At 39.7% G+C, this 144,179-nt stretch overlaps 4 protein-coding genes, 3 long non-coding RNA genes, 1 other non-coding gene and 1 pseudogene across 19 annotated transcripts; 3 read left to right on the top strand and 6 right to left on the bottom strand.

The window, feature by feature from the left end:
• Window positions 1–13,355: 13,355 nt before the first annotated feature.
• On the bottom strand, window positions 13,356–16,585 carry LOC119868508. Its single transcript, XR_005386424.1, has 2 exons — window positions 15,100–16,585; window positions 13,356–15,013 (listed from the first exon to the last, which is right to left on the bottom strand). It is a non-coding gene; the product is annotated as an uncharacterized LOC119868508 (long non-coding RNA).
• Window positions 16,586–23,785: 7,200 nt separating this feature from the next.
• Window positions 23,786–24,907, top strand: LOC100685955 (rab GDP dissociation inhibitor beta-like). The gene is given in 1 exon segment (XM_038588226.1): window positions 23,786–24,907. A coding segment is annotated over 1 exon segment (1,092 nt). The 3' UTR covers window positions 24,878–24,907.
• Window positions 24,908–34,385: 9,478 nt separating this feature from the next.
• LOC119868509 lies at window positions 34,386–47,235 on the bottom strand. The gene is made up of 2 exons (XR_005386425.1): window positions 46,750–47,235; window positions 34,386–35,845 (listed from the first exon to the last, which is right to left on the bottom strand). It is a non-coding gene; the product is annotated as an uncharacterized LOC119868509 (long non-coding RNA).
• C1GALT1C1 (C1GALT1 specific chaperone 1) lies at window positions 47,196–51,912 on the top strand. The gene is made up of 2 exons (XM_038588229.1): window positions 47,196–47,389; window positions 49,477–51,912. The coding sequence occupies exon 2, from the start codon at window positions 49,482–49,484 to the stop codon at window positions 50,436–50,438; it is 957 nt and encodes a 318-aa protein (XP_038444157.1). The 5' UTR covers window positions 47,196–47,389; window positions 49,477–49,481; the 3' UTR covers window positions 50,439–51,912.
• Window positions 51,913–54,252: 2,340 nt separating this feature from the next.
• Window positions 54,253–73,107, bottom strand: MCTS1 (MCTS1 re-initiation and release factor). 5 transcript variants are annotated; one of them, XR_005386421.1, is made up of 7 exons: window positions 71,315–71,491; window positions 70,618–70,770; window positions 69,996–70,093; window positions 65,720–65,853; window positions 62,945–63,012; window positions 60,319–61,763; window positions 54,253–58,160 (listed from the first exon to the last, which is right to left on the bottom strand). XR_005386421.1 is itself a non-coding variant. In XM_038588225.1 (7 exons), the coding sequence occupies exons 2-7, from the start codon at window positions 71,944–71,946 to the stop codon at window positions 61,682–61,684; spliced, it is 546 nt and encodes a 181-aa protein (XP_038444153.1). In that variant the 5' UTR covers window positions 71,947–72,211; window positions 73,090–73,107; the 3' UTR covers window positions 54,253–61,681. The 5 variants fall into 5 exon arrangements, 3 of the variants coding, with proteins under 3 accessions (XP_038444153.1, XP_038444152.1, XP_038444151.1); XR_005386420.1 differs by having other exon boundaries at window positions 54,253–60,380; window positions 61,476–61,763; XM_038588225.1 differs by lacking the exon at window positions 71,315–71,491 and adding exons at window positions 71,936–72,211; window positions 73,090–73,107 and having other exon boundaries at window positions 54,253–61,763.
• Window positions 73,108–74,258: 1,151 nt separating this feature from the next.
• LOC111094921 lies at window positions 74,259–77,702 on the bottom strand. Its single transcript, XR_005386422.1, has 3 exons — window positions 77,634–77,702; window positions 75,923–75,992; window positions 74,259–74,315 (listed from the first exon to the last, which is right to left on the bottom strand). It is a non-coding gene; the product is annotated as an uncharacterized LOC111094921 (long non-coding RNA).
• Window positions 77,703–93,689: 15,987 nt separating this feature from the next.
• CUL4B (cullin 4B) lies at window positions 93,690–141,693 on the top strand. 8 transcript variants are annotated; one of them, XM_038588217.1, is made up of 24 exons: window positions 93,690–94,100; window positions 94,243–94,325; window positions 94,450–94,527; window positions 98,949–99,161; window positions 105,460–106,002; window positions 108,098–108,213; window positions 118,077–118,180; window positions 118,680–118,749; window positions 119,533–119,606; window positions 120,616–120,778; window positions 120,914–121,003; window positions 121,299–121,381; window positions 122,707–122,774; window positions 123,808–123,926; window positions 124,684–124,876; window positions 129,649–129,753; window positions 130,240–130,350; window positions 130,795–130,886; window positions 132,164–132,271; window positions 133,148–133,261; window positions 134,085–134,190; window positions 135,308–135,480; window positions 137,529–137,681; window positions 139,399–141,693. In XM_038588217.1, the coding sequence occupies exons 3-24, from the start codon at window positions 94,467–94,469 to the stop codon at window positions 139,492–139,494; spliced, it is 2,955 nt and encodes a 984-aa protein (XP_038444145.1). In that variant the 5' UTR covers window positions 93,690–94,100; window positions 94,243–94,325; window positions 94,450–94,466; the 3' UTR covers window positions 139,495–141,693. The 8 variants fall into 8 exon arrangements, with proteins under 8 accessions (XP_038444145.1, XP_038444147.1, XP_038444143.1 ...); XM_038588219.1 differs by lacking the exon at window positions 98,949–99,161 and having other exon boundaries at window positions 93,691–94,100; XM_038588215.1 differs by lacking the exons at window positions 93,690–94,100; window positions 94,243–94,325 and having other exon boundaries at window positions 94,341–94,527.
• Window positions 100,635–101,819, bottom strand: LOC102156057 (annotated as a pseudogene).
• LOC119868619 lies at window positions 127,052–127,154 on the bottom strand. The gene has a single exon (XR_005386605.1). It is a non-coding gene; the product is annotated as a U6 spliceosomal RNA (small nuclear RNA).
• Window positions 141,694–144,179: the final 2,486 nt, after the last annotated feature.

Genomic DNA, 144,179 nt, shown 5'->3' with positions numbered 1-144,179 from the left:
AATGAAAGAGACTATCAGCAGAAACGCCTTGGACATTAAAAGGAAAATAAAAGAATACTACAAACAACTCTATTTGAAATTTGAAAACTTTATGTAAAGGATTAATTCTTTGAAAACCACAAACTATATAAACTCATCCAAGATGAAATAGACAACCTAAATATTCCTGTAACTATTAAAGACATTGAAGTCAAATTTTTAAAACCTTCCAAAAAATAAATATCTAGGCTTAGATTATTTCACCACTAAACATCTAAAGAAGAAATAACATCAATTCTACACAATCTCCATCAGAAGACAATAGAGAAGCAAGCTCCTCATTTCATGAGGCCAGCATGACCCTGATAGCAAAACCAGACTAAAATAGTAGAAGAAAAGAAATTTACAGACCAGCATTTCTCATGAACCTAGGGGCAAGATCCCCACCATGGTAGAAAAACATGTACTTAGAGATATATAGATGGAGGTTAGAGTCCAGAATCTGCCATTTATTAGCTGTGCCACCTTCACTAAGTAACAACCTCTCTGATCCTGTTTTTCATCCGTAAAATAGAAATGAGTATAACTAACTCCATAGCTTTGCTGTAAAGATTCAATGCAATAATATAAAATGTTTAACATAATTCCTGAAATGTAGTATCATTCAGTATACATTGGACAGTATTTCTATTACTATTATTACTGATATTCCTACATAGGTAAAAATGTGAAGTCTATTGAAAGCAATTGAAACAGAGTAGACAGTAGTACATGCCTTCTGATCTTGCGGAAGTTAGGCAGGCGTTTCTGTCCAGGGTTACGAGGCAGAGGCAACGCACGTACCAGGGCCTTGGCCTGTGCCAAGAGGTTAAGAGGAGCCCAACAAAGGAGTGTGATTCTTTCCTCCTAGCACTGATAGGAACGAAAGGGGAAACATGATTTCCCCTCAGGCGTACGTACTCTTGGTGAAGAGAAGAGTGTGAAGTCCTGCCAACTCGAAGGCTTCTAGAGTTGAACGACCCACGTGTCCTCAGACTCATGACAAGTAGATTCTGAATCAGTGAATCTGGGATGAAGCACAAGATTCTTAACACTCTTTACAAGCACCAGAGGCGTTTCTAGTGCACACGGCTCATTGTTATGGGCTGAATTATGTCCCCTCCCATTCATATATTGAAGCTCTAACCTCCAATACATCAGGCTGTAACTGTATTTAGAGAAAGGGCCTTTAAAGGAATAATTAAGATAAAATGAGAATGATAAGCCTTCAGTGGACAAGAACTCACTACTGGGTAGCTGTAGAAAGAATTACAATTCACATCACGGGGCATTTTGCTTAAAACCTGTTGGTGACTCTCACTGCTCTGAAGAAAAGATCCAGCCTCATTCGCAGCCACTCTCCTACCTGCTCCAAACTGCAGCCACTTGACCTCCTGTCAGGTCTTCAGTGGTGCCAAACTCCTGCCTGTTTTGTGGTATTTGCACATGCTCTGCCCTTTGTCTGTAAAGCTCTATCCCCACCTCTACACCTAACTCCCATTTACTTGTCAGGCTCCAATTTAAGTGTCATTTCCCCATGGAAGCCTGCCCTGATCCCCTAGATTAGAAAAGTGTTTCTCCAGTGTTTGTCTCCTTAGCATCCTCTTATCTTCCCTCATAGTATTTATCAATGTATGGCTCCCCCAGTCAACTGCGAGCTCCATGAGAGCAGAAGCTATGTCTCCTATGCTCAGCTCTGCATCCCCAGTGCCTGGCACAGTGTAGACAATGAAAATTTCCGTTGAAGACAGAGAAACAGTACAATATGTCCTCGGAGTGGTTTTTCCCCTGAAAAGCCTGGTAAGAGGGCAGCCCGGGTGGCTCAGCGGTTTAGCGCTGCCTTCAGCCCAGGGCGTGATCCTGGAGACCTGGGATCGAGTGCCGCGATGGGCTCCTTGCATGGAGCCTGCTTCTCCCTCTGCCTGTGTCTGTCTGTCTGTCTCTCTCTCTCTCTCTGTCTCTCATAAATAAAATCTTAAAAAAAAGAAAGAAAAGCCTGGTAAGAGAAGTGACGGAGCTAGCTCCTCTACCTTCTCCCTCTGCCATATCAGCAGTTTTGCCCAAGTTCTCATCCCTAGCCTAACAGTGTTCACCCCACCTCCGTCCTTTATTCTTTTTTCAAAAAGATTGATTGATTGATTGATTGATTGATGAGAGAGAGTACATTTGGGGAGAGAGCACAGGAGAGGGAGAGAAATTGGTAAAGACTCTCAAGCGAACTCTTTGCAGATCCTGGAGCCAGACACGGGACTTGATCTTACAACCCTGAGATCATGGCCTGAGCCAAAACCAAGAGTCCTATGCTTAACCGACTGAGCCACCCAGGCACTCATCCATCCTTTAATTCTTAAATCACAGCAGTCTTAAAAAAAAAAAGTCTTCTCCCCTCTCAGCCTAGCTATTGTTTTCCCAGTTTTTATATAAACTGGATATAGAAAAATGTTTCACTCTCTTCTAAATGTCACTATAAGAACAACAATGCCAGTTCCATGAAAAACAGTAAGGGACTTTCAAGTTCAATGTCAAGTCAAAAACAAGAGTAGCCACTGCTCAGTCCCAGTTGTCATAAGGAAATGGAGGCCCTATGTGCCAGATTCTGTTTTTTCAGAAGTCAGGAATCCATATTTTTGCATGACCCTCCTGTTTTTGAAATACCAGCAACTATTTTTTTATTTTTATTTTATTTTTTAAAAGATTTTATTTATTTATTCATGACAGACACACAGAGAGAGAGGCAGAGACACAGGCAAAGGGAGAAGCAGGCTCCATGTAGGGAACCCAAAGTGGGACTCGATCCCCATACTCCAGGATCACGCCCTGGGCTAAAGGCGTTGCTAAACCGCTGAGCCACCCGGGCTGCCTCAACTATTTTTTTTTTTTTTAATGTGAACATGTGTTAGCTTAATGAAGCATATGTATGGGCCAGAGGTGTCCCATCAGCCACCACTCTGTGACCTCAGAATAGTAAATAATTTAACTATAATGCAAGTCAGAATGAAAACAGTGGTATAATGGGAATAAAAGCAGCATGCCATTGGAACACATGGAATGGAACAATCCTGAAATGTACATTGTCATATTAATGGATACATAGAACAAAAATTAGGCCGGGTGCCCCATCTGTGTAGGAGCATAGCCAAAGCAGGGTTCCCATGCCCCAGCCTTTGTTTGTCCTCCTGAGTCACACAGCTTGTCCAGTTATAGTCCATGACCTGTTCTCTTGCCTATCTTTGCCTCCTGGGTCTTGGCAACAAAGACAGGAAGTGAGGGAGGAATGATGATCAAAACAAAGAAAATAAGCTTAGAAAGGCGCACAGTGTTCTTTCAGAAAAGCACTACAGGAAATGAGTTCAAGAAAAATGATTCTTAGGCATTTGTATTCCTTACTGGCTCATTCCTAGGTGCACCTGTTGACTTCAGCCATTTTGACTGTAATTTCCAATACTGTACTTTAAGATCCTCACTTTACTCCTTCTCCTTATCTTGCCAGTCTCCTAATTAACCAGAATATTCAAATCTAGTCCTAGTTTGCCCTTTAGTCCTACTTAACCTCAAATTCTAATTTCCCCCCTAGTAAAAATACTCCTAAATGCTACTTTACCCACTTCCTTGAAGCTTACCTGGACTATTCTCACTATCTTATTTCTCCAATCATCCTTCATCCTTTCCTTTCTCTAATTTGTGACCCTTTCACAAATGCCTCTGTGTAGCCCCAGAATTCATAGACTTTCTTACTACTTACCTTAGGTAATTAGTTTCCTTGGATATAGCCACAGCCCACAAAGCTAATATTCATAGCCCTCTTGAGACTACCTGGAATCCTAGGTGAATTTTTCTGCTGGCAAGTTATATAAAGAGGTTTGAGGACCTAAGGGACATAGTCAGATGCAAGGGCATTCACTGATGCATTATTTTTGTAATAGAAAAAGATAAGATAAATCCCAAATGTCCACCACTTGGAGAATGGTTACATGTAGGACACAACCATACTGTGCATTACTATGAACGTTTCATGTATTAACGGACAGTTTGTCTCGGGTTAGGTTTGCCAGAATGGAGCCTGAGACAAGGATTCCTGGTGCACATGATTTACTGGGGAGGTGCTTTCAGGAGAAGGGAGTACATCAAGCAGGATAGGGCCAGGGGGAGAGGTAGTCAAAAATTTGGTCTTAGCTGGATACTAGTTTCAGTCTGATCCCATGGAGATCCTCTCTGCAGTATAAATTGCAGCACAAAGTGTTCCCCTCCCCCTCCCCAGTTTGAGGAAACAACGTTTTCTACCCCCATGTCCATCAGTCAAATGGTTTTCAAAACGTTTGGGTTCCTTTCTCCGGTGCACAGCTACCTAAGTAAATGGCCATGAGTCCTTCTGGGAAAGGACTGAAGAAATCATTACTGCCTTCCAGGGGACTTGGGCCCCACTTAGTCCATGGGTTTCAGATCTGAAAACTGGCTTATGTCCGGCAACTCGGCAAGGGGTCATGACTTGGTATTGGAGCAACTCCCTTCGGCCTCCTGATTAAACTTTGATTGCTTTTGATTTTGCAGACTGAGCAGTGTCCCTGTCATCTGCTCATCTATTTTGCTCCTAGGTTTGCTATGTTCTATTAACCTCCATAACTCCTTCTAGGTCAGGCCCCCTTGGCTGCCACTCTGACCTAGCTCATTATGATTCTTGCATCCATCCAGCTTCTGGCAGTTGAGTGTAGCCACCTGGCCTCTGTTATTTGTTTCCCCATCATCCCCATTGCTAGTTATCAGCTTAGCTCTGTGATTGCATGTGGCCTGCACATGAAGTTCTCAGTCACACTGGTGCCCCACTGACCAGCACAAACTTCATGGCTTTGGTGAACGGTGTGTTCCCCGAGCACTTCCACACAACATGATCCTCCAGTACATCTTCCGGCTCCATGTAACATATTAACTCAGCAGGCTCCACCCTGAGCCTTCTAATCCACTGTACTGACAATCCAGGTATTTCTACTCAATTTAGCCAACATGTTCTCCATGCTTCTAGGATCCATCATAGCAGTGTGTCTGCACCATCTCTCAGGGTCTCTGCCAGGCTGTTAAATCCTATATCCCAGGAGACTAATATTTACAAATGACCTTTTATCCAAATTTGTGTTCTATTTCCCTTGATTCAGTAAAATCATTATCCATACCTACTATCTCAGCTCCTGCTGTGACATTTTGACTAGATGACTTGGTTTTATCAGGGTATTGTCCCTTTCCTATCTTAGCAGGCAGAGCACATCCCCCGTTGGATAACATTATGATTTAACCCTAGTTATTGGCCTACTGTCCAGGAGGAATAGGACAGGGGATAGGCACATGTTGTTTTGCAAGGGAGAGGCCTCTGTACTGTGTTCAAACAAACAGGGTGTTCTAGCTTTTAATAGGGAAGAGTGGGCCACTTCTCAGAGGGTTCAGAGGAATAGGGGAATTTGATGTTTTCAAGGCCCAGAAGTCCCTCTCTCATATGTCAGAGTCCCATTCTTTCCCAGCCGGAATCCTGACCTTGGCATAGTAGACTTGCCTTAGTTGGGATTTTAACCACCCTTGGAGACTGACTACTCTTATGATTAAAGTCCTGGGCCTAGTCATTCGCTTTCTTTATCATCCTGCTGCAGGAGGTGAGCCTCTGCATATGCTACCAAGGAGATTCTGTGGCTTTCACATTTTAAATTGCCAGCTAATCATTTCCAGCTTTTTGTTATCTTTTTCCAGAGTGTCAGTCAAATTTAGGAATAGCCACCAAATCCCATTCTCTTAAAGATTACTGTTCTCCCTATATTTCTCAAACGTCTGACATATCCCAATAGCTGATTTTATTCCTCCAACCAATGAAAGTTTTCATTGCACTGCTACCTTGTGTCAGGGAATATCTATGTTCCACCTACCACCAGTATGGGGTCCTCAATGCCAACCAGGTAGTAAGTGGACCAGGTCTAAAATCCCATTATAACACCTGCTTCCTCAGACCACTCCTGGCACCAACTGTCATGGGGTGTGGCTTCCCCAGGAAACGCAGACATCCAGATGGAGAGCCGTGCACAAGATATTTATTAGGGAGTGCCTCTGCGATCCATACTTGTGGAAAAGAGGTGGAGGAAAAGCACTGGGCAGAGGGAGGAGTGAAGCTATGCTATAGTTCCAACGAAGGCCTCAGCCAACCCCATGGTAGGCTGTAGAACTAGAGTATCTTGTTGCCAATCCCAATCCCAAATTGGCTTAAAAGGGCTGGGCCTTTCTACAGCTGAATTTACTAGTCATTGGATGTGGGCTTCCCTTGGAAGGAGGCATGATCTTAGGTGAAGCAGTTTTCTTTAACTGAGGCATTTCATAAAGAGGGTTGATACCTAAGGGACATCTAGATGTGGTTTATGTATACAATGGAATATTACTCAGCTATTAGAAATGACAAATACCCACCATTTGCTTCAACGTGGATGGAACTGGAGGGTATTATGCTGAGTGAAGTAAGTCAGTCGGAGAAGGACAAACATTATATGTTCTCATTCATTTGGGGAATATAAATAATAGTGAAAGGGAATATAAGGGAAGGGAGAAGAAATGTGTGGGAAATATCAGAAAGGGAGACAGAACGTAAAGACTGCTAACTCTGGGAAACGAACTAGGGGTGGTAGAAGGGGAGGAGGGCGGGGGGTGGGAGTGAATGGGTGACGGGCACTGGGTGTTATTCTGTATGTTAGTAAATTGAACACCAATAAAAAAAAAAAAAAAAAAAGGGACATCTAGATGTGCTCCCAGCAGCTGGAGGAATAATGGCTTCGTTGCCGAAAAGCAATCTGGGTAGCACACTACAGCATTTGCCATATGCACTGATGGCCATACTCCGTGAATATATACCTTCTGATCTGCCTTCTGATGGGTAAGGTAAATAACACATTCAGTAGATCAACAGCCACATACACATGGCTGTATTAATCTGCTCTAGCGAATATGACAGAGCAGTTGGTACTACTTAATAAAATTTGTGGTACTTCATATTGTCACCTGCCATGATTCATCTGTTGTTGTTGTTTTTTTTTGTTTTTGTTTTTGTTTTTTTTAGGGCCACAACTAGTGCATTTAATAGGTATCTGATGGGGGAATGCACTGCATAAGTCTTTCAGATCACTAAATTCTGCAATTCTCCAGGGGATGCAATACGGTTTTTAACTTTTATTTACTTATTGTGTTGGTAGATGGGGGTGAGGAGTTTCTGAGGCTTCTATTTGGCTTTTCCTCCTACAACAGCTCTTACTCTACTGGCCAAACAACCAATGTAAGGGTTCTGCCAATTGCTAAGTTTTTCCGATCAAATTATACAGTCTGGAACTACTATCAAGCGGTCAAGCAGTCCCTAAACAGCAGCACATTGGCAGCTGCTAGGCTGGCTTACTACACTTCCATAGATTCAGCCAACAAGAAGACAATGAATCCAAATGGATACAGTTTATTACTTACATAGGCAGCAAAAGCAAGATCATCGTGGTGTCAGCACGCCCACGTCCCTAATCCCACAGGATGACATTGAATTGGAAGGGCCAGATGACAAATGACATGAACAGTGAGTGGGTCACTGTTGTGGAGGAGCCAGCTCTAAACTACAGCCAAGCAGTTTATACTGCACCTATACTGAAGGAGATTGTGTGCATGATGGTAGAAAGCTCTATGCCTCACCAGAACCGGGGAGGCAGATGAGAAACTGCCTCATGGCAGCCTCCCATTAGATAGGGAGGTATATAAGAAATGGTCTTTTGTAATAACTCACAATTGCTTATCTTACCGTGTTCCAAAGAGGATTATGGGGCATTCCTCCAAGGCTTGAGTCAGAATGTGGTTGAGCCTTGGCTATATGGCCTATAGGGAGATGTTCAAGCTCACTAGAACACTGTAGCAGAACCATTCCCCTACACCCACAACTGAAATGAAAGTTCCATGAGGCTAAAAGTCTGTTTCTGGCTTGTTCACTGCTATATCTCCAGTACCTAGTATAGTGCCTGACATATAGTAGATGAGTGAATAATTTGAGTGAATGAATGAACAGATGGATGGATGAATAGGGGCTTATAATGTTTGCTCTTCTGGAGAAGGAAGTGCCTGTTATCCCTCTCCCTACCTCAAAGTGAGATCCATGTCCTTTTCTTTCCTGGGTCTTCTTTAGCTCTGATGATTTGCCTCTGTCACTGCTATTCAGTTTGCTTGCACAACCAAAAACAGACCCAACTAATTACATTTTGGTGTTTCTTTACTCCTCTTCCCTCTTCGCCATTGAATGCTCTTAATGTTTGCCAGGACCAATCTCTGAAAAAGTTGGATCAACTGTTACAATGTTGTCTTGCTGACCTTTCTGCTAGAGCAGTGTGGTTCTCAACCCTGGCTGCACCTTGGAATTAGCTTTAAAACAAACAAAAAACCCACAACTTTTTCCTGGGCTCCACCCCCAGAGTCTGATTTAATTACTCTGTTCTGTGGCCAGGATATGGGTAATTTTTTTTAACTCCCTAAGTGATGTTAATGGACAACCACTGCTCTAGGTAGAGTACAGGCTTATAACCTACACCAAGCTCTGCTCTTCAGACCTTAAATCACAAAATATTTCATTCTACAAAAAAGAGAGAACAATTAAATGGCCCCAGGAGAGGAATTTGACTGACCTAAAGATAGTGGCATCTGAGCACTGGCTTCCAAAGTCAGATGACCTGGGTCAGATTACAGATGCTACCACTTACCAGCCAGGTGATCTTGGGCAACTAACTTAACTTCTTTAGCATGTGAAAGTACCTACCAGTCTGCCTGACATGTAACAGGTCCTCAATGTATATTTATTAACTCTGAGTAAGAATCTCTAAGCTTCATCTGTAAATTGACAGTAACAATATCTGCCTGCCTGTCTCCTAGAGTTGCTATGAGACTCAAAATAGGTAATGGCCCTACAGGACCTTTATAAACGTTTAGGTGTTGTACAAATAGAAAGTATAATCATTCTTTTTCTTTGATGAAAATATTAAACAAAAAAAGAAAATATTAAACATATATATACTATTTCAGTAGCCATGCTGTTGGCACATTGAGCAAAAGGAAAAGAAACCTTTCCCACCTTACCACCATCACCTTTGTTTATTACAATGTGCCACTTTTCTAATTTCAACATGAAAAAGTGAAAATGGCAACACTAAAGACTGATAGCCACAAGATGGCAGAGTTTACCATTTCATTTTTTTCTTGCTCACATCATTCATTCATTCAAGAATTATTCTTTGAGTGTCTACTATATGTATAGTGCTTTTCTAGAGATCCAAAGGATTATAAAAGAGGTGCGCAATATGAAATGGTTCCTGCCCTTGAGAAGCTTGGGGTGAGGGCAGTCTGCAAAGAAAAAAACACACCTAAGAACATTTAAAAGAAAATATACATTGATGTGTGATTATAGGCCAAATGAGTGATAGAGACTGCTGTATGACTTTACAGTAAGCCAGAAAGTCTGCATGGAGGGGATAAGAACTGAGCTGGGGCTTGAAGGAGGAATAGATAGGTTGGAAAGAAAAAATAAGTTCCAAGCAAAGGGACCAGTGTGTATCATGCTACTGAGGTAAAAATGAGCAAAGCATGCACCCAGGTCAGTGATGAGACTAACCTGGTTATAACAAACGGATATTGGGTAAACAAGATTGAAATTAATTAGATCTCCATTGATTTTGCTAGAATGATGCCCACCATAAAAGATAAAGATATTAAGTCTGCCAATAACTATGGCCTCTGGGCAGGCAATTTGGTCAAGCTTCAGTTTTGTCATTCGTAAAATGCACAGGTTGGACAAGATGACTTCTTACAGTCTTTCCAAATCTTATAAAAGAAAAACACTGGGAGGCAGGCAGGGAGGAAGGGAGGTGGGGATGTAAGAGGGAGAGAGGAGGGAAGAAAAGAAGGAAGAAGAAGGGAGGGGAGAGGAGGAAAAAAGAAAACGATTCTAAGTTCTTTTGCAATTGCTGTATGGCTTTGACATATTCCAGTTGCAAACATGAACAGTGACAGTCTTGCATAGTGGTTAGGGCTTGGGCTCTCCTGTTAGGTAGACTTAGTCCAAGTCTTGGATCAGTCACTTACTCTTTAACAGTAGGCAAGGTAGCTTAGACTCTAAAAGCTTCAGTCATTCATTCAACATGTACATAACACTTTACTATATGTTAAGCCCTATGCTAGTCATTAGGAATAGGGAGATAAAGAAGACAAACAAGATCCCTTCTCCGGAGCTTACAGTTTTGTAGGAGGGATGGACCAAAAATAATCACACAAAAAACTAGATACAAGTGTAATCAGTGCAAAAGTATAGAGTGACAGGAGAGCAAATAACCTAATGGCCTAACCCAGTCTGATAGATCAGAGGTTTTCCCCAAGGAAAGAGGGAGCCAGGCAAAGAAATGGAAAAAAGCATTTCAGGTCAAGTGAATAGCATATGAAAAGGCTTTAAGACTAGGAGGAGCTTGGCATGACAAATAACTAAAGGGCAACTGTAGCTGGAGCACAGAGAGCTAGGGGCATATTGGCAGAGGAGACCAGGATATGTAAGCCAAGAGTCTGGCTGAATGTCCCAACGGTTCTAGGAAGCCTGTAGACTTTATGCTAAAGCCATGAGAAGTCTGTTTCCTTCTTCATAAAAGAGGGGATAGCAACACCTCACTCATAGCATAGCCATGAAGATGAAAGGGCATCACTGCCCTCCTCCATCCCACACCTTATTGAATCTCTCACCAAGTTCTATCGGCACCACCTCCAAGAAATCTGCCACCTCCCAAATACATTTCCACCTCCACTGCCACAACCCATCTAAGTTATCATCTCTAGCCTGGACTATTGCTCACTGGTCCCAACTTCCACTTTTGCTCCCCTCCCATCCATCATCCCTGCAACAACTCCAGAAATCTTACTCAAATGTAAATCTGCTCACGGCTGGCCTTTGCTTAAAACCTTCCAGTGACTCCTCAGTGCTCTCAGCATAGAGACCAAATCCTTAAGACAGATGCTAATGCTATTCCCCTCCCTGAGATGTGCATTTCAGCTCGACTCCCACCCCCTCCTCACCTACTTCATTGCAACTACCCTTCTCTTCTTCAGGGAAAGCCTTATCCTGATCCCAACCCATCATCTATTTCATGTTCTTTGGTTATTTGCCCACTAAGAATCATGTCCTTTCCCTTCTGATCTCTTAGCTCTGTAATTACACAGTTATCAGAGTGATTGTTTAATGTCTGTTTCTGCCACTAAACTATATAAGCACAAGAAAGCAAGAAACACATATTTTTTTTGCTTGCTTTTGTATCCCCAGAACCTTGCCCAATCTTTGGACATTATAGGAAGACTCAATGAATATTTGTTGATTAAATGAGGGAAGTGTTAGCTACTGTTACAAATAAAATACTAATGATAATTGTTCTTTATTAGATTATATTAATTATTATAAATGTGCTATTTCATTGATAGTCATCCCTACAGAAACCAGCACAATAGTAGCACAGGCCATGCTGCTGGTCAGTAAATACCCTACCACCTTTCATTAGAACCCCTATTTCTATATTTAGGTCAATTATTATGGTCTAACTATAGCTACCACCAAGCATGGTTATGAGACTCTGAAGTGAGACTCGACCTAAATCCTCGTTCTGCTATCTTTGTAACTTCGAACAAGCTGGCCTTTCCGGGATAGAATTTGTTCTCACACTCATGAGACTTTCATGAGATCATGCATGGAAAGTGCTTAGTACAGAGTCTGGATTATAACATGCACTCAATAATACACTGTTACATCATACAGATTGTTTTTTTTTTTTTTTTGAAAGAAAAACGATTTCTTAAAAAAAAAAGTAGTCTCTGGGAACGGAGGGTATCATACAGATTGTTGATTAATCTGAGCAAGTACCTATTAAAATGTACAGCGAAAGAAGAATATCAAAGGACCTGTGACAGCACGTTATCTCAGCCTGCTGGGGAGAAAAACTCCCTCATGATATACAAACCTGACTGAATCTTCCTGTAATCTTGAGAAATCAAGGGAGCTTTAAAGGAGGCAAGGAAGGCAGAAGGTGAAATCAGGGGCCTCTGAGAATTAAAATGTAGTGTTTACCTTATGTGCTAATAAGTTATCTGGAATGCAAAACCAATGAAGCCCCAAAGAATTGGCTTCCTAAGGAGTAGCAAATGTCTGATACCAATATAACATTTATACTTAATCTTATGTCTTCTTCTTTGGACCTTTGTGTTCCTGATTTGCCAAAACTGATTACCTTAAGGAAACAACCGCCTGTGTCCTTTGTTTAGGGAACTTAGCTAATAACCAATTTTCCTCCACTCAAATGCTATCTAATGTGCTTAAGCCATTGCTGCTCCTTTTGATAGGTACCTCGAAAAAAGAGACCTTGGGGTAGGAAAAGCCTTCAGAATCCAAAGGATTGAATTTCAAGTGGTAGAATCTAAGAAAATAAGATGTGTGATGCAGGAAATGGATTCAGGAAGAGCACATCACCCTGTGTTTCAAATCAGGCAGTGGTTAGGAGCAGCTGTCTGGAATCAGATGGATGAGGTTTCAAATCCAATTTCAAATCCTAAATCGGCAACATACAAGTTGGGTGACCCAGGTAAGTTAATTAAGTCCATGTCTTCAACTGTAAAATGGGGATAAGGATCTATCTTACCAGGTTGTTAGAAAGATTAACTGAGATGACATAAAATCATCCAAGAAGAGTCTGGTATAATTTGAGTGCTCACATATTTTTATTATTTAATGACATCTGGTAATTAAATACAGGCAGCCATGGCCTATTCTTTTCTAAAACCATGATGGGCTCCTGCTGGAGAGTCCTGGGGCCTGTGTGGTTGCCCACCCTACTTGTATTTCAGGCACAGGGTGGATGGAGCAGCAATGAGGGGAAGCCCAGACCTCTGGCCACTGGTCCCACTTGACTAGTAATACCACATGGATGACACAGGGGGTGGGGAATTTAGATGAAACTCGTATACCACCCCTCCAAAAAAATAAAAGCACAACTCAGTATAATTATGCCCAGATTTCTGCTGGGAGACTTTTGTACACTAATGTTTTACATAAAAAAAACTAGGTCAATTAACATCCTGAGAGCTTAAAGGAGTGGGGTAGTGGGAAGCCAGTAATTGGCAGGAGTTTTGATTTCTCCCACCCCCCACAACAACTACCATAATGCCTCAGACACTACCTCCCTCCCCAGCAAACTTCAGTTTTTCAGACCCCTTCGGTCTGTTCTCAGAAACCTCAGGTGGTTTCTGCATCTGTTGACCTTAAAAAACAAAAGAGCCAGTTATTTTACCAGCAAAATGAGTTTATTCAGAAATAGCAGAAGAATGATAATTCAAGACAAGCAAACTAAGGCAAACCCAGAAAACAGGAGAGGGGCTTAATTTACAGGGGAAAAGAGGAAGTTGGGAGGGGCTGTTTCACTGAGTTCTTACTGGCTGGGCTGTTGCTGGGCAAGAAATTCTTCCTTCCTCTGGCTGGGGTACATAAAGTAAGCTGCTTCCTGCTGGGAAATGGGAGAGGCTTCTTACAGCAAGTAGTAATACATGAGAGCTCCCCCTTCAGGGCTTCCTGACTCCATCTTAAATGAGGTTTCCTTTATTTTCGCATTTCTCCCTTTCGATCAAGGTCTTTCTTCAAAAAGGATTCCTAATCAAAAGTCAGGGTTGTGCTGGCTTTTTTTTCATATTTAGTGGATTTGTCCCCTTGGTGTCAGAAAGGACTCTTCCTGGTTGTCATGTCCCATATCAGGGAAAGTACATAGATTGGAAACCCCTGAGGTCACATATGAGTATGGGGAAGGGTAGGAGGGAGAACTATCAGGCACTTCCCATCTGAGATAAATGTTGAAGATCATCTTGAAGTGCTAAGCTTGCATCATCCTATTTGGGCACATAGTTTCTAGAAAGGTTTGAGAGGCAACAGGTATAAAGCTTAAAAATGATTATACAGGTGAGCCTGGGTGGCTCAGCTGGTTAAGCGTCCAATTCTTGATCTCAGCTCAGATCTTGATCTCAGGGTCATGCATTCAAGCCCCACACTGGACTTTATGCTGGGCATGGAGCCTACTTAAAAAAATGATCATACAGAGGGGATGCCTAGCTGGCTCAGTCAGTAGAGTTTACAACCCTTGATCTCAGAGTTATAAGTCTGAACCACACATCAGGTGCACAGATTATTTAAAAATAAGATCTTTTAAAAAATAATTATATAGAATAAGATGAGGAGAACTTCTGGAAGGAACCATCCCACCTAAAGTGGTCTTTTCTAAAAGCCTTGCAGGGGCACCTAAGTGGCTCAGTCAGTTGAGCATCAGTCTCTTGGTTTCAGCTCAGGTCATGATCTTGCAGTTGTGGGATCGAGCCCCAAGTCAGGCCCCACCCTCAGTATGGAGTCTGCTTCAGACTCTTTCTCTCCCCCTCTGCCTCTCTCTGCTTGCTTGCTTTCTCTTGCTTTCTGTCACACACTCTCTCTCAAATAAATAAAACTCTTTCTAAAAAGCCTTGCAAAGAGGAGTTAGCTCGTTTGTATTTCCCTTGGGTGCAGGGGAACAAATAATAAATAGGGAAGAACGAATCAAAATTTCTGGTGTCAGATCCAATAGTCAGAAAGGTTCTGCTTTTGCAATAGATTAGACCATGAAAGAAAGGGGATAAATATGGTTTAAGAACCAACAGCAAGAAAAAGGTATACAGGTCTGGTCCAGTCATCTTGAGAAAGCTGTCTCCTTTGGCTGTCGTTTGCTTCAATTCCTGGAAATCTTTAATTCCAGGTATGCAGTTGGTGTGCAGATCTAATCAGGGTTTTGTGCTTCCTTAAGGTGTGACACATGGGGGTGGGGGGATGCCTGGATGGCTCAGATGGAGGAGCATGCGACTCTTGATCTCGGTGTTATGAGTTCAAGCTCCACATTGGATGGAGAGATGATTTAAGAAGTTAAATCTTTAAAGAAAAAAGAAAAAGATGTGACACATGGCTCCAAGAATCATTCCTTGGAGTTTGGCAGCACAGGGGTTGGTTAACAGTACCTGATAGGGGCCTTTCCAACAGGGTTGAAGAGGGTCTTTCTGGAGATATCTTTTCCAATAGATGAAATCTCTGGACTGTGATATTTGAAGTCTTTGTCTCCGGGGAATGCACTGTGGAAAGATTGTTCTACTAAAGCATGGTTATTCTCAACAGAAGCAATTAGGTCTTTGCAATATTGAAGTATATCCCCCTTTACCATTTGTGGATCAGAAGAAGCAGGAGCCAACTACACTGGCCATCTTGTGATTATCTCAAAGGGTGAGAGTTTATAGGTTCCAAAGAGGTAGACCTAATAAGTAGGAAAACTAACAGCAGGGCTTTTTGCCAGAGTATTTGAAGGATCTCTACAAATTTTGCTTAATGGTACCATTAGTATGTTCGACTCGCCCTGAGGATAAAGGGTAGTAAGCACAGTGGAAGTTTTGTAACAATGGCCTAACAGCACAAACCTGAAGCAAGTCCCCTGGTCACTATGAAGTTTGAAAGGGGATTACCCTGGTAGGGATGATCTTTTCTAGTAGGATTTTAGCCACAAAAATAGTCCATTGATAAAACATACAAATCATTACAAAGACATATTTATAGGCATGAGATGAGGGAAGTTGAATAAAACACTTCTGCCAAACTTTGGTCCATCGGGCAACTTAAAGTGTCCAGGAGCGGTGTAGACAAGTTTCCTTGAATTATATTTCAGGCAGGTGGGGCAAGCAAAGCAGTCACTCCATGGTCTTGTAAATATTTACTCACTAGTATTGGCTCAAAAGGTTTTCATTTTTCTCAGCAGACCAATGACTGGATACATATACCCTAGTCAGTAATGGGAACTTTAGAGTCTCTGGCAGCACTGGATTATTATTTGGCCCAACCTAGAGTTTTCTTTTTTCAATCGAACCTACAGTCATTAGGTTTCCAATATTGTTTTTCCTTTCCTGGGGCTGATTGTTGGGCATCTCTAGTCAATTTTTCTAGATTATCATTTGAAAAGGGGAACATACCGTTGGACCATGACAGAGATTTGTTTGTTGGTTCCTTTGAGAGCAGCATCTATTGTGGAAATATCAACAAGGTGGTTTTCTCTGGTTTCCAAAGAATCCAGTTTGGAATGCATAGGGACCTTGATAATGGCCAAAGCACCTGCCAAGAGTATGGCATCTAATAATTCCTGAACATAAAGGCCATTTTTAATTTTGTCCCCACTAGAAGTAAGGAAGCCTCACTGTTTCTATAGCATTCCGAAGTCGTTAGCTACTCCAAAGGCCTACCTGCTATCAGTATAGATATCTGCAGTTTTGCCCTTGGCTAAAATGTAGGTCTAAGCAAGAGCATATCATTTAGCCTGTTGGGCCGAGATAGCTGAGGGCAAAGGTGCTGCCTTGACAACTTCAAAAAAATTGTAATATAAGAAGTAGTGAGGGGATCCCTGGGTGGCTCAGTGGTTTAGCACCTGCCTTTGGTCCAGGGCGCGATCCTGGAGTCCCAGGATCGAGTCCCACGTCAGGCTCCTGGCATGGAGCCTGCTTCTCCCTCCTCCCGTGTCTCTGCCTCTCTCTCTCTCTCTCTTTCTCTATGTCTATCATAAATAAATAAATAAATCTTTTTAAAAAAGATTAAAAAAAAAGAAGTAGTGAAAGGGACCATAAGGGAAAGGAGGGAAACTGAGTGAGGGAAAATTAGAGAGGAAGACAAACCATGAGAGACTTTTAACTCTGGGAAACAAACAAAGGGTTGCAGAAGGGGAGGAGAGTGGAGGGATGTAGTGACTAGGTGACGGGCATTAAGGAGAGCACTTGATGGGATGAGCACTGGGTGTTATACTGTATGTTGGCAAGTTGAATTTAAATTTTAAAAAAAATTTTAATAAAATAAAATTTAAAATTTTCTAAAAAAATTTTTTTAAATTGTAATAGCATAGCCAACATAATGTTTACTATTTTCACCTTTTAAATAAGAACTCTTGGTAAACCACCAAAAGTCTGCGTTATCCAAAGGCGTATTCTGTAAGCCATCATGAGGAGTCTAAGAATTATGAGGAGTATTGTCCACAAAGAAGGAAGAATGGTGGCAGGGTTAAGATTATTACAGCTAGAGAGTTTGGAATCCAATTTTGCACAGTAACCAGCTAGCCTGAGAAAACCTTATAATTGGGGTAGTTTGGGGAAGTTCAGAATGCCATGAAGCCTATTTGGATCTACAGGTGTAGCCTTTGTTCTGAACTCAGGTGCTGCAAATATCAAACCAGAGTCTGAACAAACTGTAGTTTTTCCTTGGAAACTTTGTGTCCCTTTAAGGCTAACAGCCTAAATGGATGGATGCTGTCCCTGCAAAGACACCTGAGAAGGGGATAAGAAAAGCAAGCTGCCTAAGTATTGTAATAAAGCAGAACTTCCAGGTAATTTAGTATTTCCAAATCCACTTTCAAGGTTTGGGAGAAGTAGGAAAGACTGAGCAAAACCCACGGGTATTACCATCCAGGTACACTGCATTCTTTCCCCAAAAGGCAAAGGGATAATCTATTGGCTTTATCCACAGAGAAATCAATCACAGTGAAAAATTTGATGGAAAAAATAAAAGATACTGAAGGGTCATCTGATTCACCTAGTTGGCAATTTCAGTTGTTGCTATCAAATTCTAGAATTATCTCCCCCTTTCAGGAGGAAAAAAAGTCCAATACATTATTTTTCTAAGAAATCTCAGCCCCCAAAAATGAATGGGGCAGATGAACTAAGAAGAAAGGAATAAGTATCTCTTAAAGGAAACAAGAAGGAATTGGTTTAAAGATAGAAACCTGTTGAGTTTTGTGAGAGATCCCCACTACTTGAACCATTCCAGTACTTTGAGCAGGGGCTGTTTAATAAGAGTGAGGATGAACACGGAGAGTGTAGCTCCGGTATTGATAAGGACACAGAGACATTCATCCCTAATCTAGAAAGTTTTTTCTCCAAGCTGGTGGAGAGGAAGGATTGGGAAAAGCTCCTGTAGTTCTTTGGAGTCCTGTAGCTAGGAGTTTGGAGGGACCTGGAAAGGCTTGTTGGAGGGCTGAAGGCATCTAGAATGCTTCCACTTGGCACAATCTTTCTTCCAATGTCCTGTTTTTTTGCAACAATGGCAGAGACCAAGAGGGGGTTGGTTTTATTTCAGGGGCCCTCCATTTGTTGGAGTTGAAAATTAAGGATTTTAGTGGTCTTCCTTATAGTTGAATTCTCTGGGGTGTGGGTGGGCCACATTGCTAAATTAACCAAATCTCAAGTAGACAGTTTCCCATTCCATCCTCATCCTTTAACTACAAGGGAAAAATACCAGTTCAGCTCTTTAATGAACACAGAATTGAAGGGTAGCTGAATGGATTTGACACTCATAGAAAGGCCAGAATTTTCCTTAAAAATAATTTGGAGATGACTGTAATAGTTGTGCACAGGTTCACTGGGTTTCTGAGTGCAAGCCTCAATCTTATTTCAATCAACAGGTTTTAGGAGAGCCCTAGAGACTGCCAGGTGAAGCTGTTTAGTAATTGCCCAGACTGATCATATAACAAGGCATGGGGTTGGTCTCTCATTTAAAGTTCTAAAGAGGGGTACCTGGGTGACTTAGTCGGTTAAGCATCTGCCTTCCGCTCAGATCATGATCCCAGGGTTCTGGGATCGAGCCCACGTCAGGTTCCCAGCTCACAGGAGAGCCTGTTTCTCCCTTTCCCCTCTGTTTGTGCTGGCATACTCTCCGTGCACGTGCGTGCGCACACACACATACACGTTCCCTCGCTTGCGCTTGTTCGTGCTCTCTCTCAAATAAATAAAGTATTAAAAAAATAAAGTTCTAAAGATTTTTCAGGATCATTCCAATTAGCTGTTTTCATCCAGTGCTAGGCCTGGTCTTCGCCAACAAGTGCTGGGCCTGGTCTTCGCCAACAAGCGTGTGAACTAGCTGATACAAATCTGAGGAACCTGGTTGGTAGGTCTGGATGACTGTATAAAATTCCTTGGCAAATCTATGAGGATCTTCAGTAACTCCAAGAAAATATTTGACTACAGCTCAGTTCAGCCTTAGTCCAGGGGACATGGGAAATTAGGGACTTAGCATCAGGATCCTCCAAGAGTAATTTTAAAGGGGCAGGTTCTAATGGGTTCAGAGAAGGGAGATGTTGAGAAAAGGGGAAGCTTACTGTGAGAACCAGAATGAGGAAGCAGAGGGCATAAAAGATATAGGGCTGGAGACAAAGAGGGCAGGGGACAAAGAGAGAAGCCTGAAAAGTTTTGTTTTGTTTTGTTTTGTTTTGCATTCTTTCAATGGTTTGTTCACCTTGGTTAATTTAAAATAGTATTTTATAAAGAGATGATTTTAGAGTCTTGTATACTCTTGGAAGCTTCAAGATATTAATTGAAATAGGTATCCCATTCAGTTCATTTTATTTTAGAGCTTTCTTTCTTTCTTTCTTTCTTTCTTTCTTTCTTTCTTTCTTCTTTCTTTCTTTCTTTTCTTTCTTTCTCTCTCTCTCTCTTTCTTTCTTTTCTTTCTTTCTTAATTTTAGAGCTCCTAATTTGGTTCTAAGAAAAACAAGTTTGGGAAGATCAAAAGTTCCCCATAACAGCCACTGAGTCCTAAGTTATTTTTTGTTAAGTTGATCCAACTAGTTAAAAATGCACATGAGGAAGGACCATAGTTTTTAAATGTAAAACTGACTGGAATCCCAGAAGGAGGACCCTCCTGAGAGAATTAGCAGATTGAGAACCCATTACTCAAAACCAGAGATTCAGGAAACAGAAGAGTACTCACCAGGAAGGACGACGCTTTCATAAAACAAACAAACAAAAAAAATTAAACAGATCCCAAATAAAGTCGGAGAGCTCAACCAGAAGGAGGGAGCTCAGATCCGAGAGGAGACTTACCGAACTAAAAGAAAAAAGATGACTCACAGAAGCAGATAGCACAAGGCAATGAAGTGGGTACTTTACAGGGTTCTGGGGGTTGTTGGTTCCTCTGGGGTTCACCACCCTTGGGTCCCATCTGGATCACCATATAATGTTGACCTTCAAAAACAAAAGAGCCAGTTATTTTACCAGCAAAATGACTTTATTCAAAAACAGCAGAGGAATTACAACTCAGAACAGGAAAACTACAATGAGTCACAGGCCAACCCAGAAAATAGAAGAGGGGCTTGCTCTCAAGGAGGAGAAAGGAAGGGACGCATGTGTGGCTCAGCAGTTGAGCATCTGCCTTTGGCTTGGGGTGTTATTCTGGGGTCCTGGGATTGAGTCCTGCATCGGGCTTCCTGCAGTGGGTGGAAGTCATAAAACAAAAAAAGGCCTGCTTCTCCCTCTGCCTGTGTCTCTGCCTCTCTCTCTCTCTCTCTCTCTCTCTCTCTCTTTCTCTCTCATGAAAAAATAAAATCTTTTTTAAAAATTAAAATAAAAAAGGAGGGAAAAGGAAGAAGCTGGGAGGAGCTGTTTTCCTGAGTTCTCACTGGCTGGGCTGTTGCTGAGCAAGGAGAAATTCTTCCTGCTGCTGGGGTCTTATAAGGTAAACTGCTTCCTCTTGAGGAAGGTAAAGTATGCTTCTTATAGCAAGTGGTAATATGTGAGAGCTCCCCCTTCAGGGCTTCCTCCCTGACTCCATTCTTAATTTTTCTTAAAGATTTTTTTTTTTTTTTTTGAGAAAGGGAGAGTAAGCACATGCAGGGGAGGAACAGGAGAGAGAGAGAATCTCAGGCCGACTCTTCCCTATTTAGCATGGAGCTCGACTCAAGGCTCGACCTCATGACCCTGAGATCATGACCTGAGCCGAAATCAAGAGTTGGAAGCTTAACCAACTGAGCCACCCAGGCGCCCATCACCCCCACACACTCCATTTTAAACTTTTTTTTTTTTAATTTTTATTTATTTATGATAGTCACAGAGAGAGAGAGAGAGAGAGGCAGTGACACAGGCAGAGGGAGAAGCAGGCTCCATGCACCGGGAGCCCGACGTGGGATTCAATCCCGGGTCTCCAGGATCGCGCCCTGGGCCAAAGGCAGGCGCCAAACCGCTGCGCCATCCAGGGATCCCCACACACTCCATTTTAAATGAGGTTTATTTTCACACATCCCACTTTAGAGCCTCTGAACTTTTCCCAAGTTCTTCCTCCCAATCAAAATGTACCTGTCTATCCCCTGAAGGCCATACTCTGTATCAGGGTTCAGTGATACAATTCAGGGTTAAAGCACACTAATATTTTGATGATTTTGTTTCCCACATGCCCCACATAAGAGTTTCAAGGAACGTATTAGGAAGGATATTAAATCAGCAAATATTTTTTTAATGTATTTTTTAAGACTTTATTTATTTATTCATAGAGATGCAGAGAGAGAGAGAGAGAGGCAGAGGCACAGGCAGAGGGAGAAGCAGGCTCCATGCAGAGAGCCTGACGTGGGACTCGATCCCAGGACTCCAGGATCATGCCCTGGGCTGCACGCGGCGCTAAACCGCTGCGCCACCGGGGCTGCCCTAAATCAGCAAATATTTTTTAGGGACCTAGTGTGAACCCAGCATGGGGCTAGATCCTATAGCACTGTATCAAGGAACAGAAAAATTGCCACCAGGGTGCCTGGGTGCCTCGGTCAGCTAAGCATCAGACTCTGATTTCAGCTCAGGTGGTGACCTCAGAGTCGTGAGATCAAGCTCCACGTCAGACTCTTCTCTCCCTTCCTCATTCTCCCTCTGCCCTTCCCCCTGCTCACAATCTCTAATAATTAAAGTCTTTAAAAAATACTTTTTGGGAAAAAAAAAAAGAAAAATCGCCAAAGTGGATCTACAGCATACAACCAGTTGCTACCATTATCAACAAAAAACATGCTCTGGAAAAACAGAGATGGAACATTTATACAACCTTTCTGGCAAGCTTTTTAGCCAAATGTAGAAAAAGCTTTAAAAATTTACATATTCCTTGACCCATAATTTTACTCCTAAGAATTTATACTAAGGTTGGGCAGCCCGGGTGGCTCAGCAGTTTAGCACTGCCTTCAACCCAGGGTGTGATCCTGGAGACCCAGGATCGAGTCCCACGTCAGGCTCCCTGCGTGGAGCCTGCTTCTCCCTCTGCCTGTATCTCTGCCTCTCTGTCTCTCTCTCTCTGTCTCTCATGAATAAATAAATAAAATCTTAAAAAAAAAGAATTTATACTAAGGAAGTAATCAGAGATATATAGAAAGATACAAGCACAATGATGTGTATTGCAGCATTACTGATAATACTGAAACAATCTAGGGATGCCTGGGTGGCTTAGATGATTAAGTATCTGCCTTTGGCTCAGGTCATGATCCCAGGGTCCTGGGATAGAGCCCTTCATCCCTGCTGAGCAGGGAGCCTACTTTTCCTTCTCACTCTGCTGCTCCCCCTGTTTGTGCTGTCTTGCTCTCTCAAGTAAATAAATTAAATATTTTTTTAAAACACTGAAACAATCTATCCAAAATAGAGGGCTAGGTAAATATTCATTCCGTACCCATATGATAAAGTTTTATATATACATTAAAGTCCTATTAATACAAGACTCTTTTTTATTTTATTTATTTATTTATTTATTTATTTACTTACTTACTTACTTTAATTGGAGTTCAATTTGCCAACATATAGCATAACACTCATCCCATCAAATGCCCCCATCAGTGCCCGTCACCCAGTCACCCCCACCCCCCGCCCACCTCCCCTTCCACCACCCCTTGTTCGTTTCCCAGAGTTAGGAGTCTTTCATGTTCTGTCTCCCTTTCTGACATTTCCCACTTATTTTTTCTCCTTTCCCCTTTATTCCCTTTCACTATCTTTTATATTCCCCAAATGAATGAGACCATATAATGTTTGTCCTTCTCCAACTGACTTATTTCACTCAGCATAATACCCTCCAGTTCCATCCACGTCAAAGCAAATGGTGGGTATTTGTCGTTTCTAATGGCTGAGTAATATTCCATTGTATACATAGACCACATCTTCTTTATCCATTCATCTTTTGATGGACACCGAGGCTCCTTCCACAGTGTGGCTATTGTGGACATTGCTGCTAGAAACATCAGGGTGCAGGTGTCCCGGCGTTTCACCGCATCTGTATCTTTGGGGTAAATCCCCAGCAGTGCAATTGCTGGGTCGTAGGGAAGATCTATTTTTAACTCTTTGAGGAACCTCCACACAGTTTTCCAGAGTGACTGCACCAGTTCACATTCCCACCGACAGTGCAAGAGGGTTCCCCTTTCTCCACATCCTCTCCAACATTTTTTTTTTTAGCTGGCTGGCCTACCAGGTCCTTTATGCAGTTGAATTTATAAGGGGACACCAAGGTAAGACAAGTAAAGTTCCAGTTTGAGGGCCTCCATCTCCCTCCCCTGAATCCTGATCCACTGGCTGCCAAAGCCGGAAGGGGTTTGGGATAGGGTGCTTGGTCACGGGAAAAGCTGCTATGGTTGGCCCAGCAGATGGGCAGAAGGGAAGGTTTCACTTCTTCACAATCTGAATGACATCCTCGTCCTCCAACGTATGGTCTTTACCCACTTTTTGAGGATTATGTTTCACAGACAGACCCCAGACCAAAGTGTATTTAAATTCTTTGATAAGATTTTTATGAATCTTCATGCAGAAATCCTCCACTGTAGTCTTGGAATAAGGCAGCACCACTGGAGATGTGTAATCAGGCAACTGGCCTTTGGGTTTGGTGTAAATCCTCACTAGTTTCATGGCCAATGGTCAGCTGGTGAAGATGCTGCTTTATACAGAGGTCACTCGTTATCTGGATTTCAAAGTGACTGAAGGGAGCTTTGTCTACAAGGGAGGAAAAATCTACAAGGTTCCTTCCACTGAAGCAGAAGCCCTGGCATCTAGCTTAATGGGACTGTTTGAAAAACGTCGCTTCAGAAAATTCCTAGTATATGTTGCCAACTTTGATGAAAAAGATCCCAGAACTTTTGAGGGCATCGATCCTAAGAAGACTGCCATGCGGGAGGTGTACAAGAAATTTGACTTGGGACAAGATGTCATAGACTTTACTGGCCATGCCCTGGCACTTTACAGGACCAATGACTATTTAGATCAGCCATGTTGTGAAACCATTAATAGGATTAAACTTTACAGGGAGTCTCTGGCAAGATATGGCAAAAGCCCGTACCTCTACCCACTGTATGGCCTTGGGGAGCTGCCGCAGGGATTTGCAAGGCTAAGTGCTATTTATGGTGGCACCTACATGCTCAATAAACCCATTGAAGAAATCATTGTGCAAAATGGCAAAGTGATTGGTGTGAAATCTGAAGGAGCGGTTGCTCGCTGCAAGCAGCTCATCTGTGACCCCAGCTATGTCAAAGACCGGGTAGAGAAGGTGGGCCAGTTCATCAGGGTTATCTGCATTCTCAGCCACCCCATCAAGAACACCAATGACGCCAACTCCTGCCAGATCATCATACCCCAGAACCAGGTCAATCGGAAGTCAGACATCTACGTGTGCATGATCTCTGCACACAATGTGGCCGCGCAAAGGAAGTACATTACCATAGTGAGCACGACGGTGGAGACCAAGGAACCCGAGAAGGAAATCAGACCAGCTTTGGGGCTTCTGGAACCAATTTAACAGAAATTCGTTAGCATCAGCGACCTCCTTGTACCCAAAAACCTGGGGACGGAAAGCCAGATCTTCATTTCCCGCACGTACGATGCTACAACTCACTTTGAGACCACCTGTGACGATATTAAAAACATCTACAGGAGGATGACGGGCTCCGAGTTTGACTGTGAGGAAATGAAGCGCAAGAAGAACGACATCTACGGGGAAGACTAGGAGCAGTGCACGTACTCATCTCGCTAGGACAGACTCTGGCAAATGACGCATACTGTATGCCCCCGATAGCGTAGGCCTGCTGCTGTAATCCGCACCGCGATTGCAGGGCGCTGTACCAGTAAATACTCCTCCCCTTTCTAATATCATGTAGGAACGTGTCTCACGGCGGGGCGGCTCCGCACCGGCAGGTCACCGCGTCTGCTCACCTTAGCCAGCCCAAGGCTCCGCATGGCCGCCGCTAGGCTGGGGAGAACAGCACGCTCTGGGCTCCTCCCCCTTTTCCTCCCCTACATCGGTGGCTTGGCCCAGCTCTGGCCCTCGTGGCTGGGTCCCTCTCGGCCATTGGTGCTTAGGGCACCCCCGCCCTAGCCTCCTGGCCCTAATCCACCCGAGCTCACTGAGCTCAGTCGACAGAATGGCTTCCCCTTATCATCCAGAACTTGGAGAGCTAATTGGGGTCTCCTCTGCATTTGGTCATCTCTGTTTTGACTTCTTAACTGCAGTGACTAGCTGCGGCTGCTCAGGTCCCCACCCTGCCCCTTCGTGCCCTGTCGTCTGCCCCCTACACATACCATCCACACATCTGGACACACCAGTCCTTCTACTCGAGCGTTTTTACCACCTGTCCTCAGCTGTGAAGGTAGGATTAGGGCTACTTAACTTCCATTCCCACTTCTCTACAAACTAGGGGGTCAGGGACACGAGCAGCCAGCTCCCTTGTCGAATTCTGTCGTCAAGGGTTCATTTAGCACTGTTTCCTTCACATCCACTTCCCCGTCGGTGTCAGGGCGCCTCTTCCAAGCTCCCCTTGCCTGCAGAACGTTGTCTGGTCCTAGCTGTGGTTCCCGTCGCTCCCTCCTCACCCCCTCGGTTAACCTTGTACCTGTCTCATGTATGATCACATCACCAAAGGGGGGGGGGTCAATAAGGACTTCTTTATTTTTATTTTTATTTTTTTTGTTGCCATTTTGTAATCGTATAAAAATAGTAGACAAACTGCTTAATGGTTGGGGCTCACCTCCCTGCTCTCAGTCGTGATCTTGATCTTCTTTTACCTGTACAAGAACAAAGGCAGCTACGTCACCTACGAACCTGCAGAAGGCGAGCCCAGCGCCATCCTCCAAATGGAGAGTGACTCAGCCAAGGGCAGGGACAAGGAGGAGTATTTCATCTGATGATTCCCGGGCCCCGAGGAGCTCATTCAGGCTCTAGTGCTAACACACTATTTATTAGGTGAAAGTTTTATCTGAAGCCAGTGAGAAGCATCGACTGATACGAGCAAACCTGAGCTCCTTCTAGGACACAGGCCCAAATGCCAATATGACTGATGCCAGGGACCCAGGGAAAGCTATTTATGGGGTCTCTAACCAGGCCTTTGTAGTATAGCTGGTTTCTGCGGCTACCCAACGAGGTGGAACGACACCAGGCCACCATGAGTTATGTGCCCAGTCATCTTCAGTTTTCAAGGTCGAAGGGAAGGAGAGTTAGGCCCACTGGCTGCTTCTCTGTCCCCTGCCTGGTCAAATAGTGACAGCCTGAGCAGAAATAGTGTGTAGAAAAGTTCTTCCCAGGTGCTGGATACCATGGTAAAAGGCTAAGTGGGGGGGGGGCAGGAGACTAAAGACCCCACCCCCTGATGAATGTGCTGTATCTCATCTGAGCCCTTCCTTTCCATTATTCCCCAACCACCTTATACTGATGCTATTTTTATCACAATTAAAAATGTTCATTGGTAAAGAAAAAAAAAACAAAAACAGCCTTTCCTGCCTTGTTAATTTTCCCCATTCTCACTGGTGTGAGGTGGTATCTCATTGTGGTTTTGATTTGTATTTCCCTGATGGCAAGTGATGCGGAGCATTTTCTCATGTGCTTGTTGGCCATGTCTATGTCTTCCTCTGTGAGATTTCTGTTCATGTCTTTTGCCCATTTCAGGACTGGATTGTTTGTTTCTTTGCTGTTGAGTTGAATAAGTTCTTTATAGATCTTGGATACTAGCCCTTTAACTGATACGTCATTTGCAAATATCTTCTCCCATTCTGTAGGTTGTCTTTTAGTTTTGTTGACTGTTTCTTTTGCTGTGCAGAAGCTTTTAATCTTGATTAAGTCCCAATAGTTCAATTTTGCTTTTGTTTCCCTTGCCTTCATGGATGTATCTTGCAAGAAGTTGTTGTGACCAAGTTCAAAAAAGGTGTTGCCTGTGTTCTCCTCTAGGATTTTGATGGAATCTTGTCTCATATTTAGATCTTTCATCAATTTTGAGTTTATCTTTGTGTATGGTGTAAGAGAATGGCCCAGTTTCATTCTTCTGCATGTGGATGTCCAATTTTCCCAGCACCATTTATTGAAGAGACTGTCTTTTTTCCAGTGGATAGTCTTTCCTTCTTTATTTTTTTAAGATTTTTATTTATTTATTCATGAGAGACACAGAGAGTAAGAGGCACAGACAGAGGCAGAGGGAAAGGCAGGCTCCATGCAAGGTGCCTGACCTGGGATTCGATTCTGGGTCTCCAGGATCATGCCCAGGGCTGAAGATGGCGCTAAACCGCTGAGCCACCCAGGCTGCCCCAATACAAGACTCTTTAAAGAAAGGGAACATCTATTGCTGATTGTGAAAATTTTTTAGTTTCATACATAGAAAAAGACTGGAAAGATATATGTTAAATGTTGAAGAAAACAGTTATCTCAAATGACAGGATCATTAATGACCTTTTTTGAGCTACATGTTCTAAATTTTCCACAAGAAACATTCTTTTTTAATTGGGAAAAAACAATGAAACTATTTTTTAAATTTAATATTCCCTGAGGACTGTTTGTCTTCCTTATAACATCAAAGAATAACTATATTCCCAGCTTCTCCTAATGTAGCCATTTATAGTTTTGCATTTGTAAATGTGTCTAATATTTTTAATCCTTTTGGCTTCTGGTTAGTAACTTGTCCTATTATTTTTTTGAAATAATTATACATTCAATGAAGCTTGCAAGAAATGTTTAGGGAAGTCCCATGCACTGTTTCCTCAGCAGTCCCCAATGTGGCAAAACCGAGAAACTGACATTAGTACAATCCTCAGTGCTTATTCAGATTTCACCAGTTATACATGTATTCATTTGTGTCTGGGTGTTGTGTGTGGGTGGGTGTTTAGCTCTATATAATTCTATCAGATGTATAGCCTTGCATAACCACCACCACAATCAAAATCTAGAACATTTTCATCACAACAAGGATCTCTCATGTTGCACTCTTTAAAAAGATTTTATTTATTTGAAAGAGAGAGAGAGAGCATGAGCAGGGTGAAGAGCAGAGGGAAAGGGACAAGCAGACTCCATGTGGAGCATGGAGTCCAACATGGGGCTTGAGCCCATGACCCTGATTTCAGCTCAAGAGTCAGATGCTTAACCAGTTGAGCTACCCAGGCTCTCGTATGTTGTACTTTCATTGCCACACTTACCTGCCTCCCTCTCCAATTCCTCAACCCTTATTAACCACTGAACATCCTTCCATCACTATAATTCTGTCATTTTAAGAATGAGATTAGCCTTTTCAACTCAGAATAATTGTCTAGAGATTTTATCCAGGTTGTCACAAGTGTCAATTGTTCCTTTTTCTTGCTAAGTAGTATTCCTAGGTATGAATATACCTGTTTGTGTAACCATTCATTTCCTGAAGGACATCTGGGTTATTTCCAGTTTTGGGCTATTACAAATAAAATTTCTATGGACATTTACATTTTACTGTTTTTTTTAATTCTTTTTTTTTTTAATTTTTATTTATTTATGATAGTCACAGAGAGAGAGAGAGAGAGGCAGAGACACAGGCAGAGGGAGAAGCAGGCTCCATGCACCGGGAGCCTGATGTGGGATTCGATCCTGGGTCTCCAGGATCGCGCCCTGGGCCAAAGGCAGGCGCCAAACCGCTGCGCCACCCAGGGATCCCTTTTTTTAATTCTTAATTTGTGGGGCACCTGAGTGGTTCAGTGGTTGAGCATCTCCCCTTGGCTCAGGTCGTGATCCCAGAGTCCCAGGATCGAGTCCCATATCAGGCTCCCTGCAGGGAGACTACTTCTCCCTCTGCCTATGTCTCTGCCTCTCTCTCTCTCTCTCTCATGAATAAATAAAATCTTAAAAAAAATAAAAATAAATTCTTAATTGGTTACCCAAGAATCCAAGAAAGCCTCCTCCTCCTGTATACTAGAACCTATTGAACAAATCCATGTTTACCTTACTAATATTGGCAGTTTTATGAATAACAAGCTAGAGTAAGAAAAAAACATGGAGTTATACCATATTTTCTCTGTGAATCATACTTTTTAATATATTTGCCTCTGCCTCTTAACTATGAACTATGTGGAGGCAGGGACCATGACTAAATTGCCTCTACTCCTAGGGCAGGGCATAGGGCAAAGACCAGGTGTTTAGAAAATGTTAGGATCTCGGGCAGCCCAGGTGGCGCAGCGGTTTAGCGCTGCCTTCAGCCCAGGGCGTGATCCTGGAGACCTGGGATCGAGTCCCACATCGGGCTCCCTGCATGGAGCCTGCTTCTCCCTCTGCCTGTGTCTTTGCCTCTCTCTCTCTGTGTGTCTGTCATGAATAAATAAAAAAAAAAAAGAAAATGTTAGGATCTCTAGGGGAGGGTGAGGCCCAAGGGATACATGTTTTATGACAAATTCCACAGATATAATAGGCAGTCAGGGTTAAGAATTGCCATTTAGCTGGATAAACAAGTATGTTAAGGAGAAGAAGGAAAGCTCATGTTAGAAGAAAGCAGACTCAGGACTGCAAGGATATGGGGGTGCAAGGCAGCAGTACTAATGTTCTATCATCTTTTTCCACCTTACAGAGTTTTCTGCAACCAGATTAACCTCTAGACTGAATGGTATAAAATCAGTAATTTCTAGCACTATGTTTGAGAAGTGCTATATTGCATCCCTGTATCTGACTGGGCCAAACAAAACAGCCTGCATTTGTTCTGTTAGGTTTTACTTATTTGAAAGGAGGCTCCACACATCTTTGTGGCCACAGACACCTTGAAGAGTATGATGGAAAAAGCTTTTGGTGATATGAATTACCTTGAGATGCTTATTTGTTTAGATGGCATAATTATGTCTGGCAGAGCTTTGGAGAACAATGGCTCCTTGTATTACTGGATCACCTGGGTAATAGTCTAAAACTGTCCCTTGACAGGCCTGCTAGACCTCAATAAAATACGATGGACATATAAAATCATAACAGGGGCTGGACAGACTCTGGAAATGTCACTGACTGGTCAGGCCCCAACATTTTAAAACATTAAAGGGGATTCAACAGACACTACAGGAGCTGGCTGAAGGGTTGTTCAAGGATTGCAAAACCCTTCAAGGAGTTAGCCCATGGTGATCAGATCAGAAGTGGAGCACACACAAGTTGAAGAGGGAAGGGAGGGCAGCCCGGGTGGCTCAGTGGTTTAGCGCCGCCTTCAGCCCAGGGCCTGATCCTAGAGACCCAGGATCGAGTCCCATATCAGGCTCCCTGCATGGAGCCTGCTTCTCCCTCTGCCTGTGTCTCTGCCTCTCTGTGTGTCTCTCATGAATAAATAAAATCTTTAAAAAAAACTATTAAAAAAAAAGAAGAGGATGGGGATACAGGTCAAAATACCAGGGCCTGGCAGTCAGGAAGACTTGTGCTTGGGGCACAACTATGTTGCATATCAGAATAAAGCTGCCCTGGTGGCAGGGAGGGGAGGAACCCCCAAAAGCAAACAAAGCAGTTTTCACCTAGGCAAACTGCTCTCATGCACCCTTCGTCTTGAGCTTTTGGAAACTGGCAGGCCACCTGGGTCAGGGATCTGTTTTAGCACATGTTGTCCTCTACCACCACAGCCTTTTATAAATTGATGGTAATTTTGAAGACTAGAGATCTGTGCTATGTCATAAAGACATAGAACTGAGGATAACCGCTGCATTTGCCAAGTAAGGTCTGTCAAGCTGGTGAAACTTGGGATCCAGTTTTAAAAATTGAGTCTGAAAAAAAAATAAATAAAAAAATAAATAAAAATTGAGTCTGTAGCACAAAGTGGACAGTTACAGGCAACACCCTCAGGTACTTGATGTCCTGGAAAGCAGAGCTTTGGAGCTGAAGGCAAGCCTGGGTTGACTGAGGAAAGGGCATCTCTTTTATGGTGTAGAGCTGAACTATTGGCAGAGTAAGGAAAGTGGGGAGGAAAGAGTCAGGTATAGGCTCAGTCTTTGGGATTGAGAAGACACCTGCAAAATGCTTTCCCTAAGCTTGCTTGGAGTCAAGTAACTCTAACTTAAGAAGGCGAGCCCTGCCTCACATTTTTTCACAGTCCCTCAAAATGCTTATTTCAGCTTCCACCTGCCCTGCTGAGATCTGCAGGCTATCACATTGATTGTTTTAAGGGTGTTGAATCACTCTTGCATCCCAGGGATAAATCCCACTTGGTCATGGTGAATAATCCTCTTAATGTACTGTTGAATCCTATTGGCTAGTATCTTGGTGAGAATTTTTGCATCCATGTTCATCAGGGATAGTGGTCTATAATTCTTTTTTTTTAAGATTTTATTTATTTATTCATGAGAGATGCACAGAGAGTGGCAGAGACATTGGCAGAGGGAGAAGCAGGCTCCATGCAGGGAGCCTGATGTGGGACTCGATCCCAGGACTCCAGGATCACACCCTGAGCTGAAGGCAGATGCTTAACGGCTGAGCCACCCAGGCGTCAGTGGTCTATAATTCTTTTTGGTGGGATCTTTGTCTGGTTTTGGAATCAAGGTAATGCTGGCCTCATAAAACGAGTTTGGAAGTATTCCCTCCCTTTCTACCCTTCGAAACAGCTTTAGTAAAATAGGTATTATTTCTTCTTTAAACGTTTGATAGAATTCCCCTGGGAAGCCATCTGGCCCTGGACTTTTGTCTTGGGAGGTTTTTGATAACTGCTTCAATTTCTTCACTGGTTATTGGCCTATTCAGGTTTTCTATTTCTTCTTGTTCCAGTTCTGGTAATTTGTGGGTTTTCCAGAAATGCATCCATTTCTTCTAGATTGCCTAATTTGTTGGCATATAGTTGCTCATAATACGTTTTTAAAATCATTTGTATTTCCTTGGTATTGGTTGTGATCTCTTTCATTTGTGATTTTATTGAGTCTTTTTTCTTTTTAATAAGACTGGCTAGGGGTTTATCTATCTTATTAATTCTTTCAAAGAACCAGCTCCTGGTTTTGTTGACCTGTTCTACAGTTCTTCTGGTCTCTATCTCATTGAGTTCTGCTCTAATCTTTATTATCTCTCTTCTGCTGCTTGGTTTAGGCTTTATTTGCTGTTCTTTCTCCAATTCCTTTAGATGAGAGGTTAGCTTGTGTATTTGAGTTTTTTTTCCCTATTTTTTGAGGGATGTTTGTATTGCGATGTATTTCCCTCTTAGGACTGCTTTGCTGTATCCCAAAGATTCTGAACCCTTGTATCTTCATTCTCATTAGTTTCCTCAAGAAGTTATACATAAAGCTACCCTATGACCCAGCAATTGCACTACTGGGTATTTACCCCAAAGATATTGATGTAGTGAAACGCCGGGACACCTACACCCCAATGTTCATAGCAGCAATGTCCACAATAGCCAAACTGTGGAAGGAACCACGATGTCCTTCGACAGATGAATGGATAAAGAAGATGTGGTCTATAGATACAATGGAATATTACTCAGCCATTAGAAATGATGAATACCCACCATTTGCTTTGACATGGATGAAACTAGAGGGTATTATGCTGAGTGAAGTAAGTCAATCAGAGAAGGACAATCATCATATGGTTTCACTCATACGTGGAATATAAAAAATAGTGAAAGGGATTATAAGGGGAACTGAGTGGGAAAAATTAGAGAGGGAGACAAACCAGAGTTTCCTAACTCTGGGAAACAAACAAAGGGTTGTAGAAGGGGAGGTGGGCGGGGGGTTAGGGTAACTGGGTGATGGGCACTGAGGAGGGCACTTGATGGGATGAGCACTGGGTGTTATACTATATGTTGGCAAATTGAATTTAAATTTTAAAAATGTAAAATAAAATGAAATAAAATAAAATCTTAAAAAAAAGAACTGGCATGATCCAGGCATATGCCCTGGGGGTCTACCTTTCTTGAAGAAAAAGGTACCATGGCAGCCCAGGTGCTAACAGCCACATTTGACATCAACAAAATAGTTTAAAAGGTCAGTGTTGCCCAAAAAGCAGGACGGGTAAAAGGAAGGAAGGAAGAGCACGGTTCTTTAGTGTTAATGCAATGGGCCCTCAGTGGCAACTGTGAGTATGGCCATGAAGAGGCCAGTAGATTATCATTATTACCATAATTTGTTGACTACTATACATTTTCATCTGAAAGAAGACAGTTTTGGAAAGTGGGGAGCACACCATGAAGCTAGACAGACTCGGGGTTGGATCCTGGCTCTCCCCCATCTCTGCCAGCTTGGGCAAGCCAGTGCCCTCATCTGTGACATGAAACACTCCAAATGACTATCAATATTTAACTACATAGGAAGTGGTGGGTCAGCTTTTTTGGGGCCTGAAGCTCATACCATTTGGGTTAAGTAAGTTTTTTTTTAAAGTGGAAAATTAGGTATAATCCTGAATATCTATTTAGAATGTTACAATAAATGACAAGAAACTACAAGTTTTAAAAACTGACAAAAAACCACAAACATTACAAAATATTTAAAAAACGTTCTTTTTCGTTATATTATCTGGTACAACTCCTTGCTACCTTTTCTTTTCCTTTAAATATTTTATTTTAATTCAATTTGCTAACATATAACACTCAGTGCTCATCCCATCAAGTGCCCTCCTTAGTGCCTGTCACCCAGTTACCCTATCCCCCCCACTCTCCTCCCCTTCTGCAACCATTTGTTTCCCAGAGTTAGGAGTTTCTCATGGTTTGTCTCCCTCTCTAACTTTTCCCCAGTTTCCCTCCTGCTACCTTTTCTATATTTTTTTGCCTGAATCTTTTGATCACCTCTTTGTCTGAAACCACTTTTGTACTATAATGTCTACAGAGAGAACAGGGAAACAATTTAGTTTTTCCCAAGAGTTTAGAAAGTTTTCTTTCGGTTTCCCAACCCATCACTGATTGATGTCACATAGATATTCTTGATTATTGTCAAATTTGGGAAATCTCTATCAAATCTCAAATATCAAATCTCTATCATTTCTTGTATATATAAGCTCTAAGATTCTAGGCTATGTCAAGTTTTTTTATGTAATGACTAATCATAAATAAGCTCTAGAATTACTGCTTTAAAAGTGTTCCCACAAGTCATTTCTACACTGCTACAGCCACCAATAACTTAACTACATGCAGAAGTGATAGCAAACCACATAAATATATCCTGCTAACCCCAATTCCATGCATCTGAAACTCAACTTCTCTTTGGTTGGATCCCCAAAACAATAGCTTCAGCAAAAACAGACCTTTCCATAGAAAGCAAACAAAGGCAGAAAATATTGAAGGAGCTAAAGTATTTTCTCGGTTGGATGAAGATAGAAAAACACTCATTTTTTTAATACATCTTGTGTTTTCACAAGTAGATTTAAAGTTAATAAAGGTATTCCCCTCCCATATACGTTTTAAGTAGTCTAGAGTTGTGAATTCCATTGACAGAATTTGGAAAACCACACCCCAGAAGAATGAAGCCTCAGATGAAACCTGCTGGAGCTAATCTAAGGCAGGAAAGCCTTCCCCACCACTGAATTCTAAACCTGTTCTGTGGCAAAAAGACTTTCTAAAGGAGGACAGCAAAGACAGAAATCCTAAAGGAAAAGATGGGACAGATTTAACCATACTAAACTTAAAAATATCTATGAGGTTAAAGCAAACAAAACCAAACAAAAAAAAACCTGGGGTGGGGTAGTATTTGCTACTCATATTATGAAGGATTGATAGCCCCAATACAGAAATCAATTAAAAATGTCAAAGCAATAGGAATCCAACAAGGAGAACTGGCAAAGAACATGAACAGGCCATTAACAGAGAAAGAAATACAAAAAGGCAAAAATTGAAACAACTGGCAAGGAGTTAGGAAAACCAAGCCCTCTTACCCTGCTGTTGGGAACATAAATTAGTTCACCATTATACAGGGCTATTTGACAATATAAAAATAACACTAGCATTTATAAGGACCTTGCTCTTTGCTAAGTACTCTGTGGAGGGCTTTGTACTGATTAACCTATTCAATTCTCTCAGTTTTACTGATATTCAATGTGCATCATTTGTAATAATGAAAAACTCAAGACCCTCAGATACCCAACAGTAGGGCTTGATTAAATGGATCATGGAACCTCTATACAATAGGATTGAAATGATCTATATTTACTACATGCAAAGCTCCCTAAAATATAATTAATTTAAAAAAAAAAAAGCTACAGAAGAGAATATATGATATACCATTTCCATCGTATAAGAACTGTATGAATACTTGTCTACCTATGTATACATATATAGAATAATCTTGAGGATATATACCAAAAGGATAACAACAGTTGTTTCCAGGTGGTGAAATTTCAGATGATATTGATTTTCTGTCTTATTGTTTTCCATTAATGCCTTCTGAATCTTTGCTATCACTATTCCTGGACAGCAGGAATAAGGTCAGCTTGATGGGCAGAGACCCCATGCTATCACAAAGAGCTCCATGCTTACAAGAGCTCATGTTTGTTTAATACTCTATTGTCACTATTTTGAAATTCTGAATAATTCATGAATAAGGGACCCCACATTTTCATTTTGCACTGGATCCTGCAGATTCTGTAGCTGGTCCTGTCAGGAGTACACTTTGCCTCTTCAGCTGTCATCCTGAAATGTGTTGTTCTGCAACCACCACCACTGTGAGAACTTGCTGTTTTCATTTTCCTTCCTTCATGCAAAAAGGAAAACTTCTGGGCAAGGAGGCTTTTGACTCATTTTTTGCACTGTCAGGAGGCTGATCAACCCTCTCCCTGGAAGAGGAAGGAAAGCTTCTAAGGACCAACTATTTTTCTTCCCGATTAGATTTTAGCTTTATACTCTCTCCCAGCCCCCAAATGGATGGATCACGAGTATCCCTTCCAGTATCTGCCTATACCTTACAAAATGCCAATCCTTGGGCAGCCCGGGTGGCTCAGCGGTTTAGGCCTGCCTTCGGCCCAGGGCATGATCCTGGAGACCCGGGATTGAGTCCCACGTCCGGCTCCCCGCATGGAGCCTGCTTCTCCCTCTGTCTGTGTCTCTGCCTCGCTCTCTCTGTGTCTCTCATGAATAAATAAATAAAATCTTTAAACAAAATTTTTTTTAAAAAGCCAATCCTGGCAGGGGAGAAACCTGTTCTGCTGAGTAACACAACCAATCCCAGCAACTACTCCAGCATCAAACACATATGCGTACATTACCTATGTTAAAGTCTTCAGGTATTCAGTAATGAGCCCGTGACCATAGCCATGAGATCTCCTTATAGTTTATTCCCATCAACTAAGCTTTTCATTGTCAGAAAGTTTCGTATAATCTTCTATTTGGAGATTTCACTGTGTATTCCTCCCTTTGGATATTTTGTAAAGATTTTTTTAAAAACTAGCCACTCCCCCCTTCCTAAGAAATCATGCTTTTGAAATGTTAAAATATCTTTAACCTCCTTTATCTCTACCTTTATTTCCTATTTCTTTTTTTTTAAAGATTTATTTATTCATGAGACACACGGTGGGGGGCGGGGGCAGAGACACAGGCAGAGGGAGAAGCAGGCTCCCTGCAGGAGCCCGATGCAGGACCCAATTCCGGATCCTAGGATCACGACCCAAGCCGAAGGCAGCTGCCCAACCTCTGAGTCACCCAGGTGTCCCTTGTTTCCTACTTCTAAAGCAGTATCTACTCAGAGGAAAGAGGGTCACAGTCCTATAACGACTCAATTCCCTTAAAAACAGTGATTGTGACATCTTATCAAAAGTCATGAGGTCAGGGCACCTAGGTGGCTCAGTTGGTTAAGGGTCTGCCTTTGGCTCAGGTCATGATCTCCTAGGTTGGAGCCCCACATTGGGCTTCCTGCTCAGTAGGGAGTCTGCTTCTCTCTCTCTCTCTCTCTCTCTCTCTCTCTCTCCATTTGCCCCTCATCACTGCTCGTTTTCTCTCAAAATCTTTTTTAAAAAGTTTCATGAGATCAATTTATATAACAACCACCAAATATTTTATCTGCATACTATTTAATCATTACTTCAAATAAATCCAGTTAACTACATAAGCATAGAAATCACATCTCTAAGGAATTCTTTTGGTCCAAATATCTTCTACTATTCTTTCTTACATGACAGTCAAAATTCCAGTTCTTGAGTTATCTCTGTTGTCCCATACTTATCATATAAACAAAAAACATCCAATTTTAGATATTTTCAAATACACGTAAAAGTATAGAGAACAATGCAATTAAGATCCAGGTATCTATTACTCAGCTTCAGCAATTACATTCTGCCAATCTCAATCATCACTTTTTAATTTTGTTTCTTGATTTAGAGGAAATTTTAGTGGGTTCTCACTAGGAATACAGCCAAATTCATAGTCTCACTTGAAATAAAGCTGTCACCTCAGTAGCAGTTATCTAGTTAGAATCTAATCTAAAAGCATCCACATTCCCAGATTCCCCATCTCTAACCAACCTGTTCCTCGATTCCCACCCCTGAGTTGCAACCAGCATTTGTCCCAGCTAACTGATCTAATCCTTTCTCAACTACAGGAACATAAGACAGGGAGACTTTGAGAATACATTTGTTCATCATGCTGCACAAGAGGCAAAACTGCCTTCTGACCAGTGTATCTGAGGGCAATTCCATTTCACTTCCTTATCTTCTGGAGAGATGAACAAATAACAGCATTAGAACAAAATTTATTTTTCAGATCTTTTGCTCAAAGATCTGTTTAGGGGCGCCTGGGTAGCTCAGTTGGTTGAGCTTTCTGACTCTTGGTTTCAGCTCAGGTCATGATTTCATGGATCCTGAGATTGAATGCCCCTCCCCCTGCTTGGGCTCTATGCTCAGCAGGGTGTCTGCTTAAAGGTTCTCTCCCTTTGCCCCTCCCCCCACTCATGCACACATGTGTGCATGCACTCTCTCTCTCTCAAAGAAATAATTAAAAAAAAAAGATCTGAGGGCACCTGGGTGGTTCAGTGGTTGAGCATCTGCCTTTGGCTGAGGTTGTGATCTCGGGATCCTGGGACTGAGTCCCACATCAGGCTCCCCACAGGCAGCCTGCTTCTCCCTCTGCCTCTCATGAATAAATAAGAGACAGAGAGAGAGAGAGAGAGAGAGAGAGAGAGAGAAAGAGGCAGAGACAGAGGCAGAGGGAGAAGCAGGCTCCATGCAGGGAGCTTAATGTGGGACTCAATCCCGGGACTGCAGGATCACGCCCTGGGCTGAAGGCAGATGCTCAACCGCTGAGTCACTGGGCATCCCAAATAAAATCTTTTTAAAAAATCTTTTTAAAAATTTTAAAAAACATCTGTTTAAAAGCATGCCATGTCTATGCATGAGAAAGTGGGTATTAGGCAAAGAAGACAAGAAGAGCAAAGCTTAGAGGGAATAAGATGGAGAATTAAGTTTTGGGTCATGCATGGGAAAGGAAGCAATAGTTCTGGGCTGCTTCTGACACTTGATCTCCTTTAATCTTCCCAACAACTTCAGGTATAATTGAATTCCCATTTTCCATATGAGGAAACTGAGGAAACTCAAACCTCAAAAGTCCTGTGGCTCAAGGCACCCAGTCTGTGAATGCTGAGGGAGGAATTCAATCTTATCTGACTCCAAAGCTGTGCTCCCAACTTAAGTGCTAGGGTTAGGAGCACTGAGCACTAACACAGGACATTTGTCCAGGTTCCCAAGACAATCCCTTTTGAGGCCTCAGCCTGCAAACAAATGCCACTTTGTAATGAGACTTTCTCTCTTTCTCACCAGATGGTCCCCTCAATTCATTGAAGCCTGTGGGCCTTAAATATAAAATAGGCAGATGCATCTTGATTATGATACGGCAGTTTGGTTTTAGTTGCAAGTATTATGCTTAAAATGTAAGAATGTGACTGACTTATAGCATTTTCTTTTTAAAGGATGAGTTGTTTGTGCTTGACCAGCCCAGCCCCTGGATGCCTGGCTTCTCCCCATAACAGACAGAACTACACCCAGGCAGGCCACCAAAAGCAAGAGTTCTGTAGCTATCTTCCTAGGACCAGCCTGCGCTATGCGATGTTCACCCAATCCGTACTGTGGTTGGCCCTTTGTGACCCAAAGAAGGCAGTTCATGCTCTTCCTCCCTTGGCCAGACTAGGCAAGTTGTGTTTCCTCAAGAAGTCCCCAGCTTGCTGCAATATTAACTACCCAGCTCCTTCTTCGCCATCTGCATTTACCTGACCCTGCCTGGTGGGGGGGTGTCAATCAGTATCTTTTCTTCCCCACTGAGTTAGGGGGAAAAAAGAGGTAGCTTTGAAACCTGTTTCTCTCTTACTCACACTTCATATGCCTGTTTTGTCTGTATGTAAAGGCCCACTCACCTATAGCTAGGAAAAACCCTGCTCTTATATCTAACTTTGGAACTGAGAAATCAGTCTTTATTCAGACACACATGCTTCCTCCACAAAGCATGGCAGCTGGGGTGGAGCGGAGGCAGCAGTGAGGTGGCAGGATCCAAGAGGGACAGGGAGGAAGCAACGCTGAAAGAAGAGAGAGGAGCAGTCCCCTCGGGGAAGGGAGATGTTAACATAGGGTGAAGCTGGCAGCAGTAAAGAAGATGAATTCACGATTGAGGAAAAAGGGAGGAGGGACTAAGTACCAAGCACTATGCTAGATGCTTTAAATATGCCAAGGGAGGAGGGACTGGAAATGAGAAATTTATTAATGCTATGACACTAATTCAGACAAGAAGTAACGAAGTACTTAGTAGAATGGTAGCAATTCTACTAAGAATTGAAAAGAATAAGCAAGATTCACTGTGAAGGGAGTTTCAGCCTAACTTACCAATTGATTAGGTACAAAGGTCAGGGAGAAGGAAACCAAGAGAACTTTGGGTTTTCATAAGTGACTGGGAAGATTGGGAACATTAATAGGAAAATGATTGTCAGGAGATGGACATAGGCAAGGTTGACCAATTTGGTTTTGAACCTATCTAATCTTTTAAAAAAAATTAAGATTTTATTTATTTATTTGTGAGAGAGAGAAGAGGGGCAAAGGGGAAGGGAATAATACAAATTTTCAAACATAGAGAAAAATTGAGGAAATAGGATATTGAAGTCCTATGTACATATCAATTACCTAGCTCAACAATTATCAGTTCATGGCCAATCTTGTTTCATCAATACCCTTACCTATTCCTCCTTTCCCCAACTGGATTATTTTGAAGTAAATCCCAGATACATAACACCATCCATAAACACTTCACTAAACATTTTTAAAAGATACTCAACATAGCCACATACAATTATCCTACCTAAAAAAAATTAATCATCAAATACTTCATGTGATCAGTAAGTATTCAAATTTCCTCAATGCTCTATTTATAGTTGATTGGTTGAAATTAGGATCCCCAAAAAAAGAAATTAGGATCTAGGTAAACAGACCCATTGACTGTAAGATTCTGTGTAAAACTGCCGTGTAGACATTCAAGCAGGCAACTGACATTTTGGACCCAAAACTCAATGAAGAGGTAGGGGCCAGGAATACAAATTAGAAATCATCTTCCCGGAGAGAATGATGAAGCTCTTTGAATAAATGAAGCTACTAAGTAGATATCATGGAAGGAGATTATAGCAATAAAAATGGCCCAAGGATAGAACTTTGGAGAACAAGTACCTTCGGGAAGAGAAGAAAGAGCCCTCTGGGATGGGGATGAGAGTAGTTTGAGAAAGAAGTAAGAAATTGAAAAAGAAAACAAGATAGTGATGTCACTGGAGCCAAGAAATGAAAGCATTTACACAGAGGAAGGACCACACAATTTTGCTCACTTAATGTTTTCCATCAAAAGAGTCTTGGGCTAAGACTCAGTCCCTGCTCTCTTGTGTGATTTCAGATATAAAAAACGGGTAAGGGATCCCTGGGTGGCGCAGCGGTTTGGCGCCTGCCTTTGGCCCAGGGCGCGATCCTGGAGACCCGGGATCGAGTCCCACGTCGGGCTCCTGGTGCATGGAGCCTGCTTCTCCCTCTGCCTGTGTCTCTGCCTCTCTCTCTCTCTGTATCTGTCATAAATAAATAAAATATTAAAAAAATAAAATAAAATAAAATAAAAAAAATAAATAAATAAAAAACGGGTAAGACCAGTCCTTCCAATTAAAAGGCTGTATAAGGATCAAATGAGGATGGATGCATGTGAAGAAGGCCTTTGTTAACTGCAAAGTATTAGACAATTATGAGAGGCTATTCACTCAATAAATCTTGACTGTTTTTATTAATGTGCAAATATAACTTAACTGTTGAATGGAGGATTTAAAGTTTCTACTATCAAAAAAATGCTGAATTTTAAAGGCCATAATTCTTTAAGAGTCTCATTTTAGATAACCCTCATAAGCATCTACTGTGTGCTGGGTACTGTTCTAAACCCTCCACATACCTTAACTCATTTGATCCCCTCAAAATCTTATGAGACGGTATGCCTGGGTGGCTCAGCAGTTGAGCGTCTGCCTTCAGCCCAGAGTGTGATCCCGGAGTCCGGGGATTGAGTCCCACATCGGGCTCCCTGCATGGAGCCTGCTCCTCCCTCTGCCTGTGTCTCTGCCTCTCTCTCTCTGCGTCTTTCAGAAATAAATAAAATCTTTAAAACAAATCTTATGAGACAGGTACTATTATGAACCTTGTTTTACAGATGAGGAAGCTGAAGCTGATTGGAGTGAACTAACTTGCCCCAGGTCACACAGCTAGGAAACAGTTGAGCCAAAACTCAAGCCTAATCTTTCCTATGCCTGAACCTGACCTCTTAATCATAACACCAAAGTTCCTCTTAAAAATACGTCTTGAGGAGTTTCTAGCCCTATGGATTTTGGACTTGCCCAGACAGATCCCACAACTGAGTAAGCCAATTCATTGAAATAAATCACTATATATCTATATCAATCTATACATGTATATGCATATACACACATATATATGAGCATATATGCAAATAATATAAACATAAAAATCACCATTTATGTATGTGTGTGTATATACATATATATAGAGAGAGACAGAGAGAGACAGAGAGAAATATAGTAAAACAAAAATTTAAGGTCTTGAGGGGGTGCCTGGCTGGCTCTGTTCGTTAAGCGTCCAATTCTTGATTTCAGCTCAGGTCATGATTTCAAGGTCCTGAGATTGAGCCCTGTGTCTGGCTCTATGCTCAGCAGGAGTCAGCTTGGGATTCTCTCCCTCTCCCTCTGCCCCTTCCCCCACTCACACCTCTCCATCCCTCTCTCTCTGTAAAATAAATAAATAAATGAAATATTTTTAAAAATTATGCCTTGAGGGGCACCTGGTTGACTCAGTCCATGGAACATGCAACTCTTGATCTCAGAGTCCTGAGTTCAAGCCACACATTGGGCTTAGAGCTTAAAAAAAATTAAAAACTGGAAAAATATGCCTTGGAAAGTTAGAAGATCACCATATTATAACCCTAATGAATTACAGATCTAGGTACTAGGCATCAATACAGCTATCATCATAGAGACAACCGTTATACAGCTCCTGAAGGAAGCACACACCACGATCTATGAGGTTAATTTTGCCCCCCACTACACCCCAAACTGAATCCTAATCAAACAAAGCTTTTAGATTAGGGTTATAGTTGCCAGATTAAATTCAGGAAGCCCAATTAAAATTGCATTTCAGATAAACAACAAATAATTTTCTTAGAGTAAGTATATCCTATGCAATATTTCATATGTCTCATGCATTATATTTGGGATATACTTTTACTAAAAAGTATTCATTGTTCATCTGAAATTCTGTTTTAACTGGGTACTTTGTATTTTTATTTGCTAAATCTGGCAATCCTACTTTAGATCTAACTATCCATTTACAAGAAACACAAAGGACTGAGAAACATACTAATTTGAATACTCACTAGATGTTTGATATTAAGAAATTATCAATTTTTTAGTTGTCTAGTTGTATTGTAGATTTATTTTTAAAGAAGCTCTGATATTTTATAGATACGCATTAAAATGTTTGTGGATGAAATTATGATGTCCTGAAGGTCCTTCACAATAATTTGGAAGGGAGGGAAGTGGAAGGGGTATAGATGTAGCAAGACTGGCTTTGAACTCATGATGTTGAAGCTTCCTTAAAAGTACATGTGATTTTGGGAGATCCCTGGGTGGCTCAGCGGTTTAGCGCCTGCCTTCAGACCAGGGCATGATCCTGGAGTCCCGGGATCGAGTCCCACATCGGGCTCCCTGCATGAAGCCTACTTCTCCCTATGCCTGTGTCTCTGCCTCTCTCTCTGTGCGTGTCTCTTGTGAATAAATAAATAAAATCTTTTTCAAAAAAGTACATGTGATTTTATTATACTCTTCTATTTCTGTGTATGTTTAAAATTTCCCATAATAAAAAAGTTTTTAAAAGAAACAATATCTAGCACAGTAACTGACATACTGTAAATACTTAATATGTATCTGCTGGCAGGCAAATTTTTTTTTTAAGAAAGCTCTCAGATGGCCATCAAATGGAAAAACATTTTGGAAATGAGATTACAAGCATGAATATTCCTGAAAACACAAATGAGATTCATTTAGGGACCAAACAATACTCAAATGGAAACAATAATGGATTTGCCATTATTGGCAAATAATGGGAAATTTGTTTATTTAAGATGGGGAATTTGTTTATTTAAGATGAACAGTTGTGAAAGTCTGAGCAGAAGAGGTACATACATTACAGGTACTTAATTTGGGTAAACATAGAAGACAATTTTTACCCTCCAAAAAGATGTTATGCAGAAAACAATCCACCTTACATTTTCTTCAATATTTACTATTCCAGTGAACTGTTGTGGAAAGCCGTATTAATTTCCCAAAGGCCTTTAGACAGATTTTGAAAATCTGAGTGCTCACATGCAAGTAAATTGCCAATTACTAGAAATTTATGACTTCTCATGCTGAATAATGCATGCACCTGACAGGAGGTCTTTATCAAAAACACAGTATTCTCAGTTTTAAATGCAGTCTTGCCTTAAGCGCTGGGTACCTGAGGACAACCAAACTCAGAAGCAACCTCCTGCACAAGGTGCAGGCTAGTGTGTTTAACGAAGTGTTTAGTGTAGGAAAGTGAAATAAGCTGTTTATTTTATGCTTAATATTTCACCATAAGGATATGCTATAATTAATTCAACCATTCTCTTATTGATGGATGCTTCCCACCTTTGCCATTATAGGTAACAATGCATTTACTCTTCTACATTTACCCTTACATTCCGGTGCTTTAATTTCTGGGCGAGAGATTTTAAGAAGTGGGTTGGCTGGGCCAAGAGAATAAATCTTAATTTTAATAGATACTAATTGCATGTATTTTTAAATTAGGGCTACAATGTAGAATGGTGTAGGGGATTTTTTTTGGAGATTTTTTATTTATTCATTTGAGAGAGACAGAGAGAATGAGTGAGCATGGTGGGAAAGGTCAGAGGGAGAGGGAGAAGCAGACCCCTGGTTAGCAGGTTGCCCGATGAGGGGCTCAATCCCAGGACTCCAGTGTCGTGACCTCAGCTGAAGGCAGATACTTAAACAACTGAGCCACACAGGTGCCCCTGGAATGGTGTTTTAAAAATGCAATCAGTTGGTTAAGGGTCAGACTCTTGGTTACCACTCAGGTTGTGATCTCAGGGTCCTGCTTAAAATTCTCTTCTCCCTCTGCCCCTCCTCGTGGTGTGCTTGCTTGCACTCTCTCTCAAATAAATAAATCTTTATTTAAAAAAAATTAAAATTGTAATTACCTAAGTAGAAGTCAATCATCTTACTAACTTCACTTCAAATGCTGGGAATTCCTGGGTGGCTCAGTGGTTTAGCGCGGCCTTCAGCCCAGGGCCTGATCCTGGAGACCTGGGATGGAGTTCCACTTCAGGATCCTTGTGTGGAGCCTGCTTCTCCCTCTGCCTGTGTCCCTGCCTCTGTGTGTGTGTGTGTCTTTCATGAATGAATGAATGAATGAATGAATAAATAAATAAATAAATAAATCTTTTTTAAAAACTCAAATGCTAAGTATATTTCAGTTCTGATTTAAGTAGAGAACTGAGTTCTTGGACAACCTCCCATTAACAGTGCCTTTGGTGTTAAAAATCCCATGACTTACTCTGTTTCAGAGCATCCTGTATCAGTACTTCCAGTTTGATATACCATCCTGTACTAGGAAGTGGCATTTTGAATTGTCACCTTGTCAATCTCTGAATTCTGAATTCCATTTCAATCTGTCCTTTCTTAGTTTTTTTGCAAGCAGAGTGGTTCTCTGCACTCCTTTAAAAATGTATTTTTTTAAGATTTATTTATTTATTTACTTTTAGAGAGAGATGGAGAGAGGGAGTGCAAGCAGGGGGAGGGGCAAAGGGAGAGGGAGAGAGTCTGCAGCAAACTCCCCAGTGAGCGGGGAGCCCAAGGAGGGACTCAATCTCACGACCCTGAGATCATGACCTGAGCTGAAACCAAGAGTCCAGCGTTCAACCAACTGAGCCACCCAGGCACCTCCAAAAAGATATTTTTATTAGTAACTTTTCCTCTTTTACTTTTTGTCCCTCTAATCTTGAAGATCCCTTTATTTGCTGTTCTTCAAAAGTAACCAATACTTGTTATAACCAGTAAAACAATGCAAGGATGTATAAAGACAAAGCTAATCATTTCCACCTCAACCTCCTAATGTAATCAATATTAATAGCCTGCTGAGTCTTCCACAACCCTCCCTGCTCATACAAACAGATCACATATATAAAATTCTGTTTACACCAAAGTATAATCTTACTGTCCACATTATTCTGCAACTTGTTTCACCCCACTTTATACATACATATATACATACACATATATACTTATATATGTGACAATGACAATATATAGTATTTAACAAAATATAGTGGAGATACTCTACAGTCTTAAGTTCCTTTCCAGTTCTAAAAATTTTTTTTTGTATTCTTTCAGAGAACATACTACCATTATAATTATTTGTAATGAATTGTTCAATGTCTTTCTTCCCTTCTAGACTGAGAACTCCATGAAGGCAGGGGCCAATTTTGTCCACCCCTGTATCACCAGAATTTAGGATAGTGCTGCCAGGACAGTAATTGCCTAAAGCCTATTTGTTCATTGTTTCAGTGCTTCCTGAAACCTTCAGTCTACCTGAACTGAGTCACTGTCAATACTCAAACATTTATCTTTCCGGATTCAGGCCTGAGAGAGTCACCACTCAATGGTATTTGGATGGAACCAGTTGGCAGTACATTTTAAATATTTGGCTAAATTTGTGTTTAGCCAAAACCCCTCACTACCACAAAAAATAAGTTTTAAACGATCACACGTTTAACAGGGAGTTCTGCACTTGTAATTAGGAAACCTGGATTCTAGTCCCACTTCCAACATTAATTACTGTGTGGCCTTTAGGAAAGTCCTTTCCTTTCCGGTCCTGGGCTCCTCATCTGTAGCTCTAACATTCATTAATTCCACAAATATGTTCTGTCTACTGCGCGCTGGCACTAGGCTAGGTGCTAGTGATACAGGGATGAATAATAACTGCCACGTTTAATGAATGCTTACTCTGTGCTTGGTCTTTTACTAACGGAATCCTATGCACTCTCTCATTTAATCTCCCATGAGTTAGCACAACCGTGTTATTTTCTGTACTTTACAAAGGAGGGAACTGAGGCATAGCGAGGTGAAGTAACTTTCCCAGCATACCAAAGGACGCGGTGAAGACAGGGTTGGATTCCAGTCAGTGGGGCTTCAGATGCCATTCCAATAACCACAGAAAATCCTTGCCCTCATACCTCGAGGAATATTTCTGGGACTTGCATTTTGATCCCAGCCCAGGAATACTGGGTGGCGCACCCTTCCCGTCGACATGAGGGTGCAGCGACGCAGGAGGCACGTTAGAGAAAACAGAGAAACGTGTCACTAGCGCTGCAAGGAGCAAGGCTCTACCTCGATCTCGCGGTTTCCACGCAAAGAAGGTGAAGAGGTGGGAGGTGTCAGCGGGTCGTACGCACGCACGCTTCTGCGGCGTCCCATTGGGTACAGGCTGGCGTGCGGGTCACGCAGGCAAGCCGGGCTTCTCTGAACTCCGCAGGAGGCGGGGAATAAGGAAGCGCGCCGTGCGTGCGGGCCCTTCCGACGTCAGCACGAGCCGGTGGCTCCGCCCCGCTGCTCGCGCCGTCGCAGCGTTCACTTCCCGGCCCTCCCCGCCTCTAGTGAAACCAACGAGAGGACACCGCCTGCATCTAGAGCAGCCCGACCGAGAGCGCAGCCGGGTGGCGCGGGAACGTGAGAGGAAAGCCGTGCGCGGCTGCGCTTTCCCACCCCTGAGCGGTTCTAGACGCGGGTGAGTGCCGGGGTGTGGGCCCGCACCCTGAGCGGACCTCTCTTGGGGGGAAGGCTTGGGCTCTGGCTCAGTCCCAGCATGCTCCACGCGGGGTACCCGGGCAGGTGCAGTAGGAGCAGTAGTTAGCGGAGGGGGGGGGGAGAGGGAGAGTCGCCTGCGTGGAGGCGTTGCCTTGGCCCCTCAGTGGGGTTTTGAGGTGACCACGGCCTCCCTCGCATTTTTGTTCTCCATTTCGTCCTCCTCCCTTTACCATACTCCACCCAGCCACCTTCACCTTCTTTTTTTTTTTTTTTTTTTTTTTCCACCTTCACCTTCTAAAAAGATGCCATCTCAGAAGCCACTCTGGTAGTTTTTGCCTCATTTGTGCCCGTATGCAGTTTAAGTTTCCCTCTCCTCTGCACCAAACATCCTATCATGTGCATCTCCAGTGTTATTTTTTTTTTTTTGCCCCCGCGATGGGAAAGAATCTACTCCTTAGAATAACTTATGTATATGATCCCATTGGGAAAAGTTCTGACATGCATATGCTATTCTCAAGCCAAGAGACTCGTGTGAATTAAAATATACGGGCCAGAAATAATGAAGATTGTTGTACTATGAAATGTCAAAATCCTATGGAAATTACTTTTAGAATGCATCTGATAATTGTGATATTGGGCAGAACTTGTCTTCTGTCATTTCCTTCTTAGAGCTATTTATTGACCAAGTTCTGTGAGTGACACAGGAAAAGCATCCTGCCTCTTTGCCTGCCCTATCCAGGAATTCCTCTGCCAAACTATTCCACATCTTGGCCTTCTAGTAAAAGTCAAAGTCCATTTCCTCTAGAAGAAAACCAGCGAGTGGTTTCCCTACAGCAGGATGCTGTGATGGATGCAAAATGTCAATTATAGTTAAACCCCACATTTTTTTTCATTTGTAGGAAAACAAGTTGACTCTGTAACTCATCTGTTAAATTTTCAACACTATGAGTAGAAGCACTCTTCAGATCATTATTCTGTAATAGAAAAACCATTACACTATTATCAGGAGATATGATTTCTGGCTCAGTTCTACCACTGACTGTGTGACTTTGGGTCAGTTACTTAACCTCTGTGGACCCTCTCTTTCCCTATCTGTAAAATGAGATAAATGATATTAGGTAGCTTTTAAGACTTCTTTCAACTTTAAGACACAAATGGAGAAGTCTAAGTAGCTCAGTAGAACATCCTTGTAGAGATAGGAGACTGGTAAAATCTCAACAGTTGTATTTAATGTTGACTTTTCTTTTAATTTTTTTTTAATTTCAAATTGAAATAGAAGTGTAGACTTTTTCCCTTTTTACTTCCCCAAAGAATAAGAAAATGCCTTTGGAAGAAATAAAAATGTTTATTAATGGTTCCCTGGATGTGCTTGTATTGAGTCCGTTCTCATCCAAATAATTTAACTGTTTTCATTATGGGCTTTTATTACATCAGTTAGTTGGGATACTGTATCACAAACCATTTAGTCTTAGGAACAAAAGAGTACATATTAACATGTATCAATCTCAACAAATTTGCTATAGATGTACTCAAACATCTAAGGACAGCAGCCATCAGTTAAAGCACTAGGTTGTGAACAGAAATGCCAGCACAGATACCATTGGTGATTTGCTAATGGTAGGTGATTTTATCTGTTCAATAAGATTTTGATGTAAAGTCCATTTAGATCTATACAAGTATTTAAATAATATAATGCAAACTTGTGAAATGAAATTCCTTTAAAGAGAATAATGCACTGACCACCTCTGTAACGTTGGTTTCTAGGGTTAATTTAGTACTTAGTTTATTAAATCCCCATAGATGAAGCACAAAAATGGCCTCCCAGAAAATTCTAGTGCATAGAGGTGTTGTTGTAAAATTCCAGTTTATAGAGAACAGTGATCAGATAACATTGGAAGCTAAAGATTCTTAGTCCTCTTGGTACTCTATGCAACTAACTTGATTTCAAACTTGGGAACTTTTTTTTAATGTTAAGAGCAAAATGTAAGTATATAAGGTATACCAAATCAGATCGTTAGACTAATCCTTTTCTATTAAGTATCCTAAGGATCTTTTTCTTCTTTATAGGAAAAATGCTTTCTGAAAGCAGTTCATTTTTGAAGGGTGTGATGCTCGGAAGCATTTTCTGTGCCTTGATCACTATGCTAGGACACGTAAGGATTGGTCATGGAAATAGAATGTACCACCATGAGCATCATCACCTACAAGCGCCAAATAAAGAAGATATCTTGAAAATTTCAGAGGATGAACGCATGGAGCTCAGTAAGAGCTTTCGGGTGTACTGTATCATCCTTGTAAAACCCAAAGATGTGAGTCTTTGGGCTGCAGTGAAGGAGACTTGGACCAAACACTGTGACAAAGCAGAATTCTTCAGTTCTGAAAATGTTAAAGTATTTGAGTCGATTGACATGGAAACAAATGACATGTGGCTAATGATGAGAAAAGCTTACAAATATGCTTTTGATAAATATAGAGACCAATACAACTGGTTCTTCCTTGCACGACCCACTACATTTGCTATTATTGAAAACTTAAAGTATTTTTTGTTAAAAAAGGATCCATCACAACCTTTCTATCTAGGCCACACTATAAAATCTGGAGACTTTGAATATGTGAGTGTAGATGGAGGCATTGTCTTAAGTATAGAATCAATGAAAAGACTTAACAGCCTCCTCAGTATACCTGAAAAGTGTCCTGAACAGGGAGGGATGATTTGGAAGATATCTGAAGATAAGCAGCTAGCAGTCTGCCTGAAATATGCTGGAGTGTTTGCAGAAAATGCAGAAGATTCTGAAGGAAAAGATGTATTTAATACCAAATCCGTTGGGCTTTTTATTAAAGAGGCAATGACTAATCACCCCAACCTGGTGGTAGAAGGATGCTGTTCAGATATGGCTGTTACTTTTAATGGACTGACTCCTAATCAGATGCATGTGATGATGTATGGGGTATACCGTCTTAGGGCATTTGGGCATATTTTCCACGATGCATTGGTTTTCTTACCTCCAAATGGTTCTGACAATGACTGAGAAAGAAAGAAGAGCATATACGATCACCATATAGGACAGGTATTGTGACTATTTGTAGTAACAACTACATTTTAGTTTGGTGGCACTGGTTTAGTTGCACATTAATGTTTAATGGTACATTTTTAAATAGGGCAGGGTTTTTTTTTCCTTAAAACGCGTGAAAATTTCAAACATGTTGCGAAGAAATGTTTTAAGAATGATAATTTTGCAAATAAAAGATATATTTATAAATATATTTATGTGATAAATTCTAAATTATGAATCTTGGCACATATTTTTGCTGATCGGTTAAGAAAATTAACATGTCTTTTTAGCTTTCTAAGATATGCAAATAAAATCTCTTGTTGTGAATTTGTGAGTAAAGTAAAACTTTCAGCTCTGTGTTTCCATTACTTATAATACTGGTATATGTTCTGAGCCTCTGCAAAGTGCCCATGGATTTGCTTTCTCAAAATACACAACCAAGTAACAAAAGAAATGTTCCCAACTAATGTTAAAGTGAAAGTTGAATTCTTTCCCGGGGAGAAAAAGTGAAAATTACCTATAAAGGTTAATAACTTTCCCGGGAGCTAAAATAATGGCATTCCTCAGCATATACAAGTTCAGCGTAACTCTACTTCTCTATGCAGTGGTCACTATGAAGAATCTATATCAGTTGAGATTTCTTTACTCCTGCTGGGCAAATGAGTTCTCTGGAACTCTCCTTTCAACTTGTTTTGATAGTCTGGCAGTTTCACTTACCTGAGTAGAGTCTGCCCTGGTTTTTGTATACCTGTTCAAATTTTGAGACTTTTCCCATGCTCATAGTTGTATCATATCCGGTGGTTTGGGGTATGGAGGCCTTAACCTCACCATTCACCTTGAATTACCATACCATTTGCCTAATTTCAGTGGCTACCCAGAAGCTTTATCCAGGGGTGAATATAATAGCTCATGTGCTTATAATCGTGTGAAATAATTGGAGCTGATTTGCTCTATAACTGGGGCTGCACATGCTATATTAAAGCAGATCCATAAGTGCCCCCATAGGGTGTGAGACCATGACATTTCAGAGATCAGTATTTCCTGTAATTGGCCTCATGATGTTAATGGTCTCCCACAGATTTTGCAAACCAGAAAGGGGATTTCCTCAAGAGGGCCTCAGGCTTCAAATTATTGACCATCAATGCATAAAGCACTTTTTAGAAATTTACCTGATTTTCATTATTGGGGCTTTTGCTTAAAATGAAGCATTGTTAATTTTAAAAAATAATAAAACCTCTTTATCAAGCACCCTAACATGTGGTCTCATATGCAACTAATACAGATCAAGTCATGTTCAGTGTAAGTACAGTGATAAAAAGTATCTCCCTGAGTATGACACCCAATTTGTGTCACCTTGCCCCAACAACATATTTTAAAGAATTATGCAGTTATCACTTTCAATTATATTAGTGTATCAAGATATAATTTAATAAATATATCGGAGAATGCATTCCATTGTTTGATTTCCTGGGGGGTCCTAAGGTACAATGGCTTTTTAAACCAAATCGATGCTCTTCAGGGATGCCTGGCTGACTCAGTTGGTAGAGCATGTGACTCCTGATCTTGGAGTTGTTTGAGCCCTACACTGGGTGTAAAGACTACTTTTTTTAAGGGGCACCTGGGTGGCTCAGTCAGTTAAGCATCTGACTTCAGCTCCGGTCACGATCTCATAATCCTGGGATGGAGCCCAGTGTTGTGACCCCACTCAGTGGGGAGTCTGCTTGTTCCTCTCCCTCTACCCCTCCCCACCACTTGTGCTCTCTCTCAAAAAAATAAAATCTTAAATTGTTTAATAAACCAGATTGATTCTCAATTGTATTTTTATATACAAGTATTCCTTTATAAAATGCTACTTATCTTAATATGCTGTTTCTTTGAACTTATTTGTACCCAGTCTTATAGATAAAATATGATTCAGTGATACAGAAAATGGTACTACTGAGGTCATGATTACAGATTTGGTCACTGTGTATTCAATAGTCAAAAACTATAATCCTAACCTCATCTGTTATTGGGTAAAGAATTGCAAAGAGTAGAGGTCTAATGGAAATTGATCATGGTTGTGAATATATTTTAAATATGGCTAGGGGCTACCATAGTGGACAACACAGATCTAACCAGTTCCAGAAGTGTGAGACCCACTGGGTGAGATGTGAAAGAGAAAATTTAGGGGCGTCTGGGTGGCTCAATTAAGCAGCTGCCTTTGGCTCAGATCATGGTCCCAGGGTCTGAGGAACCCCACATCAGGCTCCCTGCTCAGTTGCGAGTCTGATTCTCCCTCTCCCTCCCCCAGCTTGTTCTCTCTCTAGCTCACTCTAATAAATAAAATCTTTAGGGATCCCTGGGTGGCGCAGCGGTTTGGAGCCTGCCTTTGGCCCAGGGCGCGATCCTGGAGATCCGGGATCGAATCCCACGTCAGGCTCCCGGTGCATGGAGCCTGCTTCTCCCTCTGCCTGTGTCTCTGCCTCTCTCTCTCTCACTGTGTGCCTATCATGAATAAATAAAAAATTAAAAAAAAAATAATAAATAAATAAATAAAATCTTTAAGAAAAATTCAGCAATGTTTGCCAACCTTCTTCCACAAAGGAGTCCCCCAAAGTTTCATTAAAAAATAATCACTCAATAATTCTATTATCATCAAGGATAAAATATTTAAAAGATAATGGGAAAATTACTTGTTTGGAAGTATGAAATGATGGTATTTATCTGGGGTCTCTACCATAATTTTTTTAAAAAAAGAAAAATCCACCTTTGGGGTGCCTAGCTGGCTCAGTCAGGAGCATGCAACTCTTGATCTTGGGGTCATGAGTTTGACCCCACATTGGGTGTGGAGATTACTTAAAACTTTAAAAAGATAAATCCAACTTTATTCGTGTGGTATCTGTATACTATAATATTCCTTGTATAAATAATTGAGTATCTGTGAGCTCAACACTAGGCCTGGTATTCTGGGGAAAGCAAAAAGAGCCCGAACACATATAATTCATATAGGGAGTCAACCACTTCATGTAAGCTCTGCATGAGCAATCAAACAAGCTATAGTTTATATTAGAATATGGTATTCCTTTTGCCTCACAAGTCCTCAACTGGATAAATACCATATATTTTAACCCACAGAATTCTCATTTCTTTGGTAGTTTTCACGGATTCCATACAAGAACGTCCGTCCACATTTGCTTACACTATTGCTTCAGCAATTTGGCAAAAGCCTTAACAGGAAGAGCAGGAGTGATGGAACAAGGTTGTCCTTAATGGGGTGGGCTTGCATTTATTTTTTTTTTTAAGATTTTGTTTATTCATGAGAGACAGAGAGAGGCGGAGACACAGGCAGAGGGAGAAGCAGACTCCCTGCCTGATACAGGACTCAATCCCAGGACTCCAGAACCACGATCTGAGCCAAAGGCAGATGCTTAACCACTGAGCCACCCAGATGCCTTGAGCTTGCATTTTTTTTTTTTGCATTTTTTTAAATGAATGCTTTGATCTAGTGAGTGACTGAGAAGAGACATCCACGTAGGTAGAGTGTTGAATAAACGGGGATGTTCTAATAGAACACTAGTCCTATGTGATTTGAGGGGAAAGGGGAAAAACTGGTCCTCACTTGATGGAAGGGTGAATACTGGCAATATTCTTTTCCATATTTACCACTCTTAAGGCACTCACCACTAGAGGGAAGCTTCAAGGAACACTGCCCATTCTCCACTCCAGTGCCATCCAATAGAAATAGGTGAGCCACATGTGTTTGAAATTTTCTAGTAGCCATAGTAAAAAAGTAAAGACACAGGTGTAATTACTTTTAGTATTTTATTTTACCCAGTATATCCAAAGTATTGTCATTTCAACATGTAATCAGCAGGGAAAAAATTGTGATAGTTTACGTTATTTTTTTTTATTATTAAATCTTTGAAATCCAGTATGTATTTTAGAGTTACAGCACAGGTCTAACCAATTCCAGAAGTGTAAGACCCCCACCCCCCTACCCCAAGGCTAACATGTGAAATAGGAGAAAACTTGGAAGTTTCTTCTAAAAGTCCTATATATTGTTCTGGTTGTCTTGAATACTATGTAAATTGCAACCTGACTTTTAGCAGGCCCCAGGCCATCTCCTTGCACGAGTTTAATCACTGGACCTTCCTTCTGAAAATTAAATCACTGGATCTGGAGCAATACATAGATTAGACCCCTCAGCTTTTTTCCTTAGATTATAACTGAACCAAACTGCTCCTGTCATTAGTTTTAATATTCACTAATCCTTTCACCCATTTATGTTTTGGATATATTGATAGTCACAAAGCAGCTGCTAGCCCTGCCCTTGCACATTATACCCTATAATCTCCCCCACTTAAGTAACCCTCCCCCTTGTATCCTTTTCTAAAAAGATCCAGCAAGGGCTTCTACATGGCATAATCTTTAAATGGTCACAAATCACCTGGCTTGAAGGTGACTAATAGAAAAAGTTCAGACCTCAGGACTGAGTCCAACTTCAAAAGCTTCTCTGCATAGACCCCACTGATGAAGAGGAAAACAGGAAAACATTCCCTCAGAAGCACAAATAAGACACTGTACAAGCAGCCCATTCTTAACACATTCAAATCCTACTCGTATTTTCCCACTGTGGAACAGAGGCTTGGCCAACTTATACTCCTCTCCAATAACTCATAAATAAAGATGGTGATATGACTGGGCTGAGGTTATTTTATGAAATATGAGGGGAGACTTTCTGCAAAACAGGGTTTGCAACCAGGCAGACCTACATTCAAATCCCAATTCTGCCATTTATTAGTTATGTGTCTTCAGGAAACTTCTATAATCCCTCAGGTGCCTTATTTCCTCATTTGTAAAATGAGAATTAAAATCTACCTCACAGAATCATACTAAAGATTAAGCAAGATATTTGAAATAGAGCTTGTGCATATAGTAGGCGCTCAGGGAATGTTATTTCCCTTTCCCTCTTAGCCGTGTGAACAAGTTTAACATTTTACACAGCTAAATATGTATCAATCCTTTTTAATAAATACCTAGATGGTAAAATATTAAAATGTTGATATGAATAACAGCTGGTATTGAATATTCAAATTCATAAGGGACCTCCTTAAATTTTAGGATAACATCTGTACATTTAATCTGTGCCATGCAATAAAACAGTTCTTCCTCAAACCGCTTTTTTATAAAGTATTTTTTAAGAGAAATTCAGATGTTGCTTTTAAGAAGATTAACTTAGAACAAGTTCCCCTTTCATAGCAAATTAGACATCATTAGAGCCCAAACTGCCCAAATTGGTATGGTTTCTATCTCCTCACTTTAATCAAGATGTTTCTCTTTATATAGACAAAAACTACCGCTTAAGAGAGACTCCTGCATCCTCAGTAAATGTATCTGGGCATTTGGTAGTTCAGAGAGAATTGAGTTTGACAACACCCAGGAGCTCATGAGGCCATGTGCCTTCTCTCAGACTTCCGCATTTGGGAGCAAGAAAGGGGAATTATTTTGGAGACTTCTCTCAAAATATTTTACAAAATATAAAATTTGTACCTTGTAAGTCACAATATAAAACAAGTGTGCAAGTCTTTACTAGATTTTGGCCCCTACTATTTTTAAAACAGAATAAAGCATTGCCAGTGAAAAATATTTTCTAGTCCTGTACTTTTTGAAAGCATTTAGGAGACATATTAACTTGATGGGTTAGTGACAGCTGTTGTCCCACTAAATGAAACTGTCTGTACTCTATATTCATATACATTTCAGGTTGAACTTTCTGAAATCTAAAATGCTTACATAAGCAAACTTTAGAAATATCTTAGGCAAAAGCATCCTTTTAATCTTGGATAAATCAACTCTAAGTAACCTTCCAGAACCTACAAGGCAAAAAGGACTCTCCTTCCATCCTACTCATCCTGCCCAATCTGGTCCAGATGTTTAAGTGAACAGTGAATTTTAGCTTTACAAAATTAATTCATCTGCATTAGACCTGATGAAACCAGAATCCAGACCAAGAAGTGCATACAAAATCTTTCAGGTCATGAGAAACTAAAAATTATTGTTAAGACATCAGTATGCAGAAACAGACATCTCAAGCCCTGCTAAGAAGTAAGCAAAACTAGAAGAAAGTGTAGGGCTCCTTTTAAAAGTTATCTCAAATTTAAGATTATTCATGGGCAGTATCAATCCAACATGCAGTTTCATCACAAAATCATCTCATTGGTTTGCAAGTTTCCAAGCCTCAGGGTTTCATCATGCACCAGCATAGAAGGACAACCCCAGCATTTGGTGACAAAGACAGAGAGTGTCCACTTTTGAAATAGAAAGTGGGAAGAATAAAAACAGACTGCCGACCTCAAAAGTCTCCCCACTATGGCTTTCCCTGAAGTAAAAAGGGAACTGAATTTGATTTGTTTTCAAGGCATATGTTTGGAGAAATGGCACTTCCTCCAAGCAAGTGCTTACATGATTTACTACTTATTAAAACAGTCTTTTGCTCACATGCTTGTGAAAATCAATAGAAATTACTTATTTTGCCACAGAAGATTAAATGAAAGTTATCATTCATAATCATGCCCTGTGATAAAAATTAAAATTAGAAAGAAAGAAAACTCCTCTTTGCAACTTTTAAATTTAGAGTTATTTCCCCCTATGGTAGAGTTCTGGGAACACTTAAAATAAACCTGAAGAGAGTGAATGATTAGTCCCCTCTATTCACATATTGGCTAAAATTAAAGTACTTTAAAATTGAGGAATGGAACAAAAGCAATAAAAAATATCATGTGGAAATTATAATCTGTTTTACTTTAAAATGGGATTTTAAAATATGTAAAATAACCCATTTAATTAGAGTTGAACAATAGTGAGGCATATCATTCTCTGTAACAATTAGTTTCAATTAGAAATTATTTCACTAATTGATCTTTTATTTCTCAAAGTGTTCAAGGATAAAATTTGGTATCCTTTCAGTTTTCACTCCCAGAGGCAAATATTAATAGTACTAAGTAGTTTGGATGAACAGGATATTACTAGGAGAATTTCAGTGAATCATCTCCAGTCTATTTTCCCATACATAAATTATATCCTCCAAAAGGCCATCCTTTTAAGCAAACCAACCAATCCACCAACCAACCTGCTTGCCTAATAATCTCAACACAGATTAAAAACTGGTTCTCAATCACATTCATTCACTCCTGTTCTGATGGAATTGTAGTCCAAGTACTTAATTAGTTTTAATATAATATTAAACAAATTAGTGTTATAGTTCATTGTATGTAGTCATTCTTTTACCTGCTATAAAAAGTATAATAAAGTATAATACAAAATATAAAAACATAATACAAAGTATACATTCACATGCATCAGTCTCCATGTTGACAGGCATGATTTCTTTAGGAACTATTGCTGAGAGACTAGGATATTAAGAACAATTATATATAATATAATTTTTACTACCGTAACACAAGTAATAACATTCTAAACATAAGTGTTCTGAAGGGCTTTCCAAATATATGTTAATGGCCTAATTCCTACAGACTATAACTTGAATAAGTTTCTGATTGCTTGAGACCTCAGAAGTGATGGTTATATTGACATATGATGCATACATTTTCATTTTTTCCTTTTGTTATAAGTCAGTTCTAGTGGATACTCCTAGAAATTGGAACATTTTGAGTTTCCTGAAGAGCCTTGAGAGATATGTTCTCAAAATTAAGGAACCTAGATAAACAAAGTTAAAATATTTACCACATTTCGTTTGGGCATACATTCATTTCATGTTCCCATTAACATATAACTGCTACATGATTAATATTCTCATGAACAACAACAAAATACTTATTGTAAGGAAATACCTGTGCAAATTGAGTCTTTTGCCATTCTTATATCTTCTGAAGTACTATGCTTAGAAATACTGTATCCTTAGTAGCTGATTTGTATACGAAGAGGAACTTGACCGGAAATAATCATTATTTGACAAATGCAATATGACCTTCTGTTTGGGGACTATCAAATCCCTCAAACTGGAAACGTTCATGACTACCCCTGGGATAAATCCAGCTGCCTGTTTTGGGTCCAGAACATTAAAAAAAAAAAGAAAAAGAAAAGAAAAGGAAAAATGCAGCTGCCAAAAGAACACCACCAAACCACTATAATAGTCTGCTAGAAGAGGGCTGATCAGGCCTTTATATTACAGCACAATGGGACAACCATCTGAGTTGGAATGCTGAATCATTGCAACTCCAAGACATCTGGATGTTTTTAACCTTCTCACATTGCATACGATCTAAGGAATTTTTTTATATTTAGCTCATGTGTAATCTGCAAATGTTGGTGACTGAAATTGTGGAAAAGCATTAGCAACTTCCCAGTGGCTTTATAAATTGGTATTGGGCTGTCACCATTACCCAGATTTTTTTAAATGTAAATTTACTCACTAGCCTGAAAGCTCCTTAAGGGCAAGGGCCACTTGTGTATTGTTTATCTTTGTGCCACATCACCTAGAGCCTAGCAGGTATATAATAAATGTTCATTGAGCTGAACTGACCTTGGCTAAGTAAGTATGTGTCAGATACACAGAAATGGCTAGATTGTAGGCTAGCTTGACATAAAATTAATTTTGAAACTAAAAATGAACTGAAGACACATTGCCTGAGAGAAAACAGACTCTCCCTGTATTCCTACTCTCTGGAATGTGGGTAGACTAGGTTTCCTTTAAGCATTAAGACCTCAAGAGGCTGATATGCTAGTTTAACCTCTTTGTTTTGTTTTTGTTTTGTTTTGTTTTTGATTTTTTTAACCTCTTTGAATTGGCTTTCCTGCATGACCTAATGTTTAGAAACTGACCAGGCTCCCAGTGTAGAGTGATACCTCTGATTAACACCATGACCTGAGGCCTCAGACCCAGGGGAAGGAGAAAACATACATATTTAGTCCACATCACCAAGGCAACAGAGTCACTGTACCTCAGCATAGTAGGAAAAACAAGCACAGATGATGATGTTAAATATTTTTAAAGTGTTCCCTACACCCACTGTTAACAGTGGTTAGAGACATAAGGATAAATTATTTCAGAAACCAGGCAATTAAAGGTTTTAACTTCTCTAATATGTGTGTGCTTTGTTTCTCATTACTAACACTCCACAAGCAATCTTGGTCAATTAACATTAACCTAGTACCAAAAATAGAGGCTCAAAGTTTGGTTTTGACATCGATGACTCAGATATTCTCTTTTTAAGAATATACGGTGCTACAGGCCTCAAATAGGGTACCTCATCCCTCAAATGGAGAGACATCTGAATTTGAAACCAGTAAGTCATCATAAAATGAGACTGTTGAAGAAACCTACCCTGAAAGATGATTTATAAATGGATTACTGATGAGACTATTTATACTTTATCAGGAATAAATAGTAAAAAGAACAATATACTAAGTTGTAGAACATAATTGTCATGACAAAGGAAAATATTCTACATAGAACTTAAAAAAGGATATGGGAGTAAAATATCAGGGTACCTCCACAATCTAGGAAAGAAAGACTGTGGCAGACATAAGCATTCTAATTAATGATGAAGTAGGAAAAATTCTCTTAGCCTTACACCAGCCCAGATGATATACTCCCTCAAATTTCAACCTTCCTTTACTCTTATCCATGTTCACCAAGGAACTCCCTGTTCACTAATTGTGTACCCTAAGCAGACTTATCACTATAACACATTTACATTCTAATGTGGGCCTCTCCAAGTCTTAAAAGTTCATTAGTGGAAAAGTTTCTCAGACTGAGAGCCAGACCCCGGATCTACAACCTTCACCTATATCTTTGGGGACCAGCTACAACAGCCAGCCAAATGGTCTCTCTCTTTTTACTATCCACCCTCACCTTTCTCATCAACTTCTAACTGTAATACGGATCACCACAATCTTGTAAATGTCTGTATCCATCTGAAAAATAAAATCACATATCATATATTTGTAAACAACCAAATTAAATGGCTGAGACACTAAAACAGTAAGGTCATTAAGAACAAATACCTATTGTCGCTATATAAATTCCCATTTAATTATCATTTAATCTCCAAAACAGCTTATTGTTCTTACTGATACAGGTCCATACCATTCATATGCCATTTATGATAGGAGATACACGTTCTTTGGGGAATACAGTTCTGGGCATCTGTGTAGTATGAGTTTACCCAGCTTCAGGACAGGGCATTAAATAAATTCAACCTGAATCTCATCAAGCCTATATGTTTACGGGTTGTACAGAAGGCATAAAAATAAGTTAAATTACTTTATGATACAATCGACAAAATCCAGGATGTGGGAGAAAACGCGAAGACAAAACAACCAGATAGCTTCAATCATTAATTTAAAGGGGAAAAGACAAAGGAAGAACTTCTAGCTTAAGAGAAACAAATAACCACCAAATGCAATATATGGACCTGGTCTGGTACCTATTTCAAGCAAACCAATGGTTAAAAAAACAAAAGAGGCAATCAAGTTCACTTGTCACATATCTGAACCAGATATTTGATCATATTAAGAAAGTTAAATTGTTTAGGTGTGATAATGATATTTTAGGTGTGATTATAGTTTTTTTAAAACCACTTATATTTTAAAGATACATATTAAAATATGGATAAAATGATATACCTGGGACTTGCTTCAAAATAATTGGGGAATAAGGTGAGAAGGAGTAAAGGAGATACAGATGAAGTAAGATTTACCATGAATGGAAGATGGGTGATGGATCCAGAAAAGGTCCATTATACTATCCCCCACATACTTTCGGATATGTTTGGAATTTTCCATAATGAAAAATTTAAAAACAACAACAAACAAAACAAAAAACACACGCAAATAGAAGGGGCATTTCTAGGGATAATGGGAGAAAATTCCCAGGATAGCTTCCAGCTCCAGAAATAGACTCTCTGGGGCTCAGCCATATACTATCAAGTTCATTTACCAAGTCCTACCCTTCATTTTACATCATTAGCCTAAGAAAAGACATCAAGTTGTCTGAGTTTGATTACTTACCAGATACCTCTTAATGTCCAAGTTTGCTACCCAATTTTAACTTGACTTTAAGAAAAATTAAAATAATTTTTGAAGCTAACAGAATTTTAGCATCTGTTGAATTTATTCAGCATAACCAGAGGTATTGTCTTCATGCTGTCACCCACAGACACAAACACAGATACAGCACAATATCCGTATTTAGCCAAGTGCATTCCTTCCGAGGCTCATTTATATGTCTTCATATGCCACAGCCCATCATTTAAATAATGGATATTTTCAATGCCAATTCCTTTGTTGACTTTCTCACTGTAGAAGGAAAAAAGCATATAAACATATTGTTATGAATTTTTATAGGCTTACTTATGGTAAATATAATTCAAAGTGCATTGCTATTTTGCAATTATTGAGCCACATGTAGGGAATTTATTTATATTACATTAACATTATTGACTACATTAAACTACATTACTCTGCTGCAGTTCCTGTCTTCAAATGATTCTAGTGATCTAACTAGTGAGTCTATAGAAACAAAGTCATGATGTCACCATACCAGGAAAACACCAAAGTGTTACATTTAGCAATGAAACAAAATTAATAGGAGTAATTTGGTCATCAAATGAGTTCCAAAATTTTTCAGTATATTGACTATATTTTGGTAATATGTCTTTAAAATTTCCTTAATATTCTATACCACCAGGTAATAATAGAAAATAAGCACTGTGTGGTACTGAACTATGTCACTGTTTTAAAAACTAATAACAGGGCACCTGGGTGGCTCAGATGGTTAAGTGGCCAACTCTTGATTTTGACTCAGGTCATGATCTCAAGGTCCTGGGATTGAGCCCCACATCAGGCTCCGTGCTCAGTGGGAAGTCTGATCAAGGATTCTCCCTCTCTCTCTCTGCCCCTCCCCTTGTTCTTCCTCTCTCTCTAAAAACAAACAAATAAACAAATAAGCCTTTTAACAATTAAAACATAGGGCGCCTGGGTGGCTGTTTGGTTAAGTGTCTGCCTTCAGCTCAAGTCATGATCTCAGGGTCCTGGGATCTAACACCACATCAGGCTCCCTGCTTAGTGGGTAGCCTGCTTCTCCCTCTCCCTCTGCCTGACCTACCCCCGCTCATGCTCTTTCTCATTCTCCATCTCAATAAATAAATAAGATCTTTTAAAAAATTAAAAAATAAAACAGGCAAGCATCTTTCCTCCCACCCAATTTAAATCATACTAAATAAAAAGTTCCTAAAATACCACATACATACATATAAAACAGCTGTGTTGGCACACGGTTCTTTTCAGAATGCTTAAGAAAGAATGCAATCCCAGAGACTTAGGAAGCCATGGCTTCCTAAGTCCTAGGAAAAATCAGAAATGATGCTTCTGTGCTTAAATATTTGTAAGATGTGGTGTGAATGAAAGCAAATTTCACCTGTAATTCTGCGTTGGTGACCCAGATCGCAAAAGCTAAGGGGGCCTAACATGAGACTTACATATCTTCTGCAGACATCTTCATGACTCCAACACACAGAGCATGCTGTTTTCCTTCTGCCATAATTGCCTGAAAACACACAGCTAAGAAAACTATATATCAAAATGCCTTGGAGAGGGGATGTCAAACAATGATCACATTACTAGTTAAGACACTTTGAACCCTCTTGTATCCTTACCCAGACCATCAACACTCCTTGAGGACAGGGACCTAGCAGAGTCTGTAGGTACACTGTAAATATTCAATAAATGCCTAATGAATGAATCTAATAATAATTCCTGGTTTTTAAGTTAAATGGTAATACTATAACCCAAAGCCAACAAAAACAAAATAAGTCATGCAAAAAGGAGAAAAAAATTCTTGCATGTCTAACTTAAAAACTGAAATAAACAAATATGAATTGTTCTACTGTTTCAATCACTGAATGGTGGTTTTATGTAATAGAAACATTAAAACAATAATTATATCTCCACTCTGTCTTTAAGAACCCCAAGTAAGTTTTAACCTTTCTAGAATGACCAAAATGTTCTTGGTTATCATTTGAAGCGTTCAGAATGTGAAACATTGCAGTACATTTACAAAGTAAAAGTTCAAGAGTACATGGGATCTCTCTCAACTAGTTTTGCAACTGTAACTATAACTATCTCAAAACAAAAATTATTCAAGAAGCAAAGGTTGAGGTGCTGGGAAAATTTTTCCATTTAAGGGAAACTCCAGGACTATCAACCTACAACACTTAGAAAAATCATAAACATAAAAAAAATGGGACGCCTGGGTGGCTCAATGATTGAGCATCTGCCTTTGGCTCAAGTTGTGATCCCGGGGTTCTGGGATTGAGTCCCACATCAGGCTCCCCGCGGGGAGCCTGCTTCTTTCTCTATCTTTGCCTCTCTGTCTCTCATGAATAAATAAATAAAAATCTTTAAAAAAAAATAAACATTAAAAAAAACCTGCCCTCACAGAATACTGTCCTCCATTTTCTCCACATCACTTTCAATTCATATTCATTCGATGTTCTAAAAATATTTGAACACCTATTATACGACCAGTATCTATGTCTGTTCCTAAGATATAAACATATACTTTATACTACCCCTTAAACATAACTGCCACAAGAGGATACTATTCTTTCGAGTACAAGAAACATTTTAAAACCCACTCCAATGGCCTTTGCACTCCAGTGATTTCCCCATTCCTACCGAGTATCTTCTCAACCTGAAGCAAATGGCCACTTTATCTACGACAAAAGAGAAGATACCCTCCTGTCCAGATAGTTGACAAAAACCTTTTTAATCTAGAATATAGCTGCCCACCACTGTAGAAATGAAAATAACCCACAATTATTTAGCTACATCATGAGTTTTAAGGGCTATCTGAAACTTAAACATTTCTTTTTTTTTAAAAGATTTTATTTCTGGGATCCCTGGGTGGCTCGGCAGTTTGGCGCCTGCCTTTGGCCCAGAGCATGATCCTGGAGTCCCGGGATCGAGTCCCGCATCAGGCTCCCGGCATGGAGCCTGCTTCTCCCTCCTCCTGTGTCTCTGCCTCTCTCTCTCTCTCTCTATGTCTATCATAAATAAATAAATCTTTAAAAAAATTTTTTTAAACTTTTTTTTTTTTTAAGATTTTATTTATTTATTCATGATAGTTACACAGAGAGAGACAGAGAGGCAGAGACACAGGCAGAGGGAGAAGCAGGCTCCTCTCAGGGAGCCCAACGTGGGACTCAATCCCGGGACATGAATCACACCCTGAGCCAAAGGCAGACGTTCAACTGCTGAGCCACCCAGGCATCCCTTAAACTTAAACATTTCTCTTTGAGAAAATATGTTCTGAGGCCCAAACAGCCAACTTAAAAATGAACTTTTTTTTTTTTTTTTTTTTTTTTTTTTAATTTTTATTTATTTATGATAGTCACACAGAGAGAGAGAGAGAGGCAGAGACATAGGCAGAAGGAGAAGCAGGCTCCATGCACCGGGAGCCCGACGTGGGATTCGATCCCGGGTCTCCAGGATCGCGCCCTGGGCCAAAGGCAGGCGCCAAACCGCTGCGCCACCCAGGGATCCCTAAAAATGAACTTTAAAATAAAAGTTGAAGGACGCCTGGGTAGCTCAGCAGGTGGGCATCTGCCTTTGGCTCAGGTCAGGATCCTGGGGCCCTGGGATCAAGTCCTGATTCAGGCTCCCTACAGGGAGCCTGCTTCTCCCTCTGCCTATTATTTCTGCCTCTTTCTCTCTGTGTCTCTCATGAATCAATAAAATCTTTTTTAAAAGTTCAAAAAATAAATAAAAATTTAAAAATCAAATAAAAGTTGGGAATTATCCTTATTTCCCTCTACCCACTTCTTAACTCTACCTAGTACCAAAGCTCTTTTCCTTTTTGAGTGCTTTTACTCCAGTGTATATGGGTAAGCCAAAGGTAAAAGTAGCAAGCTGATGTCCAAAAAAGTGATCCAATCATATCATATATATCCTCTCCATTAATAATCAAGTTTTATACTGTGTCCTGAGTCAGATCACACTAGGCCGTAACTGGGCTGAAATGCAGCCAGAACTCTTTAGTTGTTCCTATTTAGCTTCTAAGATGGGACACAATTTAGTCTCAAGAAATGATGTTATTTCCCACACCTTGAAATGTAACCAGAAAGGTATGAGACAACAGTAACAGTAACCTCCAAAAAAAGTACATCTAGTCTTCTCTTGGACAATAGATCTTTCAGTAATGACAGAAATACTTTGAATATATTTTTCAGCAGTTATAGCCTTGGGAAGGATACAACAATTGTATCTACTGCAGCAGGGTAAAGTTTAGCTCCAGGAGAAGTTAAGCCTGGACACATGATATTTGCTCCACTGAGTACAAATTTGATGGCTCCTTTATCAACTTGCTGGTGTGGCAGGATAAAAGGATCTAGAAGAAAAGAAATACATGACATAAATTAATGAGACTAATGACTCCACAGAAAAAGGCAAAGGACATGAACAAATATTTCTCCAAACTACACTATTCTGACAGATGCAAAAGAAAACTGAAACACCATCCTTCACTTATCAAATTGGTAAATATTTTTTAACAAAAGTAATTCCCACTGCTAGCAAGAGTATAGGAAAACTGGCATTCTTATACACTGCTAGAAGGCTTAAAATTGGGTACAACCTCCTTTTAGGACTACATCACAACATGTATCAACAGCCTTGAAAAGGTTCAAATTCTTTGACCCAGTATTTCTATTTCTACAGCTTCATCCTAAGAAAAAAATTAAAGATATATAATATATTTAGGTAGAAATATGTTCATTGCAGCGCTACTATTTATAACAGAAATAAATTGGAATCAACCTAAATGTCCAACAATAAAGAGGTAAATGACTTAAAGTATATCTATAATATGACTTAAGGTATATCTATAATATATATATATAAAAGAGCCATATTTTTGGAGACTACATAATACTCTTATAAATGTTCATAATATAAAGTTAAGAGAAATAAACAATAAAAAAACTACCAAAGAGATCAGTGGGTGCTAGGGGTTGAGGGGAAAGGGAGGAGGGAGAGGAAGGGACAAATAGGTGGAACAGATGTTTAGGGCAGTGAAATTATTTTGATACTATGATAGTACATAGTGATATTATAACAGTGGATACGTGACTTGCATTTGGCAAAACCCACAGAATGTACAATGCAAAGAATGAACCCTAATGTAAACTGAACTTTGGTTAATAATACTGTATGAATATTGGTTCATCAATCATAACAAATGCATCAATGTAAGGTGTTAATAACAAGAGAAGGCAGTAGGAAGTACATGGGAACTCTACACTGTTCCATTTTCCTGTAAACCTACAACTGTCCTAAAAAAATAAAGTCTACTAATTAAAAACCATTTAACAGAGAGCCCAATTTAAAAAAGAAAAATGGGGATGCCTGGGTGGCTCAGTAGTTGAGTGCCTACTTCTGGCTCAGGTCGTGATCCCAGGGTCCTGGGATGGAGTCCCACATTGGGCTCACCACAGGGAGCCTGCTTCTCCCTCTGCCTATGTCTCTGTCTCTCATGAATAAATAAAAACTTTACCAAAAAATTTTAAAAAATAAAAAAACAAAAATATATGCATTTATATACACACACACACACTACAGGAAATAATTGGATAGAAATACATTAATATACTATCCATGGTTATCTCCAGGTCATAGAAATACAAGTGATTTTATTTCTGTATTTTCCAACTCTCTAGAATGAACATGAATTCCTTCCATAACCTCAAAAATGTGTGTGTGTGTGTGTGTGTGTGTGTGTGTACTAATAGTTCATAATCTAAGAATTAAAGGATCACTGAAGGATTCAAAACAATGACTGGGGTGGAAACTTTTTAGACCTCTCAGGGCTTTCTAGGAATAATAATAATTGGTAAAATTTATTCACTTTAATGTCTTACTACTAGCTCTCCCACTAGTCAGAGAATAATTTAGTCTTCTTCCTACCAAGATTACAAATTAATTTAAACATGGCTCCAAATTAAACATCTTATTGAAAACAAAGGAACCTGAATGAATGCATTCATACATAATTTGTTTTCTAGTTCTCCATCCTCATTAATAAGTGTCTTTTAATAATAATAATGATGATGATCCTCATCATGATGATAATGATATATACTAATAGTGGACATTTATTGAACAATTACTACATCATTACAATGGCTATCATATATTGAGCCATTACTGTGTTCCAAGCAGCACGTTAGATGCATTATATGCACAGTCTCATTTAATCCTCACAACTCTGGGAGATATAATATACAATATACCCCTTTTCTTAAAGATTTTATTTATTTATTTATTTGAGAGAGAGCACACATGTGTGTACACAGGGGAGGGGAGAAGGAGACAGAGGATTTTAAGCAGATTCCACCACAGAGACTCCTATAGGGACAATATATCCATTTTTTTTAAGATTTTACTTATTTATTCATGAGAGACACACACACAGAGAGAGAGGCGCAGAGACACAGGCAGAGGGAGAAGCAGGCTCCATGCAGGGAGCTCGACGTGGGACTCGATCCCAGGACTCCAGGATCATGCCCTGGGCTGAAGGTGGCGCTAAACCGCTGAGCCACCCGGGCTGTCCAATATATCCATTTTTAAAGACAAGAAAATCAAGCTTAAACAAGCTAAGTGACTTGACAAAAGTGACACGCACTGGGAATCAAACTCAGGTGTCCCTAACTCCAAATATGCTTTTACCACCATATTACCCTGCTTCCTACATATCAATAACTTCACAATGTTCTAAAAGGTTGGTTCCGAGCAAATTATTATTAAATAGGAACATCGGGATCCCTGGGTGGCGCAGCGGTTTAGCGCCTGCCTTTGGCCCAGGGCGCGATCCTGGAGACCCGGGATCGAATCCCACATCGGGCTCCCGGTGCATGGAGCCTGCTTCTCCCTCTGCCTTTGTCTCTGGCGCTCTCTCTCTCTCTGTCTCTCAGTCTTTCATGAATAAATAAATAAATAAAATCTTAAAAAAAAAATAGGAACATCTTTCTCTTCCAACTTATTATGCAAAGGCTTAACATACAGGAAAACCATAGAATAGTTCAATGAACACTTGGACAACATCCACTTAGATCGAACAACTATTAACCCTTTGCTCTACCTCCTTTATCTCTATTTATACACACACAGTTTTTGTCTTTCATCATTTGAAATTTCAGACATAATGCTTCACCATAAGTACATCACCTAAAAATAAAGTCATTCTCCTACATAACCACAGTACTGTCACCATACCTAAAAATTAACAATAGTTCCACAATATCCTCTTATAGCCAAAGCATATTCAAATTTCCCCCCAAGGGTCTAAGAAAGTGTTTTATATCTTTTGAGGCAGAGGAGGAGGGCTTGAATTTTGTTTTTCTTTCTTTTTTTTAAAGATTGTATTTATTTATTCATGAGAGACACACACAGAGATAGAGAGGCAGAGACACAGGCAGAGGGAGAAGCAGCCCCCATGCAGGGAGCCCGATATGGGACTCCAGGATCATGCCCCAGGCCAAAGGCCACGCTAAACCACTGAGCCACCCGGGCTGCCCTTGAATTTTGTTTTTGAAACCAGTATCCAATCTAGTTTCATGCAATACATTCAAGTATTTTGTCTTTGTCCTGTTTTAGTTGAGCAGGAATTCATGTCATCAAAATGTCCTACTATCACCAAATATTTTCATTACTGCTCCAGACCTCTGGCTCCACTGGGTAACTCAAAATTGACCTCTTCTTACCAAAAACCAAACTCATTAATTAAGTCACCACTACTACCTACAGAGCCCACCAGTCACTCCCTTTCTGCCCCTTAGCTAGAATGTCAGAAATATACTGGTTTGAGAAGCAGAAACTTTTTTTTTTTGAGAAGCAGAAATTTTAACTTCACAGTTGAAAACCTCTTGTGCATGAGGATTATATCTCCTTTGGACTTTCTTTTGTAATGTACTCAATATAACAACACACAAATGTAGGTATGTAAGAAACATTATTTTGTTTTATAACACCTGACCTTGGCATTCAACTAACAATAACTGGGACTCCCACAATTAGCCGATGCTTTCCCTTATACAGTGTTATCTCTATGAGGCAAATCCAGATATAAATTTAAAAGGAAGTTCTTACAGCACTTATCACAGTTTGTGAATATATATTCATCTAATTATCTAATTGTCTATTCTTCCAACTAGACTGTTAGCTTCATAGGGACAGGAACAATGTCTGCCTTTGTTTCTCATCATATTCTCAGTACCTAGCTCAGTGCCTGACACATAGTAAGTTCAACAAATATTTGCTGAATGAATGAATGAATGAATGAATGTTCTTTCTTAGCCTTTCTGGAATGCATAATGAGAGAATTTGCGATCTTCAGATTTACCACAAGATGGGGATTCATTTTAGTTTTATATTCCATATCACCTAGTATTAGTAAGTTAACTACCAGAAATCACTTTAAAAACTCTTTTTATATCTTTCCACATCCCCAAATAAATATTTTCCAACAAGACTTACATTTGTGAAGTAACCTTAGGGTTGGATAAAAAGGCCCTTCTCTTTGTCTAAAAAATAGTAATTCTCCATTTACTGTAAGGATTTCTATATGTTCATGGCTGTAAGACAAATGTCATAAAGTAGCAAGTTAGATATTTTCTTTCAAAAATGAATATGCCAAACATCCTTTAAATAACAAAAAATATGAAACATACATATACAAAGATACAGTAACCTCTTTTTAATTTAAATATCCAGGCAAAAAAATCGTTTAAATTGTTTCACCTATCATACCTGTCTAGTAGAGAAAAAAAATGTCAATTTTATTTCACATTTTATTATTTTAATTTCATTGTTAGATAATTCAATAAAACAAATATCTACAGAAAAATATGAAATAAAGTCTGAATAAAAACACTTAACTCTTTGATAAAACAATCAGCACACAAAGCCATATTTTTCAGGAACACAGAGAAACATTTGAAAATACAAATATTGATGTTTTAGAGTTATTCTATTTATCTACTCCTATAATTAATCTACCAATGGTTAATGTGAAAATAATTCCATTTATTATGAGTGCAATCTAATCATACAATATTCAGCTACTCTGAGCTTTACACAGAGAAAAATAAAGACTTACCATCGCACTATTTTGACAGGATCTTTCTTAGGCATGATTTGATTAAGCCATGGTTCAATACCTGGAAATTGTTCTATCAATTGGTTCTTAATACCTTTTATAACTGAGGTTTTCAACTGGATGCAGTTGGACACATTTTCTTTTTCATCAAATCTGTCAAATGATTTTTGCAAGAAAAAAAGGCATTTCTTAGCAGACGTAACAAAATAGCTAAAGGTATTGTTTTAATTAGTCATCTATTCCCAAGTAAGTATTTGGATGTCTAAAATAACTATGAAATAAATTCTTTTAAAATACCATTTCCCTTTAAATTCTATCCAGCACAAAATCAGTGTGTTAATACAGTATTAAAACTGCCATGTATACACAATGGGGGGAGGGCAAGGGGAGGATATGAAGTATATTTCACATTATAATCTGCAAATAGCTACACAAATAGCTTTCCTGGAAAACCCTACTCAATTCTACCCAGAAGAAACAGATTCCCACCTATAACAAAACCCATGTGAAAAAACAAAAGTAAAACAGAACAAAAAACCCTCAGGCGCTGAGACACAAAAACACCAACCCAAATATAACACAGAAAATTGGCCCTTCTAGGCTATGTAATCTGCTGAGATTTTTTTTAAAGTGATGGTGACAATGTTTTCTAAGATCCCTATTTATTTTTGTTCAAAATGTCATGCGCAAAACCCACCTTCCTTTGCCCATGTTCCCCCTTTGCTTTTTGCGTCTACCAAGTCTGGAAGGTAAACCCACCAGGTAGGTTCTCAAAGAATTTTTGTCTTCCTTACACTGAATAGCCTACGGGGCAATCACGCTATTTTCAAGACAAGGTTAATCTGGCAGCTAGGCAATAGGCAGGACAGGCCGCTTGCTTCCTGTCACCCAGACTCCTTCACTCTCATGACCCAGGAAGTCAAGCCTTCCCTTATTCAGTTCATAACTAATAAACATATGGCAGTGAGTGCAGGGCTCTCCTCTCAGCTAAAGAGGATATACCCTTAAATCACAGTGCAAGGATGTGATTGGTAGAACCCTAGGAACAGGGATAGGATTGGGAGAAGGGGCAAAAAAGAAAGAGAAATAAGGAAAAAGAAAATGAGGGTGGGAGGATCAAAACCCGATTGAAGATTAGGGATAGAAAGGTTACAGTGTCGCAAGCTGCGAGTGAGAGCACAGTACTACAGAAAACCTTAGGGAGACAGGATGGTAGGGGCGGGGGAGAGAGAAAGCGGATCTTTGCTCTCGCCCTCTGCCCCACCCCCACCCCCACCCCCTTTGTGAGCAGCCGATGGAGGCCACAGCATGTCCTTACTTCTTGAACATGATCCAAAGTGAAGGGGGCGACGATAGGGAAAGGCTCGGAATGGGGAAAAATTGAATTAGTAAGGGGCCAGCAGATCTCTAACACGAGGAAGGCCGGCACTGACAGTCGGAGCTGTGTCGTTATCCGGAAAGGAAGCCACCCAGCCGCACTTTACGGTTCTCGGTGAAATTTGACTACTTCCGCTCCTCTGAACACGTCGGCGCTTTTGTCGGCCCTTTTCGGGCTACCGAGTCCCCTCCAGAGAGGAGAGCTGGCAGGGCGGGACTAGAGAAGGAAGAAGAGATAGAACAATCATTCTAGTTGCAGGAAGAGAAGAATGAAGGGGGTGGGGTAGTCGATCATATGGCAGTTGCGTCAGTTACGGGTTCCTCAAAGGGTCAAGATTATTCCGTGTTTGGTTGCTATCTGCTTATTGACTTAAGCAGTCTTTCGGTAGGAACGATTTTTGTGTCCTGAGACAACCAAATGGATCGGTGCTTACCGACCACTGTGAACCCAGGCAAGCCTCATAGCATCTTATTAATGTATTCGTGGGCTTGCCAGGTTTAGCAAGCAAAAATACAGGACATCCAGTTAACTTTGAATTTCAGATAAGCAATGAATTTTTTTAGTGTGCCTACACCTCGTGTATTTGGGTATATATACAATATACAAGTATTTGGGACATACTTGTATTTTTTTAAATTTCCATGTTCTCTGAATGTAATTGGACATCCGGTATTTTAATCTGGTAACCACATTCACCGGTCACAGTGAGGTGCCCCCATAGAATTATCAGCTAGGTTGCTGTCCCCTGCCTCACCACCATACCTATAAATTGGGCTGTAACTCAAGGGAAGTAATTTCCCTGACAATAGAACAGCCTCTAGGCAAGCAACACAAGATTAATCTGATTGAAGAGATAACAGTTAAAGAAACACCTTTTACTAGTATAATTTTAAAAAGAGTGAATCCAAATTTTGATCAGCAAGGAAACCGTAGAAAAACTCAAAACCTAACTAAACAGGCACCACCCAGACATTGGAGGGGATGAACACTCGCCTATAAAACACACCAGTCTCTCCAAGGAGCAAATAGTCTATATTGTTACAATCGTAACAAATGCTGTTATGCATTTGAATTGTACAACTAACTCACCTTACCTTGATTCTATGGTAGGAACAATCTTCTGATTATAATTTGGCCTCCCGTGAAGATCTCCCTGACAAGAATTCACCATTTTCAATTCAAATCCTCATGAACAATTGTTTGTCTCTGTAAATTAATAAATTATCATTCTGATTTATACATCAGTCTCTTGTAAATGTCCTTAGCGTGAATCTACATTCCCAGCATCAATCAACTCTGATGTTTAGAATACTGAGTTTATGAACATGCAAAACTGAAGCCCAGACCCCAAGCTGTGGTTGGTGCTACATTGTTAGGCTTCTTGCCAAACAGCTTTCCTCACCTGGGAGCCTGCCATGTAACAATAAATGCATTACAACAGTAAAAAAAACTGTTATTAAGTAGTTTGAGATGAGTGGAAAAAAGATCCCATTGAATCTATACATGATAACAACATAGCAGTAACTATATATTCCACTAGTAAATAAAATTTAACTTGATAGACCCCAAAGTTAATACTTAGATGGAATTTCTACTTTCTTGAGCTACTTGAGAAACCTACTAATTTTAGACTTATTAAAAAGTCGAATATTTACAGTGCTAGAAAAAATAGTTGACTTTTAATTCTATAAAATCATGCATACTCTGTCCAAATTATGACAAATCTCACATGCATGGGAATTGATATATAGCAACATGTACATACATATTTTAGTCTACTTTCATACATTCTGATAATCACAGAAACTGAATCTGAATTGTGACAAATGCCAAATTAGGTCATTAGTATTAATGAGGTATTTAGTTCTGCATGTGTCCATGAATACCTTCATTCATACCCAACCTACACAGATACATAAGCAGGGCCCAACTGCTTATGTGTCACTGCAATGTGTTTCTGGTTTTGTGTTGTAAATGGTATCATCATAAGGTGGATTTTGTTTTTCCAAGATTATAATTGGGGGTTTGCTCCTGACAAAGGACTCATCTTCAAACAAATTATTGATATAACAAAAAATATGTCATAAAAGAAGAACTACCTCAAACTAAACCCCTTCAAAAATTAAAAATCATGAAAAAAATTAAAATAATGGGGCACCTGGGTGGCATGGTTGCTTAAGTGCCTGACTCTTGGTTTTGGCTCAGGTCATGAACTTGGGGTGGTGGGATTGAGCCTCGCCTTGGGCTCTGCATTCAGCACGGAGTCTGCTTGAAGATTCCTTCTCCCTCTGCCCCTCCCGCTTGTGCGTTCTCTGTCTCTCTAAAATAAATAAATAAATAAATAAATAAATAAATAAATAAATAAATAAATAAATAAATAAATCTTTTTAAAAAAGTAAAATAATGAACTTCATTTATTCATGCAATAAGTAGTTATGAAGGCCCTTTATGTTTTGAACATATATGCTCTCTGTGCTGTCATTTGAGCATAAGTGTTCTGTGCAACTTATATGGTTCTTTAATGTACATGCAACATAGCACACAGAAAACCCAAGTCTATCATACATTTTTATAAAATAAATAACCTAGCTATAGTACACATTAAGTGTTTAGCAAATGTATTTGCCTTCTTAAACTTTGGAAAGGATTTTTCAGGGTCATCTTGACACAAGGCTCTAAAATGCTGCCCAGGGAAACGTGCAGTAAGACTACTTTTTCCTTTTCATAAGCTTCCTTGAGCAACAAGCATGGCACCAAAACCCTTGAGCACCCAGTAAAGAGACGTTTCTTTAGGAGCTGGGCCACAGCTTTGAACACTGGAGGAACTGCTTTCACTGCGAGAAAGAATTGGGCCACTGCCAGACCCCCGCTGGGGCTCACATCTCTCAGAATCTACAGCCTGTGACGTCTTCCATTAAGTTCACTTCTCCCACAAACTGCCTCTCAGCCTTACACCTTAGAGCTCTCTGCAGCCTGGCTTTATAACCCCTACAAGGGCACAGCTTACTTAAGAATCACACCACTACCCCTACCACAAATCACTCTGCAGAGCACAGGTGAGAAAATGCACTGGGCCCACTGATGTCTGAATCCTTCAATACTGAGCAATATAAAGAACACCAACAAAACAGCAGCTCCTGCCTCCAGTGCCAAATACAGGTAAATCTGGAGAGAGCTAACAGCCTTCTATGTAGGAGAAGACTGTTAGGACTAACCGTCCTGCCAAAGTTGTGATAAGTCAAACTCACATGCTCATTCACCTCCTTGTTTTCCTCTGTCACTAGACAACATGTAAGCACCCAATCCAACTTATTTACTATGTAATCTTGGACAAGTGACTGGAACTCTGTGCTTGTCTTCTCATCTATAGGATAAAGGCTCTATTTTATGAGGTTGCTATGAGGATTAAATGAGATAATTCATACGAAGCATTGTTATTTTTTTTAAGTAAGTTCTACCCCCAGTGTGTTTCTTGAACTCACGACCTTGAGACTAAGAGTTGCATGCTCTACTGACTGAGCCAGCCAGGCACCCCTATTTTTTGTTACTATTAATTACTATATTGTTACTGCTTTCCCCATGTTTCCCTGTTTCTTCTCCCCCCACCTGACCTTTCACTTGTACCTTAACTTCCAGGTGTTTCTGCTGTGGCTTCTAGAACACCATTCCGTGATTAACAAACTCTCCTACCATCCTCCAGCTCATCCCTGAATATTCATGGATTTTCCATGAGGATAGAACTTCCCTTGCAGCTCTTTCAAGTGAAAGTGACTTATATCAATACATGCATGTACCGAAGAGTCTGGAGGTAAGACAGGCATCCTTTTCCATCCATATTACAACCTCCGGATAATTCTTCCTTTACCCTCAGGTGAAAAACCCTGATTCTTCCTCTAAGTTTCATACTATTTGGTTACACTTTGATACCTTTATTCATTCACTGAAGATCCTGGCATCGGTTCACAGTCTCTCCTCTCCACCTTAGAGTCATTCAACACTGCAAGAGAAAAAGCACATAGTTGAATAAATTGGTACCACACTGAATTTGTAGTTGCCAACCACAAGTGGACTAGCAGTATTCCTGGGGAATCCTTTCCTGCTTTCAGCCCACTCTCTTATTCTCTCCAATGATTATTTCAAAGTTTCTCCATTCTCAAAACTCTGATTCCTCAGTAGCCCCTGCAATCTTACCAAATAACTCATCCCTTAAAGAAAGAAGTATTGAGGTGCCTGGGTGGCTCAGTTGGTTAAGTGTCGTAATTTTGACTCAGGTCATCATCTCAGTGGTCATGAGATTGAGCCCCGCATCAGGCTTCAAACTCAGCATGGAGTCTGCTTGAGATTCTCTCTCTCTCTCTCTCTCTCAAAAAAAAAAAAAAAGAAATTAAAAAAGAAGACAGAGTCTGCACATGGAAAACCAATTTCCTACTACCTACAACTACCAAACTAGGAGTATGTTCACAGCCATCCTTCTACTGTTAAAACGAGAGATATCCCTGGTCCAATCCAGGCTAATTCCTCTGTCTGTGTTCCAGATCTCATTTAAATATGGGTCCTCAATAACCTTACTCAATCTATTATTACCTCTTTCCTATATATTCAACCTCTTTCTCTCTACTGGCTCCTTCCTCTCAGCTTTTTCAAATAAAATACATTATGCCCACATCTTATAATATTCAAATGACACAGAAGTACAATGACAATAATAATAGCGCTACTGAATACTTACCCTGTGCCTGGCAGTGTAGCAAGTGCTTTCACATATCAACTAATTTAATTCCCAGAGTGACTTTATGAAGTAAATGCTACTATTATTTCCATTTTACAAATGAAGAAACTGAGGAAAAAGGACGTTAAGTAACGTGTCCAAGATCAGCAATCTATGAAGTACCAGAATCTGAATTTGAACCCAGGTAGTCACAACTCTGCTCTCTAAATCACAACACTTAAAGTCCTCCTCTCCCCTGTGCTTCCCTGCCCCACTCCACGTCACCGTCCTCAGCTTTTCCTTTGTTTCCCTTCCTTCCCCATAGGTAATAACTAGTGATAGTTTTGCGTGTATCCTTCCAGAAAGTCTTTGGTATATTTACATATATATTGTACATACATGCTTCTTAAAAACATAGGTAGGATCATACTATGCATGTTATTTTGCTTTTTTCACTTTATGGGTGAAATATATCTTGGAGGTTTTATCATGTGTGGAAACAATGCTTTATGGGGGTGGAGTGGGGACTGGACAGGCCTCCAGGCAATAAATAACACTCACAATGGCGCGGAGCTGGGCCATATGCCCTGGTCTCAGGCTCTGGGAACTCTTCAGTATGGCTGGGAGTTCAGGGGGGTCAGGGGTTAGCCAAGACAGGGGCAGCAGCAGTGGGCACGGACTCAGTCTTGCCCTCGGCCAGGCGCCAGCAGGCCAGGGAAGGGGACAGGTGGCGGCGCAGTTGGTCTGGGGCCAGGGCAGAGGAGGGGCTCGCGTCCCAGGGCCTGGGTCTGGGCTCCGGCCGGAAGTCGCCCGCCTCAGCAGCCCCGCGGCTGGGGGCCTACCGAATGCGAATGCCCGAGCCACCCTCTCGGGCTCCCGCTGGCCTGAGTCGCGGCTCTCGCTTCAGGAAAGCCTCTCCCCCGTTCTCACCCGTGAGGGCGCCGGTCTCCAGGCACGTGGGCTCCGTCACCCGCAGCGGGAGGCTCCAGGGAAGCCGCCTACCGCCCGCGGCCACGCCCTTCCGGTTGCCACGGAGGCCGCCCACGACGACGCAGGCCAGGGAGACTAGCGGCTCGGGCTGGGGACGCCGCACCCCCGCAGGGCCCCTCGCCAGTACCTCGGCGTCGACGACCACGAGCGCCGGCCCGCTGCGTCCCCAGCGCGGACCGTCACGCGCTGCCCGCCCACGCTGACCAGCCGACCTCCAGTGCGCTTGGAGTCCTGCTTGAACTTCCCAATGAACCGCTGCAGGAGACGGGATCTGCTGGTTCCCGCTCTGCCGATCACCAGGGATTTGAAGACGAGGTCACCAGGCTCGACGACGTCGTGGCTGCGTGGGGCCTGCTCCTCTCCCAGTTTTTCTCTGTCAGATCATAGATGAGAGACAATTAGATAAATACAGTTCATTGCTTTCGATGGCTGTAGAACATTCCATAGTATGTACCGTAATTGATTTAAGTATTCTCCTTCTGATGGTCACTTACGAGAGGATTGAAGGATAGGATGGAGCCATAGAACTCCAGTGCTCCTCAGACCTTCCACTGGCCTCTCATCAGGGATCAGGGCCCTGTGCTCTGACACTTATCTTAACCTCAAAGTCCTCAACTGCATCAACAGGAGGTCACTGGGGACCCCATACACATCCCTGCCCCTGGCAGAAGCCAAGAACAAACTCACACTGGGGCTAAAACCTTCTGGAGGTTTTTACCCACTGTCAACAGTAGTCAAAAGAGGCCCAGGGTGGGGCAAATTTCAAGCCTCCCCAAACTTCCTCACTTCTATCTACAAGAGTCAAGTGGAAGCACCAATCACGCAGTGCTCCCTACAACCTCACCATCACTATCTACCTTGAGTCCACCAGGGATTGCTTTCATTATAACATCTATCTCCATTTATGTTAGTCCCATAAGAAGCCCCAGACTCCCTAGCCATCCCTCATCTCAGCCATTCTCATCTTTATGGCTCTGTACACCCCCCATTCTGTCCCCATCGCCCAGCCTGCTGTCTTCCCTTCTCAGTAAATAGCAATTCCACCCACTTATCTTCTTGAGTCAAAAATCATCTAAGTTGTCTCTCTCACATCCTGTATCTAGTCCATCAGCAAATACTATCACCTTTACTTTCAAAATATATCCAAAATCTGGGGAGCCTGGCTGGCTCAAGCAGTAGAATATGTACCACTTGATCTCAGGGTTGCGAGTTCAAGGTCCATGTTGCACCTAGAGCTTATACATTTATTTATATATATAAATATACATTTATCTAAAATATGATCACTTCTCACATACCTCCACCACTGTGACCTAGTCAAATTTGCTATCATCTCTCACCCTGGCTCCCAAATTAGCCTTTAAAATTGCCTCTGGCTTCCATTCCTGTGTCTGCCCCCACCTTACAGTCTACTTTTTACACAACAAATAGAGTGAACCTTTTTTTATTTTTTTAGAGTGAACCTTTTAGAACATAAGTCATAATATAGGGGCACCTTTGTGGCTCAGTCAGTTAAGCCTCTGATGTTTGGTTTTAGCTCAGGTCTTTTTTTTTTAATTTTTTAAAATGTTATTTATTTAAGAATTTTTATTTATTTATTTATTTATTTATTTATTTATTTATTTATTTATGAGAAACAGAGACAGAGAGAGAGGCAGAGACACAGGCAGAGGGAGAAGCAGGCTCCATGCAGGGGGCCCGACGTGGGACTCGATCCTGGGTCTCCAGGATCACACCCTGGGCTGAAGGCGGCGCTAAACCACTGAGCCACCTGGCTGCCCTTCTCTCGAAATTTAATTTTTTAAGATTCATCCATGTATATTTGCATGCTGCTATGGTTCATTTATTTTTATTGTATAATATTTCATTGTGCATATGAATAACACTTCAGGGCCTTTGCCCTTTGTTCCATCTAGAATGTGCTTCTCTCAGATATCCCCATGACTCCCTCCCTCACTTTATCCATGCCATTACTCAAATGCCATCTTATCCTAATACTATCTAAAATTGTGCCCCATTTTATTCTATCTGTTCTAGCCTTCTTTGCCCATAGACTTATCACTACTATGTTGAACACTCTTACTTTGTCCAGATCCACTCTATGCCTTTCCACTCTGCTCTGAGCCCTGCAACAATAGGCTTCCTTGCCCTCTGGCTTCCCCTTTGGGTTTTTCCTATAAGAGATACCCTCAAGACATAGAAGGGTGGGAGAGACTGAAGTTGTGGTATTTATTTCCCAGCTCCCTCCCTCCTGTGATTTTGTCAACAGCTGCCACACTCCTATCCAGTGAGTCTCTGCTATTACTATGTTTCTCTCCAGGTTCCGGTTAAATTCTCCCTCCTCTTGCCTCTTAATGCCAAGGTGTGGTAATGTCTCCTCATCCCTCTCCCATCTTGGCTGCTTAATCATTCCTTGTTATTTCCCTTAACTGCATTCACAATTTTGTAAATGATCTTTCATTAAACTCATCAATTCTTTTTTTTAATTCTTTTTTTTTAATTAGGTTCCATACTTGCATGGAGCCCAACATGAGGATAGAACTCACAATGCTGAAGATCAAGACCTGAGCTGAGATCAAAGAGTCAGACACTTAACTGACAAAGTCACCTAGGCACCCCTAAACTCAACAATTCTTGTGTTTGAATGTACCATCTATTTTTTGACAGTATCCTGACTGACAGGACTGCCTTACATTAATATTATTTATCCATATTTGTTTTGTTGACGGTCTGTTCTCCCACTAAAATGTAAGCTCCAAGAGGGTAGGGACTTTGTCTAAATCTCTGCTGTATTCCCAAAGTCTAGAATAGTGCTGAACTCATGATAAGCATTCAAGAACTATTTGTTAAATGAATTATTAACACATACAGTAATATATTTAAAGTGCTTAGACACAAAATATTGCTGGCACATACCTCTTTCAAAACAATGATATTTCTTTAAGCTACAAGATTGAAGTTTAAGTGGATTTTTAATTTAATAGCTATTACCAAATTTCCTCCATTCTCCAATAGAAGGAACCTGGGCTCCCCGAAGAAATGGCTGGCTCTAGGATCAGAGCAGGGAAAATATAAGATGAACCTGGGGTGTCACAAATTTTTCAAATTGTCAAAAACTAAACAAGCATACAGACAAAAAATAACCCACAATGGCAGATATGTCAAAGGGATACAGGAGCTAGCTGAGAGTTCCCAATAGCCAAAGTTGGATCAATATGAGCAATAAAATAAAATAGCATTGGATTATAATCCCAAGTATAAAATAGGTATTGATTCATTCACACTGATACAAATATGTGAATAAATAAACAAAAGGAGAGTAAACAAATCTGTACAGAATTCCAAATAATTTATGTAGGTACTCTCTCAAGCCACAGAATATAATTCTCCACTCATTAAGGGTAGGATGCACATTATGACTTCCTTAAGAAGACCAGAATTTGGAAAGAGAAAAAGAGTAGTACTGAAGAGAAGGAAACTGATACACAATACCTCAGACAGGCAATCAGGCTTCACATCATCAATGGTAAGTCATGCTGATAGCGCGACCTCTGATGAGATGTGATAAGAGTGACACTTTACTTTTGTAGTTTTCCTCCCAGAAATCCATAACCTGTCTACCTATGGGAGATGCATCAGACAAACTCAAATTGAAAGAGAATCCACAAAAAAAAGAAAGAAAGAGAATCTACAAAATATCTGACCAGACTCCTTAGAATTGTCAACAACAATCGAAACAAGGAGGGTCTAAGAAATGGTCACAGCCAAGAGGAGCTTAAGGAGATATGATAACTAGAGTGCCTAGATTTTGGCTCAGATCATGATCTCAGGGTCATGGTTTCCAGCCCTGAATCAGCTCTGCGTTTAGTGGGGAGTCTGCTCGAGGATTCTCCCTCTCCCTCTGCCCCTTCTTTTCCTGCTCACATGCATGCACCCTCTCTAAAAGAAATAAATACATTTTAAAAATAAAATAAAGTGAAGCCTCCATACTCAGCCACTTTAAAGCAACACATACAACTCACTCATACAGAGCCTTCCTATTCAAGGGACAGGCCAGTCAGGGGGACACAAGAAACTCAGGCAAGCTATATATGTTTGCTAATGATTTGTCCCTTTTTCACTACTATATATGGACAACAAAAGATTACCAAAAATATTTGGAGGGGGATCCCTGGGTGGCGCAGCGGTTTGGCGCCTGCCTTTGGCCCAGGGCGCGATCCTGGAGACCCGGGATCGAATCCCATATCAGGCTCCCGGTGCATGGAGCCTGCTTCTCCCTCTGCCTGTGTCTCTGCCCCTCTCTCTCTCTCTCTGTGACTATCATAAGTAAATAAATAAAAAAAAATTAAAAAAAAATATTTGGAGAAAATCTACAATGTAAAAGAGAAGAACCAAAATGAACAAAGAGTACAGTTGCCCCTAAGTGGTGAAGGGGGAGGGGGAGAGAAATAATATACGGAACAACAACCAAAAAAGAAATAATAAATGGAACAAAACTCCAATTTTTAGATTCTCATTTTGAGGTATATTCAGAATGCATTGAAGGCAGATTCAGAACCTCTATGAATTACTCAGGTAGGTATTAGAGCAAAATGAAAAATGAATCCCCCAAAGAGGAACACTGTGGAATATAAGAAATAGTATTAAGCAAAGAAATAGTAAAAGTTTTAGTTGTCCAAATGCTAGCATAAAAGGAGCACCATCTGAATCAGAGGAAAATATAATTTAGAGCCAAGAACATTGAAAGAGACAAAGGGACATTTCATACTGATATAAAGTACACACAGGGTGCCTGGCTGGTTCAGTCAGTGGAGCATATGACTCTTGATCTCAGGGTTGTGAGTTTGAGCCCCACATTTGGTGTAGAGATTACAAAAAATAAAATAAAATAAAATATTAAAAAAAGAAGGTAGACTCCATCAAGAACATGTAACAATCATGGACATTAATGCATATGACAAATGAATTAAAGATATACAAAACAAAATGTATTAGAAATATGAGTAGAGGGGATCCCCGGGTGGCTCAGCAGTTTAGCGCCGCCTTCGGCCCAGGGCGTGATCCTGGAGTCCCGGGATCGAGTCCTGTATCAGGCTCCCTGCATGGAGCCTGCTTCTCCCTTTGCCTGTGTCTCTGCCTCTCTCTCTCTGTTTCTCATGAATAAATAAATAAAATCTTAAAAAAAAAAAAAAAGAAACATGAGCAGAGGAGCACCTGGGTGGCTCTGTCAGTTAAGTGTGTGCCTTCAGCTCAGGTCATGATCCCAGAGTCCTGGGATGGAGCCCCCATATCCAGCTCCCTGCTCAGCAGGCAGTCTGTTTCTCCCTCTCATGTTCCCCCTGCTTGTTCTCTCTCTCTCTCTCTCTCTGTCAAATAAATAAATAAAATATATTAAAAAAGAAATAAGAGGAGAATAAAAATTTACAAATAACCAATCATGGCGGGGGGGATAGTCACCACTCTTGCTCCCCCTTTCCTCCCTATCCTCCTTCTGTCCTTATCCCTTTCCTATCTTTCCCCCTACTTTCCTCTAAAAAGATATATTTAGCACCTAATATGTGTCAGGTATTGTGTTACATACTGTGAGCACAGTAGCTAGCAAAACAACCTCGGTGCCTGCCGGTGAAATTTACAGTCTACTCAGAGACAAATTATTCAAATACTAATTCAAATACATGTAAAATCACAACTGTGATGAGTGCTCTGTAGAAAAGGTATGAGAGGTCAGGGCAAGCTTCCTTGCCCAAGTGAAACCTCCCCAGAGACCTGTAAAGTACATGGAAGTTAACTGGATGAGGAGGGAGAAAAGACATTCCAAGCAGAGGGAAAGGATGTGCAAAGGCCCTATGGCAGGAGGACGTTTATTGCATGTGAGGGACAAAAGAGAGCTGGTGCAGCTGTAACTCAGCAGGTGGAGAGTTTTATAAAATGACATTGATGAGATAGATATCATTGGCCAGGCTGTGCAGGGCCCTAGAGGCTATGGTGGTGATTTGTGTCTTTATCCTAAGCACAGTAGGGATTATCGGAAAGATTAAAAGTGGAAAAGACTATTCCATCTGTAAAAGGTATTAGATGAGGGGCAAACATCAAAGCAGGGAGCTCAATTAGAAGATCACAACTATATGTGTCGTGAGAAAAAAAGGTACCTTAGTGGTGTGGAGAGTGGTAGACATCGAGAGAGAACGGAGCTTTAAGAGATGCTTAGTAGGCAAAATTGATAGGGCTTCAGGACGGGTTGTGCATGAAAATAAGAGAGAGAGGGAACGTGGCAAGGATGACTCCCTGGTTTCTGGCTTTTGCAAATGGATGAATGATGGTGCCATTCACTGAGATAGGAACACTACAAGAGGACCATATTATTGTTCTTGGTTTTTAGAGGGAAGAGGAAGAGTTTGGTTTTGAATATGTTGAATTTGAGGTGCTTCTGAGACATTCAAGAGGAGATGTACAGTAGACACGTGGATAAAAATGTTTGGAGCTCAGAGAAAAGCTGGAGATATAAATTTATTAGATATATGAACAGCTGCTAATCGAAGTCCCTGATTTGGATGAGATTTTATTTTTATTTAAAAAAATTATTTAATTAGGGGATCCCTGGGTGGCTCAGTGGTTTGGCACCTGCCTTTGGCCCAGGGTGCGATCCTGGAGTCCTGGGATCGAGTCCCGCATTGGGCTCCCGGTGTGGAGCCTGCTTCTCCCTCCTCCTGTGTCTCTGCCTCTATCTCTCTCTATATATATGTCTATCAAAAATAAATAAATAAATAAATAAATAAATAAATAAATAAATAAATCTTTAAAATTTTTTTAATTAACTTATTTGACAGAGAGAGAGGGAAGTGGCAGAGGGAGAGGAAGGAAACAGACTCACAGCTGAGTAGGGAGCCTGATTGGGGCTCAGTCTCAGGACTCTGGGATTATCATCTGAGCCCAAGGCAGATGTTGAACTGACTGAGCCACCCAGATGCCCCTTAATTAATTTTTTAGAGGAGGGGTAGTGGAAGAGGGAGAGAAAGAGAATCTTAAGCAGGCTCCACACCCAGTGCAGAGCCTGACACAGGGCTTGATCCCACAACCCTGAGATCATGACCTGAGCCAAAAGCAAGAGTCAGATGCCCAACTGACTGAGATTTTAAAGTTTTTATTTTTAAATTTTAACTTATTTATTTGAGAGAGAGAGAGAGTGAGTGAGTGAGAGAGGAGGAGCAGTGGAAGAGGGAGAAGCAGGCTCGTCAGTGAGCAGGAAGCCCATGTGGGGCTTAATCTCAGGACACCAGGATCATGAACTGAGCTAAAGACAGACGTTTAACCAAATGAGCCACCCAGGGGCCCTTAGAGTTTAAAGTTTTTAAATTTAGAGATTTTAAATATCACCCTGGATGAGATTTTTAAAGTGAGAAGGGCTAAACTGAGTTGAATGTTAGCATTTAGTGGTTGGAAAGGAGGATAAGGAGGAACCAAAGAGGTATGAAAAAAGCTGGGAGAGTGATGTGCCAGATAAATCAAGGAAAGGGAATTTCAAAAAGAAGGAGTGGCAGTGTGGAGGTTCCTCAAAAAATTAAAAATAGAACTACCATATGATGCAGTCAATTCCATTTCTGGGTATTTACCCAAAGAAAAACAAAAACACCAATTTGAAGAGATATGTGCACTCCATGTTCATTGCAGCATTATTATTCTTTTAAGATTTTATTATCTCGGGATCGCTGGGTGGCACAGCGGTTTGGCGCCTGCCTTTGGCCCAGGGCGCAATCCTGGAGACCCGGGATCGAATCCCACATCGGGCTCCCTGCATGGAGCCCGCTTCTCCCTCTGCCTGTGTCTCTGCCTCTCTCTCTCTCTCTCTGTGACTATCATGAATAAATAAATAACATCTTTAAAAAACAAAGATTATCTCTACACTCAAGTTGGGGCTCAAACCCACAACCCCAAGATCAAGAGTCACATGCTCCACTGACTGAGCCAGTCAGGAGCACCCATTGTGGCATTATTTACAACAGCCAAAATATGGAAACGACCTAAGTGTCCACTGATAGATAAATAGATAAAGATGTGATACACACACACACACACCACACACACACACAGGGAAAATAAATAAATAAATAAATAAATAAATAAATAAATAAATAAATAAATAAATAAATAAATTTTAAAAAACAAACGAACAGGGCAGCCCTGGTGGCACAGCGGTTTATGGCACCGCCTGCGGCCCGGGGTGTGATCCTGGAGACCCGGGATCAGGTCCCACGTCGGGCTCCCTGCATGGAGCCTGCTTCTCCCTCTGCCTTGTGTCTCTGCCTCTTTCTCTCTCTGTGTCTCTATGAATAAGTAAATAAAATCTTAAAAAAAATAATAATAATATAAAAAAAACGAACATAGAATATATTCTTTGCAAATACCCATCGAACATTTTAAAAAAATGAATCATGTATTAGTCTGCAAAAATGTAGAAATCATACAAGTAGCATTCTCTGGTCACAATGCAATAATATTGGAAATTAACGACAGAAAAAGAGCCAAGAAAATAAACACACATAATTTTTTCTGATCAAAGTCCCTTAAATAACAGCTTTCTTGAGATATAATTTATATACTATAAAATTCACCCTTTTAAAGAATACAATTCGAAAGTTTTGGTATATTCATGGAATTGGGCAACCACTGCCACATTCTTATTTTAGAATATTTTCAGCACCCCAAAAAGAAATCCTGTACTCATTAGCTGTCATATCCTATTCTTCGCTTTTCTCAACCCCTAGCAACCACTAATCCACTCTCTGTCTCTATACATTTGCCTATTCTGGACGTTTCATATAAATGTAACTACACAATATGTAGTCTTTTGTGACTGGCTTCTTTAACTGAACCTAATATTTTCTTTTCTTTTCTTTTTAAAAAACATTTTATTTATTTATTGGACAGAAAGAGAGAGCGTACAAGTAAGGGGGAGCAGTAGGCAGAGGGAAAAAGAGAAGCAGGCTCCCCACTGAGCAGGGAGCATGATGCGGGACTCAATCCCAGGACCCCGGGATCATGACCTGAGCCAAAGGCAGAAGCTTCACCAACTGAGCTACCCAGGCACCCCAAGCCTAATATTTTCAAGGTTAATCCACATTGTAGCATCTGTAGCATCTAGCATCCATGTTGTAGTACCAGTACTTCATTCTTTTTTATGGCTGAATAATATTCCATTGTATGGATATGCTGTAATTGTTTATTTATTCACCAGTTGAAGGGTATTTAGGTTATTTCTAACCTAATTAGCTATTATGAATAATGCTGCCATGAACATTTGCATACAAGTTTTTGTGTGGACATATGTTTTTATTTCTCTTGGGTGTATACCTAAGAGAGAAATTGCTGAATCTTATGGCAATTCTATGTTTAACATTATGCAGAACTGCCAAACTGTTTTCCAAAAAGGTTGAACTAGTTTATTTTCCCATAGCAATGTATGAGGCTTCCAGTGTCTCTTCATCCTCACCAACACATATTGTTTTAATTATAGCCATCCTGATAAGGCATTTTTAAGACATTTAATAAACTCTTATAGAATAGTTTATTTTTTAAAAAGATTTTATTGGGGATCCCTGGGTGGCTCAGTGGTTAAGCACCTGCCTTCAGCCCAGGGCGCGATCCTGGAGTCATGGGATTGAGTCCCACATCGGGCTCCCTGCATGGAGCCTGCTTCTCCCTCTGCCTGTGTCTCTGCCTCTCTCTCTCTCTCTGTGTCTCTCATGAATAAATAAATAAAAACTTTTTAAAAATAAATAAAAATAAAAAAGATTTTATTTATTTGACAAGAAAGATTTTATTTATTTGACTTGTGCACGTACAAGCAGGGGGAGCAGCAGGCAGAGGGAGAAACAGGCTTCTCAATGAGTAGGACCCTAGGATCATGACCTGAGCTGAAGGCAGACACTGTTAAGCAGCTGAGCCACTCAGGCACCCCCAGAATAGTTTTAGATTTAGAAGAGGACACAAGAATATTACAGAGTTCCTATAAACCAGCCACTCAGTTTTTCCCAGTGTTAACATTAATCCGTACATTTATCACAAAGTAACAAAGCAATATTGATACATTATTATTCAGATTTCCTTAGTTTTTACCTAGTGTTCTTTTTTCTGTTTCAGTATCCCATCCAGGGCACCACATTATTTTTAGGTAGAGGGAGAGAGAGAGAGATTGAGAGAGAGAGAGAGAAAGTCTGAAGCAGGCTCCATGGGCCTGGATCTCATGACCCTGAGATCATGACCTCAGGCAAAATCAAGAATTGGACAGTTAAACTGATTGAGCCACACAGGCACCCCTGGAGGCTTCTCTTTAAAGTGGGTTGGTATAGAGGTGATAGAAAGGCTGTTCCCCTGAATTCCTGCAAATTGCCAAAACAATTTTACTTCGGCAGCACAGGACTTAAGTGTGTTATTTCTCTCCTGGCCAGAGGTGCTTCTCTTTTTTTATTTTTCCCTATATTTTGTGGAAGTCTAGATTATACATACTAAGGTCTGCTCTTTTTTTTCCTTTCTAGAATCCTACACTCACACAAGACAACTTTGAGAAGCAAAGAGCTCACTTTAGTGTGAACGTTTTGGCTTTAACTTTGGAATGAGTCGAGGGATGGAGGGGCACCGCTGCTCACTGCTCGCACAGAGGCTAAGCTGATCCTTCTTTTCTGAATGCAATTCTTTAATTGCCCTGAGGGACCCCCCTTCCCACCGCTTTTTGTATTCATTCTGAGATTTGATTTTCTCTGGATTTGCTCCATCAATTTTCTCTTGGATGTTTTAGACGGGGCTCCTCCTCTTCTCTTATCAATATGATTAGATCTGATTTCTATCCTCAAGAGATTCTTCACAATTTCTGAACTGCTGATGGTACACTTTCCTTAAATTATGCCACTCTTGGTCCTTTTAAAAGATTTGGGGAGGAGAAGATAGGGACAGAGTTACCAGTGCTTCGGCTCTCATCTTGATCTAATCTGACCAAAGTAATTTTCTTATGTCAATTTGCCTAAGGCAAAGAAGAGTGGCTAGGACTCACTCTGAGAGGCAAGTGGAAAGGGCCTCTTGCAGCCCTGGCTTCTAATTTGGCAGGACTTCTAATTAAGGCCCATTAGAAACCTAGTATCTGCATATCAGTGCCTCTCAGAGAGCCAAGCTGGCTGCTAGCAGTCAGAACCCTCAGAGTAGAAAAATTGCACTCACACACACACACACAAAAGGTGCCCCTCAGGGTAAAAAAAAAGCTTGCCTTTCTCTGCTAATAGGGGCATTCCTGTATGAGGGCTCAAGGCTGGCAGACTGCAGGCTCCTCTCACCCTCCTCCTGCATACACCTTCAAATGTGCACCCTTGTGCAGGACATATCCCGCAGAACCATTTACAGCAAATGGTAGCCTTGGTTAATGCCAACTACAACGCCCAGAGACAAAGCCTCCACCCTCTTGGGCTTCTCCCAATTCCACACATGTACAGGGCTAAGAGGTCAAGTTCAAACTCGGAAAGACTTTGCTCAAGTAGGCTTCCTATGACAGAAACCTTTACTGCTCACTACCCTCTGCCTCAAGAGACAGGCCTCTGACTTCCCTAAGCCCCCAAAGCTGACATTGTAGAGTAGCCAGAGATCATATCTCCAACAATTGGGGAACTATGGTTTTAAAGTCTAGGCCCTCTTCATTGGAGAGAGAGCTGCCACCCTCAGCATCAAGAGGAGAGGTCTTTAATGCAAATGTCACCAACAGACCTTAAAGACCATCAACTGCCACTAGGCCTCTCCAGGAGTTGTCCTCAGAAACTAGGGACAAGACCTCTATTGACCATCCCAGAGTGCCCCCTCCCTCTCCTGCCCTCCACAACCTACCCATTTCCCTAACTTGGGCCATCAACATATCTACCAGAAGTAATTCTCTTGGCAACCCTGCAGGAGGGATATAGATATAGATATAGATATAGATATAGATATAGATATAGATATACCATATAGATATCCATATGTGCATATATGCCCTTCTGCCTCTCTAATACCATATCCCAGAAATTATCTATATTAACAGTTTGTTGCATTGCCTTCTCAACCTGATAGTATGCTTATGCAAGTATATAAGACAAATATATCTATATTTTAAAACAAAAATGAAGTGGAATTAGTTAATACACATTGGGCTATAACTTGTTTTATTTTCCACTTAATGCATCAAAGATACCTTTCATTTTTTAAAATTTATTTATTTATGATAGTCACACACACACAGAGTGAAAGAGGCAGAGACACAGGCAGAGGGAGAAGCAGGCTCCATGCATCGGGAGCCCGATGTGGGATTCGATCCCGGGTCTCCAGGATCGCGCCCTGGGCCAAAGGCAGGCGCTAAACCGCTGCACCACCCAGGGATCCCCAAAGATACCCTTCAGATGGATACATATAGCTCCATCATTTTCTTTTTTGTGGCTTCATAGTATTTCATTGCACAGATATACCATGATTTTTTTTAAGCAGCCAAAGGCTTTAAAAAAAATTATTTATTTAAGTTGGGGAGGGGTAGAGGGAGAGAGTCTTTTTTTTTTTAATTTATTTTTTATTGGTGTTCAATTTACTAACATACAGAATAACCCCCAGTGCCCGTCACCCATTCACTCCCACCCCCCGCCCTCCTCCCCTTCCACCACCCCTAGTTCGTTTCCCAGAGTTAGCAGTCTTTACGTTCTGTCTCCCTTTCTGATATTTCCCACACATTTCTTCCCCCTTCCCTTATATTCCCTTTCACTATTATTTATATTCCCCAAATGAATGAGAACATATAATGTTTGTCCTTCTCCGACTGACTTACTTCACTCAGCATAATACCCTCCAGTACACCATGATTTGTTTAGCTTTCCCATCCAGGTACTAAACAGGCTCAACTTTGCTTAGCTTCTAAGATCAGGTGAGTTTGGGCATGTTCAGTGTGCTATGGCCACAGACTATTTAGCTCTCTTAGCTTCCCCCATCCTTTCCTCTTCATCTTCTCGACAGAGTCATAGCATTTTTTGGATAAACTATTATGTCAGTATCACTATGATTATGTAAAAATGATTCACTGCTGAGCCAGGTAGTATATTATGCTTACATTTCCTTTCTTCTTCTTCTTTTTTTTTTAATTTTATTTATTTATTCCTGAGAGACACACAGAGAGAGAGAGAGACACAGGCAGAGGGAGAAGCAGGCTCCATGCAGGGAACCGGACGCGGGACTCGATCCCGGGTCTCCAGGATCACGCCCTGTGCTGAAGGCGGCGCTAAACCGCGGAGCCACCTGGGCTGCCGTCGTCCTCCTCCTCCTCCTCCTCCTCCTCCTCCTCCTCCCTCCTCCTCCTCCCCTCCTCCCCTCCTCCTCCCCCTCCTCCTCCCCCTCCTCCTCCCCTCCTCCTCCCCCTCCTCCTCCCCCTCCTTCTCCTCCTCCTCCTTCTTCTTCCTTTCTTCTTCCTTTCTTTCTTCTTTCTTCTTCTTCTAGTTTTTAAGTTTTTATTTAAATTCTAATGAGCTATATTTCCTTTCTTTTTTGAGATTTTATTTATTTATTCATGAGAGATACGGAGAAAGAGGCAGAGACACAGGCAGAGGGAGAAGCAGGCTCCATGTAGGAGGTCCTATGTGGGACTTGATCCCAGGACTCCGGGATCACATCATAAGCTGAAGGCCGACTTTCAACCGTTGAGCCTCCGAGGCATTCCACTACGTTTCCTTCCTTAAGCAACTTTCTCTCCCTGGATTTAATAATTATCTCTCCTTTTCATTTGCTTAATTTTCGATGGTGTTCCATAGAGTTGTACAGTGCATGGCCTGTGAAGTTATGTATGGCAGCCCTGTTTTTTTTTTTAAAGATTTTATTTATTCATGAGAGACAGAGAAAGAGAGAGAGAGGCAGAGACATAGGCAGAGGTAGAAGCAGGCTCCCTGAAATAAACCTGGTGCAGGACTCAATCCCAGACCCCAAGATCACACTCTGAGCCAAAGGCAGACACTTTACCACTGAGCCACCCGGACGTCCCTATTCCCCTTATTTTCAATGGAGCACACTCCACTATCTTTATTTGTCTTCAAATCTATAATCTCTCTGGTTCATTTTCATTTACTTGTTTTTTAGTCTACTTTAAAAACTTTTTTACTAATAAGTAACATACAGAAATGCACAAATGATAAGCATATAGTTCAATGAACTTTCACAAGCAGAACCGGCCATATCATAAGCATCTGGATCACTCTCTGGTTCATTTTTTACAAATAATAAACCTTTTTGCTGGGGTGACATATGTGAGGAACTTAGAACAGTCCATAGTATATTGTGAGTGCTTTTGCTAGTTCTAGCTAGTATTATTCAGTTACCTGTCAACCTGCTTTCCATTCTCACAAGTTAAGCTTTCATGTAACATTTATCTCTTAGTTTCATGGAAGATGGAGTCTACATTCTGTTTTTATTTTCCTTATTGTTTACAGGTGATTTCTGTACTTCACTCCTTACAAAATTTTTATTTTTTATATAGTCTTGTCTGTCAATGGATAGCGAAAAGGTACCAGATAAAAACCAGCAGCTATTCCTTATAAAAATTCTGAGTACAGGGGCACCTGAATGGCTCAATCAGTTAAGCATCTGCCTTTGGCTCAGGTTGTATTCCTGGGGTCCTGGGATTGAGCCCTGCATCGGCAGGGAACCTGCTTCTTCCTCTCCCTCTGCCCTTCTTCCCTGTTCAGGTCAGGCTCTCTGTCTCTCTCAAATAAAATCTTTAAAAAGTTCTAAGTACAAAAGAATAGAAGACAACTTTCTAAATATAGGAAAGAGTTTCAAAAGCCATATGCCAGCATCATGATCAAGTTCTCTCCTATCAATTTCAGGAATAAGGTACAGATGTCCTCTATAGTTTTTTGAAGGTTCTAAAATGTAATAAACCAAGAAAATGAAATAAGTTGTATAAATCTAAAAGGAAAAAAGGAAAAAAAAGGATAATTATTTACAGATGATATGATGATATGCATTGAGAATCCAAGAAATGGGGCAGCCCAGGTGGCTCAGCGGTTTAGCGCCGCCTTCAGCCCAGGGTGTGATCCTGGAGACCCGGGATTGAGTCCCACGTCGGGCTCCCTGCATGGAGCCTGCTTCTCCCTCTGCCTCTGTCTCTGCCTCCCTCTCTCTCTCACTCTGTGTGTCTCTCATGAATAAATAAAATCTTTAAAAAAAAAAGAATCCAAGAAATGCAATTTAAACACTATTAAAACTGAGAAGGCTATATAGTGGACATCTGCTGTTTTGATTTGCCCAGCATTCTTTCTTCCCTGCTTCTAGTAGTAGCACTCCTTTTCATTTGGAGAGCTGTTTCTCTTTCACTGTCCTTTCAATATAGTACTGGTGGGACAGGTAATGATAGTAACTTGCCCCATTGCACCCTCCACAGACCCAGCTCTGCACCTAACCCAGGATGGGCTAATCATAATATCAAACTCTGCTGGACACAATGGCAGCTCCAAAGGGTAGGCATGTGTCCTAGGCCAGAGATACAAGACCTTCCTTGGAATAATACAAATCAGAGGTAAAGAAGTAGCTTTTTCCTTTCTTTGGACATTAAACTGTAAGGATGTGACCCCAAAGCAGTTGGTAACCATGTCTCTATCATGTGAAGGAGTCTTAGAGAATGAGGCAATACAGAAAAGAGAGGTGGAGAGATGACCGAGTTTTATGTTTTTGCTTTTGGTTCCAATCAGGCCCCTGTTAGGCGAGTGGGGTTTCCCATGAAAGGATTGGTCAGATCTGCTGTCAATCAATCATCCTTGAAAACCGTTAAAAGCACCAGAACTCAAGCTTCAGTGGGCAGCACTTTCTTAGGAAAAAGCCCGCGAATTGCTAGCATGCCTAACGGTCGTCGGTGGTCAGTTGTTGTCCGCATTCCTAGCCGTTGGTTTTCTGATGTTAACAGAACGCTGGTAACCACAACAAATCCTGTTGGTCTTGGGGCAGTGCGTTAAAAGCTCCTTAGAGATTATGGAAAGAGGAGGGTATCCTTTAGGAGTTTACTGGCTGTGTGCCTGACTTGGAGCCAAGAGACTTTAAGCCAAGGCTCATCTCTGGCCACTTTAAATTATTTTGTGGTATACTTCTTTTCGTTATTCTCAGACGTTTAAAAGAGATATGTTGCTATAGAAGTTATAGCTTTTATTCACTGGTGATATGGGTAAGTTAGGCAAAAGCATGTCAGAGCCATAGTTACCTGCAGAGAAAATTCTCAGCCAGGTGGTGACCACGGCGTGGAAGAGGGATCCCAACAACCATGGCTCTGTAGTCTGATGAAGAGGCCAATATAGAAGATAGAGACCTGGTTTGGATCATAGTGAGATTGGACTTTGAGACCCTCTGAAATAGCTGGAGGACCCCTTGACCAGGGTCTGTTTGTTGGCCTGGAATCCCCCCCGGGTGGGTGTGGGAGTGGGGTGGGGGGGCACGAGCCATAGTAATTTAAAAGGGCATGGCAGATTTCCAATTTTAGATGTTAGTCTGAACAATTGTGCTTTTTCTCCCAAGTTAGCATTAAATGAAAGAAGAAAACTAAATATTAGACCCGAAACCATAAGGGATAACCGGGAAGGGTGTGATGAGCCAGCCAAAATTGTGAGTATTTTCTTGAAGATATGAAATAGGATGCAATTGATTGAGACCAGAGTCAATGGATCCAGAAAACTAGAGATATGGGAGAGAACTGCTGTTAACCTGAATTCTCTATTTTCTAATGTAGTCCTCCAAAGATGGACCATGTCACAGCCCTCTGAATCAGGGAATGGAAGAGATGATGCAGCCATCTCAGAAGATAATGGTGAGTAAATAAACTAGTAAAAGTCAAATGAGGTGAGGTATCTAACTCTTGATCTCATCTCAGGTCTTGATCTCACAGTTATGAGTTCAAGCCCCACATTAGGCTCCACACTGTTTTGGAGCCTACTTAAAAAAATAGTAACAATAGGGGCAGTCTGGGTGGCTCAGCGGTTTAGCGCAGCCTTCAGCCCAGGGCATGATCCTGGAGACCCCGATCGAGTCCACGTCAGATTCCCTGCATGGAGCCTGCTTCTCCCTCTGCCTGTGTCTCTGTCTCTGTGTCTCTCATGAATAAATAAATAAAATCTTTAAAGAAAAAAATAATAACAATAAAAATTAAAAACTATTATACAATTTTAATACATACAGAAGAATATGTGTGACATATAATTTATAGAGCATAGTAAGAAAACAAACACCCATGAATCCATCACCAAACTAAGAACTAGAACATTTAACAATGCTTTTGAATCTACCTAAGTTCTCCCCTTTGCTTCCCCCAGAGCAATCCCCTACCCTGGATTTTGTTTTGTTTTTTTCCCTTCTATATTTTCTATCCATTGTTTTCCTTAATTTTGAGCTTTACAAAAAAAAATTGTCAATTGCATATATTCTGTAATTATTGCCTTTTTCGTGTAACATTAATTTTGTGATTTATGCATATAGCTGTAATTAATTTTTCACTGTCGTGTAGTATTTCTTTGTGCAAATATACTCCCATTTAGTCATTCTATTAAAGAATATTCTCGGGGATCCCTGGGTGGCGCAGCGGTTTGGCGCCTGCCTTTGGCCCAGGGCGTGATCCTGGAGACCCGGGATCAAATCCCACATCGGGCTCCCGGTGCATAGAGCCTGCTTCTCCCTCTGCCTATGTCTCTGCCTCTCTCTCTCTCTCTCTCTGTCTCTGTGACTATCATAAATAAATAAAAATTAAAAAAAAATTTTAAAGAATATTCTCTTGTCATGTTTTGAGGTCCATATCAAAGTTGATACAGACTAGGAACAGAAAATCTGTAGCATGTTTTGAATCACTTCCTCCCTTAGGCCACCACTAAACAGTCTCCATATATCTATTATTAGTACTTAGTATATTCAAGGGCAAAGGATCAGAAATTTATTTTTTCTGTAAACGATTACATAGGAAATATTTTAGGCTCTTGCTGGCCATATGGCCTGTCCCAACTATTGAACTCTGTTGTTTTAGCACAGAAGCAGCCACAAAAAATATGTAGATGAATGAGTATGGCAGTATTCCAATAAAACTTTCTTATTTTTAAAAGATTTATTTATTTCAGTGAGAGAGTGCACACGTGCAGCGGGGAGGGGCAAAGGGAGAGGGAAACTCAAGCAGACTGCACTGAGCATGGAGCCCAACATGAGGCCTTATATCACTACCCTGAGATCAAACCCGAACTGAAACCAAGAGTCAGACGCTGAACAACTGCACCACCCAGGCACTCCCCCACCCCAATAAAACTTTATTTATAAAAATAGGCAGCTGGCTGGGTTCATTCAACTGACTGCCCTTTCCCAAACTCTGCTTTAGTTTATCTGGTTCCTGTAGCATTGTCCAGTATTGTGGTCACATGTGCACAAGTATTATCTCACTTCTTTCTCATTACCTTATTTCCCATGCTTATCTCTCCTCATACCCACCCCTCCACCTCCCCCCCCCCAGTTCCTGAACTAGTGGCTCAAAGTAAGAATTATCAGTAGCTACCACTCCAACAGCAAGTAGGGGTAAGTCAGGCCTGGTGCTAAGAGGCCTAGGAATTACTGTACCAGATTTTAGACAGAGATGCTGCCTTGATTTCCCTCAATACTCTAGGGGTTTTGGTTAGGACAAACTATTCCCTGAGAACGAGTTTCCTTGAAGATAGTAAGTATGTCTTAGTCTTTCTCACCTTCAGGATTTAAACCTGCGCCCTGTTTTCCTTCTTTGGGCCCCTTGCCCCCTCCCACTCTTCTTGCCTGGCTAATTCCCACTTACCCTCACAGATTTAAATTGAATTACTTTCTCTGGAAGCTATTATTTTCTCTGGAAGCTTTTTGTAACTCCCCACCTCCACCTTTTCTCTACTCCACCCCACCTTCCTAGGCTGTGCAGGTGTCTCTCTGTGTTCCTACAGCAGCTTTTATCACTCTGTCCTCTAATTGTCTGCCTCACCCACTAGGCCAATTGGGAACTGTTTGAGGGCAAGGGTTGTCTTTGTATACTCAGGGACTGGATCATAAGAGGTCCTCAGGCAAGGCTTGTTTAGTGTTTGTCAGGATTTGGCTAGGAGAGGGAGCTGGTTTCTACCTCTGGTGAAGATCAGCCGTTGATTGAGGGTCCAGCCAAAGAATGGACTAATTCTGATTCTCTAAAACCAAATTGTTGTCTCCTTGAATGTGCATTGCTTGCTGCCGCGTCCTGCCTGAACTGAATCCAAGCTTGGTCTCCTATTAGGCACTATGATTTGGCTCATCACAATAAAGGAGTAGTTTTTTTATTTCTTTTTTTTTTCCCTCTTGGTGAGTGGGGCTCTGAAAGTCTTTTCCTAACTTATCTATTACTTGAGACAATTTTGTGGCATGTCTTCTGCTTAAACTGGAAATTATGAGAAATACCATATTTGAGTTTAGAGAAAAAGTGGGTTTGGTTTATGTCTGTGGGCTTCATGTTTTTGGCAAGTCATTTTAACCTCCTTCCCTGAGCCTGTTTCTCATCTGTAAAATGGGGATGGCACCTGACCTATCTCATAGTGTGGTTATGAGGATAAAATAAGATTGTATGTGAAAGTGTTTTGAAAAACTATAAAATCAACCACAAATGGAATTTTGTATTAGTTCTGTATTCCCTTATGACATCTAGCACCATGCCTTGCCCAGAGTAGTTGCTCAATACATTTTTGTTGAGTGACCAAATGAATTGGCAAGAAAAATAATGCTATTGGTGGGAATAAAGGACATTTAATGGAATCAGGAAAAACAGATCACTTGACAATAGAAACATCCATATGGTGACTAATTCAGAGTTGGGCATTTATGTATAGCCCCAAATCTACATTCCTGATGTCTGGTCTTTGTTTTGCTTATAAAAATATTTAAATTTCTCTGAATAAGCTTTTGGCTGCTGAGATAAACTTAGCCAGATCTTAAATATGCAGCCATCACAAAGTAGGATTGGCCCCAGGCAATACTGTGAAGTCAGCAAGAGGTACTCTCAGAACTCTTTCCTCCCTTGATGTAACTTTACCCCCCTACCACACCCCCCATTGCAATGCCTAGTCCTAGTTCTGTTTACCTCCAGGCACTTAGGACTTTTGTATTATCCTTTGTTCCCAAGAAGCATTCACCTTAAAGGGTCAGGAACTGAGTCTCTCTGGCTAATTTGCATTTGAAAAAAGGATTCCTAGAGAAGGAGACTATTTTTATCAAAAGGAATGAATAAATAATTGTGAAATTTCAGGCTTTAAAGAGTACAAGGGCTTATCAGCCTCATTCAAATCTTGATGGTACTTAGTTCACCTACAGCTGTGGTCTCAATCTTGAAGGTAAGTAGATTCACCCTGAGAGCTTCTTAGAAATAATGGTAATGGAGTCACTACTCACAGAGATTCCAATTCAGTTGGACTAGTTTGAAACCTGGGCAAAGGTGTTTTTTTTTTTTCTTCTAAGTCCCCAGGTAATTCTGTTGTTTATTTGGAGTTGGGAGCCACTGATTTAAACCTAAAACGGCCTTGCTTTTGAGAAAAAGAAAAGCTGAATGCCATTGGAAGATCAAATCTTAAAGCAGGGTGGGAGGGACAGTGAGAGTCATTGATAAAGTGAAGGGAAGGTTAAAAATAGGTCCAGCAACTCCACAATAAGCAAGTGCTTGGCAGCACCAAAGAAAGAAATCTGTGGCTGATCCATTCCCTCAAACTAAACCCCAAGGGAAAATGGCCTGGCCCTAACTCTTAGTCCTTAAATCTGCTTTCCAGATGGTTCACAGGTATGACTGTAGGTGAAACCTCTGAGCTAAGGGGTTAAATCCTCAAATGTTTGATGTACCCAAGTCAGTAAGCCTTCAGTTAATGAGATAATTTTATGTAGAGGATAAATGATTTTATGTAAAATATGAGATCTGTGTTATTTATTTACATTGTACTGAGCACCAGGTTTAGCATTTGTTGTCAAGTTTCTTGCCTTAAACTCTAAGGTGGGCAGAGGGTGAATTCACATTGTATAGTTGGATCATCTTTGCATAAGTTTGATCTCAGTCATCCCTAGCAGCCCCTTGCTGTTGATAGCATCACAGAGCTCTTACTATGATGTAATGTTGGCTACTTCACCACAGCTTGGCTTGCCTTCTCCGTGTTTCCCTGCTTCAAAGATGGTCCTTCAAAAAGGCAGATAGGGAACATGGACTACCTTTTACCCACCAATTGTGTTTTCTAGACACATTCCTAAACAATGCTTGCCGCAGAAACATTTTTCGTATTCTTCTGAACAAGCAGTATCTCCTATATGGAAGGAAAATCCCACCAGTGGATGACAAGTCTTCTGTGAGCCTGAGTATCTGTCCACAGACAAGCCCCTGCTCTGAAATGTCTGAAGATGACTCAAAACCAAGCACCTTGGAGAATCCCCGTGATCAAAAAAGGGAAAAAGGTCATATTCTTTTTTAGAGACATAACTGCTGAAATAGGGGAATGGACATTAGAAAAACTAGTCCTGTCTTTGTGTTTCTTCCTTTATGCGTATATTTACCTGTATAAGTAGCTACAGATTTATTTGCTTGATTAAAAGAATACCAATAATAACTATACTTCATCTGGCAGCACTGTAAAGTTTAATTAATGTTTCTAAGGTATGAGTTGAACTCACAAGATGAAAGACTCTATATATGGAATATATATGTGTTAAGTGCCCAATCTGGTTTAGTCTGATAATGGCCATAATTGTATGGTGTCCTACACTGCATGTCTTGACTATTGTGGTTCCAGTGAGTTCAACCTTGAGAAATGTATTTTAATGTTGAAAATGTGTTTAACGTTGGTTGGCAAATGTTTGGATGTATATAATGTATATGGTTATGTCTTAATTAGCTCATTTATTTGATTCTTGATGTAAAAGAAAGATATTTTACAAAGAAACATGGAAGGTTTTTCTTCTTTTTAAATTGGTCCAAGAAGACACAAAGTTCTGGCCCTCACACATCATATAGTAGTATCTAAGTTGGTTTGTGCCACAAAATCTAAATGTTAAATAAAAAGATCATTATTGGGTCACCTCGGTGGTTCAGTGGTTGACCATCTGGCTTTGGCTCAGGTCATAATCTTGGAGTCCTGGGATCAGGTCCCACATCAGGCTCTGGGGTAGGGGGCTGCTTCTCCCTCTGCCTGTGTCTCTGCCTCTCTCTCTGTCTCTCACGAATAAGTAAATAAGATATTAAAAAAATAAAAATATCATTATTAAAATTACATATCAATATTAAGATGTACTAAATATATGAGGACTGACCTGGCACAAAATAAAATAAGATTGTTATGATATCAAAAGGAAGATTACTATTAGTCACCAAGATAAAAAAGAAAAATATTTTTCCACAAAACTCATTTAAGGATATTTCATGGAAAACTTAAATAGTAAGTTAGACTACTAGGTCATTCAAAGTGAACTATGCTCAAGAGCCAAGGATTATGCTTTTAGAGCTAACACGTAACTTGGAAGAGTGAAGGGCTTAGATAATCATGTCAGATTGGGAGCTATTATTATTAGAATGTAGTTGAATATTAACAAGACTCAGCTATGCTTTATGTTAGTCTAAATGTTTATCTTTGAATTGCAAAAGTAGTTTTCTGCCTTTATGTCCATTCCCTTTCAGTTGTACTAATATTTATAATTTTTAAAATAGCTAGCACTTTCATATAACCTTTAAGAAATACAATTACATGAATTAGAACAAGCCCCATTTTTTCAGTCTTGAAAAATCTTTGGTTAGAATGCAAATCCTTCTAGAAAAGGTATCAATTCGAGCCATTATCACCTGGCCCATCCACATACCCTTCTAAGGAATAGAACTACACAAAGTAGACAAACCTTGTTCATTAAATCTGGAAAATTAGTCAGTTAATCCTCTTCTGTAAAGACACAGCATTATTTTATTCTCATTCAAATGACGATATTCAATTCAGTATTTACTCTGCATTTACAGTTACTCAGCGTCCTGTGAAGTATGAGACACATAAAGGAAAGTTTACTGCTTCAGCATACCTTCCTTGGCTTTAAGAGTTTACAGTTTTAGGCAGCAGGAACAAAATGGGACTTTCAAAACGGAGAGGAGTCCATCTTCCCCACTTTTCAGCCTCTCTTACAGTTCTCTGTGGCCCTGGGGCCTAAGTTCCATTAGAGCCTTAGCCAATTGTAATCAAATAGCATATTCACTTTTATTTTTCTTGTATAAAACTATGTGTTAGCCACAGCTGGAGTCTGGGTCCTCTGCACAGAGATTCTGGTGTGGGTCTTTACAAGATGGTCAGTGAATTCCTCATAGGGAGACTTGGTGAACACAGTCTCTTTCCAGAGATCAGGGGTGAGATAGGTGTAGGTCTTGGAGATCGTATCAAAAGTAGCCTTGGCAAAGTTCCCCAGGCTGGCAGTGCAATCCCTGGCGGAAGTGTAGCAGTCGTCAATACCAGCCATCATCAGTAGCTTCTTGGGCACAGGGGCTGAGACCATGCCAGTGCCTCTGGGGGCAGGGATGAGACACACCAGCACAGAACCACAGTGACCAGTCACCTTGCATGGGACAGTGTTGGGCTTGCCGATCTTGTTCCCCCAGTAGCCTTGCCGCAGGGGGACAATGGAAAGCTTGGCCAGGATGATGGCCTCACGGATGGCAGTGGCTACCTCCTTAGAGCACTTGACGCCCAGACCGAAGTGTCCGTTGTAATCTCCGATGGCAACAAATGCCGTGAACCTGGTCCGCTGGCCAGCACAGGTCTGCTTTTGCACGGGCATGATTTTCAAAACCTCATCCTTGAGGGATGCCCCCCAAAGACGTCAATGATCTCAGATTCCTTGATGGGCAGAGAAAAGAGAGGGATCTCCTCCAGGGACTTGATCTTCATGTCCTTGACTAGGCGGCCCAGCTCGGTGACGGGGATCCACTCCTAGTCCTCCGACTTGCCTCCGCGAGCTCCGCGACCTCGGCCCGGCCCGACCGTGGCCACGGCCCGGATGCCGCTGGCGAAGCCTCCGCGGAAGCCGCCACGGCCTCCCATTCTGGGCCTCCCGGGCCTCTGCGGCACCGGCGTCATCCGCCATTTGGTGTTCTCCCGGAGAAGAAGGTGGATTTGCTCAAGGTGGATTTGCTATTTAACCGAAGACTTTTGAAGATCTAAAATTTTAAAAATAAATACATAAACAAAAAGTGGGCTTGTATAAGCAGCTACAAAATGGATCTATTCTTAGAGTTCTGATTTGTCTCTCTCAAACTATTCAATACAAACTGCTTTTACACTACCCATCACCTTGTTACTCCCCTGCTTTTTTTTTCTCCCCTGCTTTTAAAAGCCCAGCTTGCTCCCTCCTCTCCTTGCTGTCTACCCTAGGCTGCAAGGTAGACCAGACCTTTGGCTTTGTGCACCAGAGGAGGGAAGGAGAAATTCTCCTTCTACCCTTCAATGTCTTCCTGCTGGATTAAGAATTAAAGACAGATTAATAGGAGAAAAAAACCCAAAGTTTTATTATGTAGGCACAGAGGCCCAATTATGAAATTGAGACCTCAAGAAATGAACAAGACAGGCAGTTTTTATACATTTTAGACAATGAAACAAATTTGTGAGGCATTGACAGGATAAAGAAAACAAGTGTTTGGGAGTTTTAACTAGGGAATTCGAAGCAGGATTTAAATTGAGGTAGATTAGAAAAATGTTTCTGCATCTTTCTTGGCTTTAAAGTCTCTATCTCGGGATCCCTGGGTGGCGCAGCGGTTTGGCGCCTGCCTTTGGCCCAGGGCGCGATCCTGGAGACCCGGGATCGAATCCCACATCAGGCTCCCGGTGCATGGAGCCTGCTTCTCCCTCTGCCTATGTCTCTGCCTCTCTCTCTTTCTCTCTCTGTGACTATCATAAATAAATAAAAATTAAAAAAAAATAAAGTATCTATCTCTGGTAATAAGGATGTCTTTTTACATCTTAGTACAGGGAGGATATTTTTCTTATAGGAGATTTGTTTCCTGCTTTCAGAGGGACAGCAGTGGGTCTGCATGTCCTTTCACCAGTTGCTTCCCAAGTAGCTTCAATTCAAAATAATCAGTATGCCATTGTATTACATTTTGGGCAACCTGCCTTTGGCGCCCTACCCAGACACTTTTGAGCCTCATTTTATTTCTTTTAAAAAAATATTTATTTATTCATGAGAGCCACAGAGAGGCAGAGACATAGGCAGAGGAAGAAGCAGGCTCCATGCACAGACCGATGTGGAACTCGATCCCAGGACTGCAGGATCATGCCCTGAGCTGAAGGCCCATGCTCAACTGCTGAGCCACCCAGGCCTTCCAGAATCTCATTTTCCTTACTTCCAACCAGACATCTTACTAACTTCACTGCACTTTCCATAGTTCCATAAACAGGCCAGGACCTTTCACAACTGCCTGCTAAGCCCATTTCCACTATCCAGAATGCCTTTCACTTTTTCCCCTCTTGTCGTTTTGGCAGTGCCCACTTTGGGACCCAGCATAAACAATTCCTCTGTGAAACTATTCCAAAATTCGTCCTAATCCCTTGGTTCACCTGTTTCCAGAGCACTTTATACATTTGTTATAGAACTGTTATGGAAATTCATTTTGAAAATGTCTTTGTCGGGGAATCCCTGGGTAGCTCAGCGGTTTGGCGCCTGCCTTTGGCCCGGGGCGTGATCCTGGAGTCCCGGGATTGGGTCCCGTGTAGGGCTCCCTGCATGGAGCCTGCTTCTCCCTCTGCCTGTGTCTCTGCCTCTCTCTCTCTATGTCTATCATGAATAAATAAATAAATAAATCTTAAAAAAAAAGAAAATGTCTTCCTCTACTGGTTTCTCAATGGCAGGGCCCTGGTATAGTGTGTGGCATAAAGTCTTTCAGTACATACTTACTGAATGTTTCTGCAGTTAGAACGATAAACAGGTTGGCAGATCTTGTTTTATTTGACATTGTGCTGCCCCCCATGTCCTCAGGTTAAATAAAAACTCCTAGCAGGAAATGTACAAGGTTTATTGTTACTAACTTAACCAAATTTAGAGGTTTGTTCTTACAAGTAATCCATTTTGAAATTTGGGCTTGTGGAATACATTGTTAGAAACCATTGATTTTTGTGAACATCATTCTCCTCAAATGTGTTCTTCAAAACAGTGTATGAGCTGAGATTTGGTAAAAGTAGCTATGTTTAGTCTGTAAATTACTGGATTGACAACGGAGGAGATCAGGGTTGGGCTTGGTCCTGGGAACTGTGTTCTGTGTGTGTGTGTGGGGGGGGGGTGTTAGTTACCTTCCTGTTTCTTGGGCCTTATAATGCACCCTCAACTCTGGCCAGCCATCTTAGAAAAATGCTCCTGTTAGGAAGGTCAAAAGATTTGTAGCTACATTACTCAGAAAGGTACCAAAATTCAGGTCCTTTTCATATTGGGTTAGGGGCGTCCTTGACATAAGATAAACAATGCATAGGTCAATCGAAGCAAAAACTCATTTTCTCTCTAAGATCTTTTTCTTTTCCTTTCCTATTTTAACATCATGACATTCCTGCTTGGCAGCAGGCATAATGCTATGATTATGTTTTCCTCCATTTCGGGTTACTCCCCTTGCCTTGCAACCCCTCCTTATTCCTTTATCTCTTTCAAAGTTTCCATTCTCCGCTCCCTAACTTTTTATTCCCTCCCTTCTTCTCTTCCTCCTCCTCCTTTTTCCCAGCTAGCTCACCCCGCCCCTCACCGTCACCACCTTCCCTCCCCTTCAGGCTCCTTCCCGCTGCTTCTCCCGCCACCTTCCCCCCACCCCGCCCGCCTCGCGTTCAGAAAGCTCCAATCAGCAACTCGGGAGGTGTCTCAAAAGCCCGCCCCCTCCTCCCTTTCCACTTCTCTTCCCCCCCTTTCTCCCTCCCCCATCCCCCCCCACTCAAGTCCTGCGGACCTGGGGGCTTCGGGACCTGGGCGCTATGAAAAGTGTCTGCCCAGTCACTTCCGGTAAGGGCGCTGCAGCGCGAAGCTCCCCGCGGGACCGTTAAGGAGGGGGTGGCAGTTACTGGCGGGCCAGGGAAGAAGAGTGCTGCCAGGGAGAGGGAGCGGGAGGGGGGGCAGCGAGAGCGAGAGAAGGAGCACGACCGTCTGGGGCGCCTTAGCCGCCGCTTTCCCGCCGCCTCCCTCCCAGCCAGCTCCCCCGCCCCCCGGGCGCCTGCAGTGCTTCTCTCCACCCCCCACTCCCGGGGACAGACGCCGCCCCTCCCTCGCCGCCGCGTGACCGGAAGTGGCGCCATCTTTAGCCTCTTGTGCTATTGACAATAACAAGCCCTGGTTCTCTCCCCCTCCCCCTTCCCCCTCCCCCCAACCACGGCATCTCCCCTCCCAGAGAGAGGGAGAAAAGGAGGAGGAGCTGCAGCCTCACAGACTCACTGAGTCGCTCCTGCAGAAAGGGGGGAGAGAGACCGAAAAGCAGGGGAGGGGGACGGCACGGCCGTTTACCTGTCTGCCTCCTCATTCGCTCTCCCCCCTCGTTCTGCTCACTCCTGGTGTCAGCCTATCCGCCTTCCCAAACCCTCCCATTCCCCCGGTGTAGCCCCCCCTTCACTTTCCTTCTCGTCCTCTGTGTTTCTCCTCTCTTTCTTCCCTTCCCCCCTCTAGCATTGCCACCTTCTCTCCTACACGCACGCAGGCATATAAACGTAGGTTTTTGATGCTCCTCTGCCTGTTGACCCCGCTATTTTCATGTTTCCAACAGGTTTTTCTTCCCCCAATCCCTCAGCTGCTGCTGCTGCTCAGGAGGTCAGATCTGCCACTGATGGTAATACCAGCACCACTCCGCCCACCTCTGCCAAGAAGAGAAAGTTAAACAGCAGCAGCAGTAGCAGCAGTAACAGTAGTAACGAGAGAGAAGACTTTGATTCCACCTCTTCCTCCTCATCCACTCCTCCTTTACAACCCAGGGATTCGGCATCCCCTTCAACCTCGTCCTTCTGCCTGGGGGTTTCAGTGGCTACTTCCAGCCACGTACCGATACAGAAGAAGCTGCGTTTTGAAGACACCCTGGAGTTTGTAGGGTTTGATGCGAAGATGGCTGAGGAATCCTCCTCCTCTTCCTCCTCATCTTCACCAACTGCTGCAACATCTCAGCAGCAGCAACTTAAAAATAAGAGTATATTAATCTCTTCTGTGGCTTCGGTGCATCACGCAAACGGCCTAGCCAAATCTTCTACCACCACTTCTAGCTTTGCTAACAGCAAGCCTGGGTCTGCTAAGAAGTTAGTGATCAAGAACTTTAAAGGTAACCAAGGCCAAAATCCATAATCACTGACTAAGGATTTGACACTTGAGCGGTCACGTGCTCTATTTATGTTAATATATTAAACAGTATAGAGGTGGCCTAATGTTTTATGCATAATCAATGAGGTGGAGGGAGGTCCTTTTTTGGGTGGAGGGTTCATTTTCCGGGGGTGGTTAGTATTCTTGTGCTGAAGCATACACCGGCGTGTTTCTGTGCAGTATTTGATGTCTGGCTCAGTTTAATCTGTTACTCAGTGTAACATTGCCAGTCGGTATGATTGATCTGGATTATACAGGTGAGAAATTTGTATTCTAAGGAGGTTTATTTGTTTCAGGTGCATAGTGAGCTTTGGCACTGCTGGGATTTTTATTTTTATGCTTCAGTAGGCCACATTCTCTAGTCCCTAGAAATGCAGGTAGCATTGGTGATCTTTTCATGCTCAAAGATGATTTATAGTTAGATTTATAATGTTGGATACTATATTCTTGAAACTCCTTGTGGAAGCAGTTTTGGAGAAAAATATTTATGATCTCTGCATATCTTTCCAAAGATAGGGTTTGGAAGTGAAAAATACTGTATACACAAAAGTAGTAACTCTGTGTACCACTAGTCTAAAGATAGGAACAATTACTACATCTATTTTTTTTTTCACTAAAATGGGCTTTAAAGTACTGACCTGCAGCTTTTAGGAAAATTTGTTCATTTCATGTTTGAGATATGTGATTAAGAGTATTATGAGTGCATTGATGCATGTAAAATCAACAATTTTTAAAAACATAATTGAAATGAATTACTTTTTTTCTGTTGACTGTATTTGTTTTTCTGACTTAAGTTTTTCGACATCCTTAACTGGCAGGTAATAGATGCTAAGATGTTTATTAAATACAAAAGTAAATGAATGAACTGAAGTAGTATTTACCAGATAAGTGTCTTGTGGCTAAATATCAGTATTGAGAAAATTAGATTCTCAGTGCTTGTGTTTTCAACATTAGTGTGGAAATCAGAAATATGCTCTATTTTGTCTAGAGCAGAGGGTTATAGTGTTTATTTTTAACCTTTTTTTCCTATCACTCCTCTCCCATCCCCAGGTTCTTAAGAGTGTTGTAATCTTTCTGATTTAATAGTAGACCTTTCTGAAGTAAATGTGAATTGTAATTGACTAATATGTTCACTGTTCCAAAGTATATCAATTTAACAGTCAAGGATTTTTAAAGAGAGGAGTTATGATCCTAATTTAATTTGCATACTGGTTTCTGAGATTTTGTTTGGGTTTTTTCTTTCCCTCTTAAACTAAAAACATATCCTTAAGGCATTAGGATATTTTAATTTAAAAAATACTCATTGCTGGTCAATGAAGTTTAAAGCCTGGCTTAAGGTAGTCCTGTCCATTCTGAAAATGCTACAGAGGTTCTGGAGTCATTTGGATGTTTTAATTTTTTTAAATTTTACTCTGCTCATGGATGTAGTTTAAATTAAAATCTGAGTTAAGATGTTTCTCTTCATTTGTAGATGGTGCATAAATGTGGGGGTCAAACAGAGTTGGGTTAGAATCTCAGTTTTGCCACTGATTAGCTTTAATGACCTTGGGCAAGCCTTACTAAATGAGTCTTCTAGCCTCAGTAGTTTTCTCCGTTGTAAGATAGAGATAAATAATACCTTCCTTAGAGCATTGTTAGGGAGATTAAGATGTTTGTAAGGTACTGTGTGCACAGTGGATATTCAGTATTTTAAATCTTAGGTGCAAAATTCATGTTGACTGACTTAGGATTTACATGTGATGGAATAAGATCGGGACTGTTTTTATCTGTGATTTTTGAATTTTGATTTTTTAAAGCAATACAGTCAATTGAAAAAAAAACCTCTCACCTTTAATTTTAATAGGTGAGTCAAAATGACTTAAACAGTATTCTGGCATTTCAAATTTTATTCTTTATGCTAAGGCTAAAAAGCAGTAATTACTTTAATAATTAGATGTTGTGATTATAAAAATCACAATTTACCCTTGAAAAGCAATAATACTATTACTGTACTTTAGTGGAGCCTTCCATTACTATATCCTACATATTCTGATATCAACCTTGTACATATCACCTAGATAAGCCTAAATTACCAGAGAACTACACAGATGAAACATGGCAGAAGCTGAAAGAAGCAGTGGAAGCTATCCAGAATAGTACTTCAATTAAGTACAATTTAGAAGAACTCTACCAGGTATGTATTAATGTGGATAACCAGATTTGGCAAGCATAAATTGAAGTAGTATGTAAAATATGGATTTTACTTTGAAATGACTCCTTATGTAGACTTTTGGTTTCCTTCTAATGAAAATGTCTTGATTTATGTACTCTGCTTTATAATCAGACCACATATTCTGACATACTCTAACATTCTGACATAAACTATGAGTATAGTCATACTGGTATATATTGGGTTTACCTTGGACCCTTCTGACTGGGATTTATAGTGAGGAATACCTTGGTATTATCAAGGGTTTACCTATAATGGAATCATACAGCCTGGATCCCAAAGGTGTGATTTCTGATGACAAGTCATTCTGTTATGGTACTTATCCCTAAGTGGTGTTACTCACCTATAGGAAAGGCCTCAAGAAATGTAGATATTCTCTATATGCTTTATCCTCCCTCATTCATATTAGTAGCCTTTTGCCATTTCTTTTTCCTTTAAAAAAATAGTTTATTCATGAGAGATACACAGAGAGAGGCAGAGGGAGAAACAGGCTCCTCTCAGGGAGCCCAATGTGGGACTCCTGGGTTGGGGATCATGCCCTGAGCCAAAGGCAGACACTCAATTGCTGAGCCACCCAGGCGTCCTTGCCATTTCTTCTTCTTGTTCTTCATGTTTGTTTTATTTTCTGGGCTACAAGATTGTCTTTAGCCAAAAAATCAGCAGATTATAGTACAGTGACTTGATCTGAGGTTCAGGTTTGTTTCTTTTGCTTTATAAATGGGTTTATACTTGAAGTATTCAGTTTAAATATACCATTAAGGGCAATTACTGATTTAGACTTCTTACTACCATGATTTTGCTCTACTGTATTTTTTAAAAGATTTTATTTATTTATTAGAGTGCACATGCACAAGCTGAGGGGGCGCAGGGAGAGAGAGAAGTAGACTCTCCGCTGAGTGGGAGCATGACATGGGAGCTCAATCCCAGGACCCTGAGATCTTGACCTGAACCGAAGGCAGTCACTTAACCAACTGAGCCATCCGGGGGCCCCTGCCCTACCGTACCGTATTTTTGACGCAACCACTTCAAGAAGTTACTTTGCATTATAGTGTAAGCAGTTTCATGTAGAAAAATACTTCAGAATCCAATAGCTTGTGTATTTTTTAGAGAGCAAGTGCGTGCGCTAATGAGCAGTGGGGGGGAGCAGAGGGAGAGAGAATCTCAAGCGGTCTCTGCGCTGAGCATGGAGCCTGACTCTGGGTCCTGAGATTTCAGAACCCCAAGATCATGACCTGAGCCAAAAACTCAGGATATTTAACCAACTGTGCCACCGAGGTGCCCTGCTTGTTCTTTTCATATTGATAAGTACCTTGTAAGAAATTAAGTGGTTTGATTTATCAGAATTTGTAATTTTTATCTATTCATTTTAGTTGCAGAGATATTACGGTAATGGTTAAACCCTGTATTAGGAATCTGAAGACAGGGATCCCTGGGTGGCGCAGCGGTTTGGCGCCTGCCTTTGGCCCAGGGTGCGATCCTGGAGACCCGGGATCAAATCCCACATCGGGCTCCTGGTGCATGGAGCCTGCTTCTCCCTCTGCCTGTGTCTCTGCCTCTCTCTCTCTCTCTCTGTGACTATTATAAAGAAATAAAAATTAAAAAAAAAACTGTAAGGAATCTGAAGACAGATTTGGGATCTTGTTTTGGTGGCTATTACCCTTGTGATCTTGAGCAAGAAACTAGACCTCCTTCAACTTCAGTTTCTTCCTTTGTAAAATAGGGGAAAGAATACTTGTCCTATCTACCTCAAAAACACTTTGAAATGCTATATTCTAGAAATATAAGATGATGTAGTAAAGCTCTTGCATAAGTCACAGTGTGGTTTTTTTTACTTGTAATAAGTCAATTACGATCACCAGGTTCTATTGCTGTGAAAATCTCAAGGAGTCAGTGCATGGAAAACACTCAGAACATGCCCAACACATAGTAATAATGTTACACAATATAATCATTATAACACTGTGTTAAGTAGTACAAAGCTATTAAGGATAAGCCCACCTTATTTGACTATGTTGGTATGTTACATATGAGGCTTCTGAGTTGTACAGTAATAAAAGTAGAATTATGGAATTAGAATTGGAAAGACCTTAAGAAATTGTGTAGTCCAGTAGCTTTTTTTCATATAGTGCAGGTGGCCCTCTACAAATCAGGTTTATCTTTTATATCTTTTCAGTATTATAGAAACCCTTTGTCAAGTAGAGTAGTAGTTATTATTCCTCTATTGATGAGGAAATCGAGTCTCAGGGATGTTAAATAACGTGCCCAGACTCAAACTGAGATGGCCAATTTTCAAGTCCAGTGCACATTCACTACTGTGTTGCTTCAATAATACACCACAGCACTTCAAGTGCCTCTATAGTGTAGTGTATGTAAGAGACAAATAAATAGTTTTACTTTAGGGAAAAAAACTGTCACCAAATAAATTTTTTCATATGTGTGTGTGTATGTATGTATATGGTGATTATTTGGATACATTTTATATTTATAGCATATTGGCTGTGATTGTTAATGAACCCTATTTACTTTACCTTGAATATTTTTATAGACTTTTGGGGTTCAAAAATATTTTCCTGATAAATTGATTCTGTTAAATTTCCTTTGTTTCAAGAGCTCATAGCTTGCATTTTTGTGTTTTTCATTTTATCTAATTCAGAGTTACCACCTGCTATTGTTCAGTTGTATTTCTTTAGCCTAAAAACAGTGTTATAACTGTTTACTCTCTATATTTTTTACAGTACTTTACTATTTTTGCTGAAGTAAATTCAAAAGTATTTGTTTCTAGCTCTTTTGTTGTTTTTCACCCTAATTTTATAAATGCTCCCTTTGGATTATTCTCAGAGAGTTTATTTTGAGAATTTCAAGTTCAAAAAAGGATAAAAAGATAAAGGGAGTAAAATTGTTTTGTACCATCTGGATTTCAGGTACTTGTTTAATTTTGACTGAAATGTAAATTAAAAGTACTCTTCCTTTTTTTAATGTTTTATTTTTTTAAAAGATTTTATTTGCACAGAGAGAGCATGTGTACAAGCAAGGAGAGCAGCAGGCAGAGTGAGAAGGGAGAAGCAGGCTCCCTGCTCAGCAGGGAACCCAATGTTGGGGCTCCATCCCTGGACCCTGAGATCACCTGGGATCATGACCTGAGCCGAAGACAGACACTTAACTGAGCCACTCAGGCACCCCTAAAAAGTACTCCTAAAGAGAGTGTAAGGGGAGAAATGGCAAAAAAAAAAAAAAGTATTCTCATAAAATTGAGACGATAGAAGTATGTAGTATACCAAGCAAAAGTTCACCAAATCCCTCACTCCCCCATTGTAGCCTCTATCTCTGAAGTAAATGCTTATTTCACATGTGTCTGTGCAGAACTTTTGTCCGTGCATGTAAAACCATTAAGTTTTAAATCTAAAGCATGGAAGTCCCTAGTGTGGATTGCATGTACTGCCTCCCTAAAATTTTAATTTCTAGAAGAGAACATGTAGTTTTGAGTGCATTTGCAAGAAACAGATGTCTTTTAAAAGTGATTTAAATGAGGGATCCCTGGGTGGCGCAGTGGTTTGGCGCCTGCCTTTGGCCCAGGGCGTGATCCTGGAGACCCGGTACCGAATCCCGTGTCGGGCTCCCGGTGCATGGAGCCTGCTTCTCCCTCTGCCTATGTCTCTGCCTCTCTCTCTCTCTGTGACTATCATAAATAAAGATAAATAAATAAATAAATAAATAAATAATAAAAAAGTGATTTAAATGAGAATTGTACTTGAGCTTAAAAATTATCTTCCTGGACAACCTTGAAATCCTACAAGTGTGAGGCAGTGGTTAATGTTGTTTTGGTTTTGGGAGATTTTTTTTTGCTTGTTTTTGATTTTCTACAGATAGTATGGTTAAGTGCACTGATCTTTGAGTTCATCAGCTTGCTTAGATTAGAGATCTGCCACTCATAATAACTTTGGGCAAGTTACTTATCTAAGCTTTGTTTTCCCCATTTGTAAAATGGGAAGACTAATGTTACCTATATGGCAGGGCTGTTTAGCTGTAAAATACTGCAAAAAATTACTTATTACAATGTCTGCTATTTATTGGTGTCACCAGTGATGTTGATGATAATAAGAGTCTTTTAAAAAGATACTTTTATTTTAAGATTATACTTTATTATACAGCTCTAAAGCCACACGTTTTAAAATTCTAAATCCACATTGGGCCAGAACAGCCGGCTGATAAATAGATTACATTCCAAATATGTGTCAGTAGACACCATTAGCCAAATTGAAAAAAATAATAGAAAAAGAGAGGCACTCTCTAGGAACAGTGTCCTTTACATCTCAAGAATATGTCTTGTTTTTTACATGTGGTATCTTATAGTAGTTGGAATTTTTGGTATTTTAAGTAAAGGGATTATTTTCCTCATGTTCTCAGCCTTTGTATAAGTAGCTGTGGAGTGTTTTTATTTTTATTTATTTTTATTTATTTTTAAAGATTTTATTTATTCATGAGAGACACACACAGAGAGAGAGGCAGAGACACAGCAGAGGGAGAAGCAGGCTCCATGCAGGGAGCCCAATGTGGGACTCAATCCGTGACTCACGCCCTGGGCCAAAGGCAGGCACTCAACCGCTGAGCCACCCAGGCGTCCCTGTGGAGTGTTTTATTTTTTTTATTTTTTATTTATTTATGATAGTCACACAGAGAGAGAGAGAGAGAGGGGCAGAGACATAGGCCGAGGGAGAAGCAGGCTCCATGCACCGGGAGCCCGACATGGGATTCGATCCCGGGTCTCCAGGATCGTGCCCTGGGCCAAAGGCAGGCGCCAAACCGCTGCGCCACCCAGGGATCCCTGTGGAGTGTTTTAAAATCAGCTACATTTTTTTTGGAACTGCCTGGTTGTTTATATATGAAAGTATAACATTTATTCTTTTTTTAAAAAAAGATTTTATTTATTTATTCATGAGAGACACCGAGGCAGAGATACAGGCAGAGGGAGAAGCAGGCTCCCCGCAAGGAGCCTGATGCAGGACTCGATCCCGGATCCCAGGATCACACCCTGAGCCGAAGGCAGACACTCAACCACTGAGCCACTCAGGCGTCCCAACGTTTATTCTTTTTTTTTTCCCAACATTTATTCTTAATAAACATGTCTAGCTGTTTTCTTTGAAGACAAGCCTAATCCATACTTCAATTCTGCTGGAAATAATTTTATTTATTATTAATAATGGGAACTCTGGTTAGCTTTTTGTGAAGTAAATCTTAAATAATGAACTTTCCTAGTAACGCTTCATTTATCAAGTAGATGACTGTAAGACTGAAAGCAAATAGTGTGTCCTTCTCAGTATAGGTTATTACCCATTGTAAAATCTGGTGGTTTAAGCAGTCAGAAGTTATAGAAGAGCAGTTAGATTCTTAGCAGAGATGACCAGCTTTTGTATTCTATATTGATGAGTAATTAATTGTATTCTATGTAAAGTTATTTAATTGTTGTCACTCTTGATGTTTTTAAGTTTAATCTGTCACATATATTGCTTCTTTCTTTATTGAGTTAGTACACAATATTATCTCTGCAATTTAAAAAGTATGCAACTACAAATTCTTAATCCTTGGTAATTTTAGTCTTATTTAAACCTTTTTTCCTAGATGTAAAAAGAAAAATTAGGTTTCATGTCTGGCTTCCTTTCTGCAAGTTCTTAGTTTTTGGTATATTTCAAGTATCTTATTTCAGCCACTTTTACTAAGTGTAAAAAGGTAATTTAGATTTTATTGCTGTATCAGTTTTTGAAAACTGTGCTTTCCTTTTTCTTTAAACATAGGGTTTGAAAAATAAGACCCAACCCATTAGGCCAATGACCAGAGTTCAGCACCCTAATGGGAGTTTAATACCTTTCTGGGTGTCTGTTGTTAAATCAGAAAGTTTCTAGATTTCCTCCTATACTGTGTTTAATTATGTTTGCAGTCATTATATTTTTTTATTCTTATTTTAATCCTCTTCATTTTTTATTCTAGGCTTATTGCTCACCCTTATTTCCGTTCCCTTGTTCCAGATGAAATCTTTTGTGCCTTTGCTGTTTCTTAAATCCATTATTCCCCAAAGCATCAGATTTCAGGAACTATAGTTTTATATTTCATTTGCTACACGTTTACATTTCTTTGGAGTGAGTGGTTTTGTTTGTATCGGACAAACATGCTTTTTTTCTCTTTTTTCGGACAAACATATTTTTTGATGTGACATGTGTGGATTTTGGAGGGTAGGGGCTGGGATTTAGAGGAATAAAGGTTAGAATCTTGCTAGAATGTTTCTATTTTATATCTGACTGCCTTCAAAAATGATTTAAGGCAGCATATTTACCAGTAATGATTGGGAGCTTGAGTAAAAAGAGTTTTATTTAAGAGACTTATAAAACTATGTAGAGTATGATACAAATAGTTGCATGTGAAGTGAAATATAAAATAATTAATAAAAAAATAAAATAATTAATACTTAATGCATTTCTGGTAGTGCATTTCAAAGAGATGGAATAAAATAGAGCTTATCCTGGGGGCACCTGGGTGGCTCAGTGGTTGAGCATTTGCCTTAGGCTCAGGGTGTGATCCCGGGGTCTTGGGATATAGTCCCACATCGAGCTCCCCACGGAGAGCCTGCTTCTCCCTCTGCCTATGTCTCTGCCTCTTTCTCTGTGTCTTTCATGAATAAATAAATAAATTCTTTAAAAAAATAGAGCTTATTCCAAACTTTAAGTAGTGATTTAACACTTCCCTATTTATGTTTCTATCCCAGCACCTATACAGAGTACTTATTTAGTAAACAGTCCTTGTTGAATCAGTTACTGCTTCCTATGTGCAAAGCTGGACAGATGCCATGGGCATATAGAGATCACTTAGGCCTTGCCCCTAAGGTGCTTAGATTCTAGTTAGGTTCATGAAATTAGTAGTTTGTGACCAACATTTTTTAAGACATAAAATAGAAAATAATTGGAGAATATCACATATAGTAATAAGTATAGTTTCTTGAAGATTCTGTTTCAATTACATAAATCTATGTATAATAGCTTGTGACATGAAGTGCATTTTTTACTGTGGCTTGTCAAAAAACTTTGGAAACCCCTGTTTTAGGCACATATGACTGCTCCAAACAAACCTTGCTTTAAAAAGTAAGGAAAGCAGAGTGTTTAGATCAAGGTGTGTGTGGAAGATTATAAATAGACATCAGACTAAAATGGTAAGATTGAGCCTTGAATGCCATGCTGAAAGGTGGGGAAGGTAGAAAGGGTTTATTGGATGAGGTGAATATATACTTAATATATTCATCCTATTAGAAGCCCAAAAAGTATTACAGAACATGTAGTGAAAGTTTTACTTCCCCTCTACCCTCCTTTGCATTCAGCTAGTTCCTCTATCCACAAACATTATTAGTTTGGGGAGTATCTTTTCCAGCAGTGTTTTATTTATTTAATTAATTTTTAAAAGAGGTGGAGTTCTGTGTAAGGCAGGAGGGAGACCCTGGACTTTTTTTTTGAGACCCTGGACTTTTTAATAAGATTTTATTTATTCATGAGAGAGGCAGAGACATAGGGAAAGGGAGAAGCAGACTCCCCACACGAAGCCTAATGGGGGACTTGATCCCAGGACCACGACCTGAGCCAAAGTCGGACGCTCATCCACTGAGCCACCCAGGTGTCTGGGCCAGCCAGGTACCACCAGGTCTGCTGTTTCCTGGTGAGGTGCAGTCCTTTGTATTTTTTAATACCTATTATGGGATTTCTCCATAACAGTACTTAAGGAGCTTGATGAAAGGTTGTCAAGGAAGGGAAATTACTAGATCTGGTTTATGTATGTTAAGACTCATAAAGGCTAACTAGAGAAACAGAGCGTTCTGTTTCAATTTGACTTTCAAGACTCCCTTTCCTGCTTTTCTTGCTTAAATTACTCTCCAGCTAAACATGGGAGAGATTGTATGCATATAAAGCCCAGCTTACTTCTCTATTTCTCATTATTCCCACTAGCTCTTCATCCATTTTCCTCTAGTCTTTGGGATTTCACATTTTTGCCTCTGTTCAGGAAGCCTTTCCTGACTTGCTCCTGTCCTAAAGAGCCTGGCTTAGGGCCTTTGCCCCTATGCTTATTGTCATCATAGCATCTAATGCAGTGTTTTGTAATTCTATGTTTTCTGGCCAGTTTTCTGCTTACACTATAAGCCCCTTCTATGTACATTGCTAGTTTTAAGTATGTTTTTTTTCGAATATTTGCCATATTGCCTGATTCAAAGCCCCCAAAGCATTAAAAGAGTATGTGGATACATGAGCACATGGACTCTTTTTCTCATTAAAGAGAATTGGGGGATGGGATATGCACAAATATAGAATTTTTTTAAAAAGGATATATAGTATTGACTGATAAATCAGTGTGTTATGATTGGTGGATAGTGCCCGGTTGAAACAGTTAAGGAAAGCTTATTGGAAGAGGTGGGACCTACCTGAGTAGTAAGGGAATATGGTATTTTGTGCTAGAAGATAAATAAAGAGAAACACAGCAGAATGGAATGGGAGATACAGGACTTGGAGAAGTACTGGAAGTGGGAAATGTGGATAAGATAAAGTACAAAGACAGAATCTAAGCAGGGAAATGAGAAGTGTTGAGAAAATGAGTCATTCAAGAGGAACATGAGATACAATGAAAAGAATACTAAAGAAGGAAGGGGGAGAGTCCATAGAGATCCAATGTGAACAGAAGGGCTCATGAAACAAGCATAAATACATCCTTTAGGTATTTGTGGCCTAACCCAAGGCCCCATGGAAAGTGGCCAAGGGAGACTCAGCTTTCTTATTCCTCTTAGCTATTGGATCTAATTGGCCTGCTGTTTCCTGGTGAGGTGCAGTGACTTTCCTGCAAGGATATAAGTGGTTTTCTTTGAGCTTTCTTTTCATTTGCTAATTTATTTACTGGACCTGCCTGCTGGGAATGTGACTTCCAAGTACATATTTATAAAATTCCACTCCAACCTACAGAACTTGGATGCTCCCTTAGAGTCAATTTTAATGGATTTTCTGCCTTTTCTTGTGGTGAAGAAGGAATCCTGGTGTTATACTTAAGTCATTACTAGTTGGAATTGTAGATTATATCAGAGTTCATCCAAAGAGTTTTACCATGCCTGTTGTTTTAAAATTGAAAGTCTTTGATATACATAACTGGAAACTCATTGAAATCTGAAGTCTTTCCTTTCAGGATCTGAGTATAAAAGAAGACCAATTCAACTATTAGAATGAAGTAAAAATAGTTATTTCTGTTTTAATTGATGTTTGCTTAATTGTGCAAATTTTAAAACCTCTATTTAAATATTCATAAACTGAAATATTGGAGAAAAATAAGAAAAATACTTGGTGTCTGCATCATACTCCTTATATAATACTGCTAGCAATAATCCATTGTTCTATTCAGGAAAACCAAAGAAAGTATAAATAAATTCTAATTCAATGGTGAATCCATCTGATAAACAATTGTGAAACTGTTTTTTAAACTCAAAGTGAGATTCTAAACTTATAAAAATAGTTAACATTTTCAAGAACAAGACAACATTTACATGTAGTCGTTGTTGTAAATTGGATGTCTCCACAGGGTAGAACTTGGCTTGATTCCCTCCATCCTTAACCTGAACAGCCATTATATTAGTGGGGTGGGTTTTTTTTTTTTGTGCATCTATTATGAAAAAGTTCACTTGCATTCATATTTTGTTATTTTAGTTTGTGTTTTAAATGGATAAATAACCCTTTTTAATAAAAGTATTAAAATAAGAATTTGATGTAAATAATCAGTGACTATTTTCTCTTTAAGCAAGTATATGTTTAATCTTGCAGGCTGTAGAAAATCTCTGTTCTTACAAGATTTCTGCAAACTTGTACAAACAGCTGAGACAGATTTGTGAAGATCACATCAAAGCACAAATTCATCAGTTCAGAGAATATCCTTTTAAAAACTCAAAATACTGTATTTTTATCTGTTGCCTCCTTCCCTATCCCTCACCATTTAACCCAACTTGAAATGGAATGCCTGTGTTTTGTAGATTTGTTATATTGTTCCTTACCTTTCTGGAGAAAGAAGAAAGGAGTTTTTGACTTTTCAACCTTAATTAGGTTCCATATCTACATTGTGGTATTAGTGAATATAACATATCCTTATGTCTTTACTCTTTTTGTCCTAACAAATTTCCATTTAGGGAAAAATCATCTTCTAAGGGAAATCATAAACAGCATAATGCTCATTTAATGTGTAAGACTTGTTCTAAAAAGTATTTAGTCGAACCTAAAATTTTTTACAGTTTAAGAAAGAGCATTTTGTTTTATAGCTAAGTGCTGTTTAGTTTAATTAGTGTGTAATACTCCATATTTAAGACAAATAAGCTCTTACATTGCTTGTATTACTTGTATTAAGCACTTAAAAATATCCTTGACATACTTCATGGATTCATTGGATAGTGTTCTTTTTCTAAAGAAGATTGATAAATGCTGGCAAAATCATTGCAGACAAATGGTAAGCTGGAAAAAGTATTGCATTTATTTATTGTAGTTAAATAAGTTTCTTCAAATACATGGATATTAGTTTTAAAAGCTTTGCAGTGTGGGGGAATTGCCTTGATGTCTGCTCTTGTTCTGAATTGAAAACTAATTGTGGTTAAGTTTTCTATTTTTAAACTGTGAGTTACAGGGAAACCACCATTTTAGAATGACTTGTACCTTAGGATCATTTTTATTTTTGTCACACTTAACCAACAAGTACCTCGTTTAGAAAAAAAGGTACATTTTTGTGTGTTGGTTTTGATGGATGTCCCGCCCACCTACTTGATTGCCCTGTGAAGGTGCCTGATGGTCCTGCATTTTAGTTTATTCAGAATTCAGCCTTATCCTTTCTCCCTAATCTGCTATTAATTTTATATCTTATGTTCCGCAAAGTAAAAATCTTAAAATCCTTCTATCCAAAGCCATACATGTACTTCACCCTGAATGAGCACTGCTACTGAGGAAGAATTGTATGTGTGTCCCCTTAATTCCCTGTTTTTATTTTCAGTTACTTTTCAAGTTGCAGAGAAGTCACAGAACCATTTTAAGTATCCCTTTTCTAAAAACGACAGCAAGGATTAAGAAAATAGAATAGTTTAATAAAAATGGTATGGGCACATTCTCAGGCAGATTTCTTTATCGGTATGTAGTAGTCTAGTATATTTAAAAGCGAATCCTGTGATTTTATTCTTATTTTATCAGGAGCAAATATATCAGCTTAACAAAATGTAAAAATTGATTTCTTTTTCATTGACAGATCATGATCAGGAGCATTTTTTTATTTCTGGATAGAACTTACGTTCTTCAGAATTCAATGCTACCCTCCATTTGGTAAGGATGCCAAAAAATAATTATGAAAAGATTTGTTACAAATCATAGTCAAATCTTAATTACAGGGATCCCTGGGTGGCGCAGGGGTTTAGCGCCTGCCTTTGGCCAAGGGCGTGATCCTGGAGACCCGGGATCGAATCCCACGTCGGGCTCCCGGTGCATGGAGCCTGCTTCTCCCTCTGCCTGTGTCTCTGCCTCTCTCTCTCTCTCTCTCTGTATGACTATCATAAATGAATAAAAAAATTAAAAAAAAATCTTAATTACACTAATGGAAAGAGAGTAAGTGATACTGTGAATATTCTCCTAAAAACTCAAATTTGGCTTCTAGACTTGTATATATAACAAATTTACCTTCTTAATTATGTTTTGCCTATTCTAATATTGGAGATAACTAACATTCCCTGAGCACGTAATAACTTAATGAAGAAGTTTTTTTGTTAGCCAAGGGGGTTAAAGTCTATTCTGGATTGTCTATGAGTGTGCATTATTTTTTTGCTTATCAAGAGTTTGCTATTATCTGTTAACATGGCTGTGGAAAATTCCACATATACGCAAAAATAGAATAGTATAATGAGCTCTTTCCCCACCTTATGCCTAGCATCTACCTACAGTAATTATCAGAGTTTACTGATTTTTGAGTACTGAAGCCAGATGACAAATGACCAATTAAGCCTTCGTTACCAGAACAGTGAAAACCATTTTATATCTTTGAACTAATTTTGTCTCTTCATTTGACCAAGGAAGAAATTCACCAAAGGAAATAATACAAGAAAACTTAGTTATGGAGGAAGACAGGACTTTAGCTTCAGTTCTCATTAAAGACTAAATGAGTTTCCTGTATGCTTTAATTATAATAATATTATATAAAATTAAATGTGTGGATTTTATCTTTTTACAATTGCTGCTTCAAATCTGGAGCCCTAATTAACATGTGGTGAGAAGTTAAGCAGGCCTCTTTAGAAGTGGTATTGTTGTCAATTAATTTTAATTATACATATTTTTGTTTTAGGGACATGGGACTGGAGTTATTTAGGGCTCATATTATAAGTGATCAGAAAGTCCAGAATAAGACAATTGATGGCATTCTTCTCTTGATTGAGAGGGAGAGAAATGGTGAAGCAATTGATAGAAGTTTACTCCGAAGCCTTTTAAGCATGCTCTCTGATTTGCAAGTAAGTTTAACTTCACTTACAAGCTGATTACTATTCCTAGTTTATGTTTAAAAACCAAATTCATAGTGTAGTTCATGTGGAGGATTTAATATTTATTGAGTAAATGAACTTTTTAATTTTGATCCCTCCTCCCAGATTTATCAGGATTCTTTTGAACAACGATTTTTGGAAGAAACCAACCGGCTCTACGCAGCTGAAGGCCAAAAATTAATGCAGGAAAGAGAGGTATTGAAAAATCATGATTAATAAATCCATTGTGTCTCACAATAGACCTTACTTTATAAAACATAAGCTTCCCTTTGCACTTAACTTCCCAACATTGTGATACTTTTCTCTCACTTAGGTATTCCTTTCTTTTCTCTCTTAAAGGCCAGAATTCTGGATCATAAGCTCCCTATAATTTTACATATCATTCAACCTTGTCACAGTTGACAGGGCTGCTCCCGGGATCTTTTGGACTTGACATTTTCTGAAAGATTCATGGGGAGGAAAACAATAATATAAAAAACTATCTTTGTAGGTTCCTGAATATCTTCATCATGTTAACAAACGTCTAGAAGAAGAAGCAGACAGACTTATTACTTACTTAGATCAGACCACCCAGTAAGTATTATATGCTCAGCCTAATATACTTTAACCATTGTTGTTGAATCACTTAAGGCACTTTCAGCATCCTCAAACCTGTTAGTACCTATTTGCAGGTGTGAGTTGAGATTTTTTAACAATTGTTTTCTTAATGTGAACTTCATTTTCCTTAGATTTAATCAAGGATTGTATGTGTTTAGGATGTAATTTGAAAATAGCATTAGAGGGGCACCTAGCCGGTTTAGTTGGTAGAGGATGTGACTCTTGATCTCAGGGTTATGAGTTCAAGCTCCATACTGGGTGTAGAGCTTGCTTTTTTTTAAAATGAAAAAAAAAATAGTACTAGAAGCTGATGTGATCTTTGAAATCTTAAGGCTGATTAAAATTCAGTAGATGTTTGGAGGAGAAACTGTTTCTGTGCTTTCCTAAATATTATCAACCAAGGAGTTTCTATAAGTAGCATAGATAACTACCTTCCTAATTAAAGCAGAGAAACTTTGAAAAAGCCAGCCACAGCAAGACCATAGAAATACTTAGTGATGTAAATCAAATTCTGAAATAATGCACTTTTCCTTCTTATGGTGTAAGTAGAGTAACTCTGAGCACCAATACATGTAAACATAGGATAGGAATATTGGAGTTAACTTGAAACAAGCTATTTGAGGGGTGCTTGGGTGGCTCAGTTGGTTAGGCATCCAACTCTTGATTTTGGCTCAGGTTATGCAAGATTTTAGAGTTGTGAGATGGAACCCCAAGTTGGGCTCAGGCACTGGGTATGGAGCCTGCTTGGGATTCTTTCTTCCCTCTGACTCCTCCATCTTTTTAGTTTTTTTTTAAGATTTAATTATCCATTTTATAGGGAGAGAACTGAGGGGAGAGGGAGAGAGCAAATTGCAAGCAGATTCCCTGCTGAATGTGGAGCCTGATGCAGGGTTTGATCCTATTAGCCCAAGATCATGACCTGAGCTGAAATCAAGAGTCAGATACCTAACCAACTGAGCCACCCAGGTGCCCTGTTGCTCTCTGTAAAAAAAAAGAAAAAGAGCAGCAGAAGCAAGCTATTTGATTCCCCCCCCTTAAAGGCTTTAAATTTTCAGTAGAGTTTAGGCACCTGGATGGCTCAGTCGGCTAAGCATCTGCCTTTGGCTCAGGTTATGAGCCCAGGGTCCTGGGATTGAGTCCCACATCCGGGCTTCTTGCTCATCAGGGAGCCTGCTTTTCCCTCTCCCTCTGCCTGCTGCTCCCCCTGCTTGTGCTCTCTCTGTTAAAAAAATAAATAAAATCTTAAAAAGTTTTTTCAACAAAATCAAATGTCAGTAATTCTAAACTTTTTTTCCTTGTAGGAAGTCATTAATTGCTACTGTAGAAAAACAACTTCTAGGTGAACACTTAACAGCAATTCTTCAGAAAGGTAATTGACCAATTTATAAATAAAGAGATCACTTTTAAAATTGTAGCTGCAAACAAGTGAAAAAAATAATTCTTAAGGATTGCCCTTTTAAGAAGCTTGATACTAAATAAAATAAAAATAAATAAAATAAAAATTAAAAAAAGCTTGATACTTTGTGGCTGCTTTTCTGAGAATGGACCCAACCCTTTTTCCCTATTCATCATGGTAAACTTTGAGGAGATACTCATTGACTTGACTTAAAGATACAGTAACTGAGAATGAGAGGAGTCCACTAACACCAGTAAAAAAAACAAAAAATAAAAACAACAAAACAGTGGGAATGTGGGAATTGTTGACTTAATATGTAAGACTACGATAGAAAAAAGAATTTTTCTTTACACTAAAGTGTATTCATTCATAGCATATAAAACCAAGCACTTTCCCCTAATCCCAAGTGATCTAACGGGTAAGCCCTGAATTTTACTTTGACAGTGCCAGAAATAGACAAAAGTTTTACCTTTTCCAACCATTTTTTCTTTTGTATAAAATGGATATATTAGAACTTTAACACAGTTACACTATTATTTCATTTTGAAAATCAAATACTTGAGACTTTTATTCAAACTTGGCCTATTAATGCATGGTTTTTGAAATACCATAGACCATATCCAATACTCTGAAATACGGTTATGTATACTAATTAGTGTCAAATGTAATATGGCTACTTGCATATATGAGTGAGTTATTTGTAATGTGTATTTAAGTAAATCAGTTTTTATAAATTGGTTTATATATCTCATCTGCCATGCTAAATGGCACAAACCATTACACAGTTGTTTTTGTATTTATATAAGCTTAAAGCTCCCTATATTTACTTTTCATTTGGAAAGGTGATTTATCTATTTGGATTTAATAGAAAACAAATCTTTATATTAAATTTTATAGACTAGTAATAGTTTATACCGGTATCACAATAATAATTTAACTTAATTTTCATTAAAATGTCTGATGTTTTTGTTCACGATTTTTAATGCCTCAATGTTTGAAAATTCAGGTTTAAATAACCTCCTTGATGAAAACCGAATTCAAGATTTATCTCTCCTGTATCAGCTCTTCAGTAGAGTTCGAGGTGGAGTTCAGGTTCTCTTGCAACAGTGGATTGAGTATATTAAGGTATTGACAATTAACCTGTGGGGTTTTTTTCTTGTGTCTTATAAATCTATACACTCAGTACATATCAGCAAGCATTTCTTACATGTTAGATTCAGGTTTTTTTAAGTAATGAGAGTTTTGAGGGCAGTCAAACTAAGAATGATAGCTATGTAACAGATCAGCAATAAAAGTTATTTTATTGAGGTGATTTCTATGTGTGTGGGGGGCTTTTTTTGGGTCCCAAATCTCCTTCCTTTCTTCAGTTTTACACTGAAGCCAGATGGCCATTTAAAAAGAAAAATTCAGGGATCCCTGGATGGCTCAGCGGTTTAGTGCCTGCCTTCGGTCCAGGGTGTGATCCTGGAGTCCCGGGATTGAGTCCCACATCAGGCTTCCTGCATGGAACCTGCTTCTCCCTCTCCCTGCATCTCTGCCTCTCTCTCTTTCTGTCTCTCATGAACAAATAAATGAAATATTTAAAAAAAATAAAAGAAAATTTCAAACCTGACTTCTTTAGAAGTAGGGACAAAAGCCTAGAGACTCATAATATTATGATACTGTATACCTAGTGAGTCATTCCTTATTTTGTGATTATAGATGAATGATTATCAGTCTGGATGTTTTATCACTTTATTTTTCTTTTCATGATTTCAAAAACAGCTTTGTTTTATTATTTTGAGATTTAAAAATATGTGTACCTACTTAAAATAAGATTTGGGAATTGTTTTCATCAGAGTTAATTCAGTTCTACTCAAAAGTGGTCGTTTTTGTTTTTTAGGCATTTGGCAGCACTATTGTAATTAATCCTGAAAAAGATAAGACCATGGTTCAAGAATTGCTGGATTTTAAAGATAAAGTTGACCATATAATTGATATTTGTTTTCTGAAAAATGAAAAATTTATTAATGCCATGAAAGAAGCATTCGAAACATTCATTAACAAAAGACCAAACAAACCTGCTGAACTTATAGGTATTTTTCCAGTCTTTTTTTCCATCTATTTAATGTTCTTTTATTCATAAAATTTCAGTCAGTTTGAAATTTTGACAAGGTTGTAGTTTAACACCTCATATATTTGGGGTTGCTTATTAGGTGGTAGTTTCTAAGAACCTAGATATAAGGAATAAGTCCTTCGAGGTAAAGAACATCTCAAGTTTATATGTCAAACATAATGTTCTTTCTTTGTAAGATAATACATTGAACCCTATTTACTTTTATTTATACTAAGCTTGATACCTGTTTTTTAAGCCTATAGCAACTTAGAGATGGGGCAGGATGCTACGTCCAGAGGCCCACACTTAGTGCTACAATACAAGAAAGGGTAGCAAGAAATTACAGTTGCTACTGAGAAAGGAAAACTGTCCAGGACAAAAATAAGCCTAATAATCTGGGCCCATTTAGTGTAAGGCTCTGACATATGGCAGTGTTTCTTAGATTTCCCCACCAAACTACCCTTTAATGTCAGAAGGAGAGGTATCCTGTGGTGAAGTTTTAGGGTCTTCTGCCAAAAGGATGAATTTCATTGGTCTACTACTTATCCTTAAATTTTTTTGGCAGATTTTGCCTTTTACTCTGTGATGTATCTGGTTTGTTTTAATAAGTAGTTTTTTAAGATTGGAGAACATAAGTGTAAAATGGACACTCCAGAATACATGCCAGGTCTTTCAGTGGCTTTTTTGAGGTGTAATTGACAATACAGTATTATATTAGTTTCAGATGTGCAACATAGTGATTCAATATTTGTATACATTGTGAAATGGTCCCCGCAGTAAGCCTAGTTACCATCTGTTCCCTTACAGTTATTATGGTATTTATGGACTATATTCCCTGTGCTGTACTTTACATCCCCATGATTTACTTATTTTATAACTGACTTTGTACTTCTTTATCCCCTTCACCCATTTTGGCACCGCCTAACCCCCCTTCCCTTGGCAACCACCAATCAGTTCTCTATATTTGAGTCTGAATTTTGTTTTGTTTTGTTTTTTAGGTTCCACATATAAGTGAAATCACACAGTATTTGTCCTATTTCTCTGCATTTTACCTAGTGTAAAAACACTTAGGATCTATGTTAACACAGATGGCAAGATTTCATTCTTTATGGCTGAGTAGTATTCCACTACACCCACACCCACGTACACCTTTCCTTATTCATCCACTGATGGACACTTAGATTGTTTCCCTATCTTAGATATTATAAATAATACTGCAATGAACATAGGGGGCATATGTTTTTGAATTAGTGTTTGCATTATCTTTGTAGTGTAATTGTTGAATCATGTGGTAGCTCTATTACTTTTTTGAGGAACCTCCATAATGTTTTCCATGGTGGCTGCACCAATTTGCATTCCCACCAGCAGTGCACAAGAGTTCGCTTTTCTCCACATTCTCACCAACACATTTTTTCTTTTCAATACTAGCGATTCTGACAGATGTGAAGTGATATCCCATTATGATTTTGATTTCCATTTCCCTGTTGATTAGTGATATTGAGCATCTTTTCATGTGCTCGTTGGCCATCTGTATGTCTTTGGAAAAATGTCTATTCAGATCGTCTGCCAATTTTTTAATTGGATTTTTTGTTACTGAGTTGTAGGAGTTCTTTATCTATTTTAGGTATTAACCCCTTATTGCATGTATGATTTGCAAATAACTTCATTCTGTCTTTTCCCAAAAAAAGGTTGCCTTTTCATTTTGATGGTTTCCTTTTCTGTGCAGAAGCTTTTTAGTTTGATGTCCTGTTTGTTTATTTTTGCTTTTGTTGCTCTTGGATTTGGAGTTAGATTCAGAAAAAAAAAAATTGCTAAGACCTATGTCCAGGAGCCTACACCCTATGTTTTCTTCTAGGAGTTTTATAGTTTCAGGTCTTCATACATCCATTCAAGTCTCTAATCCATTTTGAGCTAATTTTTCTGTATGATATAATATCATGGTCCAGTTTTATTCTTTTGCATGTGGTTGTCCAGTTTTTCCAATACCATTTATTGAAGAGACCCTTTTTCCCAGTGTATATTCTTGCCTCTTTTGGCATAGATTAATTAACCACATAAGCATGAGTTTATTTCTGTGCTCTCTATTCTGTTCTATTGATAGATATGTATGTTTTTATGTTAATACTATACTCTTTTGATTACTATAGGGTTTTTTTTTAACATGGAATGCTTCATAAATTTGCATGTCATCCTTGCAAGGGGCCACGCTAATCTCTGTATCCTTCCAATTTTAGTACATGTGCTGCTGAAGTGAGCACTGATTACTGTAGTTTTGTAGTATAGTTTGAAATCAGGGAGCATGATACCTCTGGTTTTTTTGTCTTTCTCAAGATTAGCTATTCGGGATCTTTTGTGGTTCCATACGTATTTTTAAATTACTTGTCCTAGTTTTGTGAAAAACGCCATTGGAATTTTGATAGGGATTACATTGAATCTGTAGATTACTTTGGGTAGTATGGACATTTTAACAATAGCAATTCTTCCGATCCATGAGCACAATATATTTTTCCATTTTTTTTTGTATCACCTTCAGTTTTTTTCATCAGTATCTTATAGTTTTCCATGTACAGGTCTTTCACCTCCTTGGTTAAATTTATTTTTAGGGGGTCCCTGGGTAGCTCAGTCAGCTAAGCAGCTGCCTTTGGCTCAGGTCATGATCTCATGGGTCCTAGGATACAGCCCCACATCTGGCTCCCCGCTCAGCGGGGAGTCTGCTTCTATCTCTCCTCTGCCCCTCCTCCCGCTTGTGCTCTGTCTCTCAAATACATAGATAAAATCTTTTCTAAAAATTTATTTTTAGGTATTTTATTTATTTTTTTAAGATTTGTTTATTTGAGAGTGAGAGGTGGGAACGGGGAGAAAGAGAGAGAGAGTCTCAAATACACTCACTCTTCGCTGAGTGCAGAGTCCAACACAGAACTTGATCTTATGACCCTGAGATCATGACCTGAGCCAAAACCAAGAGTTGGGACACTTAACCAACTGTGCCATCCAGGTGCCCTGGTATTTTATTCTTTTTGATGCAGACATAAATGGGATTCTTTTTGGTTCTCTGATAGTTCGTTATTAGTGTATAATGTATTTTGTATTCTGCAACTTTACTGAATTCATTTATTCTAATAGTTCTTCCATGGAGTCTTTAGGGTTTCTATAGTCTTTAGTCTATAGCGTCATGTCATGTACAAACAGTGACAGTTTTACTTCTTCCTTTCTACTTTGTATGCCTTTTATTTCTTTTCTTATGTAATTGATGTGACTAGACTTCCAGTAATGATGTTGAATAAGATTGGGGATAGTTGGGACGCCTGGATGGCTCAGGGCATGATCCCGCCGTCCTGGGATCGAGTCCCACAGTGGGCTTCCTGCATGGAGCCTGCTTGTCCCTCTGCCTGTCTCCGCCTCTCTCTCTGTGTCTCTCATGAATAAATAAAATCTTAAAAAAAAAAAGATTGGGGATAGTGGGTATCCTTGTCTTGTTCCTGATCTTAGAGGAAAAGCTTTTAGCTTTTCATTGTTGAGTATATTAGTTGTGGGTATGTCATTTATAGCCTTTATTTTGTTGAAGTATGTTTCTGCTATACCCACTTTGTTGAAAGTTTTTGTCTTAAGTGGATGTTGAATCTTGTCAAATGGTTTTTCTACATCTGTTGATGATCATATGATTTTTATCTTTATTTTGTTAATGTGGTGTATCATGTTGATTGGTGGATGCTGAATCATCCTTTTATCCCCAGAATAAATCCCACTTGATCATGGTGTATGATCCTTTTAATGTATTGTTGAATTCAGTTACCACATCCAAACTCCCCAGTGTATGCTAGCAGGCTGTATGGAAACTGCAGTGATGGTGTCCTCCAGCACCTTAATCTCTAGGGAACATATTAGCTATATCCTGCCCCTCCAGCTGATAATGCCCCCAGATCAGCAAGTGTATCTTTCACATATAGCCTAGGTGCTTTTCAAACTGCTGTTTTTTCACTGCGTCTTAGAGTGAGCCAGGCCGCAAGAGCCTCAAGAGTGGAATCTTCATTTCCTACAGCACTTTGGGATCCCCGGAAATCAGTTCTGTTGGTTATTTAAGTCAGATGTTCTAGGGGCTCATCTGTGGTGCAGATCACTGGGGCCAGGGTGCCTAAAGTAAGGCACTAACCCCTTATTCGTTGAAGAGAAGCACCTGTCTGGTGAAATCTTTCCCTTTTGTGTGTTGCTATATCTGTGTCGTCTCTGCCTCTCTTACCCATCCTAATGTGATCCTTTTATCTTTCGTTGTGAAGAAAAGATCATCTAGTTTTAAGATGTTTTTCAAAGGGAAATGTTCCATGTAGCTGTAGCTGGGGTGTGTTTATGGGAGAAGGTGAGTTCAGGCTCTTCCTATGCTGTCATCTTGGACCTCCCTCCCATCTTCAGTGGCTTTGATGACTCTAGCATGGTTCTGTATACACTGCCTCCCCCAGGATACCTATACCACATTTTAATAAGCATCAGGATAGTGGAAGTAGAAAGTACATTAGACTGAGAGCCAGAAGACTTGGGTTTGAGTTCAGGCTCTGGTATTTATTAGTTCTGTGACATTGAATAAGTCACTTGATATCCTTGACTTTGGAGACTTTTAAAAATGCATGGATATCTCTGAAGCATTGCAAAACTCAGTATATACTTCTATTTTGGTATATATAGTGCCTAGTACCTTATGGATACTCATGATCACTAAATATGATCACTAAACAATGAACTTTCCCCCCCCCACTTTAGCTAAGTATGTAGATTCAAAGCTTCGCGCAGGCAACAAGGAAGCTACAGATGAAGAACTTGAAAAAATGTTGGATAAAATTATGATCATATTTAGATTTATCTATGGTAAGTATTTTTGTTTTAAAATTCTTCTTTTAAAACAGCACTCAGCAGAGAAACTATCAAGTATAATTAACCTGGAAGGAGTATATTTGGGAGTTAGAGTTAGATATTTAAAACTGTATTATATTTGTTGCATTTAATTCATTAGGGTACTTAAGGAATATTACTTAATTGCCTTCTGCTTTGACTTTTCCACTTATTAAGAGCCTTTATTTTTGCTACTTGTTTTAATTTCTGTTGATGCTAAACTCATCAGCTGACTAAAATTTTTTAAAGACAAGGTAATGGCAGTCTTAATTTTTTACAGCAAAGAACTTTTGAAATGTCCAGCATATCTACTCCTAATGTCTGTTGCATTTAACAAACTTGGGTAAAATGTATAAATTTAAATAACTTGGAGTAAAGGTGTGATTTATTAAGCACTTCACAGCAATTTTGTCAGAACTTTTTATTAGAATCTTATACGTTGTATTTTATTATTTAACATAGGTAAAGATGTTTTTGAGGCCTTCTATAAGAAAGATTTAGCCAAGCGCCTGTTAGTGGGGAAGAGTGCATCTGTAGATGCTGAAAAATCAATGCTGTCCAAACTTAAACATGGTATGATTGTCATTTTTTCTATCCTTCTTTGATTTCTGAGGGAAAATATTAGCTTAAGTTTTACTACTTAATTGCCTCTTTCATTAATTGTTGTTCATATGATGAAAATGTAAATTGAGTAAGCTCATGAGGTTTCCAACCTATTGTACATAACCAGAGCTTTTGCAGTTTTTTAAAAAATAAAGCATTGTTCTTGGTTTTATTACTTGTATAAATATTTTTCATTTATCTTATGCCTAAATAGTAGATAAGGTTACTACAGGATTAAAGAGTATGACTCTGAATTAGTGGGGCATACACTTTGGGGTAAGGATTTTTTCATTCTTATGAATAGTTACAGATCATATCTTACACTGAAGCAAGTTTTACATTTCATGTTTTCAATTTTCAATTCTCTGTTTTCACCATTTTAAAATATTATAAATGTATAAACATCTTTAATAGAATGTGGAGCTGCTTTCACCAGCAAACTTGAAGGAATGTTTAAAGACATGGAACTTTCTAAAGACATCATGATTCAGTTCAAACAGGTAAAAGTGAGTTAAACTCTTACTTAATTTCTCAAACTTAAGGGATCCCTGGGTGGCACAGCGGTTTGGCGCCTGCCTTTGGCCCGGGGCACGATCCTGGAGACCCGGGATCGAATCCCATGTCGGGCTCCCGGTGCATGGAGCCTGCTTCTCCCTCTGCCTGTGTCTCTGCCTCTCTCTCTCTCTCTGTGACTATCATAAATAAATAAAAATTAAAAAAAAAAATTTCTCAAACTTAAGTATATTTAGTTATTTTCTTACTATGATTCGCACTGAAGAGGATAAGTAGAAACTTACATTTGTTGTAAATACATCATAGCAGCTTAGATGATACTCATTAGAGGAAAAAAAATCAAAGAAATATAAGTATATTTGACCTATTTCAAAATTCATGCCCAGTATGCATACCTAAGGTAACAAAAAAAAATGTATTGACTGAAGTCAGGACAAGAAAAACTGTAGCTAGATAGTGAGAACAGGGCTTTCTCTAGTATCTAATCACTGTTGGTGATTTGTATATTCAAAGCTGGCAGTGGGGAGGGAGGAGAGGCGGTAGAATGATTGTATAAGGTCTTTGAGGACATTGAGAGTAAGAAGCTAGATCCATAGTTTAGCAGATATCGGTAGAAGGTGATTTTGAAATATTTAAGAGCATAGGTAATAGTGATAGCAAATTAGATTTTCCTCTCAGGGTTTTAGTAATGACTTCTTTACCACTATATTGCCATGGTAGGAACTGAGAGTGAGAAAAGATCAGTAGAGTCATGGTCCTATAGTAGTGACAGAATAGAGTTTATCTGCTTTGCCCTTTCCCCCTCTTCTTCCTTCCCCACTTCGGGTAACCCCCTGCAAACAGGCAGTGGAGCAAGTTAAATATTGGAGACTTGGGCTCGCTGGTGGGGTGAGGAATGGGGGTTGCTACAAGGTGTTCCAAGCCACATAGGGGTCCCCAAAGATGGGGACTGCAGGTGGTAGGGGGAAAAGAATGGAGATGAGATTCTACTTAAAACAGCCCAGCCATAAGTGAGAAATGATCTAAGTCAATAATGCCTCTAACAAGGTCACGTGATCCTTGTATGCCATTGTAATAAAATGTTAATTAGTACATTTAATACAGGCTTCATTTATAGTCTTTTTGTAACAGTTGCCTTTTATTTTGAAGATGGTCAGTGTTTGCATGTAATTTTATAATGGGAAACTTCTTGAATGGGTTGTTGTTATGACATGAAATGTATGCACTTTTATTTTTAAAATTTTAAGTGTGTGTGTTGATCTTATTATAGTATATGCAGAACCAGAATGTACCTGGGAATATTGAATTAACTGTGAATATCCTGACAATGGGTTATTGGCCAACATATGTGCCTATGGAAGTCCATTTACCACCAGAGGTAAGAGTTGCTATTCAGGACTTGAGTTATAAGCATAGAAATATATAAAGCTTCTAATTTGTTTGTCTTTGAAAAATACTTTCTAAAAGTTTGCATCAGTAAGCACACCAACACCAAATTCTCTTTTAATATTTTGCTCTTTTTTTTATATTACTCTTGTACTCGTATCATTAGAGCATAGCTAATGATGTCAAGTTTCTGGATTCAGGGCCAATTTCCCTGACTCTTCTTTTAGTTCTCCAGATTTTACCCATCATTCTGCCCAGCTCTCAGAAATTTTTACTCATATATCACTTGGAGGTTGGATTTCTGAGTGAATGGACTTGAGTAAATCCATCCTAACTTTTGGGGAAATGTCTTTAAACTCAGGACTGAAGCTTAGAAAGGAGGTTAAGGCTAGAGATAGATATTGAAAATCCTTGGTGGAGATGATCATGGAAGCCAAGGGGTAGAGTCTCACTCATTAAGAGGAAGAATATGGAAATAGGAAGAAAAGGCCTGAGACAGAACTTTGGAAAAGGTTCACATTTGGCGGATGGTAGGAAGAGGAACTTGTGAAGGAAACCAACGAAGAAGCAATAGTGAAATAAAGAAACCAGTATGGTTTAGAGGCACAAAAGCCACTGGAGGTGAATGTTTCAAAAGAGAGGATGTTTAAATATTGTAGAGAGATCAAAGAGTATCAAAACTGATAAATGCCATTAGATTTGGTAGTTGGGAGATCATTACATCAAAGTAATCATTGGAGCTACTGGATATAAAAAACTGATATTAAAAACTTTCAGACATTATTATACATGAAGTAAATATAAAGAATGGTGAAAGTGATTCTGGGCACAGAGCTTAAATAAAGCTGTATTTTTTAATTTACTATAGATGGTAAAACTTCAGGAGATTTTCAAGACATTTTACCTAGGCAAACATAGTGGCAGGAAACTTCAGTGGCAGTCAACCCTAGGACACTGTGTGCTAAAGGCAGAATTTAAAGAGGTAAGTAGATGTTCCTCAAACTTAGTTTTCATCTTCATCTTTGATGTGGAGGTCATCCTTTCTTCCCTTTACAATTTTTTTTTATTTGAGTGTAGTTGACCTACAATGTTACGTTAGTTTCACGTGTGCAACATAGTGATTCAACTTCGCTATACATTATGGTATGCTCACCAAGAGGTCATTTCTCTTAACTTGAAGGTTTAAGTTGTTTATAATACATGGCAGAGTCACTGCTTATCACAGCTTTGTGTGTATTTTAAGAATGTGGTCCTTCATGATTGAATTGGCCCTGCTGCAAAACCAAAAACCAATAATCCTTTTTCTGCCACCATTTCCCCACCTGTGGACGCAGAATTCCTGTTGCCATTTCTTGACAGGAAACTTCTTGTTGCTGGGAGCTAGAGAATAGAGTGGGCGTAAAGGAGAACAGTTCCCATATCTAATTTCAAAAATCCCTACAGCTTTTGTGACTAATTTGAATCTAACAAGTTGAAAATGCATTTGAAATAGTGATTTCTTGCTGCTTATGAAAAATAATCTATAATGACACATAAGCTGAGTTATTAATTTTCATTACTTTGTTCTGTTTTAATTATAAGGCTTAAAAAAAAGACCTGTAGAAAGGTCACCCAGTCCTTCTTCCTATTTTAGGTAGGATCACACCTAAACCCTACACCAAACATACTTGCTTTTCTGGATAATGTTAATCCGTGTTCCTGAATCCACTAATTGAAAAATGTTTTTCCTGTTAAAGATTAATTATTTGACTAATTTTCATGTATTTTTAAAAAATGATGGCTAAATACTGCTGTTTTTCCAACAGGGCAAAAAAGAACTCCAGGTCTCTCTTTTTCAAACCCTGGTGCTGCTAATGTTTAATGAGGGAGAGGAGTTCAGTTTAGAAGAGATCAAACAGGCTACCGGAATAGGTTTGTGTTTGAATCAATTAGCAAGCATTATTCAATGTCTGCTATGTGCATTCCACTAGGTTAAGAGCTTTGGGGGATACAGAGGAATAATCCCTCTCCTCAGCACTCATAATCATGGGAGAAGGGGGAAATGACATTTGTAATAAGTTCACAGCCTATAAGTACCAATCTGTGGGTGCTGTGAGTGTATTAGGAGTTCAGTGAAGCAAGAGATGTCTGTGGGCTGGCATAATTGGGAAATCCTTCATGAAGGAGGTGATATTTGAGGTGAGTCTTCAAGTTTCAGTTAGGGAGATGGCATAAGCTGCCAGGGGAGATAGTGTGAGAAAAGGCTTGGTGCTTAGGAATGAGCACGGTGTGGGCAGGAGTCATAAAGTATTTAACTGCAGTATTAAATAGTGAGATACAAAGCTAGATAGGTAAGATGAATAGAGCCTGATCATGGAGAGTCTTACAAATCTAGCAAATGAAACCTACATTGTAGGGTCTCAAGTGTGAGACATAATGGAAGTGGCTTATTTGGACAACTTTCCTGGAATCAGTAGACAATAGGGCAGTTTGGAGGATGAAGAGATGCCAGTCCAGCAGCTAATGGGGTAATTCAGTCATAAAATGATAAGGGGCTTACTTTAGAATGAGGCCAATGAGAATGGAGAAGAGGCATCTCTAAGGAAGCAACTACTAGGCACATGAAGGATGAAGGGAAAGGAACAGTTAAAAGATGATTCCAGGGTTTCTCACCGGAGTAGACTGGTAGTTTCAGGGCTAACCATTGGAAAGAGGACACAGTCTTATGGGGGAGATTCTGAATTAAACTCTGGACATATTGGAGTTGATGAAACAACCAGGTGGAGAGGTGTCTTTTAAATGTGGGATTAGAAGGAAATGAGATGTCATTTCTGATTATTAGGTAGTTATCCACAAGGAATAACTGAAGCCTTTAGAGGACCACAGGGGGGAAAAAAACATTGAATAGGACAAAGAGGAAGTCGTTGATGATCCTGGGGGAAAAAAGAAACTTTTAATAGGGTGATGGGGTAGGAGTAGATTGAGGTGAATGTAGTGATTTGTGTTGATGAACTGGTTGGTAACAACTAATCCACTATTTCTTCTTCAGAGGATGGAGAATTAAGGAGAACACTGCAGTCACTGGCCTGTGGCAAAGCTAGAGTTCTGGCAAAAAATCCAAAGGGCAAAGATATTGAAGATGGTGACAAGTTCATTTGTAATGATGATTTTAAACACAAACTTTTCAGGATAAAAATCAATCAAATCCAGATGAAAGAAACGGTATCTCTTTTGCATTCTTCTTGTTCTGATGTACTGGATTTGTATGTGTTCATATTAAAAATTTATAAAGAAGATTTTATGCCCGTACTACTACCACTAACATTTTCTGTACCTGTATCTAGTTCAGTATATTTTGGTGCTTGATCTTGAAATTTTGGGGGGAAAGGGGAGTACACATAGTTGGGCCTGAGACTCAAGATAGTTTTATATCCTGCTTTTTTTGCTTGACATTAAATCTTTAGAATTTTCCATGCCATTAAATATCTTCATAAAATGGCAGATGGCCACAGTGTTCTTTTACATGGCTTTTATAATTTATTTAACCAATGCCTGTTGGGTGATTAAATTAATTTCTTAGTATTTTAAAAACTGCAAGAAACATCTTTGTACCTAAATCTTAATCTCTCTGAGACTTCCTTTATAATAAGTTCATGAAAGTACTTCTTTGGGGTTAAAGAATATGAGCATTTTAAGAGTCTTAAAAATGATTTCGTATTGTGTTCCAGAAAGACTGGACCAATTTACACTCCATCTAGCAGTAAGAATGCCTGTCTTAATGGTGCCCTTGCCAGCACTAAAGATTATATTTTCTTTTTTAAATCTTTGCCAACTTGCTGAGTGAAAACTCTGAATGATTTAGTTAGTATCTCTGATTAACAGTGAAGTTTTTGTTTGTTTTTTGCCATTTGAATTTGTAAGAGACTTTTATTACAGAAAAACAACTGCAGCATTTCCTGAAACCATTTGGTTGATTCCAAAGGTTTCATGCAGTACATGAGGAAAAGTGTTAATATGGGATAGAGGTCAGTATCTCAAACAAGTTCCTGTCTTACTCACATCAAAGGTGTGATATTCCCTTAGAAGATTACTGTGTTCTTGTAGAACATTTATGCTGTATCAGAAAGAAATTGACTGCAAAAAGCCCAAACTATGCTTTTAATGTAAGTGCTAAAGATGAACATTTTTGCTTTAGCATTAAAATTGGGAAACTATCTCCTAAAACACCTAAATTTCTGTTAGTCTTGAAAAATATAATCACTAACACTGCATTTCTGATTTATGTATTAATAAAATAAGAATTAAGTTTTAAAAAGTTTGACTCTAGTTAGCTAGTACCATACTTTAAGTGAGAGATAGAGTCCATCTTTGCAGATAAGCTAATGTCTTGCAGAAATCTGGTCAGTAACCCTTGTGACACATTTAGAAGATTTTGAAGACAAAGTAAAAGAAAATGGTAAATTTTCCATCAGCCTTATCTACTTCTAGAAAGGCACCTTTAAGTGGTATTTTTCTATTAACTAATATTGACATTACTTCATTGTACAGGACAATATAATTAGGACAGAAAGGAGTTGTAGGTTTTTTTTCTGTCATCATCTGTGTTTATAAGGTTTCTTTAATTCAATATATTTAAATCGTTATAGTGTATCATGTCCCTAAAATGTAGTTTGGTTAAGCAACCAAGTTTTTTTTTTTTAATAATAAATTTATTTTTTTATTGGTGTTCAATTTGCCAACATACAGAATAACACCCAGTGCTCATCCCGTCAAGTGCGCCCCTCAGTGCCCGCCACCCAGTCACCCCCACCCCCCGCCCTCCTCCCCTTCTACCACCCTTAGTTCATTTCCCAGAGTTAGGAGTCTCTCATGTTCTGTCTCCCTTTCTGATATTTCCCACACATTTCTCCTGCCTTCCCCTCTATTCCCTTTCACTATTATTTATATTCCCCAAATGAATGAGGCCATATAATGTTTGTCCTTCTCCGATTGACTTATTTCACTCAGCATAATACCCTCCAGTTCCATCTATGTCGATGCAAATGGCCAGTATTTGTCATTTCTAATGGATGAGTAATATTCCATTGTATACATAAACTACATCTACTTTATCCATTCATCTTTCGATGGACACCGAGGCTCCTTCCACAGTTTGGCTTTTGTGGCCATTGCTGCTAGAAACATCGGGGTGCAGGTGTCCCAGCGTTTCATTTAAGCAACCAAGTTTCACTTCAGGTACAGTTTCTAAGTTTTAAAAACTTTTTTGTTAGGTTGAGGAACAAGCGAGCACTACAGAAAGAGTATTTCAAGACAGACAGTATCAAATTGATGCTGCAATTGTTCGAATTATGAAGATGAGAAAGACACTTAGCCACAATCTCCTTGTTTCAGAAGTGTACAACCAGCTGAAATTTCCAGTAAAGGTAGGTACTTTTGTATTTTTGAATTGAGCTTGTTATATATAAAAGAACACATTAGATTTTCAGACATGAATTTTAAAAACATAAAGCCTTAAGACCATTAGGAGGGATAAAATTTTTCATTTCTCATGCTCATGTATATGATCCTCCCCTACCCCAAAAAACCCTTCGTTTAGTATATGTGGGTAGCTGTGACAAAGGGGAAAACTCTAAGGGCTCTTATACCTGAAAGTTAGCTGTTAAATGAGTGTGAAATTTTCAGGTTCATTCACAGTATTTCCTTTGAGCTTTGTTATTTTTGTTATTTTTTTCTTTTTGAAATACCTTGGTATTTTGACAGATTTGGTTATTTTAAGTTAAATCTTCTGTTTAGTTAGCTTATGTAAGTGTCCATTAAAAACTTTATACAGATAATTAGCCATCAGGCATCTTCTGGAAAAAGTTTAGCAATTGTTCTGACGACTGAAATTGGTCATTAAATGGACATGCTCCAGTGTAAATGTCCAATAATAAAGTGGCTTAGGTAATGTGTTTTACTGGCCTGTTTTCTAGGGTGTTTTTTAGAAGATTCCCAACCCCTTGTGATGATAAACACTCTGTAGAGTTTGGAATAGACCCTTGGCTCTTGAGGTTCTCAGGAGCTTTGGGCTTAGGTTAAATCGCTTCACCTTGTTTTGTAAAATGGGGATGATAATAGTACTTGCATTACCTCATAGGTTTATTGTGAGGTTTAATGATAATGATCTATGTATAAAACTTAGCACGGGGCCTGGCATAATAAGTGTTCATTAGCTGTTAATGCTAATAAGGCAGGCTTTCTCTCTTCTCCAAACCTAATACTTCCTTCTCATTACCACAGTCTTACCTTGATGCTCTCTACCTTACAACTATTTGACCTCCAGCCAAAGAGATTACTGATGCTAAGGCAGTTAGAGGATCACTATAATAAATATTGGTTTTTGGCTGCCCTATCAAACTGCTTTCGCTCTTTACCCTTCTCAAATCAAGTGGCCATTTTACACTATCTGAAAAACTATTAGCAAGATATATTTTCTTTTATAGGCTAAATACAAAAGACTGAAATTTTGTCATCCAAGAGCTAAGAATGCAATCATGAGAACAAGTTACAGGCTTTCTCAATTTTTCAACCACAAGTAGGATTCAAAAATCCAAATTGTTTATAGTAGGTAACAGGTAAATCTTACATGAAACCTGAAATACAGAGATCTGAATTATGGGCTACTACACTTATCAGACCATTTGCTGTAGTATTCTTGTAATTGGTGTTTTCTGTAATATATTTTTTATCTTAATTTATAAGAATGCAACTGACTTTGAGAACTAGCTTTTGCCCAATTTAGGGTCTACTTATCCTCTCAAACTCTCTTGGCAAAACTAAATAGCATTCTGTTTTCCTGAACTATAATATGTTCCACATGTGAAGTTATGCTAAGTTAGTCTTTTGTATTTTTGCAGAGAATAGCTGATTCTCAAAAGACCTCTCTAAGATAGAAAAGTAATAAGATGTGACAGTATATGTATAGTATAAAAACATTTCTTAATCTGGTTTTATTTTCATTATACCTTTTCTTTTTAAAAAATAAGGAGATTAAATTCATTCAATCAGTATGCAAAAACTTCTTTTTTTAATGGGGTATTGGTACATGGGCTTGAGCCAGTGATTATAAGGTTTGCACTGAAAATTTGCCTTCTCTTACAGCCTGCTGATCTTAAGAAGAGAATAGAATCCTTAATTGATCGGGATTACATGGAAAGAGATAAAGAAAATCCAAACCAATACAATTATATTGCATAAAACCTTGGCCTCCGAGTATTTGGTATCATATGCAAGTAGCCAGTGGATAAACTAACCTGTTGATCCTATATTATTTGACTTCTTTTATACTACCAATGACCAAATGAAGTGTAATGGAAATAGTTGAGTCGACTTTTTCAGTGGTTAACATGCCCATATAAAGAGTTAATACTTAACCTTTAAGAAGAATGTTGTTGAACTCTTTGCATGTTATTTAGTATGATGTGCAGAAAATTCTTAAGAAAGTACCTGGTCTTCATGATTCCTCTTTGGAACTGGGGAAGAGGTCCTATGGCTATTAAAAAAGGAGGGGGGGTTCTTATACACCATTAATTATGAAGCAAAAGGTTTATTTGCTTAAAATGTCATTTAAAGATACTTAAACTGCATGCAAACTTTATTTACTGTACAGAGTTCTGGATGTATTTATCAAATAGAAAAACCACCCTGGACTTGGTTGTTCACCTGTTTTGTGATTTCCCTTGAAAAGAAAAATAAGTTGTCATAGCTATTGATATTTTACTAAGTAATGTTCTGTTACACTGAAAGGGATGTTTTAAAAAAACTTATTTGGAAACAAGTTTTCAAGTAGAGGGACAGTTGCATATGTAATCTCTTGTATATACACATCCTTAGATGTTCTATTTATGACCATAGGATGTGTGTATATGGCTTAGCCCTGAGTGTACTGTTCTGATTAACAGGTACTTATAAAAATAGCTGAAATAGAAAATTGCTGATCAACCGTACTAGAAGAACATGGTAGGAGAGAAAAATCCAACTCTTCATATTAAAAATGAATACAATATGAACATTGCAAAAGAGACCAAAACCCACGTGTTTTGTAAATTTTTACAAGGCAAAAGTTCATCAACTAGTTTTCAACTTCCTTTAGACTTTAATGTTGTTTGGACAGTTTTGTCTTTAACTTGGACCAATTGCTAGATTGTTACAGGCTTCCTAGGATTTAGCATTCCTCTTTTTTCTACCAAAGTTTTGGGAAGCACCCCAACTCTGCATTTTGCTAAATAAACCTTTCATCCTTCTGACTTCCTAAAGACCTAGATATAAAGGTTCTCCTTTATTTTCCCACATACCCTCTAGTTGGGAAATTCAAAATCCGTATTATGCCGATCTTATTCCTTTCAAAGTCTCTTGAAGAGTTCTCATAGCCACTGGACATCTACTTTTCAGGGGAATGTCCTAGGATTGTTCATACGTAGAAAATAGCAAAAGTATTGTTACTCTAATTGGTAATGTGAGTTAAAAAAAGGCTTCTCTTTAGCATCAGTGGGGGGGGGGGGTTGTTTGTTTCTGTGGTTTTGGTGGTTGGGTTTTTTGTTTTGTTTTGTTTTTGTTTTTGTTTTTGTTTTGCTTCCTGGTTTGTTTTTCCTTGAAAGGTAATCGATCTTGGAGGAGAAGCAGAAAATTTTGTCCGGGTTTTTAAAAATCAGAATTGCTTTGATGCTTTTGGCAACAGTATATTTCCTTGACTATTTGGAGCCATTAGGAAGAATATCTAGGTCTTAACCGTCAACTGAGGAGACTTTTGGCTCCTTTGTCTACCATTGATTGTTTTCTTGAATTCTCAAGACCTTTAACCAGCTATTATTAAAAAAAGCTGCCTGTTTTCTCTCTCTGATTGCATTAACTTGCACACTGTTAACAATATGTGGTATTTAGAATGCCTTCCTAATTCTTTTTGAGCAGCCATTGCCTATATTTTCTGAGCTTCTCCCTGGTTTCCTTGCATGAGCTCATCTGACAAGGAAATGCAGCTATTTTGTTTGTCCTCTCTCCATACTGGACCATTTATGTCAGTGTTCTAATTCATCCTGATGGTCTCTGAGATACACAGACTATTCCACAAGACTCAATAGTTACTCTTAAGAAATTTTTAGATAGAATTGGTCCCTGTTAGGAGGAGACTCTCGGTGTCACTTTTGTTATCTTGAAAGCTGGTCCCTTCCCTGAGGCTCTTAATTTTTTGAAAACTTGATGCTGTTTCAACTGAAAAATTGGCAAGAATACTAAAAAAAACAAGTTGAGGGGAGCTGTTTAAGAAATTGAAAAGTAATTGCAAACAACATTGGATAATTGTGACTTTCAGTTGTTCTGTATCAGTTAAATTTTTGTGCTCTTTTCCCTGTGTACGTGGTGGTTCTATTTTTCTCCAATAAAACTTTTATTTAAAAAAAGTTTCTGGAGAAGATCTTTAAAATTTCAAATATTTTGAGAAAGTTATGAAACCACAGAACTTTAAGTCTTCCTTATGATTTAATGAATTCACATCTGTCAATTTTGGTGGTTTGGTGATAATGCTATAGGAATGTGTGGGAGGGTTTTGGTATAGGGTGAATAGAATTCCCAGGAATTCTCAAGGTGAGTATTCTCAAATGTCATATTTTAGAAAAATCAAGTACAGGTATAAACACTGATTCAAATGCTCAAAAGTCAAGTAGTTTCATAAAGTCGATGTGAAACTAGATTTACATTGAGGGAAGAATAAAAGATTAAATGCTTTTGTTTTAGTAATGGCAGTTGATCTTCCTTTTCTATTAATATGAGTTCTGGGCCATATATACTCTCACTGTAAGGTGTACAGTCAAGGACCTTAAGAAGCCAGAAATCAAGTTTTTTTGAACCCAGTTCCTGAGTCTGTGGAACAGTCTTATTAACATGATGTCTAGCCATACTCTTGAAAATTCTTACCTTGTACTTGTGTGTACAGTTCAGGAAATCAGTTTATTCTGTTTAGGCATCTGGGTCTCAAGATTTTTAGAAGCTTCTTTTTTAATCTTAGTATCCATAAATCTTTTTTTACATTAGCTATTTTTTTGTTTTAATGACCATTCTGTTTAATGCTGTGAACGACAGGAAGTGTTACAAACATGTTCTGTTCTGTCATCTACATAAAATTGCCAAAACATATTGTTCATTAAAAAGAAAAGAGCAGTACTAATGGGAATTTGCATAATTATGCTTTATATGGTATCCTTGCTAATGCCATCAATATTAAGTTTCCTACAAAAATTTGTTTACATTTTTAAAAATTCCATTAGCCAACATATAGTACATCATTAATTTCAGATGTAGTTTTCAACAATTCATCAGTTGTGTATATCACCCAGTACTGTTCACATCACCCGTTTACCATCCCCTCACCCACCTCCCCTTCAGCAACCCTCAGTTTGTTTCCCAGAGTTAAGAATCTCTCATGGTTTGTCACCCTCTCTGGTTTTTTGCGCATTCAGTTTTCCCTCCCTTCCCTTATAGTCCTCTGCACTATTTCTTATATTCTTAATTTCTTGAGCAACCTCCATACTGTTCTCCAGAGTGGCTGTACCAGCTTGCGTTCCCACCAGCAATGTAAGAGTGTTCCCCTTTCTCCACATCCTCACCAACATTTGTTTCCTATCTTGTTAATTTTAGCCATTCTAACTGGAATAAAGTGGTATCTCATTGTGGTTTTTTGAATAATGCTTTACATTTGAATAATGAAGAGATTTGTTCAAATACAAAATTTTGTTCAATTATTTTCCTTAGTATTATATAGGTATTTCTTTTTTTGAATAGACCCATAGTATACTTTTATATTTAACAATCCCTAGGGATGCCTGCCTGCTCAGTAGAGCGTGCAACTTTTGAATTTAAAAAAAAAATGCAAAAAAAAAAATGCTACAAAAAAATCCTCCAATCCCTAGAATTTGTGTTTAGCGTAGTAAAAAGAAATCAAATTTTTCTTTTGTAGAACCTTTTATTTTAGATTTTACTTATTTGAGAGAGAGGAGCCAGAGGGAGGGGCAGAGGGAGAGAGAGAAGCAGGGTCCTGTAGGGAACCCCTTGTTGGGGCTCGATCTCAGGACCCTGGGATCCCGACCTGAGCCAAAGGCAGACACTTAACCAAGTGAGCCACCAAGGTGCCCCATGTAAAACCTTTTTTTATTTGATGTAGAATATAAGAATATGCTGCAGAGACACATTAAGATTTTATGGTTCTGCAGCTATAAAAACACCTTCCTCATAACCTCTATCTTTTTCTTTGAGCAAGAGAGAGCATGAGTGTGGGGAGGATGCAGAGGGAGAGGGAGTGAGAGAATCTTAAGCAGGCTCCATGCCCAGGGTGGAACCAACACAGCACTCTCTCACAAACCTGAGATCATGGCCTGGGTCAAAATCAAGAGTCTTAATGCTTAACCAACTGAGTCATTCAGGTGCCCCATAACCTCTAACTGTAATAAAATCTTTTAAAACCTTTTCTTTTTAAAAAGATTTTACTTACGTGTGCAAGAGACAGTTTGAGCAGAGGGAAGGGGCAGGGGGGAGAAGGAGAAGCAGACTCCCCGCTGAAAAAGGAGCCTGATGAGGGACTCAGTCCCAGGACTCCGAGATCATGACCTGAGAAGAAGGCAGACACTTAACTGACTGAGCCATCCAGGCACCTCAAAACCTTTAATTAAAAAATTTTATAAAGCACAAAATTTTCCATTTTAACGTTTTAAAGTGTATAGTTCAGTGACTTTTGGTATGTTTGCTCTTTTGTGCAACTATCACCATTCTCTAGTTTAGAACCTTTTTATCATCCCAAAAGGAAATCCTGCACTTGTTAAGTAGTCAATCCCCATTCCTTCTTCATCCAGCCTCTGGAAAGAACTAATCTGCTTTCTATTTCTATGGATTTGCAT

Source organism: Canis lupus, chromosome X, assembly GCF_011100685.1.
Source record: "Canis lupus familiaris isolate Mischka breed German Shepherd chromosome X, alternate assembly UU_Cfam_GSD_1.0, whole genome shotgun sequence".
NCBI classification, from domain to species: Eukaryota; Metazoa; Chordata; class Mammalia; order Carnivora; family Canidae; genus Canis; species Canis lupus.
This window is presented reverse-complemented; position numbering and strand designations above follow the sequence as displayed.

Coding starts and splice junctions, on each gene's coding strand:
- CUL4B (XM_038588215.1), top strand. CDS start 94,356: ATGCAATTGATTGAGACCAGAGTCAATGGATCCAGAAAACTAGAGATA. Junction 108,214..118,076: donor ATTTAGAAGAACTCTACCAG/GTATGTATTAAT, acceptor TTAATCTTGCAG/GCTGTAGAAAATCTCTGTTC. Junction 121,004..121,298: donor AATTAATGCAGGAAAGAGAG/GTATTGAAAAAT, acceptor CTATCTTTGTAG/GTTCCTGAATATCTTCATCA.
- MCTS1 (XM_038588223.1), bottom strand. Junction 70,094..70,617: donor CCTGTCAAAATAGTGCGATG/GTAAGTCTTTAT, acceptor TTTGTCTTACAG/CCATGAACATATAGAAATCC. Junction 65,854..69,995: donor CCTAAGGTTACTTCACAAAT/GTAAGTCTTGTT, acceptor CTTTTCTTCTAG/ATCCTTTTATCCTGCCACAC.
- C1GALT1C1 (XM_038588229.1), top strand. CDS start 49,482: ATGCTTTCTGAAAGCAGTTCATTTTTGAAGGGTGTGATGCTCGGAAGC.